Consider the following 144,179-nt stretch of genomic DNA (forward strand, 5'->3'; position numbering starts at 1 on the left):
GTTGCGTGGTCTGTACCCTAGTCTTCAATGACTCTTTTAAACCATCCATCAGTACCGATACTGCTACTTCCCGATGGTTTGTGTCTGTTTTAATGTCCTCTATACCTGTGTATTTTGCCATTTCTAATAATGCTCTGTGAAAATACTCTGCAGCTGTCTCTGACTCCTTCTGTTTAATGGAGAATATCTTATTCCATTTAGCTACTGCTGGGAAATACTCTTTTAGCTGCAAGTTTATTCTTTTCACATTATCTTGGTTGTACACATCTGTAAGAGGTACATCATGACCTAGTCCGCAATCAGCTAAAAATTGAGTTGCGTCGACATTTGAGGGTAAACATGCTCTCAGCAATATCTGCCAGTCTTTATTGTTGGGCTCTACAGTGTTACCTAAGTCTCTGATGTATTTTTGACTGGCAACTAAGTCTTTTCTAGGGTCAGGAAATTCAGACACTATGGTCCTTAATTCCATTCGGGAAAATGGAGTGTACATGGCAATGTTCCTAATGGGAGTGGCTCCTGATGCGTCTGTTTTCCCATTTGGCACTGCTATTACTCTAACAGGTGTAATTCTAACAACCTCATTCTGTGTAGATTCTACAGGCTGTGGTGAAATAGTTTCAGCATAATGCATGGTGCCGTACTTACCAGTTGATACGACCTCACCTATCCCTCCGCTAGGGGCCTTTACTAATCTCGTGGGTGGAGCTGTGCCTACTGTGGTCTCTGCTATGGTGGCTGCTAGAGAGAGCGCTGAAATCGTTGCCGATTCGTCCTCTTGATCACACTCCTGAGGAAAGTTCAAAACAGGGTACAACTTGCACGGGTTAATACTTGCATGGGTTAATGGGTTAACATTATCATTAACATTTACACAGTTACTAAGTGATTTTGTGTTACACCTTAGTGCGTCTTTCTCCGCAATCAACTTCTCTCCTGATATGTATGGTGGCGGCGGGGCCGTGGCAATCAGTTTTCTGTTAGAGCCAGATCCCGCCGCCTGAGCCAAACCTCTCTGTATCTCACCTTCCTGTTGCCACAACTGTAAATAATCATAATGCTGGATTCGTCTCTTTGTTGCTTTTATGAGACATATCCTCCTCCTTAAATTTTGTAACACTTCTGAGCTGAAGCTCCCTATTCTTGGGAATTTCTCCCCGTCATGTACAGTCATTCTCTCCCATTCATCACATAAAGTTTCTGTGTGACTTCCATATTTCTCACACATTATATACCTGGCCGACCCAATTGGTCGGACCACTGAATCAACCCGAACCGAGGTTGATCGTCCCCTACCTGAACAAGTGGCCCCCATAGTTCGAAAGTGTTGCTTTATTTAGCCAACCCTTTACGCAAAACCAAATGCCAACAATAGGCTGACGGTGGCGGTTTACCGAGTACCCCACTCACTCGCCCACGCCGACCAATACGACCTGATCACACCGATATGGTGCTGGCGTACTCGACCTAGGGCCCCTGCGACCTGAACCTCTATTTACTGGAACCTGCGAGGGTTATCCGAAGAACACTTACTCTTTCCAGTAACTATTGGTTGCTGGATAGTTCCTGAGTGAGCAGCGAACTTCCCTTAAAATAAAAAAATTACACAAATCACATTAGAGTGTACAGATAGCGTTTGTGACCCCTTTACTCTAATGGTATTAGGTCAGATTACTAACTACTGCACACACTTACGTGCGGTCCAGTCGTTCAGTACACAAACAACTAAGCTTATGTACGGAAAGACCAATGGAATCGAAACTTACGACTGCGAATTCCTTCAGCCAGAGCTTATATGGCCTATATGGGTGTTGCACCAACCCTTCTCGGTGTTGTGCCTGTGAACTGTATAGCGGACTTCCTTGTCGGCTGTACCTGGACCTCCTGGTCTGTTATGACCTCCTGGTCTTGTTACAGTATGACCTCCTGGTCTGCTATACTCTAATGCTCAAAATTGTATTTAACCAGAGATGCCTCCCTAGCCACCGTGCACGTCACTTACACGCATGTACCTCACGAGTACTCGACTTTTCTTGTGGTTCAACCTTTAAAAATTGTAAAAACACTCACTCATCACATGTACACTTTTGTTTCTATTTCTATTTCTGCGCAGAAATTTTTCTTCAGATCAGGTGTGTTACCAATTAGGAGCAGGATCTGTTAACTAAATTTCGGACACCCAAAAATAGACTTGCGTTATTTCTCGCCTCGCGTTATTTATCGCTTTGCGTTATTTATCGCTTTGCGTTAAAAATCAACTTATCGTGACTTGAGCTACGTGGGCGTAACCGGACGCTCCGTTGCGTAACGTACGCTGCGTGCGTCGGCCTTTGGATTGCGTACGCAAGTCTTTGTTAGAGACACGTATACGCAAAGCAAAGATCCACCGTAACACAATTTATACTTTTATCAATGTAGATGATCCTTGATCATCTACCACACAAACACACTGACTTCGCCTTATCTCCCAGGCAAAACTGTGTGTTTGTCTATCTTTTAACTATATTACTCTTAAACTATGAAATAACGGCAAATCTCTTTTAGCACTTCTATCAACTATAAAAACTGGCAGACAGGAGAGTGATATACGAAAATGAAAAAAGAAAAAGAAATGCAGATATATATATGTGTGCGTGCGTGTGTACGCAAGACAGAAAAATAAACAGTTTTAAAAGACACTAGCGTTTTGTTCTTACCTCCGGTTCCCGGATTCCTTCAGCACTCTTTACCTAAGCGAAGCAGACGCTTATCCTGTCAGCACTACGAGGGATACAACCTCCCGCCTTTTGCTGAGGGATAATGTCTGCTGATCTACCTAGTGCAGATATGTGAAGGACGGGCGAGCCGCCAATTGATAAAGCTGAATATTTATCGTATATAAAACACCTTAAGAGGTCTAAGAACACTGTACGCTATCTACGTAAGAAGTACCGTAAGGGTACGCAAGTTGTGTAGCGATCGCTCAACCGTAGTCGAGACGCTCAAGCGTCACGTTCGCTTACGGCCCAGTGATCACAGGCAGGCACGCTATTGGCTGCCGACTAACGTGATGATTCGCTATAGCGTAGCGTACGCTCGGGACCACGAGGAGATCACCAGCGGTGCAGACGCTTACAACGTTTAAACCTTTATATCTATACCTTTAACGATGAGATACACAGTATACCTTAGTGTAGAGACAGAGTGTAAGTGCAACCTGGTGTAACCTGATTAACTACAAAGCTGCTTGAGCGTCACCGACGCTCAGAGAATACTTAACCCTTATAAAAAATACACAGATACCTGGGCTTAGGGTCCGAAACCTATTATATGTATTATAACTATTATACTTGCAAAAGGAATCACAGTACAAATGATACACTACAATATAACATAAACCAACTAACCAGATAAACTACACAGGAAATACAATACAATACAATTTAAGGAAAATACGAGAGAAAGAGTAGAGAGAGAGAGATAGAGAGAGAGAGAGAGATGGCTCACAGTAAGACAATATGATTACGGAGAAAACTTACGCACAAGGGGAACGATCGCATGCGCCTCGATATCCAGCTCCCGATTATCAGCAATGAGAACCGTTGAAGAGAGAGAACTGGATACGGTCGGCCTGCCTATTTATGCCCCACACACAATACAATTCAATGGTCCCTACAATCTCATTGTTCATTGGACACAGGAATTCGGCTTCGCATTATAACAAAAGGTCATAGGTTGATTCATACAGGTGGGCTGTGACTATTTCCAACTGCTCAGGTGGGAGGGAAACTGGGTTTCCCGCCGCATGGGTAATAAAGTGCAAATAAAGTAAATGTTCATAAACTTCTTATGTCCATAACTATTCGCACGAGCGATTGATCTGCTTCAAACCAACACCGGAATATTTCTAATTAAATATTCTTCCGATGGATACTAAACACCACTGTATTACTCCTGTCTGACCCTTCGTATCACACAAAGAGGGATTCCTCTGTTCATAAACATTCTATATTAACCAAACTTTCAGAATCTATCAAAGGGACCATGATCTACAAAATACATTATTAGTGAAAATATGTAATGATTGAGTCGCACGCTACAACCACATAAACTCTACCGTAAATACGCATACCATGCGCCTGCGGGTGCCCGCGACTGTGAGTATGCGCACGTACGGGAGAGTGTACGCATGCGCAGCACGGACCTGTGTGAGGTGCAAATATGGTAGTGTGCATAGAGATATTTTTCTGACTTTGACACTACATAAGAACAGGCACTCATTATACACCATTGCCAAAGGAGGGTTAATCTAATGCTAACCGCTTAAAATTCAAAATAAGCTAAAATACAAAAAAAAAAGTTGCAAAGAGGTTAATTGATGCTGTAGTTCAGAAATTTGGCACATAAAGTACACTGCACTTTAATTATTTGCAGCAATTGCAGTATTTTATTATGGCTTGTAGAGGATATGAGGATATAAAGCGAAAGATCCTTGCTATGGCCGATTTTGACTATGCGGGTACAGGTCGTTGGGTCGACTCAACTTAGGTCGACAGTCATTAGGTCGACCACTGAAGGTCAGCATGGGCATTATGTGAATATGTAGTAGGTCGACAGGTGAAAAGGTCGACATGAGTTTTTGGACTTTATTTTGGTGTTGTTTTCTTCGTAAAGTGACGAGGAACCCCAATTAGGGCACCGTGTCCCCTCGCATGGCTCGTCATGCTTCGGGCAAGGTGCCTCGCTTTGCTCGGCCCAGGTTACCATTCCTATCGTAGTCCATGTGGAAACTCATGTCGACCTTTTGACCTAGTACATGTCGACATCATGCATGTCGACCTTCAGTGGTCGACCTAATGACTGTCGACATAAGCTGTGTCGACCTAACGACCGTATCCTGAGCCCAGATAGCACAGATTTTGACTATCTGTACTTTTGATTTTGTCTAAGTACAATTTTGACTAAGTGCCAATTTTGACTATGATTTGTACTACATAGTACACAAGATAGTCAAGACTGACTTGCCTGCACAGTCTATCTAGCCTTGCAATACCGACCCCGCGGGAGTGCGCATTGGGATCTAATCGGTATCGCAAACTGCCTAACACCCTGCGATTTCCACTAACTTTCATTGTGATTTTGACTATATAGTCAAAATCGAAAGGAGGAATCTCACCGTGTGTGGAAATCTCACCGTGTGGGAATTAGATCAAATCTGGGAGTCATCTACAGGAGCCAAGATTCGGTGTTACGCTAATCATGCACAAACTGTTTGATAAAGGCATTTCTAAGTAACTACCCTATTTATGAAGCAGATATTGCAGTTTACTGTACTTCCGTATTAAAGGGCCCATACATCAGGGGAGAATTGGAGAAATTCCCTGTTATCCTGACGCCTGGGTCAGAGGACTGGGACAAGCTAACATGTTGAAAATCCCTGATTCACCAATTCGACCAAAAAATGACTCTGATCGGAGAGTTGGGGATTATTGGAGTCATCGATGTCTGGTGTTCACTGTTTTTGATTGCCGATTGTAACAGCATTGGGCAATCTCCTGCATGATAAATCAGCAGACAGCAATTTACATATAATCAGTAGCGGATCTTGCCACGGGCAAGCAGTACTTTTGCCCGGGGCGCCGCCTTCCAGAGGGCGCCGGCGCCATCCGGAGGGCGCCGCACCATGGCAAGATCTGCCACTGTGCTACCCGCTGGTCCCCCGCTTTGAAGGGAACCAGACGCTAAGCGTCTAGTTTCCCTTCATGGAGAGGACTGTGCTGTGCGGTGCACGATGACGTCATCGCGCACCGCACAGCATAGTGGCACAGACACTAGGGGTCATAATTGACCTCTAGTGTCTATGCTGTGCTATGGGAGAGACGTAATGACGTCTCTCCCATAAATCCGAGGACAGACACAACCATCCGAGGACAGGAGAAGAGCGGCGCCGGCGGAGGAGAAGGTCTGGAATCAGGAGCGGGGATTGTAAGTATAATTTTTTTTTTTCAGCTGCGCTACAGGGGGCACAAATGGGGGCGTAACTGACCACGCCCCATATGAAGCCACGCCCCTATTTTTGCCCGGGGCGCCACAAGGGCAAGATCCGGCCCTGCATATAATGTATACATTTTCGGAGCACTTGTCCTCTAGCATAGGAACAATGATAAATGGCTCCAATAGCTGAGGTTTTATCATTGCAAATCATGATGAGTTGAACAGGTAAGTTGCGCTGCCAATTAAATTATTTTTTATTAAATAAGGCCCTTTAATACTCTAGTTATTCATGGATACCTGTATTTATGAGGGGGCACTTATGTGGGCTGACCATATTATATTAATGGGAAAAGTGTACACATTGAGCGTCTCACTAGTATAACTCAGGCGTTTGTAATACTGGTCATGAAGTGCCTCAGCTCCTAGTGAATTCATTGGTAGCATTCTCATTAACAGTGGTGCAGCCCACAATTTGTAAAAAAAATTGAAATTGTATAACTAACCAGCAGCAGGTAGGAAGGTAGATATGAATAGACAGATATACATCTATAAATAAATAAATAAATAAACAATAGTTTTATAAAAGTATTCATGGCACCCATGATATATAGGGACAAATCTTTTGGCTGCGACCCACAGGATCCATCTAACCAATAAGCTGTGAAAATATGATACATAAACCTAAGATTACCCAGGGTAGAAAGCTTCATGGCTGTCAAGGCTAAGAAGAGGCAAATCTTTTTATCAAGTGCACTTTTAATACTGTCCACAAAGGGGTTATATGTACTTTCCTAATTTAGCTCATGGGGTTTGGGAATTACAATGAAGATCTAGATAAAGAAAATGAGGGACAGTGAAATTTAATAACAAATCTGCTCAAAAATCTATGTTGTTGGAAAACAGGTAATGGTGACAAACAGGTAAGCGTGCTCTCATCTTCTGTCTCACCTTCCGAAGCTTCCTCCAACCTGCCATTCCCTAACCAATCTGTCCCTTCTGCAATCTTTCTTAAATGCAGTGGGAAAACTTGCACATTCCTACATGTTCCACACCCACCAGAAAAAATGTCAGAGTACAATAACAATCCAGATTACAATAATAAGGCTAGAAAGAGGGCAACCCTGCCATTAGCAATATACACAGGCACAAAACAAAAAGCCCCACTGAACCTACTTTTAGCAGAGGGGTTTTAATAGAGTGCATGAATGCTACTGAAGAAGATAGGACCTGGGACCAGCTGTGTCAGCAAACCATGCATAAATTGCCAGTCTATCCTAAAAAAGGCCTTTTCGGCATCAGTGGATCAAAGTATTATTGGTGAAATACCATTAGAGGCCAAATGCATTAGGTGAATGATCTTGGTAGTATTATCTTGAGTATCTCAACCTGGTACAAATCCCACCTGGTCAAAGTAGAATCAGAGGTTTCACCCTGTTAGCTATAAACCTAGCAAATAGTTTGATGTTGGCATTGAGTAATGAAATGGGGCAGTAACCGAGACACTAGGCTGGAACCTTCCTTTGTTCTATATTAAGGTAATTTAGAGCCTTCACGGATTGACTCGAATACCGCTCCTCATATATTTTATTGAAGGCCTGAGGTATCTTAGGTAGGAGTTTATCTGTAAATGTTTTAGAAAACAAAACAGTCTGGGCCAGTGCTTTTCTCAGGAAGAGTAGACTTCAAAGCCTCATCCAACTCTGTAATGGACAAAGGGCGACTGAGGTAAATCCTATCCTCTGCCTAGAGTGTGGGGAAGTCTGAGTCCTTCAAATATTGGGCTTCTATGTCTTTGAAAGAAGCAATCATTAGGAGTCTAAGAGGAGTAGAGCAAGGCTGGTCATGGCAGGATCATGTTCCCAATCAAGGAGAAGAATAGATGGCAGAAGTTTTCATCCACTTCAGAGTCCAAGAGGAAGAACTGGATCCCTTCTGACCCCCCTGATGAGGAAGAGGCAAAGATCTGCTTCCAGGAAGGAAGAAGAGATGTACGACGTTCTCTTCCAGCTGAGAGGAGAAGACCGGACATAAGAGGATGAAGAAAGAAGAACATCAAGCAGATGCAGAGAAAAGAGGAACCAGCAGTGCTGCATCATCCTGCCCCAGCGACACCATCCAGAGACTGTCGTTTTTCCATCAGCTATGCTGGGTCACCTTTGGAAAGGTCTTGCTGGCAGATTTGTCTAGCCGTCAGATGGTGGCCGTGAAAGTCATAAAGAAGAGATAGCTGCTAGTCAGGGGCAAATAAGAACTAGCATTTGTGGAAAGGAGAGTGTTAGAACTGACACATGGAAGGGCCTTCCTTATCCATGGCCACTTTGCTCTGCAGACCAAGGAGCATCTTCTAATTGGAATGCAGTATGCAAGTGGAGATTTCATCAGCTCCTGAAGAGGGAACACCGCCTTACCATCCCTAGTGCCAGGTTCTACTAAGCAAAGCTTATATGTGGGGTAGAGTTCCTCCATTTCAAGGGCATAATCCATAGTAACCTCAAGCCAGAGAACATCTTGGAGGCTGGAATGGGCCATATTAAGAACACTGACTTCAGTCTCGCACTCGAGAACATCCTTGGAGATTAGAGGGCAACTGGCTTCAATGGAACACATGGTTACACTGCTTCTGGGGTGTGTGCTGGCAAGGAGTACAGTGCCAACCGGTTTTCATTTGGTGTCATAATGACCCAAATGATCACCAGAAGTCTTGATTACCATCCTAAAAGACTTGCACTTGACATCATTGAAGTGCTCCTCCAGAAAGATCCCACCAGACGACTCGGAGTCAATGGTTACATACGACACTATCCGTTCTTCCAGCTGGTCGATTGGCTCTCAGTCGAAGCCCTTAAGACTGTACCCCCACACAGCCACAACCCACCATCCTTACCACACTTTGATTTCATTCTAAGCCACACAGACAGAATGGAGGCAGCAGAGGCCTGTAAGCGACCAATAACAGCTGAGAAGCAAGGACGATTTAGAGGGTTCCCATTTATCAGCTCCACCTGGAGAACACTCCCAAAGGTACCTGGCCTATAAGAACATCAGCTGAGGCCACAGCACTGCTGGTTACCAAAATGGAAGACTCTGCATCAAATGGAAGAGAATAAAGGGAGGGGGAGGAGGAGGAGGAGGAGGAGGAGGAGGAAGACTTTGAGGGTTTTTTCTATGCTCAAATTACTTTGAATGTTTTTGTTTTGTTAGGTTGGGATCAGTTTAGTGGGCTGGGGTTGGGATGGTTTAAGAATTTTTATATATGTTTGTTAATTTTTATAATTGGAAAAACATTGTTGGAGATAACAGCAAATTATATTTACCGATTTCGTTTCTTCAAGATACTTCTTGGCAGCCATTACTCTGGGATTGCATCCCATCCCCCTAGTTCTAGACAGGAAGTTTTCTCACACTTCAGGGACCGCACACTTAGGATATATATAGCTACTCCTGCCCTTCCTCCTCAGTCTTTTGAGTGTCTCCTCACATTCGGTTCCTGTGAAAAAACAGAATAAAAGGGAGGGTATATTATAGGCTGCCATGAAGTATCTTGAAGAAGCGAAATTATCGGTAAATATAGTTTGCTATTTTCTTCTACACTACTTCATGGCAGCCATTACTCTGGGATATACCAAAGCATAATAATATAGGGATGGTAACAAATAGTCCAACAGACAGAAATTTATGGTTAATGACCCAATTTTATGCATTCATCGCAATGCCCCTTCAAGGACATCACTGTCAAAGTGGGCGCCAGCCAAATCCAGAGCATAGTGGCTAGAGAAGGTGTGAACAGACGACCAGGTGGCTACTGTACACGTCTTTCGTTGATACCCGAGCGTCCTTAACCCAGGAAGTTGCAACAACAATGGTTGAGTGTGCTTTCAGATTTTATGGCACTTTATGACCCCTTTCCTCATACACAAAAATCATTAGCTCCTTGATACACCTGGCAATAGCTTGCTTCATGGGTGCACCACCTTTCTTTATGCCTAGATGTAAAACAAATACTTTGTTTTCCAGAAGTTTTTCACTCCTGTCCAAATAGACAAAAAATGCTTGTAATAAGTTCAGCATATGCAACCTTTCTTCCTTCTGTCGAAGTCGAAAAATATTGCAATACACACATCACGTACTAACTACACACAGATAGCCTCCGTGCGCGTACTTATTCTGCTGTGCGTGCACATATTCGCAATTTGCGTATGGTCGCTCCCGCGGTCCTGCGCATTAGCGCGTAGTATGAGTATTTACCACCTATTCAAACCAACCTATGACCTCCCCTGTACTGTAAATGACCATCCCTGTGTCCAATGGACAAAGAGATTACAGTATCGTGTTAGGTTTTGGAAGATTGTATAAAAGAGCCAGCTGCATGCCTGGTCACACACAAACTCTTAAGGTCATCTACCCTGATGACTGAGGACCAGACTGGGAAGCGCAGGCGAAACTAAACAAGTATGTACCATTGACTGTAGCCATTATACTATTGTATTGTTTATATTGTTACCCCCTGCAAGTAAAGAACCGTTGGTGGGTTAGACCCAACCTAGTTTTGAATTACAATTGGTGTTGTGTTCCATTTCCTTGCTAAGGTTTAAAGTGTATTTACAGCCACTCGGGCTGCTGCATTGTGCTAACAGCGTATATGCCTGTGTACGCAAACTGTGTAGTCCCTACGCCCTACGCAGCGGCTCAATAGTAAAGTGTATCAAGTGTGTTTAAGGTATATGCTTTTTAGTCCTGTAAGTAAACCAGCGTTTACAAGTGGAGGCATCGTCCGGTTTTCACATGCTCACAGCCTAACAGGTCATAGCAGACTTAATCTATCAGCAAAGGGCGGAAAGTTATCCTACGTAACCTTTTCCTGGTCGATGGATGTGCTGAAAACCCTATCTGTGTGCTGTTAGATTGCGTCTGCTCTGTCTGGTGTGCAGACATGCTGATAGAACCCGTAAAACAGGAAAAAAAGCTATTTAAAAAAATCTGTGAATTTATTTTTGCCGCCGAAAGCGTACACAAAGGTCACTGATACTTTGCATACCCTCTCACATTGTTGCACCAAGATTCAGATTGCTAGAGTCATTTAGATCTGTGTGAAATCGGATACATTTGTTGCTATATAGTTAAAATTGAAATAGTGTTTAAAGAAGTAAATCTAAAGCACAACACGCAGGTCTGGCCTTGTCGTTAAAGGTTACACAGAACAAGCGGTTGTGCTTGTGAGCGATTATAGTTAGTATTGCTCACATTTACAGAGTTGTGTGATTTGTTTTATTGCGGACGCACGGTTTTGTACACGTGTCTTGGACAAAGTACAGGACTGCGCACACAGCGTTACCGACACGCACGGTCGCGTGTTTACGCAAAGTGCGTAAGAGTGCGGACGATAAGTACAAATTACACGATAGTTTTTGTTCAGTTAAAAGGTGGGACAGTAGCCATGCTACAATAGCACATAACTATCCGGTTTCTAAAGCAGATTAGTATAAAACTTTTGTTTAAACTGTATTGCCTCTGGGGGTAAAGCTGCCAATAAGTACACGTGAAAATTTTTCTGTACAGAAAAACAAAGCATATTTGAGTGAGTGAAAGTAAGAGTGAATGTATTGAACCCCGGGAATTCGGGATCCCGTCGTGTGGTACACCAAGTGAGTGGAGGCTTGGCGGCGTGAGGTGGCTGACTCACGTTAGTATAGATTGGAATACGTAAGTCGTGAGGAGACTTACACAGGAGCTTGGTAGGGAATTGTGAACTTTGTGACCCATATAGTTTTTTGATACGCTCCGGCTGAGGTTTCGCAGCTTGTGATTCGATTCCAGTGGTCGTAGGGTGGATAGGTAACGAGTACCTATACGCTGTGCGATTGGACCGCGCGTTTGTGGGTGCGATATATAGCGCAACTTGATACCCCTTTAACGAGCTTTTGCGTAAAATCGCGGTATCATTAGCACCGTGTAGAGCATACGCAAGCGTGATTTGTGTCAAAAAGTGCATAGGGAGTTTTCGCTGGTCTCTCACAGGAAAATCTCAATGACAGATATTTACTGGAAAGGATAAGTTACTCCTAAAAACTTCCAGTAAATATAGGTCAATTAGGGGCCCTAAGTTGGGTACATCGCCTTCGCTATCGACAGTGTATGGTAGTACCGGCCAACGGGGGCGAGAGTGGGTGGAAGCGCTCTGAAAACTTTCACCGTCGCCTTATATTGAGTATTTTGGCATTTGTGGGAATAGCCGAGAAGGCAAGTCCCACAAATTATGGGAGCCAGTTGCTCAACTAAGGGACGTATGGTAGCCAGGGTTCAGGCAGAAGAGTTGGGAACGAGAAGGTCAGAATTGCGGCCGAGAAGGTCAGAATTGTGGCCGAGAGGGTCAGCAAGGTTTATTATGTGTGGAAAACTAGGGATTGGTTTCTTTACTTGGAAAATTTGTAATATGGTGATGTTATATTTTGTCCCCTATGTTCTCCCAGATGATGCCTATTTCATATGTGGGAGGAAGGCGTACAAGTGGCTTGCCCCGAGCTCAGAGGGATTGTGTTATATTGGGAGAGTACTACCGGAGGTCATGACCATAACCCATGATAAAATGAAAGATGTTCACCGCAGTGCTCAGGCTCCTTATACTTATACTCACTATGAACACATCATCAAGAGACACCTCATACATAGGGCAGAGCACGCAGCCTTTGATTTGATCCACGAATCCACCGGGATTCAGTTCCTTCTCGCATTAGACATCACCCGTACTGCCAGAGGAACTATAAATTATAAGTATATCCATGCGCTAGCGAACTTGATAGATAATATCACTGAGATGTATGATGACACCTTCAGGTATACGGGAAGGGAGTTACAAGCCTACAAGAAGGAACTGATCCAGCACAGGATGGTCCTTAATTATGTCACAGCCGTGACAGGTGGGTACTGTGTTACTCTGGCAACTCAATATGGTGTGAAGTGCTGTACATATATTAAAAACAGCACTGACGACCCAACGGAGATAATCGATCAGAAGATGGACGAGATCTTGCAGTTGAAGTGGGAGTTCAGGAGGAAGCACAACCTTACCTTAGCGACTGTGAGTAATGAACTGACCGGCTGGGTCTCATGGTTGAACCCACGCAAATGGTTCTCAGGTTTAGGAGAGTGGGCTCAAAATGTCATTATGAGTGTGGGAAATTTCTCCTTTGTATCCTGGGAGTCATCATAATTATTGGTTTGATATTTAGGTGTGTTCAAATTCTAACGCGGCGCAAGCACGGCACAAATTTGATGAGTCTAAGGAGCGAGGGCGCTGTTACAGCAGCAGATTTAATTTATAATCCATCCATAGAGACAGCGTTATGATAAGGATTGCAAATTAATTTCATGGCCTGTTTCTTTCACCCGTTTTTCTTTGTCTCCCCCTCTGCCCAGATACATCCAACCGGAAAAGACATCAGCCCTACCCAAAATGTTTATGTGAATGTATTTTTATATATGTGTCTTATCTTCATCTCTTCAACCTCCAGTTAATGGCACACATAGTCGACAGGTGATATCCACATATACTAGCACTCACATATGTTCCCCCTCCATGTATCATCAACTAAATGTGCACCCCATTTGTTGAAACAAGAAGCCGAAAAGAGCTCGGTAGTGTTTGTTGGCCCATTTACAGACCCTTAATACGGGATGAGAAGGATTTAATGTATACTTCGCAATACCTCAAAGCTTATTTAGAACATATACGGCACGATGATACATGCCCCTCAGACATGGATTCATACATACATGCTTTTTACTATCCCACTAGGTCATACATTTCCCACCTACAACTCTCCCCTGACCATCCAAGCTTCTGTATATATTGTATAGATATTTTTCTGTTTATTGATTAGGTAGTGGCAGTTATTGGTGACTGCCAAAGGGTGGACTGTCGAAGTCGAAAAATATTGCAATACACACATCACGTACAAACTACACACAGATGGCCTCCGTGTGCGTATTTATTCTGCTGTACGTGCACATATTTGCAATTTGCGTTTGGTCGCTCCCGCATTCCTGCGCATTAGCGCGTGGTATGATTATTTATGGTAGTGTTTGTAGTCGTGTTGAAAAGCCATAAAAACACATTACATATTTAAGCCAAATAGTGCACAATGTACACATAGTCTCCCTGCATCACACCAGCAAGTTACAACAGTTTAAATGGTATCAGAACAAAGGGATTCACCTTTACAGGATAGGAGGGGTCAGAACAAGGTTATAAGGTGGTTTTTGGTATCCAGCTGTAGGGTATTTTAAGGGCAATATTCCGGTGTTGGTTTGTAGAAGATCGCACGCTCCTGCGAATAGTTATGCGCAGGAGCAGAATATAAATATAAACTGTATTTACTGTACATTTGTTATGCGGCGGGAATCAGACATCGCCCACCTATTCAAACCAACCTATGACCTCTCCTGTACTGTAAATGACCATCCCTGTGTCCAATGGACAAAGAGATTACAGTATCGTGTTAGGTTTTGGAAGATTGTATAAAAGAGCCAGCTGCATGCCTGGTCACACACAGACTCTTAAGGTCATCTACCCTGATGACTGAGGACCAGACTGGGAAGCGCAGGCGAAACTAAACAAGTATGTACCATTGACTGTAGCCATTATACTATTGTATTGTTTATATTGTTACCCCCTGCAAGTAAAGAACCGTTGGTGGGTTAGACCCCAACCTAGTTTTGAGCTACAATTGGTGTCGTGTTCCATTTCCTTGCTAAGGTTTAAAGTGTATTTACAGCCACTCGGGCTGCTGTATTGTGCTAACAGCGTATAGGCCTGTGTACGCAAACTGTGTAGTCCCTACGCCCTTTCGGCGTACATACGCAGAGTGCGTACACTGTGCGACCTTGTGTACGTAAGGTTTGTAAATAATACAAAGGTGAAAGGTTAATTACTGCGGCCGCAGCGGCTCAATAGTAAAGTGTATCAAGTGTGTTTAAGGTATATGCTTTTAAGTCCTGTAAGAAAACCAGCGTTTACAATTCTCACTTTTAGGTTGTGGGAAAGATGAGGACAAAAAAAATCTCCTGGTTTAATAAAACGCTGACACTATCTTTGGTAAAGAAGCTGTATTTGTTCTCACAGCATCTTTATCTGATAAGATATTAAGATATGGGCAGAAAGGCCCATAACACTTGTAATTCACTGACCCTTCTGGCTGAAATTCAGTATCAGATTCAGATCCCATAGCACTAGGACTGATTTGACTTGAGGCCATATTCTTTTCATAGCTTGACAGAAACCTTTGACAAAATTGTCTTCAGACAGTTTCCTATCCAGCAACATGCTCAAGGTTGCCATCTGTACCTTAATGGTTGATATAGTCAGATCCTTCTCAACCCATCATATAGAAACTGTAATATTTGGGGTGTTTCAACTCTCATGAGAAAAATTCAGATTCGGCCCATTAGATAAAGGTATTCCAGATCCTATAATAAATTAGAGGATAACTTCTTTCTTACTTGCATAAGAAACTGAATAACTTGTTCAGACAAATATTTTCTTCTTAATAGTTCACATTCAATTTCCATATCATCAAATGAAAATTTTTCAAGTTTAGATGGAATATTGGCCCCTGGTGTAACCTGGTGTGAGTGGTAACATCCATAAACTCTCTGCTGCCACACTCACCATAGTTGGGAACCACACTCTCCTTGACCGGTAGGGAAGAATTATCACTTCTACTTGCTCTTTTCTATTTGTTTGTTTTTATGACACAAGCAATCACAGGAATAAAGGAGGGAACATATACAGGTTGAGTATCCCATATCCAAATATCCAGAAATACGGAATATTCCGAAAACGATATTTATGGTAAAAACTTACCGTTGTTAAATCTCTTTCCGCGAGGCACACTGGGCTCCACAAGGAATAACATCGGGGTGTAGAGTAGGAACTTGATCCGAGGCACCAACAGGCTCAAAGCTTTGACTTCCCAAGATGCACAGCGCCGCCTCCTCTATAACCCCACCTCCGTGCACAGGAGTTCAGTTTCGTTAACCAGCCCAATGCAGTAGCAGGTACTAGAAACGACAATCATAAACAGCCACATAGACCACGCACTCACCACCACTGGGGAGGGTGTCAGCGGATAATGCCATATCAACCCAAAGAAGCAAAGTGCGTCAGGGTGGGCACCTTGTGGAGCCCAGTGTACCTCGCAGAAAGAGATTTAACAACGGTAAGTTCTTACCATAAATCTCGTTTTCTGCTGCGGGATACACTGGGCTCCACAAGGAATAACATCGGGGATGTCCTAAAGCAGTTCCTTATGGGAGGGGGACGCACTGTAGCGGGCACAAGAACCCGGCATCCAAAGGAAGCATCCTGGGAGGCGGAAGTATCGAAGGCATAGAACCTTATGAACGTGTTCACTGAGGACCACGTAGCCAACTTGCACAATTGTTCAAGGGTCGCACCACCGCGGGACGACCAAGAAGGTCCTACAGACCGAGTAGAATGGGCTTTGATGGTAGCAGGAGCCGGAAGACCAGCCTGTACATTAGCATGTGCAATTACCATTCTAATCCATCTGGCTTGTTAGCAGGCCAGCCACGTTTGTGAAAACCAAACAGTACAAAAAGAGAATCAGAATTCCGAATGGAGGAAGTTCTCTTCACATAGATACGGAAAGCCCGTACCACATCCAAAGACCGCTCTTTAGATGACGCCTCAGAAGAATTAAAGGCCGGAACCACAATTTCCTGATTAAGGTGGAAGGAAGACACCACCTTGGGCAAATAACCCCGGACGCATTCTAAGAACCGCCCGGTCACGGTGAAAAATCAGATAGGGGGACTTACAGGATAAGGCACCCAAGTCCGAGACCCTTCTAGCTGAAGCAATAGCCAGCAAAAATAACACCTTAAGGGAGAGCCACTTAAGGTCCGCAGACACAAGAGGTTCAAACGGAGACTCTTGCAAGGCCTCTAGAACCACCAACAAATCCCAAGGGGCCACAGGTGGAGCATAAGGAGGTTGAATCCGCAACACGCCCTGAGTGAAGGTATTAACATCAGGAAGGGCAGCAATCTTTCTCTGAAACCAAACAGACAAGACAGAAATATGAACCTTGAAGGAGGCCAGACGAAGGCCTAAGTCCAGGCCTTGTTGTAGGAAGGCCAATAGTTTGGCCGTACTAAACTTGAAAACGTCATGATTGTGAGATGCACACCAAGTAAAGTAAGCATTCCAGACCCTATGGTAGATCCGAGCAGAAGCCGGCTTGCGGGCCTTCAACATAGTTTGAACGACGGCCTCAGAAAAACCCTTGGCCCTCAGGACGGAATCCTCAAGAGCCATGCCGTCAAAGCCAGACGGGCCAAGTCCTGGTAAACACAAGGGCCCTGAACGAGGAGGTCTGGTCGTTGTGGAAGTAGAAGGGGACGATCCAACGAGAGGCCCTGTAGATCGGAGAACCAGTGCCGCCTGGGCCACGCTGGAGCGATCAGAAGTAGGTTTCCTCCTTCTTGCTTGAACTTCCGTATTACTCTGGGCAGGAGTGACACCGGAGGGAACACATACGGCAGCCGAAAGTTCCATGGAATTGCCAGGGCGTACATGAACCCTGCTTGAGGATCCCTTGTCCTTGCTCCGAAGACCGGAACCTTGTGATTGTTTCGAGACACCATAAGGTCCACATCTGGAAGGTACTACTTGTCCACGAGAAGTTGAAACACCTCTGGATGGAGGCTCCATTCTCCGGCGTGTACGTCCTGACGACTGAGAAAGTTTGCTTGCCAGTTTAGGACCCCCGGAATGAACACTGCGGATATGGCCGGCAGATGGCGTTCTGCCCACTTAAGAATCCTTGATACTTTTCTCATTGCCATGCGGCTTCGAGTGCCGCCTTGATGATTGATGTACGCCACTGTGGTGGTGTTGTCCAATTGTACTTGAACAAGTCTGTTCTGTATGAGATGCTGGGCCATTGTCAACACATTGAACACTGTGACGACACTTGCGGACGAGATAGGAAGCATCGATTCCTGTACTGAAGTTTCAGGACCTTCTCCTGAGAAAAGAACAACCGCTGGTTATGGGTGTCCAATAACGCTCCCAGGTGTACCGTGTTCCGAGTAGGAACCAGGGATGATTTCTTCCAGTCGACAAGCCACCCATGGCTGTCATGATCTGGGCAGTCAGACCTAGATGACACAGGAGAATTTCTGGGGAATTTGCCAGGATCAACAAATCGTCCAGGTACAGCAAGATCCTGACCCCTTGACGGCGGAGTGTAGCTGTCATGACCGCCATAACTTTGGTGAAAACTCGGGGAGCCGTTGTTAAACCACAGTGTAAAGCCCGAAATTGGTAGTGAAGGTTGCCCACCGCAAACTTCAGGTACTGCTGATGAGACACTGCAACAGGAATATGTAGGTAGGCATCCTGTATGTCCAGGGAGACCATATAGTCCCCAGGCTCTAAGGCCAGAACAATAGAGCGAAGAGTTTCCATAAGAAACTTGGAGATCCTCGTGCTTGTTCATGGACTTGAGATTGAGAATGGGCCGTGAGGACCCGTTCGGTTTCGGGACTAGAAACAGCGGTGAATAGAACCCTTTGCCTCGCTGAGCCAGAGGCACCCGTACCACCACTCCTGTGGCCAGGAGGGATTGTACCACCGAATGGAGAGTAGATGCCTTCATCGGGTCCAAAGGGACATCTGTCAGGCAAAATCGATGAGGAGGACGGTTCTTGAAGGGTACGGCGTAACCTCGAGTGATGACTTCCCTTACCCAGGTATCCGAAGTGGCCTTCAACCATTCCTGGGCGAAACCTAGAAGTCGGCCCCCCACCCTGGTATCCCCCAGAGGGAGGCCAGCTCCGTCATGCGGCAGGCTTGTCAGTTTTGGAAGCAGGCTGACGGGCAGCCCAGGCCCTCTTAGGTCTGGGCTTGGCAGGTTTGGAAGCACGAGTCTCCTTTGGGTACGCCTGACCTTTTGCTTTACCTGGAGGACGAAAGGGCCATGGGAAATTACTTTTAGCCTTCTGTGCGGAAGGAGCCGTACTAGGTAGGCAAGCTGTTTTAGCAGTAGCCAGATCAGCCACAATCTTATTCAGGTCTTCACCTAAAAGAATGTCTCCTTTAAAAGGAAGCACCTCCAGGGTCTTCTTGGAATCCATATCCACCGACCAGAATCTCAACCACAGGATACGTCGAGCCAAGATGGACGTAGTGGCAGCCTTGGCTGCCAGCACCCCAGCATCAGAAGCCGCCTCCTTAAGGTACAGAGAAGCCGTGGCAATATATGAGAGACATTGTCTAGCATGATCAGAAATGTCGGAAGGCAGCTCCGCCTCCAGTTCCTGAGCCCATGCTTCAACAGCTTCAGCAGCCCAAGTAGCTGCAATGCTTGGCATGTGCACAGCCCCCATTATGGCATAAACCGCTTTTAGACAACCCTCCACACGTCTATCCGTCGGTTCCTTCAGAGAGGTGACGGTAGTTACCGGCAGAGCTGAGGAAACTACCATGCGAGCCACATGAGAATCTACCGACGGAGGAGTTTCCCAATTTTTACATAGCTCTGCAGAGAGAGGATAGCGAGCCAACAGTCTCTTATGCGGTGTGAATTTCGTACCTGGATTTCCCAGGATTCCTGACGTATGTCCGCCAGGTGTTGAGAATGAGGTAAAACTTGTTTAACCACTTTCTTACTTTTAAACCTGTCTGGATTTTTAGAGACAGCCTGAGGCTCAGGATCATCAGAGACCTGAAGAATGAGCCTGACAGCCTCAATCAAATCAGGGACATCCACCAGTGACTTGCCCTCCCCATCAGAAACATCAGAGTCAGTGTCTGTGGGATCAGTATACGCACCATCCTCCTCAGAGGATGTGTCTGGGACAGCGGTGGATTGTGAGGCTATAGCGGCCCGTTTAGAAGACGACTTAGTCTTAGGTGGGTGAGAGTGAGACTTAGGTTTAGTCAGTGAACGGTTCAAGTGCTGTAACTGTGTGGAGATTTGATCCGCCCACGGCAGATTGACAGCAGGTACCATAAATTGCTGCAGCGGCATAGGAGGTCCCACAGGGGGCGTAAGTTTAGTTACTAGCGTATTCAACAATGTGGAGAAGGTAGCCCAAGGTGGGTCATTAGTTGCCCCCGGTGTTACAGACCCACTGGGGGGGGGGTAAGGAACCCCCTGAACCTGAACTCTCTGCTGCCATGTTATCCTCAAAAGTGACTGCAGCATCACTACCACGCAATGTGGGAGAAGCCCCAGTTGCCTTGTGTAGCTGACATAATGAGAAGTACAATATCAGGCAACCTAGTACAATCGTAGCAGCGATATATCTTGGCAAGAATTCCCAGTGCAGTGTGACTTCCTATCAGCACAAACCGGGAATCCAAGAGATATATGGTGACTATAAATCACAAAGAAAAATATACGTTATGGTAAGAACTTACCGTTGATAACGGAATTTCTCCTATATCCACCGGTATCCAAAGGATAACATTGGGATATGCCGGAGCGACAGTGGAAATGGCACCAAATAGTCACGAGCTTTCTGGCCTCCCAGGATGCATCAGGGCTCCTCCATATAATCCCGCCCACCGACTCAGTCAAATCAGTTGTTTTCACAGCAATCTAGGCAGGAGCATCATGTAGAAACCTATTCAGGCGATAAGAACACACATGCACACCCTTCCATACAAGAGGGAAGAGGTTTAGTGATTGTAAAGATCCTCAAATCAGGTGCGTCAGGGTGGGATCCCTGTGGATACCTGTGGACATAGGAGAAATTCCATTAAGTTCTTACCATAACGTATATTTCTCCGGCTGGGTCCACAGGTTATCCATAGGATAACATTGGGATTCCCAAAGCCATTTTTAGTGGTGGGGACGCTCCTGATTAGACAGGAGACAGGAGAACCTTTCGCCCGAATTCCGCGTCATGAGAGGCAAAAAGTATCCAAGGCATAAGGTCTAATGAATGTTTTAATGGAAGACCATATGGCTGCCTTACATATCTGTTCTGCTGAAGCACCATGTTGTGCTGCCCATGAAGGATCTACCTTACGGGTAGAGTGCGCAGAGACATTAGCTGGAGCAGGGAGATCAGCACGAGAATATGCTTCTGAAATTACCATTCGGAGCCATCTTGTCAGCGTCTGGTTACTAGCAGGCCATCCTCTTTTGTGTAGAGAATGAAGAGAGAATCTGTCTTTCTGATGGCACTAGTACGATCTATGTAGATTCTTAATGCACGGACCACTTCCAGCGACGCTTCTCCCGCAGAAAATCCCGATACCTGAAAAGCCGGGACTACAATCTCTTCGTTAAGGTGAAACTTTGAGACAACCTTCGGAAGATACCCAGATCTAGTTCTGAGAACTGCCTTATCTGGATAAAAGATCAGAAAAGGAGACTTACACGACAGTGCTCCTAAATCTGACACTCTTCTAGCTGACGCCATCGTCAGTAGAAAGAGAACTTCAGCCGTCAACCATTTAAGATCTGCTCTATTAAGTGGTTCAAACGGAGCCCCCTGAAGGATTTTAAGAACCAGATTCAAATCCCAGGGAACTGCAGGAGGAACAAACGGAGGTTGAATGTGCAACACTCCATGAAAGAAAGTACGCACATCCTGTAGGTTAGCAATCTTTTTCTGAAACCATACAGTTAATGCTGATACTTGAACTCTCAAGGAAGCTACTTTTAACCCCTTATCCAATCCTGCTTGAAGGAAATCCAAAATCTTGGATACTCTAAAAGATCTTGGATCCATACTCCTTTCACTACACCAATGAATATAGGCTTGCCACATTCGATGATAAATACGAGCTGAAGAAGGTTTTCTTCATCCAAGCATAGTTTGAATTACTTGTTGTGAAAATCCTCTTGACTTAAGGATAGAGGTTTCAACAGCCACGCCGTCAAAGACAGACGATCCAGATGGTTGTGATAACAAGGACCCTGCATTAGTGGATCTGGACGTTGAGGGATCTGTAGTGGAGCTTCCACGGACATCCTTAGTAGATCTGTGTACCAATGCCTTCTGGGCCAAGCTGGAGCTACTACAATTATATCCCCCTTTGCTTGCTTTATTTTCCTCACCACCCAGGGTAACAGGGAGATTGGAGGAAACAGATATGCCAGATGAAATTCCCATTTCTCTGACAGTGCGTCTACAAGGATCGCCCCGGGATCCTTTGTCCTTGACCCATATATCGGAACTTTGTTGTTCAGATGGGACGCCATGAGATCTAACTCTGGCAGACCCCATCTGTTTACTGGAGTCTGAAACACCTCCGGGTGTAACGCCCATTCGGTTTCCTGAATGGTGTGTTGACTGAGAAAGTCTGCTTCCCAGTTCAGCACTCCTGGAACAAACACTGCGGACAATGCCGGAAGATGGAGTTCTGCCCGTCTTAGTACGTGAGTTACTTCCTCCATTAACCCTTTTGCTGTGAGTTCCTCCCTGATGATTGAGGTACGCTACTGCTGTTGCATTGTCTGAGCGGATCTGGACTAGTCTTCCTTGCAGAATGTCTTGTGCCTGAACCAGAGCCATATATATGGCCCTTATTTCCAACAGATTTATTGGCAGGCAACTTTCCCTTATGGTCCATTTTCCCTGGAACCAGAAACTTTCGAACACCGCTCCCCAGCCCTGAAGACTGGCATCTGTTGTCAGGACTTGCCAATCTGTTATCTAAAAGGGTCTCCCCTTGTCTAGATGGTCCGTCTGAAGCCACCAGGTTAGTGACATTTTTACGTTTACTGGAAGCTTTATCATCTGTCTTTTTATTGTCTGATGTCTTCCATTCCATCTGGTCAGAATGAGGTGTTTTAGAGGTTTGGAGTGGAATTGTGCATATTCCACCATGTCGAATGTTGACACCATCAGACCCATCAGTCGCATTGCTGCATGGACTGATATTGTCTGACTGTGTAACAACTCCTGAGTCATTCTTGCACCTTGGATATCTTTTTCCAAGGTAAAACTATTCTTGGTAGACTTGAATCCAATATGGCCCCCAAATGAACCATCCGTTGTGACGGATTCAGAGACAATTTTTCCCAGTTTATGAGCCATCCGTGTCCTTGTAGACAGACTATCGTCTGTTGGAGATGGCTCAAGAGTAATTCCTGGGATTGTGCCAGGATTAAAAGATCGCCGAGGTATGGAAAAATTCTTATCCCCTGTTTGCGGAGATAAGCTGCCATAACCACCATAATTTTGGTAAATACCCTGGGGGCTGTCGCTAGCCCAAAGGGCAAAGCCTGGAACTGAAAATGTTGGATGGCAAACCTGAGATAACACTGATGGGATCGTGCTATGGGCACATGTAGGTAAGCATCCTGTATATCCAAAGATATCATGTAATCTGCTGGTTCCATAGCCAAAACTATGGAACGTAATATTTCCATGTGGAACCTTGGAACCCAAATGTAGTTGTTTAACATTTTGAGATTGAGAATTGGTCAGAATGACCTATTTGGCTTCTGAATCAAAAAATAGATTGGAGTAAAAACCTTGTCCCCGTTGTGTGTGGGGAACTGGGATAATTACTCCAGGCTGAAGCAATTTCTGAACTGCTTTTTGCAGGGCGTTGGCCTTCGACTCTATACGAGACGGGCTGGTGCAAAAAAAAAAAAAAAAACTTTTGAGGAGGCTGCCTCTTGAAAGGGAAAACATAATTGAGAGATACCACCTTCTGCACCCAAGCATCTGTCGTCTACTGATGCCATATGTGTGCAAAGTGAAGGAGTCAGCCCCAACCCTGGAGTCCTCCAGGCGGAGGCCCGCATCCTCAGACTGATGGCTTCTGTTCTGGTTTGGAAGCTGGCCGTCTATTGGCCCATTGCTTCCTACCCCTAGTTGATTTATTGAACTGGGGTTGCTTAAATTCCTCTTTCCCTTTTGCTCTGCCTTGCCATCGAAATGGCCAAAATTTCGAACCCCTAGGCTTAGGGTTATAACTAGCCGGAAACCTAACCTTCTTGGATTCAGCTTCCGATTCTAGAATATCTGTCAATTTTTTTCCAAACAATATCACCAGCGAAAGGAAGAGCTTCCAAAACTTTCTTGGATTCTGCATCCGTTTTCCAAGTACGTAGCCAAATTGCTCTGCGAGCGGCTACCGTCAAGGCTGATGCTTTAGAAGCAATCGTACCTATATCAATTGCTGCTTCTTCCAAATATTGCGCAGCTTGTTTTATACGGCCTAGGTGAGACTCCTGCTCCCTGGTAGAAGCAGAGAGGCCACTCTCTAGTTCCTCCGCCCATTCTACCATTGCTTTCGCCATCCAGGCTGAAGCCATAGCTGGCCTTACAACAGCCCCTGAGAGAAAGAAAAAAAAGAAAAATATTTTTCAAGAAACCATCTACTCTTCTATCTGTGACATCATTCAGTGAGGTAGACGGCAATGGTAAAATAGATTTACGCACAAGTCGCACGACATGTGCATCTACTTTAGGAGGAACTTCTCCTTTTGAACAGTCCGCAGCTGGAAAAGGATAGCAAGAATCCCATTTTTTCGGGATCTTATACTTTTTATTGGGTGTAGCCCAAGGTCCTTCCATAATTTCTGTCAGATCTTCTGACTATGGAAATTCAGTCCTAACTGTTTTTGGACGTTTAAACATAGGTGCTTTAGATTTTGACACTGCTTTGGCTGATTCCTTCAGAGACAGACTAGCCTTCATGGCATCAATAAGCTCAGCTATATCCTCTGAGCTGAAACCCTCCGACTGATCATCATATGGGGTATTTGAATACACTGTATCCTCATCTGTTGTATCATTTTGTGTAGTCTGTAATATGGATGTATCTACCCTGGTTTTAATAGCCTGGCTACTTGTAGAAGCTGCTAAAACCAAAGCATAAGGAGGGAGCTGCATGTATGGGTTAATAGTGTAACCTATTCCCGGGTGTGGAACTGCAGGTGCTAATCTGTCAGGTATTGTAGACAAGGTCTGTGCGACCACACCCCTTCTTGCAGGGCGTTGCCCCTCATAAGTAAGATACTGGGCTATTCCATGCAAAATCCTTTTACCAGATAAGCATGTTAAGGGTGTAGAAGTCCCTGATAAAGTATCCTCGTCTTTTGCCGCTCACAGACATGGTAAATAATCCATTTTTTTTTTACAAATACTACACTCTCTGAGACTGAAAATCACCTATATAGATATAGAAGTGATATCAATCTGACCACAACCCGTGCACCTGAATTGAGGTTCAGAAACAATACTGACAAACATATAAAAGTCAGCATTCACACTAGCAGTCAGTCACATGTTAAAAATTGTTATATGAGAATATAATCAACCACAAAAATACTTTTCTAGGATGTAGGAGTACAATTACTGTATTTCTGTTTTTAAACAGCTATTACAACAAGTTTTTCAGACATAATATGCATAAAACAACAGTACTGTACAGGCCTCATATGCATTGTGTACCAAAATTAACTATTCATACTAACAAGTAGATAGAATCTTAGTACTGTATAACCCTTACTCAGTAGAGTGGGATACAGGGAGACTCACCCCACTTCCAAGATCGATCAATACGCTCAAAAGACGCTGAGTGGAATCAGACGCTACTAGTATACACTGCCGCTCCGGTAACTGATAACGGACACAGACGCTCAGTGAACGATGAGTGTATGTAGACGCTCCTGTCTGCGACCTGGTCTCGGCGGCAACTCTAGTGTACACAACTGCAGCGGCCTAAGCTGCGACCGAGTACCCTCGTGGTAGCATCTGAGACGGAAGTGAGGTCATCAGTTCATGGGCGGGAGACGCACGGAAACTGGCCATATACTGGGGGGAGGGGCGACCAGGAGAGCGTCTGACTCCCCCTGCTGACATAAACTCCAGGGATAGCGGCCTCAACCTAGTCCAGGCGCCTATGATCCCTAAAGCATAGCGCTGGAGCACTTAAGAGTGGCGGCGCATCAACCACTGTTTGTAGTCTCCTCCAATACAGTGCGGCTGTGTCCGGAATCCCCTAGTAAGTGGAACCGATGCCTTACCTTCTCCCCATGCTGGTAACGTCTGCTGGACCTGCTAGAACATCCGTCACAGACGCCCGCCGAGACAGCACTAATACCCGAAGGTAAGCGTTGTTGCAACCCGGTGGAGAGTTGTTAGAGCGACTCTTTCTAGCATGCGTTTAAGACGCTGTTAAGAAAGATCACTCAAAACGTAGTAAGACTATAAAAATAAAATAATAAAAGCTTAGGGCTGCTTTAATAGCAGCCCTGTGACCATGGGCCCTCATTCCGAGTTGTTCGCTCGCAAGGCGAATGTAGCAGAGTTACACACGCTAAGCCGCCGCCTACTGGGAGTGAATCTTAGCTTCTTAAAATTGCGACCGACGTACGCGCAATATTGCGATTACAAACGAGTTAGCAGTTTCAGAGTAGCTCCAGACTTACTCTGCCTGTGCGATCATTTCAGTGCTTGTCGTTCCTGGTTGACGTCACAAACACACCCAGCGTTCGCCCAGGCACTCCCACCGTTTCTCCGGCCACTCCTGCGTTTTTTCCGGAAACGGTAGCGTTTTCAGCCACACGCCCCTGAAACGCCGTGTTTCCGCCCAGTAACACCCATTTCCTGTCAATCACATTACGATCGCCGGAGCGAAGAAAAAGCCGTGAGTAAAAATACTTTCATCATAGTAAAGTTACTTGGCGCAGTCGCAGTGCGAACATTGCGCATGCGTACTAAGCGGATTTTCACTGCGATGCGATGAAAAATACCGAGCGAACAACTCGGAATGAGGGCCATGGTCCGGCTCCTGCCGCACCAAACAAAAAACTGATTTGAATGAGTCAGTGAGCGGGATTATATGGAGAAGCCCCGATGCATCCTGGGAGGCCAGAAAGCTTGTGACTATTTGGTGCCATTTCCGCTGTCGCTCCGGCATTACCCAATGTTATCCTGTGGATAACCTGTGGACCCAGCCGGAGAAATACACAGCAAGTATATCTTGTGAAAAGCCTATATCAGTTTATAAACCTGACGCACTTAGCCCCCTCAGGTTACAATATATAGGAGTAGCAAGCTGAGTGAAATACCCGAGATGGCAGCCACGCAGCAGCTACATGCACACACACATATATAGTCACAAGCGTACCATGCAGAAATTATACACCATAAAACTGCACTGGACTAGCAATACAAACTAATACTCAGCATAGCTATATATGTACACAGATATAACAAAACACAGTAGATACTGGATGTATATCACAGGGTGTTTGTACTACACAACCCAGAATGTATGCACTTTTTCTTAACTAACACTGTCCCTTGACAGGTAGAATACTTAAGTGTCCTGTAAAATGTACAGCGCTGACAAGCAGGCGGCTTTACAGAGGAGGATTTGCGCCAGCAGTCCCAGGAACAGCGCAGCTCCGTGTGATGGCTGCCTACAGGGAGTGAGGGAGAGATATGCAGCTCCAGGGCGGGAACATTTAGCCAAATAGCGCCCTGGGGCTGGGGGAGGGGCTACAGGTTAGGCCTTATCCTCCTGCTGGCTTCCCCACTGGGCGCTGCGGGCTGTAATGAAAACGGGGTTTTATGAGAGAGAAAATAAGATTTTACTCACCGGTAAATCTATTTCTCGTAGTCCGTAGTGGATGCTGGGGACTCCGTAAGGACCATGGGGAATAGACGGGCTCCGCAGGAGACTGGGCACTCGAAAGAAAGATTTAGTACTACCTGGTGTGCACTGGCTCCTCCCTCTATGCCCCTCCTCCAGACCTCAGTTAAGGAAACTGTGCCCAGAAGAGCTGACATTACAAGGAAAGGATTTTTGGAATCCAGGGTAAGACTCATACCAGCCACACCAATCACACCGTATAACTCGAGATAAACTTACCCAGTTAACAGTATGAACAACAAACAAGCATCACTCAACTGATGCCACATAACAAAACCCTTTAGTAAGCAATAACTATATACACGTATTGCAGAAAGTCCGCACTTGGGACGCGCGCCCAGCATCCACTACGGACTACGAGAAATAGATTTACCGGTAAGTAAAATCTTATTTTCTCTAACGTCCTAGTGGATGCTGGGGACTCCGTAAGGACCATGGGGATTATACCAAAGCTCCCAAACGGGCGGGAGAGTGCGGATGACTCTGCAGCACCGAATGGGCAAACTCAAGGTCCTCCTCAGCCAGGGTATCAAACTTGTAGAACTTTGCAAATGTGTTTGAACCCGACCAAGTAGCAGCTCGGCAAAGCTGTAATGCCGAGACCCCTCGGGCAGCCGCCCAAGAAGAGCCCACCTTCCTTGTGGAATGGGCTTTCACTGATTTTGGATGCGGCAATCCAGCCGCAGAATGAGCCTGCTGAATCGTGCCACGGATCCAGCGAGCAATAGTTTGCTTTGAAGCAGGAGCACCCAGCTTGTTGGATGCATACAGGACAAACAGCGAGTCAGTCTTCCTGACTCCAGCCGTTCTGGTCACATAAATCTTCAAAGCCCGGACTACGTCAAGCAACTTGGAATCCTCCAAGCAACCAGTAGCCGCAGGCACCACAATAGGTTGGTTCAAATGAAAGGATGACACCACCTTTGGCAGAAATTGCGGACGAGTCCTCAATTCTGCCCTGTCCATATGGAAAACTAGATAGGGGCTTTTATGTGACAAAGCCGCCAATTCTGACACACGCCTAGCCGAAGCTAAGGCCAACAGCATGACCACCGTCCACGTGAGATATTTTAACTCCACGGTTTTAAGTGGCTCAAACCAGTGTGATTTCAGGAAACTCAACACCACGTTAAGATCCCAAGGTGCCACTGGTGGCACAAAAGGGGGCTGAATATGCAGCACTCCCTTTACAAACGTCTGAACTTCAGGAAGAGAAGCCAGTTCCTTTTGAAAGAAAATGGATAGGGCTGAAATCTGGACCTTAATGGACCCCAATTTTAAGCCCAAAGTCACTCCCGACTGTAGGAAGTGAAGGAAACGGCCCAGCTGGAATTCCTCTGTAGGGGCATTCCTGGCCTCACACCAAGCAACATATTTTCGCCATATACGGTGATAATGTTTAGCCGTCACGTCCTTCCTAGCCTTTATTAGCGTAGGAATAACCTCATCCGGAATACCTTTTTCTGCTAGGATCTGGCGTTCAACCGCCATGCCGTCAAACGCAGCCGCGGAGAGGCAAAGGCCATGGGTCCTCTGTGAGCATTTCTTGCAGTTCCGGATACCAAGTTCTTCTTGGCCAATCCGGAACAATGAGTATTGTTCTCACTCCTCTTTTTCTTACGATTCTCAGCACCTTGGGTATGAGAGGAAGAGAAGGAAACACATAAACCGACTGGAACACCCACGGTGTCACTAGGGCGTCCACAGCTATCGCCTGAGGGTCTCTTGACCTGGCGCAATACATTTGTAGTTTTTTGTTGAGGACGGGATGCCATCATGTCCACCTGTGGCAGTTCCCAACGACTTCTAATCTGTGTGAAGACTTCTTGATGAAGTCCCCACTCTCCCGGGTGGAGGTCGTGCCTGCTGAGGAAGTCTGCTTCCCAGTTGTCCACTCCCGGAATGAACACTGCTGACAGTGCTTTTACGTAATTCTCCGCCCAGCGAAGAATTCTGGTGGCTTCCGCCATCGCCACCCTGCTCCTTGTGCCGCCTTGGCGGTCTACATGAGCCACTGCGGTGATGTTGTCTGACTGAATCAGCACCGGTTGGTTGCGAAGCAGAGGCTCTGCTTGACTTAGGGTGTTGTATATGGCCCTTAGTTCCAGGATATTGATGTGTAGACAAGTCTCCTGACTTGACCACAGACCCTGGAAATTTCTTCCCTGTGTGACTGCCCCCCACCCTCGGAGGCTTGCATCCGCGGTCACCAGGACCTAGTCCTGAATGCCGAACCTGTGACCCTCGAGAAGGTGAGCACTCTGCAGCCACCACAGAAGAGACACCCTGGCCCTGGGGGATAGGGTGATCAGCCGCTGCATCTGAAGATGCGATCCGGACCACTTGTCCAACAGATCCCACTGAAAGGTCCTCGCATGGAACCTGCCGAAGGGAATGGCTTCGTATGATGCCACAATCTTTCCCAGGACTCGCGTGCATTGATGCACCGACACCTGTTTTGGTTTTAAGAGGTCTCTGACCAGAGTCACGAGCTCCTGAGCCTTCTCCGCCGGGAGAAAAACCTTCTTCTGGTCTGTGTCCAGAATCACCAGGGCAGACGCGTCGTAGGAATCAGCTGCGACTTTGGAATATTCAGAACCCAGCCGTGCTGTTGCAACACTTCCCGAGAGTGTGCTACGCTGATCAGCAACTGCTCTCTGGACCTCGCCTTTATGAGGAGATCGTCCAAGTATGGGATAATTGTGACTCCTTGCTTTCGCAGAAGCACCATCATTTCTGCCATTACCTTGGTAAATATTCTCGGTGCCGTGGACAGACCAAACGGCAACGTCTGGAATTGGTAATGACAGTCCTGTACCACAAATCTGAGGTACTCCTGATGAGGTGGATAAATGGGGACATGCAGGTAAGCATCCTTTATGTCCAGAGACACCATAAAATCCCCCTCTTCCAGGCTTGCAATGACCGCTCTCAGCGATTCCATCTTGAACTTGAACCTTTTCAGGTAAATGTTCAGGGATTTTAAATTCAATATGGGTCTGACCGAACCGTCCGGTTTCGGTACCACAAACATTGTGGAATAGTAACCCCTTCCCTGTTGAAGGAGGGGAACCCTTACCACCACCTGCTGGAGATATAATTTGTGAATTGCCGCTAACACTATTTCCCTCTCTATGGGGGAAGCTGGCAGGGCCGATTTGAGGTAACGGTGCGGGGGCATCACTTCGAATTCCAGCTGGTATCCCTGAGACACAATCTGTATAGCCCAGGGATCCACCCGTGAGCGAACCCACTGGTGGCTGAAATTTCGGAGACGCGCCCCCACCGATCCTGGCTCCACCTGTGGAGCCCCAGCGTCATGCGGTGGATTTAGTGGAAGCCGGGGAGGACTTCTGTTCCTGGGAACTAGCTGTATTGTGCAGCTTCTTTCCTCTACCCCTGCCTCTGGCAAGAAAGGACGCACCTCGGACTTTCTTGCCTCTTTGTGAACGAAAGGACTGCATTTGGTAATATGGTGCTTTCTTAGGCTGTGAGGGGATATATGGCAAAAAATTTGACTTCCCAGCCGTAGCTGTGGAAACTAGGTCCGAGAGACCGTCCCCAAACAATTCCTCACCCTTATAAGGTAAAACCTCTATGTGCCTTTTTGAGTCGGCATCACCTGTCCATTGCCGAGTCCACAGGACCCTTCTGGCAGAAATCGACATTGCATTTATTCTAGACCCAGTAGGCTAATGTCTCTCTGGGCATCTCTCATTTATAGGACAGCGTCTTTTATATGCCCCAGGGTCAGTAATATAGTATCCTTGTCCAAGGTATCAAGTTCCTCAGATAAAGTATCTGTCCATGCTGCTACAGCACTACACATCCAGGCCGACGCAATTGCCGGCCTTAGTATGGTACCTGAATGTGTATAAACGGACTTCAGGATACCTTCCTGCTTTCTATCCGCAGGATCTTTTAGGGTAGCCGTATCCTGTGACGGCAGACTACCTACTTAGATAAGCGTGTCAAAGCTTTGTCTACCCTAGGGGAGGATTCCCAGCATAACCTGTCCGCTGGCGGGAAAGGATACGCCATAAGCAACCGTTTGGAAATCTGCATTTTCCTATCTGGAGATTCCCAAGCTTTTTCACATAACTCATTTAACTCATTTGAAGGGGGAAAGGTCACCTCATGCCTTTTTTCCCCAAACATATAAACCCTCTTGTCAGGGACTGGGTTTTCCTCTGAGATGTGCAATACATCCTTCATTGCTATAATCATGTAGCGGATGGCTTTAGCCATTTTAGGTTGCAACTTTGCATCATCGCCATCGACACTGGAGTCAGAATCCGTGTCGATATCTGTGTCAACAATTTGGGATAGTGGGCGCTTCTGAGACCCTGACGGCCTCTGCGCTGTAGGATCAGGCATGGGTTGAGACCCTGACTGTCCCAAGGCTTCAGCTTTATCCAACCTTTTATGCAAGGAAGTTACATTATCATTTTAAACCTTCCACATATCCATCCAATCGGGTGTCGGCGCCGTCAGCGGCGATCCCACATTCATTTGTACCTGCTCTGCTTCCACATAGCCTTCCTCGTCAAACATGTCGACACAAGCGTACCGACACACCACACACACAGGGGATGCTCTATTTGAGGACAGAACCCCCACAAGGCCTTTTGGAGAGACAGAGAGAGAGTATGCCATCACACACCCCAGCGCTATATGACCCAGGAATTACACAGTAACTTAGTGTTTACCCAGTAGCTGCTGTATATACTGATTTTGCGCTAAATTTATGTGCCCCCCCCTCTCTTTTTACCCTCTTTCTACCGTGAATCTGCAGGGGAGAGCCTGGGGAGCTTCCTCTCAGCGGAGCTGTGGAGAGAAAATGGCGCTGGTGACTGCTGAGGAAGAAGCCCCGCCCCCTCAGCGGCGGGCATCTGTCCCGCGATTTTGTGTAAAATAATGGCGGGGGCTCATGCACATATACAGTGCCCAACTGTATATATGCTGCATTTTGCCAAGAGGTTCTCAATTGCTGCCCCGGGCGCCCCCCCCCCCCCTGCGCCCTGCACCCTACAGTGACCGGAGTGTGTGGGTTTAATGTGGGAGCAATGGCGCACAGCTGCAGTGCTGTGCGCTACCTCATATGAAGACTGGAGTCTTCTGCCGCCGCTTTTGACGTCTTCTTGCTTCTCACGCCGGCTTCTGGCTCTGCGAGGGGGACGGCGGCGCGGCTCCGGGATCGGACGACCAAGGGTGTGTTCCTGTGTTCGATCCCTCTGGAGCTAATGGTGTCCAGTAGCCTAAGAAGCATGACCTATCCGCAGTTAGTAGGGCTGCTTCTCTCCTCTCAGTCCCACGTAGCAGAGAGTCTGTTGCCAGCAGATCTCTCTGAAAATAAAAAATCCTAACAAAATACATTCTATTTAGCAAGCTTAGGAGAGCTCACTAAGGTGCACCCAGCTCGTCCGGGCACAGATTCAAACTGGAGGAGGGACACAGAGGGAGGAGCCAGTGCACACCAGTATTCCTAATTCTTTCTTAAAGTGCCCTGTCTCCTGCGGAGCCCGTCTATTCCCCATGGTCCTTACGGAGTCCCCAGCATCCACTAGGACGTTAGAGAAATAGGATTTTAATTCCCTACCGGTAAATCCTTTTCTCGCAGTCCGTAGAGGATACTGGGGTACACATTAGTACCATGGGGTATAGACGGGCCACTAGGAGCCTTGGGCACTTTAAGAAATCAATAGTGTGCACTGGTTCCTCCCTCTATGCCCCTCCTACCAGACTCAGCCTAGAAACTGTGCCCGAGGAGACGGACATACCGTGAGAGAAGGATAGGTAAGGATAGTGGTGAGATTCCGAACCAGCACATACAACAAGAGGAAAGCCATGCTAACCAAACATGAAACAGGAACAGCAACAGCTGAACCAACAGTACTTAACCAAGTAACACTGCAGAAACGAAGCACCGGGCGGGCACCCAGTATCCTCTACGGACTATGAGAAAAGGATTTACCGGTAGGTAATTAAAATCCTATTTTCTCTTAGGTCCTAGAGGATACTGGGATCCACATTAGTACCACGGGAATGTACCAAAGCTCCCGAACCGGGTGTGAGAGTGCTGAGGGTCCTGCAGAACTGATTGACCAAACTGTAGGTCGTCAGAGGCCAAAGTATGGAACTTGCAGAACTTAGCAAACGTGTTCGAAAAAGACCAAATAGCTGCTCGGCAGAGCTGTAAGGCCGAGACACCCCGGGGAGCCGCCCAGGAAGAGCCCACCGACCTAGTAGAGTGAGCATGTACAGATATAGGAACTGGCAAAACTGACGTAGAGTAAGCAAGTCTGGAGCCACCACAGAAGAGAAAATAGGATTTGAATTACCTACCGGTAAATCCTTTTCTCGTAGTCCGTAGAGGATGCTGGGGTCCACATTAGTAGCATGGGGTATAGACGGGTCCACTAGGAGCCGAGTGTGGTCTGGCTCCTCCCTCTATGCCCCTCCTACCAGACTCAGTCTAGAAACTGTGCCCGAGGAGACGGACGAGAGAAGGATTATACACAGATAGTGGCGAGATTCATACCAGCTCACACATACAAGGCAAACCAAGCTAACTAGCTTGAAACTCAGCAACCGTTAAAACATTACTTACCAAGGTGGTCATTCCGAGTTGATCGCTCGCTAGCAGTTTTTAGCAGTCGTGCAAACGCTAAGCTGCCTCCCTCTGGGAGTGTATTTTAGCTTAGCAGAAGTGCGAACGAAAGGATCGCAGAGCGACTACAAAAAAAAATTGTGCAGTTTCAGAGTAGCTCCAGACCTACTCCTAGCTTGCGATGACTTCAGACTGTTCAGTTCCGGATTTGACGTCACAAACACGCCCTGCGTTCTCCCAACCACGCCTGCGTTTTTCTTGGCAAGCCTGCATTTTTTCGAACACTCCCTGAAAACGGTCAGTTGACACCAAGAAACGCCCACTTCATGTCAATCACTCTGCGGCCAGCAGTGCGACTGAAAAGCTTCGCTAGACCTTGTGTAAAACTACATCGGCCATTGTGAAAATACGTCGCGCGTGCACATTGTGCCGCATACGCATGTGCAGAAGTGCCGTTTTTTTGCTTCATCGCTGCGCAGCGAACATTTTCAGCTAGCGATCAACTCGGAATGACCAACCAAGTAACAATGCAGTACTCAACTAGAAACAAAGTTGTACTGAACCAGATAACCACTGCAGGATAACGAAGCGCTGGGCGGGCGCCCAGCATCCTCTACGGACTACGAGAAAAGGATTTACCTGCAGGCAATTAAAATCCTATTTTCTCTTACGTCCTAGAGGATGCTGGGGTCCACATTAGTACCATGAGGATGTACCAAAGCTGCAAGAACGGGAGGGAGAGCGCGGAAGCTCCTGCAGAACTGATTGACCAAACTTTAGGTCTTCAGAGGCCAAAGTATCGAACTTTTAGAACTTTGCAAACGTGTTCTACCCAGATCAAGTAGCAGCTCGGCAGAGTTGCAAAGCTGAAACCCCCCTGGGCAGCCGCCCAGGAACAGCCCACCTTACGAGTAGAGTGGCCGTAACAGACGTGGGACACGGCAAGCCTGCCGTAGAATACGCATGTTGGATAGTGAACCTGATCCAGTGAGAGATCGTCTGCTTAGAAGCAGGACCCCCAATTTTCTTGGGATCATACAGGACAAACAGAGAGTCCGATTTTCAGTGACGAGCAGTCCTCCTCACATAGATCTTTAGATTTTTTTACATCATCTAAGGACTTTGATGAGATTGAGGAGTCAGTCACAACTGGCACCACAATAGGTTGGTTGATGTGAAATGCCGACACAACCTTCGGAAGGAACTGCTGACGTGTCCGAAGCTCAGCTCTATCTTCATGGAAGATCAAGTATGGACTTTTACAAGACAAAGCCCTCAACTCCAACACCCATTTAGCGGAAGCTAAGGCCAACAAAGTGACAGCCTTCCACATGAGAAACTTGACCTCAACCTCCTGTAGAGGCTCAAACCAGTCCGCCTGGAGGAACTGCAACACCACGTTAAGATCCCAGGGTGCCGTAGGCGGTACAAAGGGAGGTTGGATGTGCAGAACTCCCTTCAAAAAAGTCTGAACCTCAGGGAGGGCAGCCAATTGTTTCTGGAAAAAAATGGATAGGGCCGAAGACTGGACCTTTACGGATCCTAACCTCAGGCCCATATCCACACCTGCTTGCAGGAAGAGGAGACACCGACCCAGTTGAAACTCCACCGTAGGAAACTTCTTGGTCTCACTTCAAGATACATATTTTTTTCAAATACAATGGTAATGTCTACACGTTACTCCTTTCCTAGCCTGTATCAGGGCAGGAATAACCTTGTTCGGAATGCCCTTCCGAGCTAGTATCTGGCGTTCAACTCCCATGCCGTCAAACGTGGCTATGGTAAGTCATAGGCGAACGGCCCCTGCTGCAGCAGGTCCTCCCATAGAGGAAAAGGCCTTGGCTCTTCTAGAAGTAGATCCAGAAGATCCATGTACCAAGACCTTCTTGGCCAGTCTGGAGCAATAAGGGTCACTTGAACCCTTGTTCTCCTTATGAGCTTTAGCACTCTTGGAATGAGTGGGAGTGGTAGCAACACGTACACCGGCTGGAATACCCACGGACTCGCAAGGGCATATACCGTCACGGCTTGTGGGTCCCTCGACCTGGAACAATATTGCCAAAGCTTCTTGTTGAGAAGAGAGACCATCAAGTCTATTTGGGGTACACCCCAAATATCTGTTACCTCCTTGAACACCTCCGGATAGAGACCCCACTCCCCTGGATGGAGATAGTGTCTGCTGAGGAAGTCCGCTTCCCAGTTGTCTACTCCCAGAATGAAGATTGCTGACAGCGCCAACGCGTGTTTTTCTGCCCAGAGGATGATTCTTGTTTCCTCTGACATTGCAGCTCTGCTCTTCGTTCCGCCCTGTCGGTTTATGTAAGCCACTGTCGTTACATTGTCCGACTGCACTGGAATGGCCCAATTTCTTAGAAAATGGGCTGCTTGGAGAAGACCGTTGTAGACGGCTCTTAGTTCCAGAATGTTTATCGGCAGGCCGGCTTCCAGACTTGACCACCTTCCTTGGAAGGTTTCCCCTTGAGTGACTGCGCCCCAGCCCCAGAGGCATGCATCCGTGGTTAGAAGGATCCAGTCCCCGAACCTGCGCCCCTCCAGAAGATGAGGTAATTGTAGCCACCAGAGGAGTGAAAACCTGGCCTTTGGCGACAGACGTATTCTCTGGTGCATGTGTAGATGAGATCCCGACACTTGTCCAGGAGATCCAGCTGGAAGGGCCGAGTATGAAACTTCCCGTACTGTAGAGCCTCGTAACAGGCCACCATCTTCACCAGAAGGTGAATGCACTGATGAACCATTGTTCGTATCACCAACGCTTTTCCTCTGGAAGAAACACCCTCTGCACTTCTGTGTCGAGGATCATTCCCAGAAAGGACAACCTCCTGGTTGGTTCCAAATGTGATCTTGGAAGATTCAGGATCCAACCGTGTTCCCTAAATAGATGGGTCATGAGAACAATGGACTGTAACAGCTTCTCCTTGGACGATGCCTTTATCAGCAGATCATCCAGATATGGAATTATGTTCACCCCCTGTCTGTGGAGGAGAACCATCATTTCCACCATCACCTTGGTAAATACCCTTCGGAGCTGTGAAGAGACCGAATAGCAGGGCCTGGAATCGAAAATGACAGTCCAACAGTGCGAAACGGAGATAAGCTTGATGCGGCGGCCAAATCAGAATGTAGAGTTACGCATCCCTGATATCCAGGGATACCAGGAATTCCCCCTCCTCCAGACCTGATATCACCGCCCTTAGAGACTCCATTTTGGACTTGAACTCTCACAGGAAGGTTTGAAGTTCAAAATGGGTCTGACCGAACCATCCGGTTTCAGTACCATGAAAAGGTTCGAATAGTAACCTTTGTTTTGCATATGGGGTGGAACGGGTACAAATGACCTGTGCCTCCACCAACTTCTGGACTGCTTCCTGTAGGATAGCCCTGTCTGCCAGCAAAGCTGGCAAGCCTGATTTGAAGAAATGGTGAGGAGAGAGATCTTGAAATTCCAGCCTGCACCCCTGGGACACAATATCTTGCACCCAGGGATCCAGTCCGAACGACACCCAGACGTGACTGAAATGCCTGAGTCTCTCCCCCCCCCCCCCCCCCCCGGCCCCACCGCCAGGCTGCGTGGTCCACACTCATGCTGTGGATTTTGGCGCACCTGAAGTAGGCTTCTGCTCCTTGGATTTTGGCCGACCTCCTCTAAAGAAGGTGTTGGACGGCTTGGCCTTTCTTGCTTTGGCAGTCCGAAAGGACTGTGATGCATCTAAAGAAAAGGGTATCTTCGTAGTATGCGCAGCGGAAGGAAGATATGGTGACTTACCCGCAGTTGCCGTGGAAATCCACGCATCTAGCGCTTCCACAAATAGAGCTTGACCTGTGTAGGGTAGGTTCTCCACGCCTCTCCTGAATTCCGTGTCGCAGCCAGAGTCCTCTACGAGCTGAGACAGACATGGAGAATATTCCTGCAGCCATCGAACCCAGGTCTTTCATGGATTCCACCGTAAATCCCGCAGAATCCTGTATGTTACATAAGAACAATTCAACGTCCCTTTTATCCATTGTAACCAATTTCTCAAGTAACGTGCCAGACCACTTTACCATAGCTTTAGAAATCCATGCACAGGACATGGTAGGTCATAGTATCGCCCCCGAAGCCCTGTATATGGATTTGGGCGTAGTGTTAATCTTGCGATCAGCCGGTTCTTTCAAACGCGGCAGATCCCGGGACAGGTAAAACCACCTTCTTTGACAGTCTGGACACAGATGCGTCAACTATGGGTGGGTTTTCCCAATGCTTTCTATCCTCCTCAGGGAAGAGGAATGTAACCAGAACTCTTTTGAGGATCTGGAATCCTTTCTCCGGATTTTCCCAGGATTTTTCAAATAGCGTTTAATACGTTAGATGCAGGGAAGGTTAGCGAGGCTTTCTTATTGTCAGTGAAGTAAGCCTCCTCAACCTGCTCAGGCGACATGTCAGTAACATTTAACACATCTCTAATGGTCTCAATCATGAGCTGCACCCCCTCAAGGGGTGCCCCCCCCCCCTCCACCCGTGATCCCGGAGTAGTCGAGTTGAAAGGGCAATGTCGTCCAATAACCACTCCCAGGATGTTGCTTTTATCAGCAGATCATCCAGGTACAGAATAATGTTCACTCCCCGTTTGCGGAGGAGAAACATCATCTCCGCAATTACATTGGTGAACACCCTCGGAGCCGTGGAGAGGCCAAAGGGCAGAGCCTGGAACTGGTAGTGACAGTCCTGTAAAGCAATCCTGAGATAAGCCTGATGAGGCGGCCAGATCGGGATATGAAGGTATGCATCCTTCATATCCAGAGATACCAAGAATTCCCCTTCCTACAGACTCGAGATCACAGCTCTCAGAGACTCCATATTGAATTAGAACACCCGAAAGTACGGGTTCAACGACTTGATGTTTAAAATGGGTCTCACCGGACCGTCCGGTTTCGGTACCACAAACAGGTTGGAATAATTACCCTTGGACCGTAGCTGAGGTGGAACTGGAACAATGACCTGAGTCTGTACCAGTTTGTGAATTGCATCCTGTAAATTTTTTACTTGCCTCCTGAGAAGCTGGTAAGCCTGACTTGAAGAATCTGTGAGGTGGGAGTTCCTGAAACTCCAATCTGTACCCTTGGGCGATGACCTCTTTGACCCAGGGATCCTGGCATGACGTGGCCCATATATGTGACTTAAATCTCTTAATCGGGCTCCCACCTGCCTGTCTCCCAGGCAGAGAGGTCCACCGTCATGCTGAAGGCTTTGAGGAAGCAGAACTGGAGCTCTGTTCCTGTGAACCTCCAGTTGCTTGTTTTCTGGGTTTACCTCTATTGCCTTTGAAGGCTGTAGAAGAACCCTTGGCTTTATTTTTGGAATTTTGCTGTCCGAAAGGACTGCAGAGTCAGAGCAAAGTAGGTCTTCCTAGGGCTGCGGAAGGATGATATGTAGACTTACCCACCATAGCCTTGGATATCCACGTATCCAGTTTGTCACCAAACAGGGCCTCGTCTGTGAAAGGTAGGCTTTCCATACCCTTTCTGGAATCCGCATCCGCCGTCCACTGACGTAGCCATAGGCCCCTGCGTGCTGACACTGCCATGGTCAAGGAGCATGCATTGAGCAATCCAATTTCTTTTATGGCTTCCACGCAGCGATGCAAGTGTGCTGGTACGGGTGAGTACGGCGTACCCTTAAGAATTTAGCCGTGGTTACGCCGTACCCACACCGACGGGCCGCCGCTTCGTCCCTCCCTCCCTCTGCTGCTCCGGCTGATGTGAGGGAAGGAGAGCGCAGCCTGCGCCTCTCCTGCCCCTTAGTGTCTTCATTCAATTCAGCGCCGCCCACGAGCCAATCAGAGCTCGCAGATCGGCAAGGCTGCCGGACCACGAGCTTTGATTGGCTTACGGATCGGCGCTGAATTGAACTAAGACAACCGCACCCACCAGAGACTGAGGGGAAGGAGAAGCGCAGGCTGCGCTCTCCTCCCCTCACACAGACACACACAGGACAGCAGCAGCAGAGGTGGGCAGCAGGGGAGGGGGGGGGGTCTTCATGTATACCTGGCACTGGGGGCATATCTGGCACTGGGGTGGCATGTATACCTGGCACTGGGGGCATATCTGACACTGGGGGGACATGTGTACCTGGCACTGGGGGGACATGTATACCTGGCACTGGGAGCATATTCTGGCACTCTGGGCATATCTGGCACTGGGGGGACATGTGTATTTGGCACTGGGGGCATATCTGGCACTGGGGGACATGTGTATCTGGCACTGGGGGGACATGTGTATCTGGCACTGGGGGCATATCTGGCACTGGGGAGGCATGTGTATCTGGCACTGGGGCATATCTGGCACTGGGGGGGACATGTGTATCTGGCACTGGGGGGGGACATGTGTATCTGGCACTGGGGGCAAATCTGGCACTGCGGGGACGTGTGTATCTGGCACTGGGGGCACATGTGTATCTGGCAATGTGGCCATATCTGGCACTGCTGGGGACATGTGTATCTGGCACTGGGGGCATATCTGACACTGAGGGCATATCTGGCACTGGGTGACATGTGTATCTGGCACTGGGGGCATTTCTGTATCTAGCACTGGGGGCATATCTGGCACTGTGGGGGCATTTCTGTATCTGGCACTGGAGGGCAATGTATATCTGACACAGTGGGGGCATTTGTGTATCTGGCACTGTGGGGCAATGTGTATCTGGCACTGTGAGGCAATGTATATCTGGCACTCTGGGGGCATTTGTGTATGAGGCACTGTGGGGCAATGTGTATCTGGCACTGTGAGGCAATGTATATCTGGCACTGTGGGGGCATTTGTGTATCTGGCACAGTGAGGCAATATGTATCTGGCACTGTGGGGCAATGCATATCTGGCACTGTGGGGCAATGTACATCTGGCACTGTGGGGCAACGTGTATCTGGCACTATTGGGGTCATATGTGTATCTGCCCCTCCCCCCATATGTGTATCACGCCCCCATTTTCATTGGCCACGCCCACGTGGCATTTGGCCACACCCATTTTTTGGCACGAGCACCTTCGGCGTGCGCACACAGTACCTGTAAGACATTTTTTCTACTTGCACCACTGCTTCCACCATAAAATTCCTGTATATATTGCAGGAGTAAACTCATCTAACTTCTTGGTAAGGAATCTAACCCCTCAATTAGGTTACCTGACCATTTTGCAATGGCCCTAGTGATCCAAGCACAAGCAATAGTGGGTCTCTGGGCCACCCCAGCAGCTGTGTACAGAGATTTGAGAGTGGTCTCAATCTTGCGGTCTGCCGCATCTGTTAAGGAGGCTGACCCTGGGACCGGTAAATCTATTTTACGTTATAATCTAGATACCGATGCGTCAACAATCGGTGGGTTTTCTCATTTTTTTCTATCGTTCTGAGGAAAAGGGAAAGATGTGAGTAATCTGTTAGGGATCTGAAACTTCTTGTCAGGATTAGACCAAGTTTATTCAAATAAGGAATTTCATTCCTTAGATGCAGGGAAAGTAGCAGAGGATTTATTTTTTACATTAAAATAAGATTCCTCATTGTCCTCTTTGTCAGGAATGTGCAGGACATCTCTAATAGCCTCTATCAGGTCCTGTATTCCCTGTGACAAAGCTACACCCCCCCACCCCCACCCTCCTGAGTCCACCTCACCCTCCTCAACGTCTGATACATCATTATCAGTCTGTATGATTTGGGCCAGTGTACACTTTTGTGGACAAATAGCAGGGGTCTGAGACGCTGGAATGGCCACTGAATCTCTATTCATCAGATCATCCACAGATTGTCTTAAGTGTTGCGTCTCCTTCTCATTTTGGGATAATTTATGTGAAATATTTGAGCTCATCCCATTTAATGAATCCAACCACACTGGTTCGGACCTCTGAGTACACTGTAGGGATCCCCCTGAGTGAGAAAAACAAACACTCTGCTGTGCATGAAACACACTCTTTTGACATAGTGAAATGTAAAAGAACACACACATATACAGGATGAATAGGTTAAAAGCACAGTTAACCTACACTGAGCCCCCTAGGGAGACACAAAGTATGATGGAGCCAGCCACACAGTGCCCCTATAGCTAATTATAAGATTAGCTGAGTGGCAAACTAAGCCCTCTTAATAAAGGCTCAGTATTCTAATACTGCTCCTCTCCTTTGCTATGACCCCCTGGTACCGCTGAGGTAAGATAGAGTCCTTGTGGAGGGGCTGCGCTTCCCTGCCAGTCTGTCTGTGTAGAGCTGCAGAGGGAAAATGGCACTGGTGAGCTGCTGGGTCCGCACATACTGAAGCCCCGCCCCCATAATGGCACGCAGTCTTCCCGTTTTTTTTATACTGGTTGAGGTATGCATGGTACTTAACAGTGGGTTAGAACCCCTGTAAGCTAGTTTGCCAGTGTGGGTAATGTAAGTAGTGGCTCAGCGCGCCCCTCACAGTGGAACACACGCACACAGCATGTCATCCTGAGCCCTGGAGCGCAGCCTGCCTATCAGCGCTGCGCTCTATACCCTTATGCCGCCATTTCAGCCGGTGACCTGCTAACCGGGACACTGGCCACCTACTCACCACTCTTCTTACTTCTGGCTCTGTTAGGAGTGGTGGCGTGCTGCGGGATCGTACACTCGCAATGGTGGGGCTTGCGAATAGGACCCTCAGGAGCTCAGTGTCCAGTCAGCGGGAAACGGGATTATTACCACTAGAGTGGTGGTCCGAGCCCAAAGCGTGGCAAACCCACGAGAGGACACATTGCGCGCGATGTCGGGATTTTCACTGTCTGGATTTCAGCGGCAGTATTTCGACCGCCGGGATCTCGACTGTCAGGAAATCCTACTGAATCCATGCAATGCTGCCTCCCTCTGAGGTCAGTGAAGAGTCAGAAAACAGGCTTCTTTACTACTCTGTGCTGTTTATGAAAGAGTTAATTCCAGAGAAATCAGAGATTTCTGTAGACTTAACTTATGTACTGGCGCTTTCCACCATCCCCTGAGGCAGTGGCGGAACTACCGCCAGTGCAAGCTGTGCCTTGCACTGGGGCAAGCCACTGTCAAGGGGCCCAAAGCCAGCTCGGCATGTAATGAGTCAAACATGCCACTGACGCACACCGAGGAGAGGAGCGGCCACTGAAGGGGGGGAGCCGCAGCAGTGCTGTGTAATTGGTGGAGGCGCCGCTGCAGCTGTCCCTCTCCTTCACCATAGGCTGTCCTCCACCGCTGTGAATGCTGGGATGCGCTTCCCTCATCACGGCGGCGGCGGGCAGCCTATGTGGAAGAGAGGGACAGCTGCAGCGGCACCTCCACCAATTACATAGCGCTGCTGCGGCTCCCTCCTCCTTCTTCTCCCCTGCCCGGGATCTGCGGCTGCATGACTGCATGATTTTAGTACCTACCGGTAAATCCTTTTCTCCTAGTCCGTAGAGGATGCTGGGGACTCCAAAAGGACCATGGGGTATAGACGGGATCCGCAGGAGCTTGGGCACACTGAAAAGACTTAAACTGGGTGTGAACTGGCTCCTCCCTCTATGCCCCTCCTCTAGACCTCAGTTATAGGAACTGTACCCAGGAGAGACTGACATTTCGAGGAAAGGATTTTTGTGTAAACTAAGGGCTACAAACATACCAACCCACACCACAAACATAACGTTCAACCGCAGTAGCAGTAAACCAGATAAGAGTGTGAATTAACAACAGCAACAAGCTGAAAACCAGAAATACACAATCCGTGTATAAACTAAGTTAACCAACAAGAATACACTGCAAGTAACAGTCCGCACTGGGATGGGCGCCCAGCATCCTCTACGGACTAGGAGAAAAGGATTTACCGGTAGGTACTAAAATCCTATTTTCTCTTACGTCCTAGAGGATGCTGGGGACTCCAAAAGGACCATGGGGTTTATACCAAAGCTCCAAATCGGACGGGAGATTGCGGACGACTCTGCAGCACCGACTGAGCAATCGCAAGGTCCTCATCAGCCAGGGTATCAAACTTATAGAACTTAGCAAAAGTGTTTGAACCCGACCAGGTGGCCGCTCGGCAAAGCTGTAAAGCCAAGACGCCTCGGGCAGCCGCCCAAGACGAGCCCACCTTTCTGGTAGAATGGGCTTTTACTGACTTCGGCACAGGTAGTCCGGCCGAAGAATGAGCCTGCTGAATCGTACTACAAATCCAGCGTGCAATAGTCTGTTTTGAAGCAGGATGACCAATCTTGTTAGAAGCATACAGGACAAACAGCGCCTCAGTCTTCCTGGCAACAGCCGCTCTGGCGACGTAGATCTTCAAAGCTCTCACCACATCCAGAGACTTTGGAACTGCACAGCATCCGTGGCCACCGACACCACAATAGGTTGGTTAATGTGAAACGAAGAAACCACCTTCGTCAGAAATTGTTGATGAGTCCTCAATTCCGCCCTATCCGAATGAAAAATCAAGTACGGGCTCTTATGAGATAAGGCCGCCAACTCTGACACTCGCCTGGCAGATGCCAGCGCCAACAGCATGACTACCTTCCAAGTGAGAAACTTCAACTCAACCTTACGCAAAGGTTCAAACCAGGAAGACATGAGAAACTGTAAGACCACGTCAAGATCCCATGGAGCCACAGGAGGCACAAACGGAGGATTGATATGCATTACTCCTTTCACAGACGTCTGAACCTCAGGGAGGACAGCTAATTCCTTTTGAAAGAAAATAGACAAAGCCGAAATCTGCACTTTGATGGAGCCTAATTTCAGGCCTGCATCTACACCTGCCTGCAAAAAGTGGAGAAAACGACCCAAATGAAAATCTTCCGCAGGAGCCATTTTAATCTCACACCAGGAAACATACTTTCTCCAAATACGGTGATAATGTTTCGCCGTAACCTCCTTCCTAGCCTTAATGAGAGTAGGAATGACCTCCCCGGGAATACCCTTACGAGCTAAGATCTGGCGCTCAACTTCCATGCCGTCGAACGCAACCGCGGTAAGTCTGGAAACACGCATGGACCCTGCAACAACAGGTCCTCTCTTAGAGGAAGCGGCCAAGGATCTTCCACCAGTAATTCCTGAAGATCCGGGTACCAGGCCCTTCTTGGCCAATCTGGAACGACGAGAATCGCCTGAACCCTTGCTCGACGAATGATCTCCAGTACCTTTGGAATGAGAGGAAGTGGAGGGAACACATACACCGACTTGAACACCCACGGAGACACCAGGGCGTCCACCGCACTGGCTTGGGGGTCCCTTGATCTGGAACAATACCTCGGGAGCTTCTTGTTGAGACGAGACGCCATCATGTCGATCAACGTAATTCCCCAACGCTTCGTCACTTCTGCAAATACCTCTTGGTGAAGAGCCCACTCTCCCGGATGGAGATCGTGTCTGCTGAGGAAATCTGCTTCCCAGTTGTCCACTCTCGGTAGGAAGACCGCTGACAGGGCGCTCACGTGTTGTTCCGCCCAGCGAAGGATTCTTGTGGCCTCCGCCATTGCCGCTCTGCTCCTTGTTCCGCCTTGACGGTTTATATGTGCCACTGCTTTGATGTTGTCTGACTGTACCAGGACAAGTCGACCCTGAAGAAGGCTTCTTGCTTGTAGCAGGCCGTTGTAAATGGCTCTTTACTCGAGAACATTTATGTGGAGACACGCTTCCTGGAGCGACCATCTCCCCTGGAAGTTTCTTCCTTGGGTGACTGTACCCCAGCCCCGGAGACTTGCATCTGTTGTCAGAAGTACCCAGTCCAGGATACCGAACCGGCGACCTTCGAGAAGGTGAGAACTTTGTAGCCACCACAGGAGAGAAATTCTGGCTCTGGGAGATAGACTTATCTTCCAGTGCATGTGCAGGTGAGACCCGGACCATTTGCTCAGTAAGTCACACTGAAACACCCGGGCATGAAACCTGCCAAACGGGATGGCTTCGTACGCCGCAACCATTTTCCCCAGAACCCGAGTACAGTGATGGATTGACACACTCGTCGGACTCAGAAGTTCCCTGACCATCGACTGTAGTTCCAGAGCTTTTTCTTCTGGAAGAAATACTCTCCGTAACTCCGTGTCCAGAATCATGCCCAGAAAGGACAGTCGAGTGGTCGGAATCAACTGAGATTTCGGCAAATTGAGCACCCAACCGTGCTGTCGCAGCACCGACAGCACCAAATTTACACTCCTCAGCATCCGTTCCTTGGACCTCGCCTTTATCAGGAGATCGTCCAAGTACGGGATAATTGTAACCCCTCGCTTGCGAAGGAGAACCATCATTTCTGCCATGACCTTGGTGAAAATCCTCGGGGCCGTGGAAAGCCCAAACGGCAACGTCTGAAATTGGTAATGAGAATCCTGTATCGCAAACCTGAGGAAGGCCTGATGCGAAGGATATATCGGAACGTGTAAGTAGGCATCCTTTATGTCGACTGACGCCATAAAATCCCCCCCTTCTAGGCTGGAAATCGCCGCTCAAAGAGATTCCATCTTGAACTTGAAAACTTTCAAGTATGGATTGAGGGATTTTAGATTCAGAATCGGTCTGACCAAACCGTCCGGTTTCGGCACAACAAATAGGCTCGAGTAGAACCCCTCCCCCCGTTGTGATGGAGGAACGGGAACAATGACCCTCTGTTGACACAATTTTTGTATCGCTGCCAGCACCACCTCCCTGTTCGGAGGAGACACTGGTAAGGCCGAAATGAAAAACCGGTGAGGGGGCACCTCCCGAAACTCCAGCTTGTATCCCTGAGACACAATCTCTAGGACCCAAGGATCCAGGTCTGATTGAATCCAGACCTGACTGAAGACTCGCAGACGGCCCCCACCGGTCCGGACTCCCCCGGGGAAGCCCCAGCGTCATGCGGTGGACTTGGTAGAGGCAGGGGAGGACTTTTGGTCCTGGGCGCCGGACACGGCAGGCGACTTCCTTCCCCTTCCTCTACCCATAGAAGCGAGGAAGGACGAACCTTTCCCACGCCTGTATTTATTGGGACGAAAGGACTGCATCTGCTGATGTGGTGCCTTTTTGTGTTGTGTGGAAACATAGGAAAGAAAAGAGGACTTACCCGCCGTAGCGGTAGAGACTAGGTCCGCCAAGCCTACCCAAACAAGACATTACCTTTGAAGGGTAAAGCTTCCATAGCTCTCTTGGAGTCGGCATCAGCATTCCATTGATGGATCCACAACGCCCTCCTGGCCGATATCGACATGGCATTGGCTCTTGATCCCAAGAGACAAACATCCCTCGCCGCATCCTTCAGGTAATCTGCAGCGTTGTTGATATAACCAGGAGTCAAAAGAACATTGGGGGTCATTCCGAGTTGTTCGCTCGTTATTTTTTTCTCGCAACAGAGCGATTAGTCGCTAATGCGCATGCGCAATGTCCGCAGTGCGACTGCGCCAAGTAAATTTGCTATGCAGGTAGGTATTTTACTCACCGCATTACGAGGTTTTTTCTTCGTTCTGGTGATCGTAATGTGATTGACAGGAAGTGGGTGTTTCTGGGCGGAAACTGGCCGTTTTATGGGAGTGTGTGAAAAAACGCTACCGTTTCTGGGAAAAACGCGGGAGTGGCTGGAGAAACGGAGGAGTGTCTGGGCGAACGCTGGGTGTGTTTGTGACGTCAAACCAGGAACGACAAGCACTGAACTGATCGCACTGGCAGAGTAAGTCTCGAGCTACTCAGAAACTGCACAGAGAAGTCTTTTCGCAATATTGCAAATCTTTTGGTCGCAATTTTGATAAGCTAAGATTCACTCCCAGTAGGCAGCGGCTTAGCGTGTGCAAAGCTGCTAAAAGCAGCTTGCGAGCGAACAACTCGGAATGACCCCCATTATCTTTATCAAGGGTATCCATATCATTAGCTAAATTCTCAGCCCATTTAGCAATAGCACTACTCACCCATAACGACGTCACCGCAGGTCTGAGCAATGCACCCGAATTAGCGAAAATGGACTTCAGAGACGTCTCCAGCTTGCGATCAGCCGGATCCTTGAGAGCTGCCGTGTCAGGAGACGGAAGCGCCACTTTCTTAGCTAAAACGAGATAGAGCTTTGTCAACATTTGGAGACGACTCCCATTTTTCCCTGTCATCAGGGGGGAAAGGATACGCCATGTAAATCCTCTTGGGAATCTGCCACCTCTTGTCCGGCGACTCCCAAGCCTTTTCACAAAGAGTATTCATTTCATGAGAGGGAGGAAACTTCACCTCAGGTTTTTTTCCCTTAAACAAGCAAATTCTTGTTTAATGTACCGCAGGTTCATCAGAAATGCGTAAAACATCTTTTATAGCCACAATCATGTATTGAATACTCTTCACTAAACGTGGATGCAAAGCAGCCTCAGTGAAATCGACCTCGGAATCGACAAGGTCTGCACCTGAGACAAAGCCTCCTCTATGGACTTTTTCCACACCTGCGTCTGTGACTCAGACTTATCCAATCTCTTTGATAAAGAAGCTACATTCGTATTGATTTTACTTAGCCGACAGGCCCAAATCTAGACCCGCATCCGCTTCCCCAACAACCTCCTCCGGTGAATAACATTCAGCCTCAGACATGCCCACATGTATTATCGACACACGGACACACACAAAATGTCTCAGCTAGGGGACAGGCCCACAATGAAGCCCAGATAGAGGACACAGAGGGAGTATGCCAGCTCACACCCCAGCGCCCCAATATCCCGTCAAGGGATATATATGACCAGCGCTGCTTAAATTATAATAAAAATGCACCACAACTGTGCCCCCCCCCCTTCGAATAGCTCCCCGCTACTTGAGAGCTGCCTGTGGAGGAGAAAATGGCGCTGTGAGCCGCGCGGCTAAGCTCCGCCCCTTCCCGACGCGCTTTAGCCCGCCAGATTTAAAATTTTTAAAAATGCCGGCGGGGGTCTGCGAAACGGTGGCGAGGCAACGAAAAGACTTCTGCCGGCTCCCGGACCCCAGTAACATGCTGCCCAGGGCGCCCCCCCCCAGCGCCCTGCACCCTGTGAGTGCCGTTAGTGATAGTGTGTGGGAGCATGGAGCGCAGCTTTACCGCTGCACTGTACCTGGTTACTGAAGTCTTCTGCCGTCCTGAAGTCTTCTGTTCTTCTCATACTCACCCGACTTCTTTCTTCTGGCTTCAGTGAGGGGAGTGACAGCGTGGCTCCGGGAACAAGCAGCTAGGCGCACCAAGTGATCGAACCCTCTGGAGCTAATGGTGTCCAGTAGCCGAGAAGCAGAGCCCTTAAACTAAGAAGAAGTAGGTCCTGCTTCTCTCCCCTCACTCCCACGCTGCAGGGAGCCTGTAGCCAGCAGGTCTCCCTGAAAATAAAAAACCTAACAAAAGTCTTTTCAAGAGAAACTCAGGAGAGCTCCCCTAGTAAGTGTCCAGTCAGTCCTGGGCACAAAGTCTAACTGAGGTCTAGAGGAGGGGCATAGAGGGAGGAGCCAGTTCACACCCAGTTTAAGTCTTTTCAGTGTGCCCAAGCTCCTGCGGATCCCGTCTATACCCCATGGTCCTTTTGGAGTCCCCAGCATCCTCTAGGACGTAAGAGAAAAAGGGGACGCTGTCTGCCGTAATGTGTAAAAAGGGGACGCTGTCTGCCGTAATGTGTAAAAAGGAGACGCTGTCTACCGTTATGTCTAAAAAAGGGGACGCTGTCTGCTGTATTGTGTAAAAAAGGGGAACTGTCTGCTGTAATGTGTAAAAAAGGGGACTCTGCCTGCCGTAATGTGTAAAAATGGGACATTGTCTGCCGTAATGTGTAAAAAGGAGAATCTGTCCGCCGTAATGTGTAAAGGGGCTCTACCTTGTGTAGTGGTGCTACTGTGCGGCGTAATTTGAATAATGGAGACCACTGTGCACCCCTTCAACATGAAGTCACGCCCCTATATTTTTTGCGCGCACCTACGGAGCGCACCGCCCCTGTTTTACATAGAGGGGGGGCGCCAATGCCGTTTCTTGCAAACAGTACTAAAATGTCTAGTTACGGCACTGTTGCTAGGTATCCATTTCCCTGGCCCTGAGCAGGTCCCCCTCACCAGATCCTCTCCAGGGGTGAGGGGGTGGGCTTGGATGGGATGAGGAGGGGGGGGGGAGCAAAGCATTTTGTCGCACCTGGGCTCACCGCTCGCTAGTTCCGCCACTGCCCTTAGGATATGTAGTTACATTGTCAACATTCAGAAAGTTAACATGTTCAGACTGTTGATATACAACATGTGACATTGTCAGAATATCGACACCCGATTTTAGGTTTAAGTTGCATTGAAAATCCTATTGTAGACATTCTGTCCTCGGAATGCAGCATCTGGCAATGTATAATGTGACCCTGAGATGACATGACCTATACCCAGCAAAAGGGACTAGGGGAGAGCTGAGTTAAACTAGTATGGGCATGTGTATACTAGGACTAGTATAATACACATGGGGGGGCACACTGGGGACACAGGGCAGCTACATTAGAGGACTTTCTCACAGGTGGAAACCACACTGCATGCACTCAAACATCACAATGTCAGAACATACATTTAAAGGGGCGGTCTACATGAGAAACAATATGAGATTCTGTATTGTACAAGTTTTTAAAATGATTTAGTGTAGCGGAAGGAACTATTATTATTTATTTATTAACAGTTTCTTATATAGCGCAGCATATTCCGTTGCGCTTTACAATTAAAACAACAGTAAATAAGAATTTACTCACCGGTAATTCTATTTCTCGTAGTCCGTAGTGGATGCTGGGAACTCCGTAAGGACCATGGGGAATAGACGGGCTCCGCAGGAGACTGGGCACTCTAAAAGAAAGATTAGGTACTATCTGGTGTGCACTGGCTCCTCCCTCTATGCCCCTCCTCCAGACCTCAGTTAAGGAAACTGTGCCCGGAAGAGCTGACACAACAAGGAAAGGATTTGGAATCCAGGGTAAGACTCATACCAGCCACACCAATCACACCGTACAACTCGTGATAACCATACCCAGTTAACAGTATGAAGAACAACTGAGCCTCAGTAACAGATGGCTCATAACAATAACCCTTTAGTTAAGCAATAACTATATACATGTATTGCAGAGAGTCCGCACTTGGGACCGGTGCCCAGCATCCACTACGGACTACGAGAAATAGAATTACCGGTGAGTAAATTCTTATTTTCTCTGACGTCCTAGTGGATGCTGGGAACTCCGTAAGGACCATGGGGATTATACCAAAGCTCCCAAACGGGCGGGAGAGTGCGGATGACTCTGCAGCACCGAATGAGCAAAGGCAAGGTCCTCCTCAGCCAGGGTATCAAACTTGTAGAACTTAGCAAATGTGTTTGAACCCGACCAAGTAGCAGCTCGGCAAAGCTGTAAAGCCGAGACCCCTCGGGCAGCCGCCCAAGAAGAGCCCACCTTCCTTGTGGAATGGGCTTTTACTGATTTAAAATGCGGCAATCCTGCCGCAGAATGAGCTTGCTGAATCATGTTACAGATCCAGCGCGCAATAGTTTGCTTTGAAGCAGGAGCACCCAGCTTGTTGGGTGCATGCAGGATAAACAGCGAGTCAGTTTTCCTGACTCCAGCCGTCCTGGCTACATAGATTTTCAAAGCCCTGACTACATCTAGTAACTTGGAGTCCTGCAAGTCCCGAGTAGCCGCAGGCACCACAACAGGTTGGTTCAAATGAAACGCTGATACCACCTTAGGGAGAAATTGGGGACGGGTCCTCAATTCTGCCCTGTCCATATGGAAGATCAGATAATAAGAATTTACTTACCGATAATTCTATTTCTCGTAGTCCGTAGTGGATGCTGGGGACTCCGTCAGGACCATGGGGATTAGCGGCTCCGCAGGAGACAGGGCACAAAAGTAAAAGCTTTAGGATCAGGTGGTGTGCACTGGCTCCTCCCCCTATGACCCTCCTCCAAGCCTCAGTTAGGATACTGTGCCCGGACGAGCGTACACAATAAGGAAGGATTTTGAATCCCGGGTAAGACTCATACCAGCCACACCAATCACACTGTACAACCTGTGATCTGAACCCAGTTAACAGCATGATAACAGCGGAGCCTCTGAAAAGATGGCTCACAACAATAATAACCCGATTTTTGTAACAATAACTATGTACAAGTATTGCAGACAATCCGCACTTGGGATGGGCGCCCAGCATCCACTACGGACTACGAGAAATAGAATTATCGGTAAGTAAATTCTTATTTTCTCTGACGTCCTAAGTGGATGCTGGGGACTCCGTCAGGACCATGGGGATTATACCAAAGCTCCCAAACGGGCGGGAGAGTGCGGATGACTCTGCAGCACCAAATGAGAGAACTCCAGGTCCTCCTCAGTCAGGGTGTGCCCCTGACCAAGTAGCTGCTCGGCAAAGTTGTAAAGCCGAGACCCCTCGGGCAGCCGCCCAAGATGAGCCCACCTTCCTTGTGGAATGGGCATTTACATATTTTGGCTGTGGCAGGCCTGCCACAGCATGTGCAAGCTGAATTGTACTACACATCCAACTAGCAATCGTCTGCTTAGAAGCAAGAGCACCCAGTTTATTGGGTGCATACAGGATAACAGCAAGTCAGTTTTCCTGACTCCAGCCGTCCTGGAAACTATATTTTCAGGGCCCTGACAACATCTAGCAACTTGGAGTCCTCCAAGTCCCTAGTAGCCGCAGGTACCACAATAAGCTGGTTCAGGTGAAACACTGACACCACCTTAGGGAGAAACTGGGGACGAGTCCGCAGCTCTGCTCTGTCCGAATGGACAATCAGATATGGGCTTTTGTGAGACAAAGCCGCCAATTCTGACACTCGCCTGGCCGAGGCCAGGGCCAACAGCATGGTCACTTTCCATGTGAGATATTACAAATCCACAGATTTGAGCGGTTTAAACCAATGTGATTTGAGGAATCCCAGAACTACGTTGAGATCCCACAGTGCCACTGGAGGCACAAAAGGGGGTTGTATATGCAGTACTCCCTTGACAAACTTCTGGACTTCAGGAACTGAAGCCAATTCTTTCTGGAAGAAAATCGACAGGGCCGAAATTTGAACCTTAATGGACCCCAATTTGAGGCCCATAGACACTCCTGTTTGCAGGAAATGCAGGAATCGACCGAGTTGAAATTTCTTCGTGGGGCCTTCCTGGCCTCACACCACGCAACATATTTTCGCCACATGTGGTGATAATGTTGTGCGGTCACCTCCTTCCTGGCTTTGACCAGGGTAGGAATGACCTCTTCCGGAATGCCTTTTTCCCTTAGGATCCGGCGTTCAACCGCCATGCCGTCAAACGCAGCCGCGGTAAGTCTTGGAACAGACATGGTACTTGCTGAAGCAAGTCCCTTCTTAGCGGCAGAGGCCATGAGTCCTCTGTGAGCATCTCTTGAAGTTCCAGGTACCAAGTCCTTCTTGGCCAATCCGGAGCCACGAGTATAGTTCTTACTCCTCTACGTCTTATAATTCTCAGTACCTTGGGTATGAGAAGCAGAGGAGGGAACACATACACTGACTGGTACACCCACGGTGTTACCAGAGCGTCCACAGCTATTGCCTGAGGGTCTCTTGACCTGGCGCAATACCTGTCCAGTTTTTTGTTCAGCCGGGACGCCATCATGTCCACCTTTGTGTCACGAACCGGTCTCTCACCTTTGCGGGTTCTGGGGTTCATCCGTTGCCAGTGCGGTTGCTCGCGGTGCTGTGCGCCCGTGTGGGGACACGGCGTGATCAATGGCACAGGTAATGCAGAGTCTGGGAACTGTGAGTGCGGGGACCAAATGGCCTAAGGCACTGCGGTGTGTCTGCTGTATAGGAGGTGGCCATGTTGGAGACCAAATAGCTAATACTGAGCACTTGTGAAAACACCTGTGGGCAGGTGTAAGCCAATCCCGTGCTTGTGCTGCCTTTAAGTAGGCTGGGATTATGTCACTCTGGGCCAGTGCTTTGTTGTATCAAAGCTGTGCTCTAGCTCTGAACTCTCTCCGTGCATTCCTGTGTGATTCCCGTGGTCCAGATATCGCCTCCGTTCCCAGAGGTCCGTTTTGCAGCCTTCACTGCCAAAGATCTACCGGCTCTCCATTGTGCTATCAGTCAATTGCACACCTATTGGAAATACTTGGATTCCCAGTGTCCTGCATGAGGTTACCTTGTCTGTCTGCCTATCATGCAAAGTCTGGAGGATTCCAATTCCCTCAGCTGTTCGTTTGTTCAACTCTGCATTTAACCCATTCATCACCTTGCCATCTACTACAGTTTCACAGTGATCTCCGGAACCCGCAAGTAACCCAATTCAGTACTTTTTCTATGTTGTCATTACAAGGATAATTCTTCACAGTCTCTCAGTTAACTCTTAAAACTCCATTGCAAATTCTTACAGTTAATTCTCCATGTCTGCATTAACCAGTTAAACACAATCTGCAGTTCAGCATCAAAGCCTGTTTATATTTGGACAATTCAACATTTATTCTTCAGCTTGTTTTTGCATATGTTTCCATGAACATTTCTTTTATTTATTTCTGAGTTTTCTCTTGCATATTATTTCTGTCATTCCTGCAATACTTCAGTATAATGATGATTAACAACTAGTCATTTAACTCCTTACCGAATTGTTACTTTAATAAATATATGAAACGGAACTTCCTTCGTCCTCCCTGTTTTCTTCATACCCCAGCACCTACACCTGAGGTTGGTTCCAGGTTAACGGATTCACAAAAACACCCGGACCTGACAGTAAGCACTGGCCACATGGATCCGTCAAGTGACCAATTCGCAGGAGGCGGTGCTACGTCAAATATCCTTTCCCGTCTGGAAAACCAGGAGTCTATACAGACACAAATAGTGCAGTTTATGCAAACTATGGCAGACCGTTTAGAGACTCTTCATACAGCAATTAAAACGTCTCAAGTCCAGATTCCAACTCCGGTTGTCCCAGTTACCACTACAGCTTCTCCTGTGATGCTGCCTACGTCCCGCTTGCAGTTACCCTCTCCGAGTAAGTTTGACGGAACTCCAAAACTTTGCAGGGGATTCCTGAATCAATGCGAGATCCAGTTCGAACTGATGTCCGCCAGTTTCCCATCAGCTCGTTCTAAGGTCGCATATATTATTGCCCTCCTCTCCGGTCAGGCTCTGGAGTGGGCATCACCATTATGGGAGAGAGGTGATTCTATCCTCTCTAATTACAAAGAGTTTGTATCTTCTTTCCGGAGAATCTTTGACGAACCCGGCAGGACCACCTCAGCATCTTTGGAGATTCTCCGTCTACGTCAAGGTTTACGTCCTGTCAATCAATATATTGTTCAGTTTCGCACGTTGTCTTCAGAGTTAAACTGGAATGAGGAGGCCCTGATCGCCGCGTTTTGGAATGGACTTTCTGAGAGAATCAAGGACGTTTTAACTATCCGGGATGTGCCAACTAAACTGGATGAATTGATTTCTCTCTGTAACAAACTTGACCTACGCTACAGGGAGCGATGTTTAGAGAAATCCAGGGCAGAGCGATCCAGTCCACGTTATCATCCTAGGCCTCGACAAGATTCTTCATCACAGTCTCCGGTAACGACAGACGAACCTATGCAGATTGGGCGCTCTCGCCTCACAGAAGAGGAACGACTTCGTCGTCGACAGGGTAACCTCTGCATGTACTGTGGGTCCTCTGAACACTTAGTTAAATTCTGCAAACTCCGACCGGGAAACTCTCGCTCCTAGCTTATTCAAGAGAGGTTAAGCTAGGAGTTACTCTAGAATCACGTTCTGGGGAAGAGCCGACTTTGTCTATTCAATTAGAAGTTCCAAGTTCTACAGTGAAAGTTTCAGCTCTCCTAGATTCTGGGGCAGCCGAGAACTTCATCTCCTCAGCCTTTGTCATGCGGTCTAAAGTTCAAACCATGCCTCTGGAAGCAGCAGTTGCCGTTACAGCAGTGGATGGAAGTCGAATTCCAGATGGTATAATTACTCATCGAACCGTATGTCTCAAGATGAAAGTTGGTGTGCTCCATTCCGAATACCTCTCCTTCTACGTGATTCCCAAAGCCTCTCAAGATGTGATACTTGGTTTACCTTGGCTGCAGAAACATAACCCTCAACTTAATTGGCAAACCATGGAAGTCCTTTCATGGGGTAAATCTTGTACCAAGGACTGTTTAGCCTCAATTGTACCTCTCCGGTCAATCAGCCTTCCCGACCTACCTCCGGTGTATCAATCCTTTGCGGATGTTTTCAGTAAACAAGCAGCAGACTCTCTACCTCCTCATCGCGAATGGGACTGCCCAATTGTCCTGGTTCCGGGTAAAACACCTCCTAGGGGACGAATTTATCCGCTATCCATCCCAGAGACGCAAGCTATGTCTGATTATATACAAGAAAATCTAACCAAAGGATTTATCAGACCATCTTCTTCACCTGCAGGAGCCGGATTCTTTTTCGTTAAGAAGAAGGACGGTGGGTTACGACCATGCATAGATTACCGTGGACTCAATGAGATCACTGTGAAAAACAAGTATCCATTACCCTTAATTCCAGAATTATTTGACCGGGTAAAAGGAGCTACTGTGTTTACAAAACTGGATCTCCGAGGGGCCTACAATTTAATCCGCATCCGAGAAGGGGACGAGTGGAAAACTGCTTTTAATACCCGGGATGGGCATTACGAATACCTTGTAATGCCTTTCGGTCTTTGTAATGCACCTGCAGTTTTTCAAAGCTATGTGAATGAACTTTTTCGTGATCTTCTCTACAAGTGTCTAGTAGTGTACCTGGATGATATCCTAATATTCTCTAGGGATATAAAGTCTCACCGTCACCAAGTTAAAGAGGTACTGACACGTCTGAGGAAAAATCAACTTTATTGTAAGTTAGAGAAGTGCACTTTTGAAGTATCTTCCATACCGTTCCTTGGTTACATCATTTCTGGATCAGAGCTATGTATGGATCCCGGTAAGGTACAAGCTATCCGAGATTGGTCCACTCCTACAACTCTCAAGGGGATTCAGCGATTTCTCGGCTTTGCTAATTTCTATAGGAGATTCATTAAGAATTATTCTACGTTAGCTGCTCCCATCACAGCCCTAACTCGTAAGGGAGCAAATCCTACGAACTGGTCTTCAGAAGCAATCAAAGCCTTCTCTGATTTAAAGCAAGCCTTTGTGTCAGCCCCCATTCTTCGACAGCCTGATCTGAATCGTCCCTTTCTACTAGAGGTGGATGCATCTACAGAAGCAGTAGGAGCTGTGTTGTCACAAGTCTTTGAAGATAAAAAGGTCCATCCCTGCGGATATTTCTCCCGTAAGTTCCTCCCGGCAGAACGTAATTATGCAATCGGTGAGCAAGAGTTACTTGCCATCAAGTTGGCATTTGAGGAGTGGAGATACCTTCTAGAAGGAGCTCAACATCGCATTACAGTTTATACTGATCATAAGAATCTTCTGTATCTGCAGTCAGCTCAGTGTTTGAATCCACGACAAGCTCGATGGGCGCTTTTCTTCTCACGATTTGATTTCAAACTCACCTATCGTCCAGGGTCTCAGAACAAAAAGGCAGATGCCCTTTCCCGGTCCTTTGCTTCTTCTCAATTAAATGATGCTACCACGAATCAAGCCATTGTGAATCCTAGGTCCTTTTTAATGACTCGAACCTCTCCAGTTCCTCCGCCTGGCAAGACCTTTGTCGCCACAAGTCTTCGAAAACGGCTGCTTACCTGGGCTCACTCCTCTTCCTTCATGGGTCATCCTGGGGTTCTAAAGACTCTCAAGTTTATTCAACAGTCTTATTGGTGGCCACGTCTCAAAGCCGATGTCCAAGAGTTTATAGCAGCATGTCCTAAATGTGCCCAACATAAGAGTCCAAGAAGTTCTCCACCAGGTTTGTTACATCCACTATCCATACCCAAACAACCATGGACTCATATCTCAATGGATTTCGTGACCGATCTACCTCCATCAAAAGGGCGAAATACCATTTGGGTGATAGTGGATCGATTTTCGAAAATGGCACATTTCATTCCATTAACTGGGTTACCATCAGCCCCTTTACTAGCCAGATTGTTCATCTCTGAAATCTTCAAGTTGCATGGCCTTCCTCGAGAAATTGTTTCTGATCGGGGAACACAGTTTGTGGCCAAGTTTTGGAGGTCGCTTTGTTCATCTTTAAATGTCAAGTTGAACTTTTCTTCTGCATATCATCCTCAGACAGATGGACAAACTGAGAGAGTCAACCAAGACCTTGAAACATTTCTCCGGCTATATATATCGTCCTCACAGGATGACTGGGTTGACTACCTTCCATTGGCAGAATTTGCTCATAATAATCTCTTCCATTCATCTTCAGAATCTACGCCCTTTTATATTAACTTCGGCTTTCATCCTCGTGTGCCAGAGTTTCATCCATTGCCAGCCCTAGAGGTCCCAGCGGCAGATCAAGAGCTTCAACGTCTATCTAGCATCTGGAGTTGTGTACGTAAGTCCTTGGTCAAAACTTCCGCTCGTTATAAATCTTTTGCAGATAGAAAACGTAAAGCTGTACCGAATTACAAAGTGGGAGACCAAGTTTGGATTTCTACGCGCAATCTCAAGTTCAAAGTTCCTTCTAAGAAATTTGCTCCCAGGTTTATTGGTCCATTTCCCATTGTAAAGGTACTCAACCCTGTGTCATACAAAGTCAAGCTGCCACCGTCTTTGAGAATTCCTAACGCCTTTCATACATCTTTACTGAAGCCTTTGATTCTCAATAAGTTCCGTACTACCCAGTCCAAATCTCCTAAAGTTCACTCTTTGCAGAATGAGGAATTTGAAGTTAAAGAGATTGTGGACTCACGTTCCCGATATGGACGTTTACAGTTTCTGGTCGACTGGAAGGGTTACGGCCCGGAGGAGAGATCCTGGGTTTTCTCTGAAGATGTTCATGCTCCAAGACTGGTACAGAAATACTTCTCCAAAAATCCTGACAAGGTTCAAAGGTGTTCGGAGACCACCCGTAGAAGAGGGGGTACTGTCACGAACCGGTCTCTCACCTTTGCGGGTTCTGGGGTTCATCCGTTGCCAGTGCGGTTGCTCGCGGTGCTGTGCGCCCGTGTGGGGACACGGCGTGATCAATGGCACAGGTAATGCAGAGTCTGGGAACTGTGAGTGCGGGGACCAAATGGCCTAAGGCACTGCGGTGTGTCTGCTGTATAGGAGGTGGCCATGTTGGAGACCAAATAGCTAATACTGAGCACTTGTGAAAACACCTGTGGGCAGGTGTAAGCCAATCCCGTGCTTGTGCTGCCTTTAAGTAGGCTGGGATTATGTCACTCTGGGCCAGTGCTTTGTTGTATCAAAGCTGTGCTCTAGCTCTGAACTCTCTCCGTGCATTCCTGTGTGATTCCCGTGGTCCAGATATCGCCTCCGTTCCCAGAGGTCCGTTTTGCAGCCTTCACTGCCAAAGATCTACCGGCTCTCCATTGTGCTATCAGTCAATTGCACACCTATTGGAAATACTTGGATTCCCAGTGTCCTGCATGAGGTTACCTTGTCTGTCTGCCTATCATGCAAAGTCTGGAGGATTCCAATTCCCTCAGCTGTTCGTTTGTTCAACTCTGCATTTAACCCATTCATCACCTTGCCATCTACTACAGTTTCACAGTGATCTCCGGAACCCGCAAGTAACCCAATTCAGTACTTTTTCTATGTTGTCATTACAAGGATAATTCTTCACAGTCTCTCAGTTAACTCTTAAAACTCCATTGCAAATTCTTACAGTTAATTCTCCATGTCTGCATTAACCAGTTAAACACAATCTGCAGTTCAGCATCAAAGCCTGTTTATATTTGGACAATTCAACATTTATTCTTCAGCTTGTTTTTGCATATGTTTCCATGAACATTTCTTTTATTTATTTCTGAGTTTTCTCTTGCATATTATTTCTGTCATTCCTGCAATACTTCAGTATAATGATGATTAACAACTAGTCATTTAACTCCTTACCGAATTGTTACTTTAATAAATATATGAAACGGAACTTCCTTCGTCCTCCCTGTTTTCTTCATACCCCAGCACCTACACCTGAGGTTGGTTCCAGGTTAACGGATTCACAAAAACACCCGGACCTGACACTTTGGTCTTTCCCAATGGTTCACAATCATGTGGAAGATTTCCCGATGAAATCCCCACTCTCCCGGGCGTCGGAATGAACACTGCTGACAGTGCTATCACCTGATTTTCCGCCCAGCGAAGAATCCTTGCAGTTTCTGCTATTGCCCTTCTGCTTCTTGTGCCGCCCTGTCTGTTTACGTGGGCGACTGCCGTGATGTTGTCCCACTGGATCAATACCGGCTGACCTTGAAGCAGAGGTCTTGCTAAGCTTAGAGCATTGTAACTTGCCCTTAGCTCCAGTATATTTATGTGGAGAGAATTCTCCAGACTTGATCACACTCCCTGGAAATTTTTTCCCTGTGTGACTGCTCCCCAGCCTCTCAGGCTGGCATCCCTGGTCACCAGGACCCTTCCTGAATGCCGAATCTGCGGCCCATTAGTAGATGAGTACTTTGCAGCCACCGCAGAAGAAACACCCTTGTCCTTGGAGACAGGGTTATCCGCTGATGCATCTGAAGATGCGATCCGGACCATTTTTCCAGCAGATCCCACTGAAAAGTTCTTGCGTGAAAACTGCCGAATGGAATCGCTTCGTAAGAAGCCACCATTTTTCCCAGGACCCTTGTGCAATGATGCACTGACACTTTTCCTGGTTTTAGGAGGTTCCTGACTAGCTCGGATAACTCCCTGGCTTTCTTCTCCGGGAGAAAAACCCTTTTCTGGACTGTGTCCAGAATCATCCCTAGGAACAGCCGATGTGTCGTCGGAAACAACTGCGGTTTTGGAATATTTAGAATCCACCCGTGCTGTCGTAGAACTACTTGAGATAGTGCTACTCCGACCTCCAACTGTTCTCTGGACCTTGCTCTTATCAGGAGGTCGTCCATTTTCTTTGAAGAAGAATCATCATTTCGGCCATTACCTTGGTAAAGACCCGGGGTGCCGTGGACAATCCAAACGGCAGCGTCTGAAACTGATAGTGACAGTTCTGTACCACGAACCTGAGGTACCCTTGGTGAGAAGGGCAAATTGGGACATGGAGGTAAGTATCCCTGATGTCCCGGGACACCCTATAGTCCCCTTCTTCCTGGTTCGCTATCACTGCTCTGAGTGACTCCATCTTGATTTGAACCTTTGTAAGTGTTCAAATATTTCAGATTTAGAATAGGTCTCACCGAGCCTTCTGGCTTCAGTACCACAACATAGTGTGGAATAATACCCCTTTCCTTGTTGTAGGAGGGGTACTTTGATTATCACCTGCTGGGAATACAGCTTGTGAATTGTTTCCAATACTGCCTCCCTGTCGGAGGGAGACGTTGGTAAAGCAGACTTCAGGAACCTGCGAGGGGGAAACGTCTCGACTTTCCAATCTGTACCCCTGGGATCCTACTTGTAGGATCCAGGGGTCCTGTACGGCCCCAGCGTCATGCTGAGAAACTTGGCAGAAGCGGTGGAGGCTTCTGTTCCTGGGAATGGGCTGCCTGCTGCAGTCTTCTTCCCTTTCCTCTATCCCTGGGCAGATATGACTCTTATGGGGACGAAAGGACGGAGGCTGAAAAGACGGTGTCTTTTTCTGCAGAGATGTGACTTAGGGTAAAAACGGTGGATTTTCCAGCAGTTGCCGTGGCCACCAGGTCCGATGGACCGACCCCAAATAACTCCTCCCCTTTATACGGCAATACTTCTTTGTGCCGTTTGGAATCTGCATCACCTGACCACTGTCGTGTCCATAAACATCTTCTGGCAGATATGGACATCGCACTTACTCTTGATGCCAGAGTGCAAATATCCCTCTGTGCATCTCGTATATATAGAAATGCATCCTTTAAATGCTCTATAGTCAATAAAATACTGTCCCTGTCAAGGGTATCAATATTTTTAGTCAGGGAATCCGACCAAGCCACCCCAGCTCTGCACATCCAGGCTGAGGCGATCGCTGGTCGCAGTATAACACCAGTATGTGTGTATATACTTCTTAGGATATTTTCCAGCCTCCTATCTGGAGACGGTACCGCCACTTGTTTTGATAAGCGTGTGAGCGCCTTATCCACCCTAAGGGGTGTTTCCCAACGCGCCCTAACTTCTGGCGGGAAAGGATATACCGCCAATAATTTTCTATCAGGGGAAACCCACGCATCATCACACACTTCATTTAATTTATCTGATTCAGGAAAAACTACAGGTAGTTTTTTCACACCCCACATAATACCCTTTTTTGTGGTACTTGTAGTATCAGAAATATGTAACACCTCCTTCATTGCCCTTAACAAGTAACGTGTGGCCCTAAAGGAAAATACGTTTGTTTCTTCACCGTCGACACTGAAATCAGTGTCCGTGTCTGTGTCGACCGACTGAGGTAAATGGGCGTTTTAAAGCCCCTGACGGTGTTTGAGACGCCTGGACAGGTACTATTTTGTTTGCCGGCCGTCTCTGTTGACATTATCACGTAATTCCTTGAATAAGCCATCCATTCCGGTGTCGACTCCCTAGAGAGTGACATCACCATTACAGGCAATTGCTCCGCCTCCTCACCAACCTTGTCCTCATACATGTCGACACACACGTACCGACACACAGCACACACACAGGGAATGCACTGATAGAGGACAGGACCCCACTAGCCCTTTGGGGAGACAGAGGGAGAGTTTGCCAGCACACACCAAAAACGCTATAATTATACAGGGACAACCTTTATATAAGTGTTTTTCCCTTATAGCATTTTAATATATATAGTCAAATCGCCAAATAAGTGCCCCCCCTCTCTGTTTTAACCCTGTTTCTGTAGTGCAGTGCAGGGGAGAGCCTGGGAGCCTTCCCACCAGCATTTCTGTGAGGGAAAATGGCGCTGTGTGCTGAGGAGAATAGGCCCCGCCCCCTTTTCGGCTGGCTTCTTCTCCCGTTTTTCTGAGACCTGGCAGGGGTTAAATACATCCATATAGCCCCCAGGGGCTATATGTGATGTATTTTTAGCCAGAATAAGGTACTATCATTGCTGCCCAGGGCGCCCCCCCCCAGCGCCCTGCACCCTCCGTGACCGCTGCTATGAAGTGTGCTGACAACAATGGCGCACAGCTGCAGTGCTGTGCGCTACCTTATGAAGACTGAAAAGTCTTCTGCCGCCGGTTTCTGGACCTCTTCACTTTTCGGCATCTGCAAGGGGGTCGGCGGCGCGGCTCCGGGACGAACCCCAGGGTGAGACCTGTGTTCCGACTCCCTCTGGAGCTAATGGTGTCCAGTAGCCTAAGAAGCCAATCCATCCTGCACGCAGGTGAGTTCACTTCTCTCCCCTAAGTCCCTCGATGCAGTGAGCCTGTTGCCAGCAGGACTCACTGAAAATAAAAAACCTAACAAAACTTTTACTCTAAGCAGCTCTTTAGGAGAGCCACCTAGATTGCACCCTTCTCGGCCGGGCACAAAAATCTAACTGAGGCTTGGAGGAGGGTCATAGGGGGAGGAGCCAGTGCACACCACCTGATCCTAAAGCTTTTACTTTTGTGCCCTGTCTCCTGCGGAGCCGCTAATCCCCATGGTCCTGACGGAGTCCCCAGCATCCACTTAGGACGTCAGAGAAAAGGGCTTTTACAAGAAAAAGACGCCAATTCTGACACACGCCTAGCCGAAGCTAAGGCCAATAGCATGACCACTTTCCACGTGAGATATTTTAGCTCCACGGTCTTAAGTGGCTCAAACCAGTGGGATTTCAGGAACCCCAACACAACGTTAAGATCCCAAGGTGCCACTGGAGGCACAAAAGGGGGCTGAATATGCAGCACTCCCTTTACAAACGTCTGAACTTCAGGCAGTGAAGCCAGTTCTTTTTGAAAGAAAATAGATAGGGCCGAAATCTGGACCTTTATGGATCCTAATTTTAGGCCCATAGTCACTCCTGACTGTAGGAAGTGCAGGAATCGACCCAGCTGGAATTCCTCTGTAGGGGCCTTCCTGGCCTCACACCAAGCAACATATTTTCGCCATATACGGTGATAATGTTGTGCTGTCACGTCTTTCCTAGCCTTTATCAGCGTAGGAATCACTTCATCTGGAATGCCCTTTTCCGTTAGGATCCGGCGTTCAACCGCCATGCCGTCAAACGCAGCCGCGGTAAGTCTTGGAACAGACAGTGCCCCTGCTGTAACAGGTCCTGTCTGAGAGGCAGAGGCCATGGGTCCTCTGAGATCATTTCTTGTAGTTCTGGGTACCAAGTTCTTCTTGGCCAATCCGGAACGATGAGTATAGTTCTTACTCCTCTCTTTCTTACTATCCTCAGTACCTTGGGTATGAGAGGAAGAGGAGGGAACACATAAACCGACTGGTACACCCACGGTGTCACTAGTGCGTCCACAGCTATCGCCTGAGGGTCCCTTGACCTGGCGCAATATTTTTTTAGCTTTTTGTTGAGGCGGGACGCCATCATGTCCACCTGTGGCCGTTCCCAACGGTTTACAATCTACGTGAAGACTTCTGGATGAAGTCCCCACTCTCCCGGGTGGAGGTCGTGCCTGCTGAGGAAGTCTGCTTCCCAGTTGTCCACTCCCGGAATGAACACTGCTGACAGTGCTAGCACTTGATTTTCCGCCCATCGGAGAATCCTTGTGGCTTCTGCCATCGCCATCCTGCTTCTTGTGCCGCCCTGTCGGTTTACATGGGCGACCGCCGTGATGTTGTCTGATTGAATCAGCACTGGTTGGTTCTGAAGCAGGGGCTCTGCTTGACTCAGGGCGTTGTAAATGGCCCTTAGTTCCAGTATATTTATGTGTAGTGAAGTCTCCTGACTTGACCACAGTCCCTGGAAGTTCCTTCCCTGAGTGACTGCCCCCCATCCTCGGAGTCCTGTATGCCGAATCTGCGGCCCTCGAGAAGATGAGCACTCTGCAGCCACCACAGCAGAGACACCCTGGCTCTTGGGGACAGGGTGATCAACCGATGCATCTGAAGATGCGATCCGGACCATTTGTCTAACAGATCCCACTGAAAGATCCTTGCATGGAACCTGCCGAAGGGAATTGCTTTCCCAGGACTCGCGTGCAGTGATGCACCGACACCTGTTTTGGTTTCAGGAGGTCCCTGACCAGAGATGACAATTCCTGGGCCTTCTCCACCGGGAGAAACACCTTCTTCTGTTCTGTGTCCAGAATCATGCCCAGGAAGAGCAGACGCGTCGCAGGAATCAGCTGCGACTTTGGGATATTCAGAATCCAGCCGTGCTGTAGCAACACTTCCCGAGAAAGTGCTACGCTGACTAACAACTGCTCTCTGGACCTCGCCTTTATAAGGAGATCGTCCAAGTACGGGATAATTATAACTCCCTTCTTCCGAAGGAGTATCATCATTTCGGCCATTACCTTGGTAAATACTCTCGGTGCCGTGGACAGACCAAACGGCAACGTCTGGAATTGGTAATGACAATCCTGTACCACAAACCTGAGGTACTCCTGGTGAGGTGGGTAAACGGGGACATGCAAGTAAGCATCCTTGATGTCCAGCGACACCATAAAATCCCCCTCTTCCAGGCTTGCAATAACCGCCCTGAGCGATTCCATTTTGAACTTGAACTTCCTTATATAAGTGTTCAAGGATTTTAAATTTAGAATGGGTCTCACCGAACCGTCTGGTTTCGGTACCACAAACATTGTGGAATAGTAACCCCGTCCCTGTTGAAGGAGGGGAACCTTGATTATCACCTGCTGGAGGTACAGCTTGTGAATTGCCGCCAGTACTACCTCCTTTTCCCTGGGAGCAGCTGGCAAGGCTGATTTGAGGTAACGGCGAGGGGGAGTCGCCTCGAACTCCAGCTTGTATCCCTGAGATACAATTTGAACAGCCCAAAGATCCACTTGTGAGCGAACCCACTGGTTGCTGAAGTTTCGGAGACGCGCCCCCACCGCACCCGGCTCCGCCTGTGGAGCCCCAGCATCATGCGGTGGACTTAGAGGAAGCGGGGGAGGATTTTTGTTCCTGGGAACTGGCTGCCTGGTGCAGCTTCTTTCCTCTACCCCTGCCTCTGGGCAGAAAGGATGCGCCTCTGATCCGCTTGCCTTTCTGAGGCCGAAAGGACTGCACATGATAATACGGTGCTTTCTTAGGCTGTGAGGGAACCTGAGGTAAAAAAAAGTTGACTTCCCGGCTGTTGCCGTGGATACGAGGTCCGAGAGACCGTCCCCAAACAATTCCTCACCCTTATAAGGCAAAACCTCCATGTGTCTTTTAGAATCAGCATCACCTGTCCACTGCCGAGTCCATAATACTCTCCTGGCAGAAATGGACATTGCATTAATTCTAGATGCCAGCAGGCAAATGTCCCTCTGTGCATCCCGCATATATAAGACGACGTCTTTTATATGTTCTATGGTTAGCAAAATAGTATCCCTGTCGAGGGAATCAATGTTGTCTGACAGGGTATCAGACCATGCGGCTGCAGCACTACATATCCATGCTGAAGCAATAGCAGGTCTCAGTATAGTACCTGAGTGTGTATACACAGACTTCAGGATAGCTTCCTGCTTTCTATCCGCAGGCTCCTTTAAGGCGGCCGTATCCTGAGATGGCAGTGCCACCTTTTTTGATAAGCGTGTGAGCGCTTTGTCCACCCTAGGGGATGTTTCCCAACGTAACCTATCCGTTGGCGGGAAAGGGTACGCCATCAGTAACCTCTTAGAAATCACAAGTTTCTTATCGGGGGAACTCCACGCTTCCTCACACAATTCATTTAATTCATCGGATGGGGGAAAAGTCACTGGCTGCTTTTTCTCCCCAAACATAATACCCTTCTTGGTAGTAACCGGGTTAATATCAGAAATGTGCAATACATTTTTCATTGCAGTAATCATGCATCGGATGGCTTTAGTAGACTGTGCATTTGTCTCATCCTCATCTACACTGGAGTCAGACTCCGTGTCGACATCTGTGTCTACCATCTGAGCTAGCGGGCGTTTATAAGCCCCTGATGGCCTCTGAGACGCCTGGGCAGGCGCGGGTTGAGATCCCGGCTGTCCCAAGGCTGCTGCGTCATCGAACCTTTTATGTAAGGAGTTGACACTGTCTGTTAAGACCTTCCACATATCCATCCAATCCGGTGTCGGCCTTGTCGGGGGCGACACCACACTTATCTGCCCTTGCTCCGCCTCCACGTAACCCTCCTCATCAAACATGTCGACACAGCCGTACCGACACACCGCACACACACAGGGAATGCTCTGACTCAGGACAGGACCCCACAAAGTCCTTTGGGGAGACAGAGAGAGAGTATGCCAGCACACACCACAGCGCTATATAACACAGGGATTTTCACTATAATGAGTGATTTTTCCCAATAGCTGCTTAATATATATTATTTGCGCCTAAATTAATGTGCCCCCCCTCTCTTTTTTACCCTTCTTGTATCAGGAATACTGCAGGGGAGAGCCTGGGGAGCTGCTTCCAGCGGAACTGTGAAGGAAAAATGGCGCTGGTGTGCTGAGGAAGAAGGCCCCGCCCCCTCAGTGGCGGGCTTCTCCCTGCAGTTTCTGACTGAAAAATGGCGGGGGTTTTACACATATACAGTCACAGACTGTACTATGTGTATTTTTATGCCAAAAGGTATTATAATTGCTGCCCAGGGCGCCCCCCCCCCCCCCCCCAGCGCCCTGCACCCTACAGTGACCGGAGTGTGTGGTGTGCAGTGGGAGCAATGGCGCACAGCTGCAGTGCTGTGCGCTACCTTAATGAAGATCGGAGTCTTCTGCCGCCGATTTCATCTCCTTCTCTTCTGTCTTCTGGCTCTGCAAGGGGGACGGCGGCGCGGCTCCGGGAACGGACGATCGAGGTCAGGCCCTGTGTTCGAACCCTCTGGAGCTAATGGTGTCCAGTAGCCTAAGAAGCACAAGCTAGCTGCAAGCAGGTAGGTTTGCTTCTCTCCCCTCAGTCCCACGTAGCAGTGAGTCTGTTGCCAGCAGATCTCTTCTTTTCTAGCAAGCTCAGGAGAGCCCACTAGGTGCATCCAGCTCTGGCCGGGCACAGATTCTAACTGAGGTCTGGAGGAGGGGCATAGAGGGAGGAGCCAGTGCACACCAGATAGTACCTAATCTTTCTTTTAGAGTGCCCAGTCTCCTGCGGAGCCCGTCTATTCCCCATGGTCCTTACGGAGTTCCCAGCATCCACTAGGACGTCAGAGAAATAGAACAAACTGGGCAAAAACAGACAAACATAGAGGTAGGAGATCCGTGCTCGCAAGCTTACAATCTATGCACTTGCATGCTCGGTAACCCAAGCAGATTACAGAAAGCTAGAAATCACACTGCATGTACTGAAGTACTTTACCTGGTGAGGCTGTTGTTGCATTCAGGTGCAAGGAAAATACTTAGAATGGCCATAAATTCTTATGGGATATATTTAGGAGGGGTTGGGTTCGTGTGAGCGGCGGTTGGGAGACCGCTGGACACCATAACGATGGCAGGATCCCGGCTCTTAGATGTCCGATGAGGGGAACGAGGGGGACAAGCACAACTAATTCTATGGGTGGACACCCACGAGTGTGAATAGTCCTTGTTAGTCGGCATGCCGACCGCTGGGCTGTTCACTGTTCGGGGTCCTAGTGTCAGTATAATGACAGCCGGTCTCCTGACCATTGGTCACATAACCGCATTCCTTTAGGAGAGCAAGCCATATGAGAAACTATGAGGTTCTATACAGTACAGCTGTTAAGATAGATTGTTAGCTCTTCAGAGCAGGGCCCTCTTTCCTCTTTTTGTCAAAACCCTCTTCTTGACACATCTGACTCGCAGCTCTCTCCTACCCAGCGACCATCTTTACCCGCTTTTTCTCTTGCTTGTAATGGCTCATCTCTATCTATGGCTGCCAGCCCCAAGTAGTACGCTAATCACTCACTCGCTACATACTGTACATCTTAGCTGTATTATGTTTTAAGAATTGTGGTGCTCTTTGTTACCTGTACTCTATTTTTGTTATTTATTTACTGTAATGCTAAGTTTTGTCTCCCTGTACTGTCCTTTGTACGGCGCCTTAGAAATAAAATGTAATAATAATAAGATTTACTTACCGGTAAATCTATTTCTCGTAGTCCGTAGTGGATGCTGGGGACTCCGTAAGGACCATGGGGAATAGACGGGCTCCGCAGGAGACATGGGCACTTTAAGAAAGAATTTAGATTCTGGTGTGCTCTGGCTCCTCCCTCTATGTCCCTCCTCCAGACCTCAGTTAGAGAAACTGTGCCCGGAAGAGCTGACAGTACAAGGAAAGGATTTTGGAATCCAGGGCAAGACTCATACCAGCCACACCAATCACACCGTATAACTTGTGATAAACTCACCCAGTCAACAGTATGAACAACAACAGAGCATCAGATCAACCCTGATGCCACTATAACATAACCCTTATTTAAGCAATAACTATATACAAGTATTGCAGAAGAAGTCCGCACTTGGGACGGGCGCCCAGCATCCACTACGGACTACGAGAAATAAATTTACCGGTAAGTAAAATCGTATTTTCTCTAACGTACTAGTGGATGCTGGGGACTCCGTAAGGACCATGGGGATTATACCAAAGCTCCCAAACGGGCGGGAGAGTGCGGATGACTCTGCAGCACCGAATGAGCAAACACAAGGTCCTCCTCAGCCAGGGTATCAAACTTGTAGAACTTTGCAAAAGTGTTTGAACCTGACCAAGTAGCCGCTCGGCACAGCTGTAATGCCGAGACCCCTCGGGCAGCCGCCCAAGAAGAGCCCACCTTCCTAGTGGAATGGACCTTAACTGATTTTGGCAGCGGCAATCCAGCCGCAGAATGAGCCTGCTGAATCGTATTACAGATCCAGCGAGCAATAGTTTGCTTTGAAGCAGGAGCACCAAGCTTGTTGGAAGCATACAGGATAAACAAAGATTCTGTTTTCCTGACCCTAGCCGTTCTGGCTACATAAACCTTCAAAGCCCTGACCACATCAAGTAACTCGGAATTCTCCAAGTCAGTAGTAGCCACAGGCACCACAATAGGTTGGTTTATATGAAAGGATGAAACCACTTTTGGCAGAAATTGTGGACTGGTCCGCAATTCTGCTCTATCCTCATGGAAAACCAGACAGGGGCTTTTATGTGACAAAGCCGCTAATTCTGACACACGCCTAGCCGAAGCCAATGCTAGTAGCATGACCACCTTCCACGTGAGATATTTCAATTCCACCGTTTTGAGTGGTTCAAACCAGTGGGATTTCAGGAAACTCAACACCACGTTAAGATCCCAAGGTGCCACCGGGGGCACAAAAGGGGGCTGAATACGCAGCACTCCCTTCACAAACGTCTGAACTTCAGGTAGAGAAGCCAGCTCTTATTGAAAGAAAATGGATAGGGACGAAATCTGGACCTTAATGGAACCCAATTTTAGGCCCAAAGTCACTCCTGACTGTAGGAAGTGAAGGAAACGGCCCAGCTGGAATTCCTCCGTAGGGGCATTCCTGGCCTCACACCAAGCAACATATTTGCGCCATATACGGTGATAATGTTGAGCTGTCACGTCCTTCCTAGCCTTTATCAGCGTAGGAATGACCTCATCTGGAATGCCTTTTTCCGCTAGGTTCCGGCGTTCAACCGCCATGCCGTCAAACGCAGCCGCGGTAAGTCTTGGAACAGACAGGGCCCTTGTTGCAACAAGTCCTGTCTTAGAGGAAGAGGCCACGGGTCCTCTGTGAGCATTTCTTGCAGATCTGGATACCAAGTCCTTCTTGGCCAATCCGTAACAATGAGTATTGTTCTCACTCCTCTTTTTCTTATGATTCTCAATACCTTAGGTATGAGAGGAAGAGGAGGCAATACATAGACCGATTGGAACACCCACGGTGTCACCAGGGCATGTACAGCTATCGCCTGAGGGTCTCTTGACCTGGCGTAATACCTCTGTATTTTCTTGCTGAGGCGGGATGCCATCATGTCCACCTGTGGCAGTTCCCACCGACTTGCAAGCTGTGCGAAGACTTCTTGATGAAGTCCCCACTCCCCCGGGTGGAGGTCGTGCCTGCTGAGGAAGTCTGCTTCCCAGTTGTCTACCCCCGGGATGAACACTGCTGACAGTGCGCTTACATGATTCTCCGCCCAGCGAAGAATTCTGGTGGCTTCCGCCATCGCCACCCTGCTCCTTGTACCGCCTTGTCGGTTTACATGAGCCACAGCGGTGATGTTGTCTGACTGAATCAGAACAGGTTGACCGCGAAGCAGGGCCTCTGCTTGACGTAGGGCGTTGTAAATGGCCCTTAGTTCCAGGATGTTGATGTGAAGGCAAGTCTCCTGACTTGACCACAGACCTTGGAAATTTCTTCCTTGTGTGACTGCTCCCCACCCTCGGAGGCTTGCATCCGTGGTCACCAGAACCCACTCCTGAATGCCGAATCTGCGGCCCTCGAGAAGGTGAGCACTCTGCAGCCACCACAGGAGAGACACCCTGGCCCTGGGGGATAGGGTGATTAACCGATGCATCTGAAGATGTGATCCGGACAATTTGTCCAGTAAGTCCCATTGAAAGGTCCTCGCATGGAACCTGCCGAAGGGAATGGCCTCGTACGATGCCACCATCTTTCCCAGGACTCGAGTGCAGTGATGCACTGACACCTGTTTTGGTTTTAATAGGTCCTTGACCAGTGTCATGAGTTCCTGAACCTTCTCTATCGGGAGATAAACCCTTTTCTGGCCTGTGTCCAGAATCATGCCCAGGAAGGGCAGACGAGTCGTAGGAACCAGCTGCGACTTTGGAATATTCAGAATACAGCCGTGTTGCAGTAACACTTCCAGAGAACGTGCTACGCTGATCAGCAACTGCTCTCTTGACCTCGCTTTTATGAGGAGATCGTCCAAGTATGGGATAATTGTGACCCCTTGCTTCCGCAGGAGTACCATCATTTCCGCCATTACCTTGGTAAATATTCTCGGAGCCGTGGAGAGACCATACGGCAACGTCTGAAATTGGTAATGACAATCCTGTACCACAAATCTGAGGTACGCCTGATGAGGTGGATAAATGGGGACATGAAGGTATGCATCCTTTATGTCCAGAGACACCATAAAATCCCCCCCCTTCCAGGCTTGCAATGACCGCTCTAAGCGATTCCATCTTGAACCGGAACCTTTTTAGGTACACGTTCAGGGATTTGAAATTCAATATGGGTCTGACCGAACCGTCCGGTTTCGGTACCACAAACATGGTCGAATAATAACCCTTTCCTTGTTGAAGGAGGGGAACCTTGACCACCACCTGTTGAAGATACAATTTGTGAATTGCAGTTAACACTATTTCCCTCTTTAAGGGGGAAGCTGGCAGGGCCGACTTGAGGTATCGGTGAGTGGGCATCTCTTCGAATTCCAGCTTGTATTCCTGAGACACAACATCTATTGCCCAGGGATCCAACTGTGAGTGAACCCACTTGTGGCTGAAATTTCGGAGACGCGCCCCCACCGGGCCTAGCTCCGCCTGTGGAGCCCTAGCATCATGCGGTGGATTTAGTGGAAGCCGGGGAGGACTTCTGTTCCTGGGAACTAACTGTGTTGTGCAGCTTCTTTCCTCTGCCCCTGCCTCTGGCAAGAAAGGACGCACCTCGGACTTTCTTGTTTTTCTGTGATCGAAAGGACTGCATTTGGTAATACGGTGCTTTCTTAGGTTGTGAGGAAACATATGGCAAAAAATTTGACTTCCCAGCCGTAGCTGTGGAGACCAGGTCCGAGAGACCCTCCCCAAACAATTCCTCACCCTTGTAAGGTAAAACCTCCATGTGCCTTTTTGAGTCGGCATCACCTGTCCCTTGCCGAGTCCACAGCACCCTTCTGGCAGAAATCGACATAGCATTTATTCTAGAACCTAGTAGGCTAATGTCTCTCTGAGCATCTCTCATATAAAGGACAGCGTCTTTAATATGCCCCAGGGTCATTAATATAGTATCCTTGTCTAAGGTATCAAGTTCCTCAGATAAGGTATCCGTCCATGCTGCTACAGCACTACACACCCAAGCCGACGCGATTGCCGGCCTCAGTAAGGTACCTGAATGTGTATAAATGGACTTCAGGGTAACCTCCTGTTTGCGATCCGCAGCATCTTTGAGGGTAGCCGTATCCTGTGACGGCAGGGCTACCTTCTTGGATAAGCGTGTCAAAGCTTTGTCCACCCTCGGGGAGGATTCCCAGCGTAACCTGTCCGTTGGCGGGAAAGGATACGCCATAAGAATCTTCTTGGAAATCTGCAGTTTTTTATCTGGAGATTCCCAAGCCTTTTCACATAACTCATTGAGCTCGTGTGAGGGGGGAAAAGTTACCTCCGGCTTCTTTTCCCCATACATATGAACCCTCTTGTCAGGGACTGGGGTTTCCTCTGTGATGTGCAACACATCCTTAATAGCTATAATCATATAACGGATGGATTTAGCCAATTTTGGCTGTAACTTTGCATCATCGTAATCGACACTGGAGTCAGAATCCATGTCGGTATCCGTGTCAATAATTTGGGATAGTGGGCGCTTCTGAGACCCTGTCGGTCTCTGCGACATAGGATCAGGCATGGGTTGGGACCCTGACTGTCCTGAGGTTTCAGCTTTGTCTAACCTTTTATGCAAGGAATTAACATTATCATTTAAAACCTTCCACATATCCATCCAATCAGGTGTCGGTGCCGTCGGCAGAGACACCACATTCATTTGCTCCCGCTCTGCTTCCACATAGCCTTCCTCATCAGACATGTCGACACAAGCGTACCGACACACCACACACACAGGGAATGCCCTTTTTGAAGACAGTTCCCCCACAAGGCCATTTGGTGAGACAGAGAGAGAGTATGCCAGCACACACCCCAGCGCTATATAACCCAGGAATAACACAGTAACTTAATGTTAACCCAGTAGCTGCTGTATTTGTGTTTTTAGCGCCTAATTATGTGCCCCCCCTCTCTTTTTACCCTTTTTCTACCGTGATCTGCAGGGGAGAGCCTGGGGAGCTTCTTCTCAGCGGAGCTGTGGAGAAAAAATGGCGCTGGTGAATGCTGAGGGAGAAGCCCCGCCCCCTCGACGGCGGGCTTCTGTCCCGCTAAAATACATATCTTTTTGGCGGGGGCTCATACATATATACAGTGCCCAACTGTATATATGTTTACTTTTGCCAACAGAGGTCCATATGCTGCCCAGGGCGCCCCCCTCCCTGCGCCCTGCACCCTTACAGTGACCGGAGTATGTGAGGAGTGTATGGAGCAATGGCGCACAGCTGCAGTGCTGTGCGTTACCTCATGTGAAGAACGGAGTCTTCTGCCGCCGATTTCGAAGTCTTCTTTGCTTCTCATACTCACCCAGCTTCTGTCTTCCAGCTCTGCGAGGGGGACGGCGGCGCAGCTCTGGGATCGGACGACGAGGGTGAGATCCTGTGTACGATCCCTCTGGAGCTAATGGTGTCCAGTAGCCTAAGAAGCAGGACCTATCTTCAGAGAGTAGGGCTGCTTCTCTCCCCTCTGTCCCACGATGCAGGGAGTCTGTTGCCAGCAGAGCTCCCTGAAAATAAAAAACCTAACAAAATACTTTCTCACAGCAAGCTCAGGAGAGCTCACTGAACAGCACCCAGCTCGTCCGAGCACAGTCTCAAACTGAGGTCTGGAGGAGGGACATAGAGGGAGGAGCCAGAGCACACCAGAATCTAAATTCTTTCTTAAAGTGCCCATGTCTCCTGCGGAGCCCGTCTATTCCCCATGGTCCTTACGGAGTCCCCAGCATCCACTAGGACGTTAGAGAAAATAATAATAATAATAATAATAATATAAGTTAGAAAGACAGCAGGATATTGCCCTTTACATTATATGATGATGAGAGCTACTGATTCATAATTACTAATGTGAGGACTGTCTGATCTGAATAGGGCAGCTACAGATTGTGAACTCTTTGGATCAGTCCTACACATAGTAATGAGATTGCTAAATGATGCTGATAATGGTGTGTACAGTGATACAACGATACAAGCAAGATATTTAATTAGAGATGGTTTTAATATATGTTCATACACAACAAATCAGCCACTATTAGATAATTGGGTACATGAGGTTCTTTCACTTCCTGATAAGAGACGTAACGAGAGCAGTAGTTTAATTAATAAATTAAATCAGGGCAAACCATCATCCTCTGAGATAGCTGGAACCGCTTTAAGTGTCCCTGCAAAGTGACCAAGCTTGTACTGTGTGTTACATAAAATAGATATCTATGTGTGGTAATGAAGACATTTGCTCTCAAAATATATTAAGGTTCATTTTTTAAATAAACAAACACACAGAACATACACTGTATTGTAATGTTGCAATGTCCGTTTGTACAAAACCATTGGTTTTAACATAACAGCATGGATTTTAGGTGCTAAGTATCGGGAATGAAAAATGGTCAATCCCGGGATTCCCGGGATAGGCTTTTCCCTATGTGGCCGCCCCGCCAAGATAACTCACCATACAGATAGATCCACGGTTATCTTGGCTTCTTTGCTGCGCCTAGGCACACCATGGTTTATTTACATAAACCCTTCATCTATTGTTCTCAGCTGCAATACAATACAGAGAACAATACAGCAGGGGATGAAGACATTACAGCAGGGAATTAAGCCCGACTGCCCAGTCTTAGTTAATCCTATTAAAGGCCAAGATAAACATGGACCCATCTGTACATCGAGGGCGGGCGGGCAGGTGGGTGGGAAACATCCTCTTCTCTCTCTCGGCGACGGCTGACTGCGCAACATGACCTGTGATTGCACGTCACGCTGCACGGGGGAGTCAGGAGGAGGGAGCCGAGCAGCATCTGAGTGTCCTGAGGATGCTCAACGCTGCCTGACTTAAAAAAAACAACTATGGGCCACCTGATCCCTCAATCCCCGGGATTGGACCTTCCAATCCTGGGATTGAAGCTTCCAATCCCGGGATTGAATCCCGGCTGTTTTTGGGCCTAAATCCCGGGATTGGCCTCCCTAGTGCTAAAGCCACACCTGCAGGGGTACAAAAGTTTGCATGCATGGTGGGAGTACTTTCCTTGTTTAAATGAAATCAAAAACCACTATCTGAGGAGAATTTAGTATTTTGCTTACTTTGCAGGAGAGTGCATAGCCACTCTAAAGGCCCATACACACTTGCCGATAAAATGAGTGACGTTGCTCATTTTCCGCCTCCCTGAGTGATGTTGCTCAGTTTATCGGCAAGTGTGTATGCCGCCAGCGACGACCGAAGCGCGGCCCCGCGGGTTGGCAACAATCGTTGCTGTCGGCAGTGCATGCATGCAGGATCTGAACTGTTGTCCAGGACCTGCATGCACGGCTGGCGGAGGCGTGATGTCACTGAGCGATATGAGCAGTCATATCGCTCAGTATGTACAGTCGGCCGCCGACTGGCCGGCCCAGGAGGGGAAACATTAGACGACGTCGCTCACAGAGCGACATCGTCTAATGTGTACGGACCTTAACTTCACAAGATTTTCCACCAGCTCTGAGGTAACGGAGAACAAGAAATGCATTATATCTTGGCCCAGATTTATCAAGCCTTGGAACGTGATAAATAGCACGGTGATATAGTACCAGCCAACCGGCAGATATAACATAACATGTGCAGAGAGAGTTAGATTTGGGTGGGTTATTTTGTTTCTGTGCAGGGTAAATACTGGCTGCTTCATTTTTACACTGCAATTTAGATCTCAGTTTGATCACACCCCACCCAAATCTAACTCTCTCTGCACATGTTATATCCGCCCCTCCTGCAGTGCACATAGGCCCTCATTCCGAGTCGTTCGCTCTGTATTTTTCATCGCATCGCAGTGAAATTCCGCTTAGTGCGCATGCGCAATATTCGCACTGCGACTGCGCCAAGTATCTTTGCTATGAAGATAGTATTTTTACTCACGGCTTTTTCATCGCTCCGGCGATCGTAATGTGATTGACAGGAAATGGGTGTTACTGGGCGGAAACACGGCGTTTTATGGGCGTGTGGCTGAAAACGCTACCGTTTCCGGAAAAAACGCAGGAGTGGCCGGAGAAACGGGGAAGTGGTTGGGCGAACGCTGGGTGTGTTTGTGACGTCAAACCAGGAACGACAAGCACTGAACTGATCGCACAGGCAGAGTAAGTGTGGAGCTACTCTAAAACTGCTAAGTAGTTTGTGATCGCAATATTGCGAATACATCGGTCGCAATTTTAAGATGCTAAGATACACTCCCAGTAGGCGGCGGCTTAGCGTGTGTAACTCTGCTAAATTCGCCTTGCGACCGATCAACTCGGAATGAGGGCCATAGTTTTGCTCATTAGAGAACAATTTTGCTGCTGCAATCAGGTCTGAGGCCCTCATTCCGAGTTGTTCGCTCGCAAGCTGCTTTTAGCAGCATTGCACACGCTAAGCCGCCGCCTACTGGGAGTGAATCTTAGCATAGTAAAATTGCGAACGAAAGATTAGCAGAATTGCGAATAGACACTTCTTAGCAGTTTCTGAGTAGCTCCACACTTACTCGGCAACTGCGATCAGTTCAGTCAGTTTCGTTCCTGGTTTGACGTCACAAACACTCCCAGCGTTCGCCCAGACACTCCCCCGTTTCTTCAGACACTCCCGCGTTTTTCCCAGAAACGGCAACGTTTTTTCACACACACCCATAAAATGGCCAGTTTCCGCCCAGAAACACCCACTTCCTGTCAATCACATTACGATCACCAGAACGAAGAAAAAACCTCGTAATGCCGTGAGTAAAATTCCTAACTGCATAGCAAATTTACTTGGCGCAGTCGCAGTGCGAACATTGCGCATGCGCAATTAGCGTAAAATCGCTGCGATGCGAAGAAAATTACCGAGCGAACAACTCGGAATGATCACCTGAATTAGGCCCCTAGTTCACACATTTGCGATTGAAGCCAAGGTCCAGGCCCATTGTGATTTTGAGACAGTGGGAGTTTCTTACTCTTGGTCAGCTACTAACCCGCTGATTAAATGTTTGGGTGGAGTGACTATAGAGCTACCTCCTAGACAACAGTTTGTGCGTCCAATCTATCCCTGGCTTCCTTATTGTTATAGGGGATTTGACTCTAATTTAAATTTGCTTTCATCGCCAAATATTGATATTGGATTTTATGTGACAAGCTCTATCTATGTCCTTTAGATTGGATTTGTGGTGTGAAGTATGTATCGATCCACTGAATATATTTTCAGTATTCATGTCATGCTGTGTTTTACCTCTTTGTCTTCTCCCTCCACCCATCCTTCCTTCTTATTTTTGTTATTATTTTACTTTTTGGATTAGTACTATAGTTTTATTTTATTATATGCTGTTTGAGATTACTTTACTGTTTACTGCTGTATTGTCTCATACTATTTCAATAAAAATCTAATTTTGAAAAAATGAATTTATATATTAAACTATAAAGCCTGTTATGTAGTAAAGTTTAATTAATCTTTTACAGAGTAAACCAATAATTTGCATGTAGTTTACTACCTTTTATTTTATGTCAAGCTTAAGTAGGCTGTGGCTCTCCGGCTGTAGTGGAACTGCAAATACTAGCATGCCCTGCTAGCAGATAGAGCACCTTGCCCAGCAGTCTGAATTAAGGGGTTAAACAGAGATGGACGCAGATCGTTGCATCTGCAGCAAGATCTGCATCCATCTCCTCAAATGCTGGGGTCACCCAGCACAGGGTAAGGCCGCCCCAACATGTGTGTGGCGCCGCCTCACAATGCGCACACAATTTAATTGCGGATGAATCGATTTAAGGTCGACCAGTGGTCTGCTCTGGCAGTCGGTCCGCCATTTCTTTTATCAGAGCGGCCAAAATGCTTGCAACATGCCCCCCGAACGCCCGCCACTGTCAATCACCTTGCAGCCTCATCCCTCCAAGATGCGGCCACAAAGAGAAGGGTCGCGCACGCGCACTGCGGCTAGTCACGTACAAGTAGCAGATGGACACAGCCGCTGCATACAGATGCGCGGCTGCGTCCATCTCTGAATCGCCCCCTAAGTGTACTCTGCTCATGCGCCCCTAATAATTAGTGATAAGTATAAAAAAAAAAATAACTAAATATAGTAGTCTGCCAACAACATTGCAACAGCAATGCACACTAAAATGATCGTCAAGTTACTAAATCTACCCACCTAAATGTAAGTTCTGAGCACACAAATGACTATATTTCAAAATAAATAAGTAACACCGGAATCTCCAACAGGCCCCTACACACGGCATAATTTTTTAAAAGATGTTGGTGTTTCTGACCAATTGGAACGACACGTCGTTTAAAAAGCGCCGTGTGTATGGACAACAATTATGCCAATACGCGCACCTACGGGTCATTGGTCATCTCCTTAGATATTCTGAACATACATAAAGATCTGAGGAGGTGGATAACGATGCGCATGGCCCTGCTGCCCCTTTCTCCCCTCGCTCGTCGCTGACGGCATCGGCAAGTATGTATGCATCTTCAAAGTTATCCACTGTACTGTGCTAGTAAAATCATCTTATAACAAAGAAAACTGGCCTATTTAGTCTGCTCATTTAAATTGTTAGTGTTCTGTGCTAAGAACAGACCAGTCATTATCGCAAGCCTACTTAACCCCTTTCCCAACTACCTGCTATATACATGTCAGCTACACAATGGCAATGGCGTTTTGCGTGTGCTACTGCTCGATATAGGCTGTCAATGGCTACTTCCACTTCTAGTAACAGCCCCTGGGCACGCATTCGTTTACATACAATACTGAAAGCAGGAGCTGGATATTATCAAAAGAAAGTGCTTTTTATGCTGATTTTCAGACAAAATAGAAATTATATATATATATATATATATATATATATATATATATAATTATTAATTGATAAATCAGAGTTACTCCCTATCTGAGAGATAAGAAGATTTATGGTAGACTTAAGGCCCATATAGATGGGACGATGCGGGAGAGATGTGTGCTGAGCGAACCGCTCAGCACACATCTCTCCTGCCGCTCAGCACAGCGCGATCTGTGCTGAGCATGCGTGGGGAGACGGGGGGGCCGCTCATTTCACCCAGCGGGTGAAATGAGCGACCCGCTAGATTGGCCTGCACTGCAGGCCAATCTAGCAGCAGCGATAGCGATGCGCGGGGCTGCGCATCGCTATCGCTGTAGGGGGTACACGCGGAGCGATAATGCTCAAATTCTAAGCAATCTAGTCAGATTGCTTAGAATATCGCTCCGTGAGTACCCCCCTTTACCATTGTTAAATCTCTTTCTGCGAGGTACATTGGTTCCACAGGGAAAACATCGGGGTGTAGAGATGGATCTTGATCCACAGGCACCAACAGGCTAAAGCTTTAGACTGTCCCAGAATGCATTGGGGTCTCCTCTATAATCCCGCCTTCAGGCACTAGAGCTCAGTTTCGTTAAGCAGTCCAATGCAGGAGCAGGTAAAAGAGAAGGCAGATGTTAGTCCCATAGAACCACGTTCTCACGACAGGAGAAGGGACCAGCGGCCAAAGCAATACAAACCCTTAGACGCTAGGTGCGTCAAGGCGGGCGCCCTGTGGAACCAATGTACCTTGCAGAAAGATACTTAACAATGGTAAGTCTACCATAAATCTTTTCTGCAGCGGGGTACATTGGTTTCCACAGGGAAAACATCGGGGATGTCCTAAAGCAGTTCCTCATGTGAGGGGACACGCTGTAGCGGGTATGAGAACCCGGCGTCCAAAGGAAGCATCCTGGGAGGCGGAAGTATCAAAGGCATAGAACCTAATGAACGTGTTCACTGAGGACTACGTAACCACCTTGCACAATTGTTCTGCGGACGCGCCTTGGCGGGCCGCCCAAGAAGGTCCAACAGACCGAGTAGAATGGGCTTTAATAGCAGTAGGAGCTGGAAGACCAGCCTGTGCATATGCTTGTGCAATCACCATTCCAATCCATCTGGCCAATGTTTGCTTGTTTGCAGGCCAGGCACGTTTGTGAAAACCAAAAAGTACAAAAAGGGTATTTGACTTCCTAATAGAGGCAGTCCTCTCCACGTAAATATGGATTGCCCGCTCTTTGGAAGACAAACCAGAAGAGATAAAAGCCGGAACCACAATCTCTTGGTTAAGATGGAAAGATGACACCACCTTAGGTAGATAACTTGGGCGAGTTCTAAGAACTGCCCGGTCACGGTGAAAAATCAGAAAGGGTGGACTAAAGGACAAAGTGCCTAAGTCATAGACCCTCCTGCTAGAGGCAATAGCCAATAGGAACATGACCTTGACCGTGAGCCATGTAAGGTCCACTGACTCAAGAGGTTCAAATGGAGACTCTTGCAGGGCATTCAGGACAACAGACAGATCCCATGGAGCCACAGAAGAGACATAGGGAGGCTGAACCCGTAAAACACCGAGTTAAAGTATGAACGTCAGGAAAATACGCAATTTTTCTCTGTCAGCCATGCGCCGAGCAGTTCTGACCTGATCGCTGCGCTGCGAAGAACTGCAGCGAGTGTTCAGGTCAGAATGACCCCCCAAATGTATTGAAATGTACTGTTGTGTATGTCATTCCAGTGGCTGGACATTTTGTGCAGTTAGTGTTTGGTGCTCTGCAGGGCAAGAGTTGTGGTTGCATGAAAGGCCGTTTCCATGCTTATGAAGGATACTCGCTGTGGAAAGTAGGATCTGTGATGTGATCTTGTGACAAACTCACCATCTGTGTGCTACATGATTGATTTTTTATCATCATTCTGGGAGTCTGTCCGAGTTGATCGCTCGCTAGCAGTTTTTAGCAGCCGTGCAAACGCATTGCTGCCACCCCCTGGGTAGTGTACTTTCGCTTTGCAGAAGTGCGAATGCTTGTGCAGCAGAGCGCCTGCAAAATATTTTTGTGCCAAACAAGACCAGCCCTGCAGTTAATCTTCGTGTGCGTTGATTCTAGCGACGGTGGGACGGCTTTTGACGTCACACGCCTGCCCAGCGTTCCTCCAGACACGCCTGCGTTTTCCCCGACACACCTGCGTTTTTCTAAGCACTCCCTAAAAACGGTCGGTTGACACCCAGAAACGCCCACTTCATGTCAATCTTACTGCGTTTGGCCGTGCGACTGAAAGCTTTGTCAGAACCTGTGCAAAACCACAAAGGACTTTGTACCCATACGTCGCGTGTGCGCACTGCGGTGCATACGCATGCGCAGAAATGCCGATTTTTAGCATGATCGATACGCTGCGAACAACGAACAATTAATTAATTAATTGCGAACAATTAATATAAACCCAATCTTAAAACTGCATTTAACTCATTTTTTATGTTATGTCTGTGCTTATAACAATATCTACCATGTATCTATTCAGGTCTAGAAATCAGCTATGTTAATCTAATTCTTAATATCTTTTCTTATTGTGTATGTACTAATAAATGTACAATACCACTTCTCTTGTTCTGCCTGCTGGATGTCACTGTCAGTACCTGCTCTTTATCCCCATGTGTGAATCACTGTACAGTTCCACATGTCTTGTTCTCAGTATCTGCTGTGAGTGGGATCAGTATGAGATCCCAGCGGTCAGGAGACCGACGCCGGGATCCCGACAGCCAGGATCCCGGTTGTGAGAGCAGTGTGTCCCCTTGTCACCACAGGGTTCTATTCCCCGTCGGGTGGTGGTGTGGACCACCACCCAAGTGGGGAAACCAGTCAGATGGTGTCGGGATTCCGGCGATCCCATCCGGCGGTCAATTGACTGTCTTCTCTCTGAGTATATGTATATGTATGGAAAAACGTACAGCTGTACAGTGTGTCCTATTCTGTATACCGGAATTATTTCAGTGGTGCTTCTGCTATTTGCCAGTGAACAACCTCTCAACTTTCCCCTTTACGTAGCAAACCTTCTTGTACATAGCATTTGTCTTGTTTTAAAAAAGGCCAAGCTCTACACAGTCTGAGGTTCTTCAGAATGTGAGGAACCACCCAGCTATACAACAGCTGAGAACCACAGCTTGACTAGCTCTCCTGTTATGTGGAATATGTATATGTATGGGATGTTTTATACTGGTGAGATACCCAGCCTTGTTGTCAAAAGTCTAGCTCAAGCAATGTTGAAGCAGATATGATTTTTTTTTTTAATTGGGCAGTTTTATTGGGCATGTTTCATTAGCATAAGATGTTGTGATGATCCTAAGAGTGTAGCAAGTTTACAATGGTGCAATATTTTGCACAGTGGCCCTCATTCCGAGTTGTTCGCTCGCAAGCTGCTTTTAGCAGCATTGCACACGCTAAGCCGCCGCCTACTGGGAGTGAATCTTAGCTTAGCAAAATTGCGAATGAAAGATTCTCTAAATTGCGATTAGAAATTTCTTTGCAGTTTCTGAGTAGCTCGAGACTTACTCTGCCACTGCGATCAGTTCAGTCAGTTTCGTTCCTGGCTTGACGTCACAAACACACCCAGCGTTCGCCCAGACACTCCCCCGTTTCTCCAGCCACTCCCGCGTTTTTCCCAGAAACGGCAGCGTTTTTCCGCACACACCCATAAAACGGCCAGTTTCCGCCCAGAAACACCCACTTCCTGTCAATCACATTACGATCACCAGAACGAAGAAAAAACCTTGTAATGCCGTGAGTAAAATACCTAACTTCTTAGCAAATTTACTTGGCGCAGTCGCAGTGCGAACATTGCGCATGCGCAATTAGCGGAAAATCGCTGCGATGCGAAGAAAATTACCGAGCGAACAACTCGGAATGAGGGCCAGTGTGATTTCCAGTGTGTCACTAGTTTATAATGGTGCAGTGTCTTATGTTACGCTCTTGCAGATTTGGTTCCCGTTTCCATTCTTTGATACATATGACTGTAACTTGCATTCCACAGCCTTGGAAAAATCGCCAGCAGGCTTGGGCGTTCAGAGCTCAAGAGACAGTTGCAGAAGCGAAATTTCTGCATATACTGGGTGCAATATGCTACGGGTGAGTGATGTGTATTAAAGTGAATGGCAGTGCCTAATTTTCCTATTTGTGTCTCCTTGGTATAGTACAGGCATGTCCAAACTGCGGCCCGCCAGCTGTTGTGAAACTACATATCCCAGCATGCCCTAACACAGTTTTGCTGTCAGTGAATGCTAAAGCTGTGTCAGGGCATGCTGGGATGGAGGATCGCAGTTTGGACATGCCTGGTATAGAATAAAATAGGATTTTAATTACCTACCGGTAAATCCTTTTCTCGTAGTCCGTAGAGGATGCTGGGGTCCACATTAGTACCATGGGGTATAGACGGGTCCACTAGGAGCCACCGTCACTTTAAGAGTTTGAGAGTGTTGGCTGGCTCCTCCCTCTATGCCCCTCCTACCAGACTCAGTCTAGAAACTGTGCACGAGGAGACGGACAACTTCAAGAGAAGGATTTTACACAGATAGTGGCGAGATTCAAACCAGCTCACACACACAAGGCAAACCAAGCTAACTAGCTTGAAACATTAGCAACGGCTGAACAATATTACTTAACCAAGTAACAAAACAGTACTAAACCAAGAACTAAGCAGTACTGAACAAAGCAACCACTGCAGGAACACGAAGCGCTGGGCGGGCGCCCAGCATCCTCTACGGACTACGAGAAAAGGATTTACCGGTAGGCAATTAAAATCCTATTTTCTCTTACGTCCTAGAGGATGCTGGGGACCACATTAGTACCATGGGGATGTACCAAAGCTCCCAGAACGGGAGGGAGTAAGCGGAGGCTCCTGCAGAACTGATAGACCCAACTTCAGGTCCTCAGCGGCCAAAGTACCGAACTTGTAGAACTTTGCAAACGTTTTCGACCCCGACCAAGTAGCCGCTCGGCAAAGCTGTAAAGCCGAGGCACCCCCGGGAAGCCGCCCAGAAAGAACCCACCTTACGAGTAGAGTGGGCCTTAACAGACGTAGGACACGGCAATCCTGCCATAGAATACGCATGCTGGATAGTGAACCTGATCCAGCGAGAGATCGTCTGCTCAGAAGCAGGACACCCAAGTTTCTTGGCATCATACAGGACAAACAGAGAGTCCGATTTTGTGTGATGAGCAGTCCTCTTCACATAGATTTTCAGAGCCCTTACAACATCCAAGGACTTTGATGAAATTGAGGAGTCAGTAGCAACTGGCACCACAATAGGTTGGTTAATATGAAATGCCGACAGAACCTTCAGAAGGAACTGCTGACATGTCCGGAGCTCAGCTCTATCTTCATGGAAGATCAAGTAGGGGCTCTTACAAGACAAAGCCCCCAGCTCTGACACACGTCTAGCAGAAGCTAAGGCCAACAAAATGACAGCCTTCCATGTGAGAAACTTGACCTCAACCTCCTGTAGAGACTCCCTCCGGGAGGGAAACCAACTGTTTCTGGAAGAAAATGGATAGGGACGAAATCTGGACCTTTACGGATCCCAACCTCAGGCCCATATCCACACCTGCTTGCAGGAAGAGGAGAAACCGTCCCAGTTGAAACGCCACCGTAGGAAACTTCTTGGACTCGCACAAAGATACATATTTTTTCCAAATACGATGGTAATGTTTAGACATTACTCCTTTCCTAGCCTGTATCAGGGTAGGAATAACCTTGTTCGGAATGCCCCTCCGAGCTAATATCTGGCGTTGAATGCCGTCAAATGTAGCCGCGGTAAGTCTTAATAAGCGAATGGCCCCTGCTGCAGCAGGTCCTCCCGAAGAGGAAGAGGCCTCGGCTCTTCTAGCAGTAGATCCAGAAGATCCGCGTTCCAAGCCCATCTTGGCCAGTCCGGAGCAATGAGGATCGCCTGAACCTTATGAGTTTTAGAACTCTTGGAAAGAGAGGAAGTGGAGGAAACACGTACACTGACTGGAACACCCACGGAGTCACTAGGACGTCCACTGCCACGGCTTGTGGGTCCCTTGACCTGGAACAATATCGCCGAAGAAGAGAGGCCATCATGTCTATTTGAAGTACACCCCAAAGATCTGTTACCTCCGTGAACCCTCTGGATGGAGTCCCTACTCTCCTGGATGGAGATCGAGTCTGCTGAGGAAGTCCGCTTCCCAGTTGTCTACTCGCGGAATGAAGATTGCTGTCAGCGCCAACGCGTGTTTTTCTGCCCAGAGGATGATTCTCGTTACCTCTGACATTGCAGCTCTGCACTTCGTTCCGCCCTGTCGGTTTATGTAAGCCACCGTCGTTACATTGTCCGACTGCACTTGAATGGCTCGACCTCTCAGAAGATGGGTCGCTTGGAGAAAACCGTTGTAGACGGCTCTTAGTTCCAAAATGTTAATTGGTAGGCTTCATTCCAGGCTTGACCACCTTCCTTGGAAGGTTTCCCCAGAAGGCGAATGTACTGATGAACCGAAACCCGGGCTGGCTTCAGGACATCCCGGACCATTGTTTGTATCACCAACGGTTTTTCCCCCGGAAGACACAACCTCTGCACTTCTGTGTTAATCAATCCCAGAAAAGACAACCTCCTGGTCGGCTCCAAATGTGATTTTGGAAAAATCAGGATCCAACCGTGTTCCCTGAGCATATGAGTCGTGAGAACAATGGACTGCAACAACCTCTCCCTGGACGCTGCCTTTATCAGCAGATCGTCCAGATATGGGATTATGTTCACCCCCTGTATGTGTAGAACCATCATCTCTGCCATCACCTTGGTGAACACCCTCGGTGCTGTGGAGAGGCCGAATGGTAGTGCCCCAAATCGGAATGTGGAGGTACGCATCCTTGATACCCAGGGATATCAGAAACTTTCCCTCCTCCAGACATGAAATCACTGCTCTGAGAGACTCCATTTTGAATATCCAAATTGGTCTGACTGAACCATCCGGTTTCGGTACCACGATAAGGTTTGACTAATAACCCTTGTATTGTATATGAGGTCAATGACCTGTGATTTTCCCAATTTTAGGATGGCTTCCTGTAGGATAGCCCTGTTTGTCAGCAAAGCTGGCAAGCCTGATTTGAAGAATCGGTGAGGCGGAAGTTCTTGAAACTCCAGTCTATACTCCTGGGACACAACAACCTGTACCCAGGGATCCAGGCTGGATGACACCCAGAAGTGGCTGAAACGTCTGAGTCTCGCACCCACCAGCCCATCCTCCAGGCTTTGCGGTCCACCGCCATGCTGAGGATTTGAGGAACCAGAAGCAGGTCTCTGGTCCTGGGAGCCTGTGGGTGCAGGCTTTTTGGATTTTGCCCGACCACCTCCAAAGAAAGTGGTAGAAGGCTTGGGCTTGTTTTGTCTTAGCGGTCCGAAAGGACTGCTGCACAGCTGAAGAAACGGTTTCTTCGTAGAAGGAGTAGCAGAGAGAAGGTAAGGTGATTTACCCGCGGTTGCCGTGGAAATACAAGCATCTAACGCTTCCCCATATAGAGCCTGACCTGTGTGGGGTAGGTACTCCACACGTCTCCTGGATTCCGCGTCTGCAGACCATTGGCATAGCCAGAGTGCCCTGCGAGCTGATACCGACATGGAGGATATCCGTGCAGTCAGCATACCCAGGTCTTTCATGGATTCCACCATGAACCCAGCAGAATCCTGTATGTGACGTAAAAACAATTCAATGTCACTTCTATCCATTGCATCCAAATCCTCTAGTAATGTGCCTGACCACTTTACTATGGCTTTAGAAAGCCATGCACAGGCAATAGAGGGCCTCAAGGCCACTCCTGAAGCAGTGTATATGGATTTGAGCGTAGTGTCAATCTTACGATCAGCCGGTTCTTTCAACGCGGTAGAACCAGGGACAGGTAAAATCACCTTTTTAGACAGTCTAGAGACAGATGCGTTAACAATTGGTGGGTTTTCCCATTCTTCCCTATCTTCCCCAGGGAAGGGAAAAGCAACCAGAACTCTTTTTGGGATCTGGAATTTTTTTCTCCGGGTTTTCCCAGGATTTTTCAAATATAGCGTTTAATTCTTTAGACGTGGGAAATGTTAGCGGGGCTTTCTTATTATCAGTGAAGTAATCCTCCTCAACCTGCTCAGGTGTAGTGTCATTAATGTTTAACACATCTCTAATGGCCTCAATCATGAGCTGCACCCCCTTTGCAAGGGATGCCGCACCCCTCAGCATGTCCCCATCCCCCTCTGAAGTATCAGACTCGGTATCCGTGTCATCTTGCATAATTTGGGCAAGTGCACGTTTCCGTGGGAACATGCTAGGGGGTTTTGCAGGAATAGGGACAGAACCTGACCAAACTGCCATAGACTTCTTTAACACCTGAGTTTCAGTCTCAGTATTAGCTTCAACAATAGGGATCTGATACAAAGCATTACAATCCTGTGTACATGGAATGGATCCCTCCTGAGAGGAAATCTCTTCTGCAGCATATGACACAGAGTCCCTAGACCTGGCTATGGTTGTCATTCCGAGTTGATCGCAGCCAGCAACTTTTTGCTGCTGCTGCGATCAACTAGTACATGCCTATGGGGGAGTGTATTTTAGCTTAGCAGGGCTTCGATCGCTTGTGCAGCCCTGCTAAGCTAAAGCATTTTCAAGCAGAACTTGACTAGCCCTGGACATACTTACCCTGTGCGACGATCTCTGCGATGCTGGGGCCGGCTTTGACGTCAGACTTCCGCCCTCCGTTCTCCTGGACATGCCTGCGTTTTCCTTACCACTCCCCGAAAACAGCAGCCAATGGGCCGGATCCGCCCTGGAACGCCTTCTTTCTGTCAATCTTCTTGCGGTTGGCTCTGCGACCGCTTGCTTCATAGGACGCAACGTAACCCGGCGACCCGTCGCCACACAACGACGCGAAGGCGCAGTGCGTCCGCCGAGCATGCGCATTCCAGACCTGTTCGCACCGCAGCGACAAACCGCTGCTTGCGAACGGGTCGGAATGTGAGATAGTAAACACCAACACACACAGGGAAATGTCAGACACAGTTTCCCCCCAAGTATGCCACAGAGAGACACAGAGATTGGAGCCAACTCACACACACAGCGCTTTTTCAGGTAGAACTAATGAAACTACCAGCGCTGTCTGTGTACCTTAATAGACTACACAGACTTTACACAGCCTCCCCCTCCCTTCTACAACCCCCCGGTACCGTACAAGATACCTGGAGTTGACTCTCCCTGTCAGCGCTTCTGCAGGCAGGAATATGACGCTGAATGCTGCTGGGTCTGCTCTGAGAAGCTCCGCCCCCTTACATTACGCTGCTTCCTGCTCTTCTGAAGATTATACTGGCCTGAGGAAAAGTGCTGGCAGTGATCCTGGGACCCTGATAGGCTTGTTGGTCAGTGTAGGCGCTGGCTCAGTGCGCCCCTCACAGCGCCGCACTATGTACCGCAAATTAATTTTTTTTTGCATATATTTGGCACATTATCTTGCACAGAATTCCTGCTTTTTAAAGAATTTATGTTTTATAATAAATTTTTATATTTACCTATTGAGTGTTTACACTGTTCTTTCCTCCACTAGCGCAGCCTCCATTCTTTTTTGTATTCTCTCCTTGGGAGTGACTCCCCTGTAATATTGGCTGCTGCTCAGCAAACCATCTCGTCTCACAGCGCCCGAATACCTTTGGGTATATTTTACCTTATTTTTAGAGCTAGTAAAACCACTGACCTTTTAAATTTTATCCATAAACACGATCAGAAGCGCTGGAGTATCTCATTATAAAAAGGGGACTTTGGGGATGAGCTATCTTTATTTTAAATGCCACAATTACAGCATCAATCACATTGCAATGTTAGCACTGGAATGTGGATAGTGCACTTCATGAATGCAAAGGATAACATTACCTCCAAGGCAGTGATACAGTCACGGGGGTCATTCCGACCCGTTCGCACGACGCGCTTTGTCGCTGCGGTGCGAACGGGTCCGGAATGCGCATGCGCGGCGGCCGCAGTGCGCGACGTTGCCTGGCAACAGGGGTCGCCGGGTTACGTCGCTTCCTACAAAGAAAGCGTTCGCAGAGTCGACCGCAAGAAGATTGACAGAAAGAAGGCGTACCTGGGCGTCTCCGGACCGTTGGAGACCGTTTTCGGGGAGTGGAGAAGAAAACGCCGGCGTGTCCAGCAGAACAGAGTGCAGATGTCTGACGTCAAAGCCGGCCCCAGCATCGCTGAGATCGTCACACAGGGTAAGTATGTCCGGGCCTAGTTTTCTTTAGCTTGAAATTTTTTTAGCTTAGCAGGGCTGCACAAGCGATCGCAGCCCTGCTAAGCTAAAATACACTCCCCCATAGGTGTGGACTAGTTGATCGCAGCAGCAGCAAAAAGTTGCTGGCTGCGATCAACTCGGAATGACCACCCATGTCCTTTTGCGCTGCAGAAAGCTCTTTGTCAGTGGGTGCAGTAAGGAATGTATTGAACCCAACTTTATCCACTATACTCCATAAATTAAAACATAAGACTTTTTGCAATAAGGTGATACAAAGCAACCATCCACATGCATATTGTTGCTCTATCCTGTTGTGTTTTTTTCTTATTTGTCGTGTTGGCACGCTGGACTTTATTCACAGTTGGGCACAATTTGCTTCTAATCACCAACAAAAAATGTATAGTATTTTGCTACCTATGCAGAATTGCCTGCAATCATAAGATGCACCAATGCTGCATCAGTAGCAAAGGTCTCTCCTTCCCCCTGCCAATAACATGAGTAGATGCGTCGGGTATATGACAAATGTGGCTTCACTAACAGCATAAAAGATGCTGAAAAACACAGTACACACTTCATATTACGGTAAATGGAACACACAAATGCAGTAGTGACAAACATTATATAAATATACTAAAAACATTAAAACATTAGTTATTTTAGGTATAACAACAATAAAAAGGACAATGACGTGCTGTAACTCACAGCAACCAAATATCAGCTTTTATCAGCCTAGTGCAGTCACACTAATTAAAGCTGGTTCTGGTTTCTATGGGTTACAGCAAATCACTAATGTTACTTAATATTACTATGGCTTATACTTTTTGAAATAAAGTTTTAGTATACAGTAATGTCACTGCTGCATCTACATATGAGTGTTGGTTGCTACATGTTACTAAATAGGATTATGGGCAGTATGCCAATGACAAATTACAGGGGATCATCACTATTATAGAATGTAAACTCATGTTAAATGAACTTACAATTCATATCTAATAGTCTAACCACCTATAAGAAACCAGTAACTGGCACAGCATGCCCAATACAGACACATCCACTCACATACAATACAACATATAGGATACCACTGGGTAAGCGCTGTCAGTAGGTCAAGGCCAAAGGTATTCTTATAGTCTTTTTCTCTTAGTTCGTCGAACCGGAAAAAGAAACAGAATTGTGGACTATAGTGCAGTACCTTGGGTTAAGGATTTTATTACACATCACACACGATGAAAAACAACATTAAGAACATCCCAAGTTAAAATGACACTTAAAATGTACAGCATCTGCTGTTAGGCATTCTTGAGTGGACTTAATCCGACATAGATAAGGCAGTGGGTAATTACCAGATGTAGGTGAATAACAGGCAAAAAGCAGTTCCACAGGCGTGTATACACCAGACTTTTCCGGCTGCAGCAGGAGAGTTCTTTGATGTAGATAAGCCTTCCTACTCCGGCATAGATGATTCCACGTTCTTCTCCAGTCAGATGAGTCCACTGGGGCACCCACGCGTTCCGACCCTGCCTGGGTCTTTCTCAAGGTCAGCTCCCTTTGTGAATGCCAAATACTTCTCTTCGTCCAGTTTAAAAATCCCTCTCTCCCTTCTGATTGGTCCCGGCACAGCTGGTCTCTATACATTAATTAATCTATTAGTCTCTGACACTTGTGCGCCGGGATCCACCTCCCTATACTCCCCTCTCTGAACATATCCAATCAGGACGCTATAACGTCCTGTCATTCCGTTCACGTGGTCCATGGAGGGGGCATTGTTGTCTTTACTGATCCTCCCTCCTTCTCCCTTGTATTGATGTGCTGAAGATCTCCACCTCCGATCACATGGGAGGCGTGCGCGGATACGTCATCACGTTATCGCGTCATGTTGTTACTCGTTGTCACGGTAACTATCCACTTCCGTGGTTTATACAGCTTCAAGGGTTGTTATGGTAACCACGGGTCCCGGACAATTTGTATCATTTTCAAAGGCTCAAAAACAAATCATATGCAGGGGGTTCGCCACTCTTAGTGGTCTATAGGGATCAACTTCTCTATGAATGAGAAAGGTACATATTAAAATCTTATAAAACACACGATCTAAATAAAAGATCATAACAGAGATTACATGTTACAGGAACCATTTCACTTCAAAATCTAGGTTCAACCCTCCTGGTTGGAGGGTACCCATGTCATATATAAGACGCATTTCAGCCTTTGCTAATTGCGTGGAGATATCACGTCTTCTCCAGTGTCCCTGGACCCACTGTAGGCCTACAAAACGTGTGATGGCGGATACTGAACACCCATGCACCCTTTTAAAATGATTAGAAAGTGCATGAGTATCTAGGCCCCTCCTAATGTTCCTGATGTGCTCCCCTAGTCTAACCTTTAGCGGCCTAGAGGTCCGCCCTATATATACCAGATTGCATTCACACTCTACTGCATATATGACGTTCTTCGAGGCGCATGTCATAAATTCTTTTATTTCAAAAGACTTTTTATTTCAAAAGAGTGTGAATGCAATCTGGTATATATAGGGCGGACCTCTAGGCCGCTAAAGGTTAGACTAGGGGTGTTCAGTATCCGCCATCACACGGATACAAATTGTCCGGGACCCATGGTTACCATAACAACCCTTGAAGCTGTATAAACCACGGAAGTGGATAGTTACCATGACAACGAGTAACAACATGACGCGATAACGTGATGACGTATCCGCGCACGCCTCCCATGTGATCGGAGGTGGAGATCTTCAGCACATCAATACAAGGGAGAAGGAGGGAGGATCAGTAAAGACAACAATGCCCCCTCCATGGACCACGTGAACGGAATGACAGGACGTTATAGCGTCCTGATTGGATATGTTCAGAGAGGGGAGTATAGGGAGGTGGATCCCGGCGCACAAGTGTCAGAGACTAATAGATTAATTAATGTATAGAGACCAGCTGTGCCGGGACCAATCAGAAGGGAGAGAGGGATTTTTAAACTGGACGAAGAGAAGTATTTGGCATTCACAAAGGGAGCTGACCTTGAGAAAGACCCAGGCAGGGTCGGAACGCGTGGGTGCCCCAGTGGACTCATCTGACTGGAGAAGAACGTGGAATCATCTATGCCGGAGTAGGAAGGCTTATCTACATCAAAGAACTCTCCTGCTGCAGCCGGAAAAGTCTGGTGTATACACGCCTGTGGAACTGCTTTTTGCCTGTTATTCACCTACATCTGGTAATTACCCACTGCCTTATCTATGTCGGATTAAGTCCACTCAAGAATGCCTAACAGCAGATGCTGTACATTTTAAGTGTCATTTTAACTTGGGATGTTCTTAATGTTGTTTTTCATCGTGTGTGATGTGTAATAAAATCCTTAACCCAAGGTACTGCACTATAGTCCACAATTCTGTTTCTTTTTCCGGTTCGACGAACTAAGAGAAAAAGACTTTAAGAATAAGAATTTACTTACCGATAATTCTATTTCTCATAGTCCGTAGTGGATGCTGGGGACTCCGAAAGGACCATGGGGGGGATAGCGGCTCCGCAGGAGACTGGGCACAAAAGTAAAGCTTTAGGACTACCTGGTGTGCACTGGCTCCTCCCCCCATGACCCTCCTCCAAGCCTCAGGATACTGTGCCCGGACGAGCGTACACAATAAGGAAGGATTTTGAATCCCGGGTAAGACTCATACCAGCCACACCAATCACACCGTACAACTTGTGATCTGAACCCAGTTAACAGCATGATAACAGAAGGAGCCTCTGAAAAGATGGCTCACAACAACAATAACCCGATTTTTGTAACAAAAACTATGTACAAGTAATGCAGACAATCCGCACTTGGGATGGGCGCCCAGCATCCACTACGGACTATGAGAAATAGAATTATCGGTAAGTAAATTCTTATTTTCTCTAACGTCCTAGTGGATGCTGGGGACTCCGAAAGGACCATGGGGATTATACCAAAGCTCCCAAACGGGCGGGAGAGTGCGGATGACTCTGCAGCACCGAATGAGAGAACTCCAGGTCCTCCTCAGCCAGGGTATCAAATTTGTAGAATTTAGCAAACGTGTTTGCCCCTGACCAAGTAGCTGCTCGGCAAAGTTGTAAAGCCGAGACCCCTCGGGCAGCCGCCCAAGATGAGCCCACTTTCCGTGTGGAATGGGCTTTTACAGATTTTGGCTGTGGCAGGCCTGCCACAGAATGTGCAAGCTGAATTGTACTACAAATCCAACGAGCAATCGTCTGCTTAGAAGCAGGAGCACCCAGCTTGTTGGGTGCATACAGGATAAACAGCGAGTCAGATTTTCTGACTCCAGCCGTCCTGGAAACATATATTTTCAGGGCCCTGACTACGTCCAGCAACTTGGAATCCTCCAAGTCCCTAGTAGCCGCAGGCACCACAATAGGCTGGTTTAAGTGAAATGCTGAAACCACCTTAGGGAGAAAACGAGTCCTCAATTCTGCCCTGTCCGTATGAAAAATTAGGTAAGGGCTTTTATAGGATAAAGCCGCCAATTCTGATACACGCCTGGCTGAAGCCAGGGCTAACAGCATTACCACTTTCCATGTGAGATATTTTAAGTCCACAGTGGTGAGTGGTTCAAACCAATGTGATTTTAGGAATCCCAAAAGTACATTGAGATCCCAAGGTGCCACTGGAGGCACAAAAGGAGGCTGTATATGCAGTACTCCCTTGACAAACGTCTGAACTTCAGGAACAGAAGCTAGTTCTTTTTGGAAGAATATTGACAGGGCCGAAATTTGAACCTTAATGGACCCTAATTTGAGGCCCATAGACAGTCCTGTTTGCAGGAAATGCAGGAATCGACCCAGTTGAAATTCCTCTGTAGGGGCCTTCCTGGCCTCGCACCACGCAACATATTTACGCCAAATACGGTGATAATGTTGTATGGTTACATCCTTCCTGGCTTTGATCAGGGTAGGGATGACTTCATCCGGAATGCCTTTCTCCCTCAGGATCCGGCGTTCAACCGCCATGCCGTCAAACGCAGCCACGGTAAGTCTTGGAACAGACATGGTCCCTGCTGGAGCAGGTCCTTTCTTAGAGGTAGAGGCCACGGGTCTTCCGCGAGCATCTCTTGAATTTCCGGGTACCAAGTCCTTCTTGGCCAATCCGGAGCCACGAGTATAGTCTTTACTCCTCTCCTTCTTATGATTCTCAGTACTTTTGGTATGAGAGGAAGAGGAGGGAACACATACACTGATTGGTACACCCACGGTGTTACCAGAGCGTCCACAGCTATTGCCTGAGGGTCCCTTGACCTGGCGCAATATCTGTCCAGTTTTTTGTTGAGGCGGGACGCCATCATGTCTACCTTTGGTTTTTCCCAACGGTTCACAATCATGTGGAAGACTTCTGGGTGAAGTCCCCACTCCCCCGGGTGAAGATCGTGTCTGCTGAGGAAGTCTGCTTCCCAGTTGTCCACTCCCGGAATGAACACTGCTGACAGTGCTATCACATGATTTTCCGCCCAGCGAAGAATCCTTGCCACTTCCATCATTGCCCTCCTGCTTCTTGTGCCGCCCTGTCTGTTTACGTGGGCGACTGCCGTGATGTTGTCCGACTGGATCAACACCGGCTGACCCTGAAGCAGAGGTCTTGCCTGACTTAGGGCATTGTAAATGGCCCTTAGTTCCAGGATATTTATGTGAAGTGACGTTTCCATGCTTGACCACAAGCCCTGGAAATTTCTTCCCTGTGTGACTGCTCCCCAGCCTCTCAGGCTGGCATCCGTGGTCACCAGGACCCAATCCTGAATGCCGAATCTGTGGCCCTCTAGGAGATGAGCACTCTGTAACCACCACAGGAGAGACACCCTTGTCCTTGGAGACAGGGTTATCCGCTGATGCATTTGAAGATGCGATCCGGACCATTTGTCCAGCAGATCCCACTGAAAAGTTCTTGCGTGGAATCTGCCGAATGGAATCGCTTCGTAAGAAGCCACCATCTTTCCCAGGACCCTTGTGCATTGATGTACTGACACTTGGCCTGGTCTTAGGAGGTTCCTGACTAGGTCGGATAACTCCCTGGCTTTCTCTTCCGGGAGAAACACCCTTTTCTGTACTGTGTCCAGAATCATCCCTAGGAACAGCAGACGTGTCGTCGGAATCAGCTGCGATTTTGGAATATTTAGAATCCATCCGTGCTGTCGTAGTACTACTTGAGATAGTGCTACTCCGACCTCTAACTGTTCTCTGGACCTTGCCCTTATCAGGAGATCGTCCAAGTAAGGGATAATTAAGACGCCTTTTCTTCGAAGAAGAATCATCATTTCGGCCATTACCTTGGTAAAGACCCGGGGTGCCGTGGACAATCCAAACGGCAGCGTCTGAAACTGATAGTGACAGTTCTGTACCACAAACCTGAGGTACCCTTGGTGAGAAGGGCAAATTGGGACATGGAGGTAAGCATCCTTGATGTCCAGCGACACCGTATAGTCCCCTTCTTCCAGGTTCGCTATCACTGCTCTGAGTGACTCCATCTTGAACTTGAACCTTTTTATGTAAGTGTTCAAGGATTTCAGATTTAAAATGGGTCTCACCGAGCCGTCCGGCTTCGGTACCACAAATAGCGTGGAATAATACCCCTTTCCCTGTTGTAGGAGGGGTACCTTGATTATCACCTGCTGGGAATACAGCTTGTGAATGGCTTCCAATACCGCCTCCCTGTCGGGGGGAGACGTTGGTAAAGCAGACTTCAGGAAACGGCGAGGGGGAGACGTCTCGAATTCCAATTTGTACCCCTGAGATACTACCTGCAGGATCCAGGGGTCCACTTGCGAGTGAGCCCACTGCGCGCTGAAATTTTTGAGACGGGCCCCCACCGTGCCTGAGTCCGCTTGTAAGGCCCCAGCGTCATGCTGAGGACTTGGCAGAAGCGGGGGAGGGCTTCTGTTCGTGGGAAGAGGCTGTCTGCTGCAGTCTTTTTCCCCTTCCTCTGCCCCGGGGCAGATATGAGTGGCCTTTTGCCCGCTTGCCCTTATGGGGACGAAAGGACTGAGCCTGAAAAGACGGTATCTTTTTCTGCTGCGAGGTGACTTGGGGTAAAAAGGTGGATTTTCCAGCCGTTGCCGTGGCCACCAGGTCCGATAGACCGACCCCAAATAACTCCTCCCCTTTATACGGCAATACTTCCATATGCCGTTTGGAATCCGCATCCCCTGACCACTGTCGCGTCCATAATCCTCTTCTGGCAGAAATGGACATCGCACTTACTCTTGATGCCAGAGTGCAAATATCCCTCTGTGCATCTCGCATATATAGAAATGCATCCTTTAAATGCTCTATAGTCAATTATATATTGTCCCTGTCCAGGGTATCGATATTTTCAGTCAGGGAATCCGACCAAGCCACCCCAGCACTGCACATCCAGGCTGAGGCGATTGCTGGTCGCAGTATAATACCAGTATGTGTGTATATACTTTTAAGGATATTTTCCAGCTTCCTATCAGCTGGTTCCTTGAGGGCGGCCGTATCAGGGGACGGTAATGCCACTTGTTTTGATAAGCGTGTGAGCGCCTTATCTACCCTAGGGGGTGTTTCCCAACGCGCCCTAACCTCTGGCGGGAAAGGGTATAATGCCAATAACTTTTTAGAAATTAGCAGTTTTTTATCGGGGGAAACCCACGCTTCATCACACACCTCATTTAATTCATCTGATTCGGGAAAAACTACGGGTAGTTTTTTCACACCCCACATAATACCCTTTTTTGTGGTACTTGTAGTATCAGAAATGTTCAAAACCTCCTTCATTGCCGTGATCATGTAACGTGTGGCCCTACTGGAAAATACGTTTGTTTCCTCACCGTCGACACTGGAGTCAGTGTCCGTGTCTGTGTCTGTATCGACCTGAGGTAACGGGCGCTTTAGAGCCCCTGACGGTGTTTGAGACGCCTGTACAGGTATTAACTGATTTGCCGGCTGTCTCATGTCGTCAACAGTCTTTTGTAAAGTGCTGACACTATCACGTAATTCTTTCCATAAGACCATCCAGTCAGGTGTCGACTCCCTAGGGGGTGACATCACTAACACAGGCAATTGCTCCGCCTCCACACCATTTTCCTCCTCATACATGTCGACACAACGTACCGACACACAGCACACACACAGGGAATGCTCTGATAGAGGACAGGACCCCACTAGCCCTTTGGGGAGACAGAGGGAGAGTTTGCCAGCACACACCAGAGCGCTATATATATACAGGGATAACCTTATATAAGTGTTTTTCCCTAATATAGCTGCTGTATATATTTATATGCCAATTTAGTGCCCCCCCTCTCTTGTTTTACCCTGTTTCTGTAGTGCAGGACTGCAGGGGAGAGTCAGGGAGCCTTCCTCCAACGGAGCTGTGAGGAAAAAATGGCGCCAGTGTGCTGAGGAGATAGGCTCCGCCCCTTTTTCGGCGGCCTTTCTCCCGCTTTTTTATGTAAAAATTGGCAGGGGTTAAATGCATCCATATAGCCCAGGAGCTATATGTGATGTATTTTTTGCCAAAAAAGGTGTTTTTATTGCGTCTCAGGGCGCCCCCCCCAGCGCCCTGCACCCTCAGTGACCGGAGTGTGAAGTGTGCTGAGAGCAATGGCGCACAGCTGCAGTGCTGTGCGCTACCTTATTGAAGACAGGACGTCTTCTGCCGACGATTTTCCGGACCTCTTCAGTCTTCTGGCTCTGTAAGGGGGACGGCGGCGCGGCTCTGGGACCCATCCATGGCTGGGCCTGTGATCGTCCCTCTGGAGCTAATGTCCAGTAGCCTAAGAAGCCCAATCCACTCTGCACGCAGGTGAGTTCGCTTCTTCTCCCCTTAGTCCCTCGGTGCAGTGAGCCTGTTGCCAGCAGGTCTCACTGAAAATAAAAAACCTACTTTAAACTTTTACACTAAGCAGCTCAGGAGAGCCCCTTAGCCTGCACCCGTCTCGTTCGGGCACAAAAATCTAACTGAGGCTTGGAGGAGGGTCATGGGGGGAGGAGCCAGTGCACACCAGGTAGTCCTAAAGCTTTTTACTTTTGTGCCCAGTCTCCTGCGGAGCCGCTATCCCCCCCATGGTCCTTTCGGAGTCCCCAGCATCCACTAGGACGTTAGAGAAAATACGTTTGGCCTTGACCTCCTGACAGCGCTTACCCAGTGGTATCCTATATGTTGTATTGTTTGTGTATTGTGAGGGTGGAGAGACCTCAATAGTGATATCCGGACCAGCAGCTGTGACAGCGCACTGACATCTACCAAATTGGTATTTTACATCCACTCACATAAATACTCTCCCATGCAGACTCTTTGGATGTTTCAAAGCAGAGTTGAAAACCATTTCTTAGGTTAAATGTACAATGACCCTTTATAACAGGTTCATTCTACTGTATACAGGATTAGAAGGTCTATTACCGGTCAGCCTAAAGCTACAGGAAACATAAAAACATGTTGGGGTCTTTTCATAGTGTGCTATAGAATATGTAGGAGGTGATAAGTCATTAGAGAGCAGATGAAAATATTTAATCAATCTGTCCGTCGTACTGCAACAGCTTAATTTGCTGTAAATCACTAATAATTCTCATGATGGGCAGTTTTCACACCAGAATGCAGGGGATTAGCCTTTACATAAAATGTATATATATATGTGCGTGCACATTATAAGTTTATTATAATGTATACCCCATCCCCCCAAAACAATTAAAATAATAAGAATTTACTTACCGATAATTCTATTTCTCATAGTCCGTAGTGGATGCTGGGACTCCGTCAGGACCATGGGGAATAGCGGGCTCCGCAGGAGACAGGGCACATCTAAATAAAGCTTTTAGGATCACATGGTGCGTACTGGCTCCTCCCCCTATGACCCTCCTCCAAGCCTCAGTTAGGTACTGTGCCCGGACGAGCGTACACAATAAGGAAGGATCTTGAATCCCGGGTAAGACTCATACCAGCCACACCAATCACACCGTACAACTTGTGATCTGAATCCAGTTAACAGTATGATAACAAAAAACGAAGTAGCCTCTGAAAAGATGGCTCACAACAATAGTAATAACCCGATCTTTGTAACAATAACTATGTACAAGTATTGCAGACAATCCGCACTTGGGATGGGCGCCCAGCATCCACTACGGACTATGAGAAATAGAATTATCGGTAAGTAAATTCTTATTTTCTCTAACGTCCTAGTGGATGCTGGGACTCCGTCAGGACCATGGGGATTATACCAAAGCTCCCAAACGGGCGGGAGAGTGCGGATGACTCTGCAGCACCAAATGAGAGAACTCCAGGTCCTCCTTAGCCAGAGTATCAAATTTGTAAAATTTTACAAACGTGTTCTCCCCTGACCACGTAGCTGCTCGGCAAAGTTGTAATGCCGAGACCCCTCGGGCAGCCGCCCAAGATGAGCCCACTTTCCTTGTGGAGTGGGCCTTTACAGATTTAGGCTGTGGCAGGCCTGCCACAGAATGTGCAAGTTGGATTGTGCTACAGATCCAACGTGCAATCGTCTGTTTAGACGCAGGAGCACCCATCTTATTGGGTGCATACAATATAAACAACGAGTCAGATTTTCTGACTCCAGCTGTCCTTGAAATATATATTTTTAATGCTCTGACAACGTCCAGTAACTTGGAGTCCTCCAAGTCGCTAGTAGCCGCAGGCACCACAATAGGCTGGTTCAAGTGAAAAGCCGAAACCACCTTAGGGAGAAAATGAGGACGTGTCCGCAGTTCTGCCCTGTCCGAATGGAAAATCAGATATGGGCTTTTGTATGATAAAGCCGCCAACTCTGAAACTCTCCTGGCTGAAGCCAGGGCCAATAGCATGGTTACCTTCCATGTAAGGTATTTTAAATCTACCGATTTTAGAGGCTCAAACCAATGAGATTTGAGAAAATTCAAAACTACGTTCAAATCCCACGGTGCCACTGGAGGCACTATTGGGGGTTGTATATGTAGTACACCTTTGACAAAAGTTTGTACTTCAGGCACTGATGCCAATTCCTTCTGGAAGAAGATTGATAAGGCCGAAATTTGAACTTTAATGGACCCCAATTTTAGGCCCATAGACAATCCTGCTTGCAGGAAATGTAAGAATCGACCCAATTGAAATTCTTCCGTTGGAGCCTTCTTGGCCTCACACCACGCAACATATTATCGCCAAATGCGGTGATAATGTTGTACAGTCACTTCCTTTCTAGCCTTAATCAAGGTAGGAATAACTTCCTCTGGAATGCCCTTTTCTTTTAGAATCCGGCGTTCAACCGCCATGCCGTCAAACGCAGACGCGGTAAGTCTTGGAACATACAAGGTCCCTGCTGAAGCAGATCCCTTCTTAGAGGTAGAGGCCATGGATCCTCCGTGAGCATCTCTTGAAGTTCCGGATACCAAGTTCTTCTTGGCCAGTCCGGAGCCACCAGTATTGTTCTTACTCCTCTTTTCCGTATAATTCTCAGTACCTTTGGTATGAGAGGCAGAGGAGGGAACACATACACTGACTGGTACACCCACGGTGTTACCAGAGCGTCCACAGCTATTGCCTGAGGGTCTCTTGACCTGGCGCAATATCTGTCCAATTTTTTGTTGAGGCGAGACGCCATCATGTCCACCTTTGGTCTTTCCCAACGGTTCACAATCATGTGGAAAACTTCTGGATGAAGTCCCCACTCTCCCGGGTGAAGGTCGTGTCTGCTGAGGAAGTCTGCTTCCCAGTTGTCCACTCCCGGGATGAACACTGCTGACAGTGCTATGACATGATTCTCCGCCCAGCGCAGAATCCTTGCAGCTTCTGTCATTGCTCTTCTGCTTCTCGTGCCGCCTTGTCGGTTTACGTGGGCGACTGCCGTGATGTTGTCCGACTGGATCAACACCGGCTGACCCTGAAGCAGCGATTTTGCCAGGCTTAGAGCATTGTAGATCGCTCTTAGCTCCAGTATATTTATGTGAAGGGACGTCTCCAGGTTTGACCACACGCCCTGGAAGTTTCTTCCCTGTGTGACTGCTCCCCAGCCTCGTAGGCTGGCATCCGTAGTCACCAGGACCCAGTCCTGTATGCCGAATCTGCGGCCCTCTAACAGATGGGCACTCTGCAACCACCACAGGAGAGACAACCTTGTTCTTGGTGACAGTGTTATCCGCTGATGCATGTGCAGATGCGATCCGGACCATTTGTCCAGCAGATCCCACTGAAATGTCCGTGCATGGAATCTGCCGAATGGAATCGCTTCGTAAGAAGCCACCATCTTTCCCAGGACTCTTGTGCATTGATGTACTGACACAGTTCCTGGTTTTAGGAGGTTCCTGACAAGTTCGGATAACTCCCTTGCTTTCTCCTCCGGGAGAAACACCTTTTTCTGAACCGTGTCCAGAATCATTCCCAGGAACAGCAGACGAGTTGTCGGGGTCAATTGAGATTTTGGAAGATTCAGAATCCACCCGTGTTGCTGAAGCACTACCTGGGTTAGTGCTACACCGACTTCCAGCTGTTCTCTGGACTTTGCCCTTATCAGGAGATCGTCCAAGTAAGGGATAATTAATACGCCTTTTCTTCGTAGAAGAACCATCATTTCGGTCATTACCTTGGTAAAGACCCGAGGGGCCGTGGACAAACCAAACGGCAGCGTTTGAAACTGATAATGACAGTCTTGTATCACGAACCTGAGATACCCTTGGTGTGAGGGGTAAATTGAGACATGCAGATAAGCATCTTTTATGTCCAGGGACACCATGAAGTCCCCTTCTTCCAGATTCGCTATCACTGCTCTGAGTGACTCCATCTTGAACTTGAATTTCTGTATGTACAGGTTCAAGGATTTCAGGTTTAGAATAGGTCTTACCGAACCGTCCGGCTTCGGTACCACAAATAGTGTGGAATAATACCCCTTTCCCTGTTGTAGGAGGGGTACCTTGACTATCACCTGCTGAGAATACAGCTTGTGAATGGCTTCCAAAACCGACGTCCTTTCTGAGGGAGACGTTGGTAAAGCAGACTTTAGGAACCGGCGAGGGGGAGACCTTTCGAACTCCAACATGTAACCCTGAGATATTATCTGCAGGATCCACGGGTCCACTTGTGAGCGAGCCCACTGATTGCTGAAAATCTTGAGTCGACCCCCCACCGCTCCTGAGTCCGCTTGTAAAGCCCCAGCGTCATGCTGATGGCTTTGTAGAACCCGGGGCGGGCTTCTGGTCCTGGGCAGGGGCTGCTTGCTGCCCTCTCTTACCCTTTCCTCTGCCTCGCGGCAGATAAGACTGTCCTTTTGGTCGCTTGTTTTTATAGGAGTGAAAGGACTGCGGCTGAAAAGACGGTGTCTTTTTCTGTTGGGAGGGGGTCTGAGGTAAAAAAGTGGATTTGCCGGCAGTTGCCGTGGCCACCAGGTCCGAAAGACCGACCCCAAATAATTCCTCTCCTTTATATGGCAATACTTCCATATGCCTTTTGGAATCCGCATCACCTGACCACTGTCGCGTCCATAAACTTCTTCTGGCAGATATGGACATCGCGCTTACTCTTGATGCTAGAGTACAAATATCCCTCTGAGCATCTCGCATATAAAGAAAAGCATCCTTTAATTGCTCTAGAGTCAATAAAATACTGTCCCTATCCAGGGTATCAATATTTTCAGTCAGAGAATCCAACCACACTACCCCAGCACTGCACATCCAGGCTGAGGCTACTGCCGGTCGCAGTATAACACCAGTATGTGTGTATATACTCTTCAGTGTAGTTTCCAGCCTCCTATCTGCTGGATCCTTGAGGGCGGCCGTATCAGGAGACGGCAACGCCACTTGCTTTGATAAACGTGTGAGCGCCTTATCCACCCTAGGGGGTGTTTCCCAGCGCGCCCTAACCTCTGGTGGGAAAGGGTATAATGCCAATAACTTCTTGGAAATTAGCAGTTTTCTATCTGGGTTAACCCACGCTTCGTCACACACGTCATTCAATTCCTCTGATTCTGGAAAAGCTACAGGTAGTTTTTTCACCCCCCACATAATACCCCTTTTTGAGGTACCAGCAGTATCAGAGATCTGCAAAGCCTCCTTCATTGCCGTGATCATATAACGTGTGGCCCTATTGGAAAATACGTTTGTTTCTTCACCGTCGACACTAGATTCATCTGTGTCGGTACCCGTGTCGACTGACTGAGGTAAGGGACGTTTTACAGCCCCTGACGGTGTCTGAGACGCCTGAGCCGGTACTAACTGGTTTTCCGGCCGTCTCATTTCGTCAACTGACTTTTGTAATGTGCTAACATTATCACGTAATTCCATAACTAAAGCCATCCATTCCGGTGTCGACTCCCTAGGGGGTGACATCACCATTACCGGCAATTGCTCTGCCTCCACACCAACATCGTCCTCATACATGTCGACACACACGTACCGACACACAGCAGCCACACAGGGAATGCTCTAATCGAAGACAGGACCCTCTTAGCCCTTTGGGGAGACAGAGGGAGAGTTTGCCAGCACACACCAAAAACGCTATAAATGTATATAAACAACCCTAGAAGGTGTTGTTTTTGATATAAGCGCTTTTAATATATCAATATCGCCAAATTATGCCCCCCTTCTCTTTGTTACCCTGTTTCTGTAGTGCAGTGCAGGGGAGAGTCCTGGGAGCCTTCCTCACCAGCGGAGCTGAGCAGGAAAATGGCGCTGAGTGCTGAGGAGAATAAGCTCCGCCCCTTTTTCGGCGGGCTTTTCTCCCGGGTTTTAAGAAAACTGGCCTGGGTTAAATACATACATATAGCCTTAATGGCTACATGTGATGTATTTATTTTGCCACTAAAGGTATTTAATATTGCTGCCCAGGGCGCCCCCAGCAGCGCCCTGCACCCTCCGTGACTGAATCAGTGAGACGTGTAGCAACAATGGCGCACAGCTGCAGTGCTGTGCGCTACCTTCATGAAGACTGAGGAGTCTTCTGCCGCCTGCTTTCCGGACCTCCGTCTTCAGCGTCTGTAAGGGGGATCGGCGGCGCGGCTCCGGGACGAACCCCAGGAGGACCTGTGTTCCGACTCCCTCTGGAGCTAAGTGTCCAGTAGCCTAAGACTCCAATCCATCCTGCACGCAGGTGAGTTGGAAATCTCTCCCCTAAGTCCCTCGATGCAGTGATCCTGTTGCCAGCAGGATTCACTGAGATTTAAACCTAAAAAAACTTTTTCTAAGCAGCTCTTTAGGAGAGCCACCTAGATTGCACCCTTCTCGGACGGGCACAAAAACCTAACTGAGGCTTGGAGGAGGGTCATAGGGGGAGGAGCCAGTACGCACCATGTGATCCTAAAAGCTTTATTTAGATGTGCCCTGTCTCCTGCGGAGCCCGCTATTCCCCATGGTCCTGACGGAGTCCCAGCATCCACTAGGACGTTAGAGAAAATAATAATAATGATATTACCCCTAACTTTCTAATAAACCCAAACTTTTTTGGCACCTTACTATTTATAGTCCCCCATTGTTTTCTGTAGTATACTGGGTCTTTCTTGATGCAAAGAAGTTCAATACTTGAAAAAAGATTGAAACCATTGAAAACGCCGCAGAGATCTTCCAATGCAAATGGAGTTAAGATTAGCAACCCCACCTACTTTATAGATGACAGCCAACCAAGAGTAGTCTTATGAAAGGCTACTCCTGCTTGACTGCCCAATCAGTCTGTTTTTGGTGCAACAATGCAGGACATTTAATTGCTCAATAAATTTTTCTAATGTACTACAAAGCAAGTGAAACAAATTCTATAAATAACCCAATTTAGTCAATCTGCCACCCCTCATCCATGCAACCACACCCCAATGTTTTTTTTCATTCTCACCATGACACATAAAGGGAACAGAGAAAAGTCAAACATAAAAATGCTAAAACGTCACAAACACAGATTCATATGGATTCAGTATGGGTCAGGATCCCGGCGGTAATAAGACCGACGCTGGAATCCTGACAGGTGAGATCCCGACGGCGAGCGCAGCGTGTCCCCTCGTGGGCTAGCTGCGCTCACAATGCTTCGGGCCCAGTGTCGAGCTTCGCTCTCCACACTAATATGTTCCCCCTCGCGGGGTGGCATGGCATGTGGGGTTTCCGGGCCCCGGACGGGATTCTAACCGCCGGTATACCCTCGGCTGTCGGGATTCAGACGTCGGTATCCTGACCGCCGGGATCCCGACTGCTGGGAAACTAACTGCTTCCCATTCATATACAGCACAACTGTCCTAGTTTAGGTGAGATGGTCCATATCCTATGCGGCTGTCTTGCTGACCCAACAACCAGGATTTCTAACCTGTATTGGGTTGTTGGGAGGTGTGTCCTAATAGAATGCAGTTTTAATAAAATATTTACAAATGTGAGATTAGAAATGCAGAAATCAGTTTTTAATCCTACAAAATTAGACAATTTTTATCATTTGTTTTTTATTTGTGACCTACTAATACAAAAAAATGGTTTACTGTGATCTGACTCAAATTCCAATAAAATACTTATTCAGAAAGAACTAACCTGACCTATTATTCTTCTGTCGGCAGGTATGAGTACAGGCCCAGAAGTCGTGGTTGCAAAGCACTGTGGGATGTGAGTATTTGGGCTCTCACTGATTACTAACCGGGTGGAACAGGAGTACGAGATGCAGGAATCACAGTAGTGTTCTGAAGGTGGGAAAGCAGAGGTCAGAGCTTGTGCAGGATCTCATTACTAATTTGGTTCAAAGCATCACATTCAGTGAGGAAGACAGACAGGAACCAGCATGAGGAATTACAATGTGCAAGTGCTCGGTCTTCTGCCACGCATGTGCCAGCCGAAAGAACTGCAGGCAAACCTGTGTCGCTGAGTTCTCCAGCCCAAGCTCTGCTAACATATACACAAGAAGACCACACCGTTAACGTTTGCTGGACCTCCCATTATAGAGTCCCTCCTTTGCACAAATATACTTCTTTCTTATATATGCTGCAAATAGTCTAACTGTGTAACTGGAGCTGAAATAAACGTTATTGCATGTGATATATTGTAAACAAAAGTAAAAATAGATCAGGACTTAATGATCATTGATTTACTTTGTAGTACCTTAAATTGATTTATATGAATAAAACAAATGATAGGGTTTATGGCGTCTAAAGCTACTTGCAACTCCCACAGCTCTTGATCAGCAATCTACACTGGCTCATTATAGCGCAGTACAATAGCCGCATTAGAAGATCGTATTCATTCATTACATGTTATAAAACACAACGTTGCTAAAAATTGTACTCCCAAAGGAGTCATTGGGGTAGATTCAATTCACCGACAGTTGAATAGCGCCAGGAATTAGCTCCCGGCGCTATTCAATACAGTGCCAAGTGACACTCAATTGTCGGGAATTCTTCTCTCACCCCCCGGGAGATGAGAGAGGAAATCCGACAAAAGTGCTGCCGCGAGGCCAGTGCGAGGCTGATTTTGTCGGGAATCAGCATCGCGGCGGGTAGTTAAATCGGAGAATGCCCGTTCTCCCGACAAATCAACCTGTTAAGTCCGGGAGAACTGGCATTCGCCGACTTTACTTGAGCTGAATTGAATAGCGACGGGAGCTAATTCCCGGCACTATTCAACTGTCGATAAATTTAATTGACCCCATTGTCATTCCATGTTTACCATACCCCTCCTCTGTAAGAGATTCCAACTCACCACCCCTGTATAAGGATGGACATGAAAGGCTTTTAAATCCCATATTAAAACCCCATCGATGGATGGGTGCTCTGTATGCGCAGAACTCAGCCATCAGGCCAGTATCATCTGTGGCGCGGCATCAATGCCGCATCATCTATGGTAAACACTTGCCATCAGTAGTAGACCATCAATGGTTTCAACCAATCGATGGTAATGGCCATCCCTAACCCTGTAGCTTACCATAGCGAGACTAGATCTACAGTCACAGAGACAGCCTAGCAGAGAATGGAGGACAGTTCATTTATTCTGATTCACTGCCAGACAGACATATACAGCCACGATGAGACTGGAAACATTGCAGGGCAATGTTTGTGACTTAGGACCAGAGCTGGATTATCCAAGGGGCGACAAGGGTGGCCGTCCCGAGGTCCCCACAGGCTGCTTTATAAATCGGAGCAGTCTCCCTCAGTAGCCGCCGAGGAACTCCATGTACATAGGAGGTCATTCCGAGTCGTTCGCTCGGAAAATTTCTTCGCATCGCAGCGTTTTTCCGCTTAGTGCGCATGCGCAATGTCCGCACTGCGACTGCGCCAAGTAAATTTGCTATGAAGTTTGGATTTTTACTCACCGCTTTATCTTCGCTCAGGCGATCGTAGTGTGATTGACAGGAAATGGGTGTTACTGGGCGGAAACAGGCCGTTTTATGGGCGTGTGGGAAAAAACGCTACAGTTTCCGGAAAAAACGCAGGAGTGGCTGGAGAAACGGAGGAGTGTCTGGGCGAACGCTGGGTGTGTTTGTGACGTCAAACCAGGAACGACAAGCACTGAACTGATCGCAGATGCCGAGTAAGTCTGAAGCTACTCTGAAACTGCTACGAGATGTGTAATCGCAATATTGCTAATCTTTCGTTCGCAATTTTAAGAAGCTAAGATTCACTCCCAGTAGGCGGCGGCTTAGCGTGTGCAATACTGTTAAAATCGCCTTGCGAGCGAACAACTCGGAATGAGGGCCATAGTGTACACGGAGCTCCTCGGCGGCTGCTGACAGAGACTGCTCCGATTTAAAACGCAGTCTGTGGGGGCCCCCAACGCGTGTCTCAGTAACGCCGGCAGCTCAGTCAGTGTCTCGCCAGATTTCACTTCGCTACCCCGCGAGACACTGACTGAGCCGCCTGCGTGCGCTGCTGTAAAGCTGCTGCTCCGTATGTGGGTGAGTATGTGTGTGTGTCATTGTGTGTGTGTGTGTGTATGTGTGCGAGTGCCCGCCGACCCTCCTGCGCACGGGGGGGGGGGGTTCTTTGGCCGCAATTTTTAGTGGTGAGGTCCCCCACACGTTTGTTGCCCGGGGGCCCCCACTAGCCTTCATCCGGCCCTGCTTAGGACGCTATGACAAACTTATTACAGGAAATAGTTCTGACATGGCATCTAGATGCAGACAGTACAAAAGGTCGGCAGGGTCAAAAGGTCAACCTAAAAAAGGTAGACAACATTCTTTTTGCATTTTTAGGGATTGTGTGGATAGTTTTGTCATCTGGGACCCCCAAGTGTAGAAAGGCATTCGCTCGCCACACTCAGGGCTCGGTGGATTGCTGCGTTCACCACAAAGTTTATAACCAACTCTATGCCGACATGGATAGAGAAGGTATGAAAAAGTCCAAATACATGTAAAATTAAAAAAACCCTGTGTCTACCTTTTTGTCAACCATTCTCATGTCAACCTTTTGACCCAGTCGACATTTTGTACTGTCTACCTTTTGACCCTGTTGACCTAATCTCTGTCTAACATGGGGTGGGGGGCCAAATACGGCCCACGGGCCAGATGAGGCCCAATAACTGATCCAGCCCGGCCCGCTACCTCCCACCAGTGCACAATGACAAGCGGCCCAACCAGCTGAGATGCTTGTCATTGCGGAACAGTAGCTGCCGCAGGCGCCGTAGATATCTCCTCTTTCCCTGGGCATACCGCGCTTCTCCATCCCTTTCACGCACCTGATCCAGCCAGGGTGTCGGAGCTCCGAGAGTCTGTGGTCCCACGCAGTGCTGTATGCAGGGAGGTGTGGTCGCTGCTCCAGCCTCCTGCCCCTGCTGCAGGTGGAGCATCGTGGAGGAACAGCGGCAGCATCCCCCGCACCCTCCCTTCTCCAGGGAGGAGGAAGCAAAGCTTAGCCTCTCGGTCACAGTTCTGGCCTCAGATTCGAAATTACTGGCGGCGCGGCTCCATGAGGCTGCGCAGCACTTGTTGAGTGACCAGCCTGGATCCCCATGGCCTCTACCTGGAGAGAAGTGAGCACCCTGGGAGCCCTGCACCTACCTACCCCCACCCCCCCGTGTGTGACCCACTGTACCCCATACCTCTGTGTGTGTGACCCCCGCTGCCCCCCTCACCCCTGAAATTCTATTTCTCGTAGTCCGTAGTGGATGCTGGGAACTCCGTAAGGACCATGGGAATAGACGGGCTCCGCAGGAGACTGGGCACTCTAAAGAAAAGATTAGGTACTATCTGGTGTGCACTGGCTCCTCCCTCTATGCCCCTCCTCCAGACCTCAGTTAGGGAAACTGTGCCCGGAAGAGCTGACATAACAAGGAAAGGATTTTTGGAATCCAGGGTAAGACTCATACCAGCCACACCAATCACACCGTACAACTTGTGATAACCTTACCCAGTTAACAGTATGAACAACAACTGAGCCTCACTCAACGGATGGCTCATAACAATAACCCTTATTTAAGCAATAACTATATACACGTATTGCAGAAAGTCCGCACTTGGGACGGGCGCCCAGCATCCACTATGGACTACGAGAAATAGAATTACCGGTGAGTAAATTCTTATTTTCTCTGACGTCCTAGTGGATGCTGGGAACTCCGTAAGGACCATGGGGATTATACCAAAGCTCCCAAACGGGCGGGAGAGTGCGGATGACTCTGCAGCACCGAATGAGCAAACACAAGGTCCTCCTCAGCCAGGGTATCAAACTTGTAGAACTTTGCAAATGTGTTTGAACCCGACCAAGTAGCCGCTCGGCAAAGCTGTAAAGCCGAGACCCCTTGGGCAGCCGCCCAAGAAGAGCCCACCTTCCTTGTGGAATGGGCTTTTACTGATTTTGGATGCGGCAATCCAGCCGCAGAATGAGCCAGCTGAATCGTGCTACAGATCCAGCGCGCAATAGTTTGCTTTGAAGCAGGAGCACCCAGCTTGTTGGGTGCATGCAGGAAAAATAGCGAGTCAGTCTTCCTGACTCTAGCCGTTCTGGAAACATATATTTTCAAAGCCCTGACTACGTCCAGTAACTTGGGAGTCCTCCAAGTCCCGAGTAGCCGCAGGCACCACAATAGGTTGGTTCAAATGAAACGATGATACCACCTTTGGGAGAAATTGGGGACGAGTCCTCAATTCTGCCCTGTCCATATGGAAGATCAGATATGGGCTTTTACATGACAAAGCCGCCAATTCCGACACACGCCTAGCCGAAGCTAAGGCCAACAGCATGACCACTTTCCACGTGAGATACTTTAGTTCCACGGTCCTAAGTGGCTCAAACCAGTGGGATTTCAGGAAATCCAACACAACATTAAGATCCCAGGGTGCCACTGGTGGCACAAAAGGGGGCTGAATATGCAGCACTCCCTTAACAAACGTCTGAACCTCAGGCAGTGAAGCCAGTTCTTTTTGAAAGAAAATGGAGAGGGACGAAATCTGGACCTTTATGGACCCCAATTTTAGGCCAAATGTAGGAAGTGCAGGAAACGACCCAGCTGGAATTCCTCTATAGGGGCCTTCCTGGCCTCACACCAAGCAACATATTTTCGCCATATACGGTGATAATGCTTTGCTGTCACGTCTTTCCTAGCCTTTATCAGCGTAGGAATAACTTCATCCGGAATGCCTTTTTCCGCTAGGATCCGGCGTTCAACCGCCATGCCGTCAAACGCAGCCGCGGTAAGTCTTGGAACAGACAGGGCCCTTGTTGCAGCAGGTCCTGTCTGAGAGGCAGAGGCCATGGGTCCTCTGTGCGCATTTCTTGCAGTTCCGGGTACCAAGTCCTTCTTGGCCAATCTGGAACAATGAGTATTGTTCTTATTCCTCTCTTTCTTACTATTCTCAGTACCTTGGGTATGAGAGGAAGAGGAGGAAACACATATACCGACTGGTACACCCACGGTGTCACTAGGGCGTCCACAGTTATCGCCTGAGGGTCCCTTGACCTGGTACAATATCTTTTTAGCTTTTTGTTGAGGCGGGACGCCATCATGTCCACCTTTGGCAGTTCCCATCGGTTTGCAATCAGTTGGAAGACTTCTTGATGAAGTCCCCACTCTCCCGGGTGGAGGTCGTGTCTGCTGAGGAAGTCTGCTTCCCAGTTGTCCACTCCCGGAATGAACACTGCTGACAGTGCTTGCACGTGATTCTCCGCCCATCGAAGAATCTTTGTGGCTTCCGCCATTGCCATCCTGCTTCTTGTGCCGCCCTGGCGGTTTACATGGGCGACCGCCGTGATGTTGTCTGACTGAATCAGCACTGGCCGGTTTCGAAGCAGGGGCTCTGCTTGACTCAGGGCATTGTAAATGGCCCTTAATTCCAGTATATTTATGTGTAGAGAAGTCTCCAGACTTGACCACAGCCCTTGGAAGTTTCTTCCCTGAGTGACTGCCCCCCCATCCTCGGAGGCTTGCATCCGTGGTCACCAGGACCCAGTCCTGTATGCCGAACCTGCGGCCCTCGAGAAGGTGAGCACTCTGCAGCCACCACAGAAGAGACACCCTGGCCCTCGGGGACAGGGTGATCAGCCGATGCATCTGAAGATGCGATCCGGACCACTTGTCCAACAGAACCCACTGAAAGATCCTCGCATGGAACCTGCCGAAGGGAATGGCTTCGTATGAAGCCACCATCTTTCCCAGGACTCGCGTGCAGTGATGCACCGATACCTGTTTTGGTTTCAGGAGGTCCCTGACCAGAGATGCTAATTCCTGGGCCTTCTCCACCGGGAGAAACACCTTCTTCTGTTCTGTGTACAGAATCATGCCCAGGAAAAGCAGACGCGTCGTAGGAATCAGCTGCGACTTTGGAACATTCAGAATCCAGCCGTGCTGTTGCAACACTTCCTGAGAGAGTGCTACGCTGATCAACAACTGCTCCCTGGACCTCGCCTTTATGAGGAGATCGTCCAAGTACGGGATAATTATAACTCCCTTCTGCCGAAGGAGTATCATCATTTCGGCCATTACCTTGGTGAATATTCTCGGTGCCGTGGACAGGCCAAACGGCAACGTCTGGAATTGGTAATGACAGTCCTGTACCACAAATCTGAGGTACTCCTGGTGAGGTGGGTAAATGGGGACATGCAAGTAAGCATCTTTGATGTCCAGCGACACCATAAAATCCCCCTCTTCCAGACTTGCAATAACCGCTCTGAGCGATTCCATTTTGAACTTGAATTTCTTTATATAAGTGCTCAAGGATTTTAAATTCAGAATGGGTCTCACCGAACCGTCCGGTTTCGGTACCACAAACATTGTGGAATAGTAACCCCTCCCCTGTTGAAGGAGGGGGACCCTGACAATCACTTGCTGGAGGTACAGCTTGTGAATTGCCGCCAGCACTACCTCCCTTTCCATGGGGGAAGCTGGCAAGGCTGATTTGAGGTAACGGCGGGGGGGAGTCGCTTCGAATTCCAGCTTGTATTCCTGAGATACAATTTGTATAGCCCAGAGATCCACCTGTGAGCGAACCCACTGGCTGCTGAAGTTTCGGAGACGCGCCCCCACCGCACCTGGCTCCGCCTGTGGAGCCCCAACGTCATGCGGTGGACTTAGTGGAAGCAGGGGAGGACTTTTGTTCCTGGGAACTGGCTGCATGGTGCAGCTTCTTACCTCTACCCCTGCCTCTGGCAAGAAAGGATGCGCCCCTGACTCTCTTGCCTTTCTGGGAACGAAAGGACTGCATTTGATAATACGGTGCTTTCTTAGGCTGTGAGGAAACCTGAGGCAAGAAAGTCGACTTTCCAGCTGTCGCTGTAGACACGAGGTCCGACAGACCGTCCCCAAACAATTCCTCACCCTTACAAGGCAAAACCTCCATGTGTTTTTTAGAATCAGCATCTCCTGTCCATTGCCGAGTCCATAAGACCCTCCTGGCAGAAATGGACATAGCATTAATTCTAGAGCGCAGCAGGCAAATGTCCCTCTGAGCATCCCGCATATATAAGACGACGTCTTTGATATGGCCCAGGGTTAGCAAAACAGTATCTCTGTCGAGGGAATCTATGTCGTCTAACAGAGTATCTGTCCACGCTGCTACAGCACTACACATCCAGGCTGAAGCAATAGCAGGTCTCAGTAGAGTACCAGAGTGTGTATACACTGACTTCAGGATAGCTTCCTGCTTTCTATCCGCAGGCTCCTTTAGGGTGGCCGTATCCTGAGACGGCAGGGCCACCTTTTTAGATAAGCGTGTCAGCGCCTTGTCCACCCTAGGGGATGTTTCCCAACGTAACCTGTCCGTTGGCGGGAAAGGGTACGCCATCAGTAACCTCTTAGAAATCACTAATTTCTTATCAGGGGAACTCCACGCTTCTTCACACAATTCATTTAATTCATCAGATGGGGGAAAAGTCACTGGCTGCTTTTTCTCCCCAAACATATAAACCCTCTTGGTATTAACAGGGTTAATCTCAGAAATGTGTAATACATCTTTCATTGCAACAATCATGTATCGGATGGCCTTGGTCATTTTAGACTGTAAATGTGCCTCATCATCGTCGACACTGGAGTCGGACTCCGTGTCGACATCTGTGTCAACCATCTGAGATAGAGGGCGTTTTTGAGCCCCTGACGGTTTCTGAGTCGCCTGGGCAGGCGCGGGCTGAGACCCCGGCTGTCCCAAGGCTGCAGCGCCATCAAACCTTTTATGTAAGGAGTTTACATTGTCATTTAAGACCTTCCACATATCCATCCAATCAGGTGTCGGCCCCGACAGGGGTGACACCACACTTATCTGCCCTTGCTCCGCCTCCACGTAACCTACCTCATCAAACATGTCGACACAGCCGTACCGACACACCGCACACACACAGGGAATGCTCAGACTGAGGACAGGACCCCACAAAGTCCTTTGGGGAGAGAGAGAGAGAGTATGCCAGCACACACCACAGCGCTATATAACACAGGGATTTTCACTGACAATAAGTGATTTACCCAATAGCTGCTTTATAAGTCTTATTTGCGCCTAAATTTATGTGCCCCCCCTCTCTTTTTAACCCGTCTTGTACCTGGATACTGCAGGGGAGAGCCTGGGGAGCTGCTTCTAGCGGAGCTGTGAAGAAAAAATGGCGCTGGTGTGCTGAGGAAGAAGGCCCCGCCCCCTCAGTGGCGGGCTTCTGTCCCGCTTTCTGTGTAAAAAAATGGCGGTTTTTTTTACATATATACAGTGCCAGACTGTATATATGTATTTTTATGCCAAAAGGTACCACAATTGCAGCCCAGGGCGCCCCCCCCAGCGCCCTGCACCCTACAGTGACCGGAGTGTGTAAGTGTGCTGGGAGCAATGGCGCACAGCTGCGGTGCTGTGCGCTACCTTAATAAAGACAGGAGTCTTCAGCCGCCAATTTCGTCGTCTTCAAGCTTCTGTTCTTCTGGCTCTGCGAGGGGGACGGCGGCGCGGCTCCGGGAACGGACGATCGAGGACAGGTGCCTGTGTTCGAACCCTCTGGAGCTAATGGTGTCCAGTAGCCTAAGAAGCACAAGCTAGCTGCAAGCAGGTAGGTTTGCTTCTCTCCCCTTAGTCCCACGTAGCAGTGAGTCTGTTGCCAGCAGAAGCTCACTGAAAATAAAAAACCTAACAAATACTTTCTTTACTAGCAAGCTCAGGAGAGCCCACTAGGAGCACCCAGCTCTGGCCGGGCACAGATTCTAACTGAGGTCTGGAAGAGGGGCATAGAGGGAGGAGCCAGTGCACACCAGATAGTACCTAATCTTTTCTTTAGAGTGCCCAGTCTCCTGCGGAGCCCGTCTATTCCCATGGTCCTTACGGAGTTCCCAGCATCCACTAGGACGTCAGAGAAATATACAGCAATATGCTGACTGAAAATGTAACACAACCTGTGTGTAAACACGACCAATAATAGCATACCGCATGCCATGGCATGAACAACGTCAGCAACAGCCTGACAGAAAAGAAACACCACAAGAGTGTAACCATAACCAATAACTGCACACACAGTACGCACTGGGACGGGCGCCCAGCATCCTCTACGGACTAAGAGAAAAGGATTTACTGGTAGGTATTAAAATCCTATTTTCTCATACGTCCTAGAGGATGCTGGGGACTCCGTAAGGACCATGGGGTTTATACCAAAGCTCCAGACCGGGCGGGAGAGTGCGGACGACTCTGCAGCACCGATTGAGCAAACATGAGGTCCCCCTCAGCCAGGGTATCAAACTTGCAGAGCTTAGCAAAAGTGTTTGAACCCGACCAAGTAGCCGCTCGGCAAAGTTGAACCGCCGAGACTCCTCGGGCATCTGCCCAAGAAGAGCCCATCTTCCTAGTAGAATGGGTCTCCACCAACTTCGGTAACGGCAAACCAGCCATAGAACGAGCACGCCGAATCATATCACAGATCCAGCGTGTAACAGACTGCATAGACGCAGGCGCCCCAATCATGCTGGGAGCATATCGGACAAACAGAGCCTCTGTTTCCCCAATCTGAGCCAAATTGGCGACATAAATATTCAAAGCCCTTACTACATTGTGATAATGTCGATATTATCTTAAACCATAAAGCTATACCTTTAAACACACTTTTACCATGGAGCCGCTACGGCCGCTAAACTTAATATGCACTCTACGTACCTTTTACGCTATTTGCGTAATGAGTCCCGTACCGTGTACGGACTCTGCGTACAAACGCCGCGCTGGGGGTACAAAGTACACGCAGCGCGTACACACTCAATTAATACACTTTAAAACCTTATACAGTTAGGCAATGTAATACACTTTAAACCCTAGCAGGGAAAAGAGGACACAACACCGATTTGTAGTTAATCACTGGGTTCCGACACCACAGAGTACCGTATATACTCGAGTATAAGCCAACTTTTTCAGCACGTTTTTTTGTGCTGAAAAAGCCCCCTCGGCTTATACCCGAGTCAGTGGAAGGAGGGACACGGAGGGCACAGCGCGCGGCTCTCCTGTGTCCCTCCTGCGTCTCCGGCGGCGTGTGTGTTTGTGTTAAATGAACTGCCCGTTCGTGAGCTCTGATTGGCTCACGAACCGGCACTTAATTTAATACACACACGCCGCCGGAGACGGAGGAGGGACACAGGAGAGCCGCGCTCTGTGCCCTCCGTGTCCCTCCTTCACAAGACAACGCGGGAGCGATGGAGGGTAAGTACCCTTCCTGGCACTGTGGGGCATATCTGGCAGCATGAGGGCACATCTGGCACAGTGGGGCATATCTGGCAGCATGAGGGCACATCTGGCACTGTGGGGCATATCTGGCAGCATGAGGGCACATCTGGCACTGGGGCATATCTGGCAGCATGAGGGCATATCTGGCACTGTGGGGCATATCTGGCAGCATGAGGGCACATCTGGCACAGTGGGGCATATCTGGCAGCATGAGGGCACATCTGGCACTGTGGGGCATATCTGGCAGCATGAGGGCACATCTGGCACTGGGGCATATCTGGCAGCATGAGGGCATATCTGGCACTGTGGGGCATATCTGGCAGCATGAGGGCATATCTGGCAGCATGAGGGCACATCTGGCAGCATGATGGCATATCTGGCACTGTGGGGCATATCTGGCAGCATGAGGGCATATCTGGCACTGTGGGGCATATCTGGCAGCATGAGGGCATATCTGGGACTGTGGGGCATATCTGGCAGTATGATGGCATATCTGGCACTGAGGGCTGTGTACGCTAGAGCTGCATTTCCCACCCTAGGCATATACTCGAGTCAATGAGTTTTCCCAGGTTTTTGTGGTAAAATTAGGTGCCTCGGCTTATATTCGGGTCGACTTATACTCGAGTATATACGGTAATATTTCTGAAAGGGGGTTTAACAATACAAATTATGCACTACAATACAACAGAGTAAATGGCTACAGTCAATGTACATACGTGAGAATATTCGCATGCGCTTCCCGGTCCGGTCCTCCGCTATCAGGTAGATAACGTTGAGAGTCTTGTAAGTCCGGCCAGGCAGCAACAGGCTTTTTATACAATACTTCCAAAAGCAATACAATGGATACTGTAATCCCTTTGTCCATTGGACACAGGGATGCATCTCTACAGTACAGGAGATGTCATAGGTTGATTTGAAAAGGTGGGTGATGTCTTTCTCAACTGCTCTTGTGGGTGGTCTCCTCTGGATTCCCGCCGCATACATAATATACAGTAAATACAGTTTATATCTATATTCTGCTTCTGCACATAAATATACGCAGGAACATGCGATCTTCCTCAAACCAACACCGGAATGTTACCCTTAAAATACCCTACAGCTGGATACCAGACACCACCTTATAACCTTAGTCTGTCCCCTCCTATCATGCAAAGGTGAATCCCTTTGTTCTGGAATCATTTAAACTGTTGATACTGTTACGATCCTGATGCTCAGGACAGGGGAGATCTTATGCAGTGAGTCCAGAGCACCAGGACGTGATGCTGGGATAGAGGGTATCTACGTTGTCTTACCTGTGTTGTCAATTCACGCCTGAACGACTATGGTTTCTTGGGCCCATGGCAGCCGCGTTTGAAGGGCGGATTAGGTCTGCCCAACTCCGATGCCCACAGGTCTTAAAGAGAGACAAAGCGTGAACTGAGACAGGGTAATAACAAGGGGACCTCTAACTGAAACAACCAAGCTAGGGGCTACTAACTACCTTAAAACTAAACGTATGTGCGGCACGCCGCCAAAGGAAAAGAACTACAAAAGATACCACTGTCCACTCCCCCACACGGCACCGCCGAGTTCCGGGGAGGACAGTGAAAGCGGAAACCTCTGCAAAAGCACCAACTCAAAGAAACGCAAATACTAAGCGGCCTAGGCTGCAACACGCGGCAGAAGTCGCTACTCACGAAACTGGGCGAGAACCCCAGATGACAGTAACAGGTTCACAAGGACCAGAAGGATTCCCAGGACCGGCTTCAGAACTCCAAAATACAAGAGGGCAGGGAGCAGGATCGACCAGATGCAGCTGACCAGGAACAAACTTCTACAAGGCAGGAACAGCATACAGGAAGCTATCACCGGCGTTTGTGTGAGACACTGAGGAGGCATATAACAGGGAACCCTCCAATGGCAGTACAGAGCCTAATTAATAAATGTCGTGCAGCTGCCTTGCTGCACGACCAGGGGAGAACAGGTGAGTAATCTTATGGCAACGGGGAACGCGGTCCACCTGTGGCGTCCCCATTGCCATGGACCCAGCGGCCCTGCACGCACGGCGTCCTAGCGTTGCCAGGGACCTGGCAGCTATCGCGCGCATGGCGTCCTGGCGTTGCTAGGCGCCGTGCGGAAGCAGGGAGAGAGAGAGGCGCGGCGGCCGTTACCGCTGCTCTGTCAGGGCACGGCCGAACACCGCCACGCCTAACAGATACTTGCTGATGTGGTGCAGGGGGACTATGTGTACAATGTGCACTATTTGGATTAAATATGTAATGTTTTGATAGCCCTCCATGCGTTCACAAACTCCGCTGTAAATACCCATACCACGCGCAGGACCGCGGGAGCGACCATACGCAAATTGCGGATATGTGCACGCACACGGAACAAGTGCACGCGCAGTGGGCATGTGTGTGTATTTTATACGTGCTGTGTGTTCTGTAATATTTTTCGACTTTGACAGTCCACCCTTTGGCAGTCAACAATAACTGCCACTATCTAATCACTAAACAGAAAAATATCAATACAATATCTACAGACGATTGGATGGTAGGAGGAGAGTAGTAGGCGGGAAATGTATGACCTAGTGGGATAGTAAAAAGCATGTATGTATGAATCCATGTCTGAGGGGCATGTATCATCGTGCCGTATATGTTCTAGATAAGCTTCGAGGTATTGCGAAGTATACATTAAATCCTCCTTATCCCGTATTAAGGGTCTGTAAGTGGGCCAACAAACACTACCGAGCTCTTTTCTGCTTCTTGTTCCAACAAATGGGGTGCACATTTAGTTGATGATACATGGAGGGGGAACATATGTGAGTGCTAGTATATGTGGATATCACCTGTCGACTATGTGTGTCACTAACTGAAGGTTGTAGAGATGAAGATAAGACACATATCTAAAATACATTCACATAAGATTTTCATAATCATTCTTGGGTATGGTCGATGTCTTTTCCGGATCGGTGTATCTGGGCAGAGGGGGAGACAAAGGAAAAACGGGTGAAAGAAACAGGCCATGGAATTCATTTGCAATCCTTATCATAACACTGTCTCTATGGATGGGTCGTAAATTAAATCTGCTGCTGTAACAATGCCCCCACTCCTTATACTCATCAAATTTGTGCCGTGCTTGCGCCGCGTTAGAATTCGAACACACCTAAATTTCTCTGACGTCCTAGTGGATGCTGGGAACTCCGTAAGGACCATGGGGAATAGACGGGCTCCACAGGAGACTGGGCACTCTAAAAGAAAGATTAGGTACTATCTGGTGTGCACTGGCTCCTCCCTCTATGCCCCTCCTCCAGACCTCAGTTAGATTTCTGTGCCCGGCTGAGCTGGATGCACACTAGGGGCTCTCCTGAGCTCCTAGAAAAAAAGTAATAGTTTAGGTTTTTTATTTTACAGTGAGACCTGCTGGCAACAGGCTCACTGCATCGAGGGACTAAGGGGAGAAGAAGCGAACCTACCTGCTTGCAGCTAGCTTGGGCTTCTTAGGCTACTGGACACCATTAGCTCCAGAGGGATCGACCGCATGGAACTGGCCTTGGTGTTCGTTCCCGGAGCCGCGCCGCCGTCCCCCTTACAGAGCCAGAAGCAAGAAGAGGTCCGGAAAATCGGCGGCAGAAGACTTCAGTCTTCACCAAGGTAGCGCACAGCACTGCAGCTGTGCGCCATTGCTCCTCATGCACACTTCACACTCCGGTCACTGAGGGTGCAGGGCGCTGGGGGGGGGGCGCCCTGAGCAGCAATAAAAACACCTTGGCTGGCAAATATATCACAATATATAGCCCCAGAGGCTATATATGTGATAAATACCCCTGCCAGAATCCATAAAAAAGCGGGAGAAAAGTCCGCGAAAAAGGGGCGGCGCTATCTCCCTCAGCACACTGGCGCCATTTTCTCTTCACAGTGCAGCTGGAAGACAGCTCCCCAGGCTCTCCCCTGTAGTTTGCAGGCTCAAAGGGTTAAAAAGAGAGGGGGGGCACAAAATTTAGGCGCAATATTGTATATACAAGCAGCTATTGGGAAAAATTCACTCAATATAGTGTTAATCCCTAAATTATATAGCGCTCTGGTGTGTGCTGGCATACTCTCTCTCTGTCTCCCCAAAGGGCTGTGTGGGGTCCTGTCCTCAGTCAGAGCATTCCCTGTGTGTGTGCGGTGTGTCGGTACGGCTGTGTCGACACGTTTGATGAGGAGGCTTATGTGATGGCAGAGCAGATGCCGATAAATGTGATGTCGCCCCCTGTGGGGCCGACACCAGAGTGGATGGATAGGTGGAAGGTATAAACCGACAGTGTCAACTCCTTACATAAAAGGCTGGATGACGTAACAGCTATGGGACAGCCGGCTTCTCAGCCCGCGCCTGCCCAGGAGTCTCAAAGGCCATCAGGGGCTCAAAAACGCCCGCTCCCTCAGATGGCAGACACAGATGTCGACACGGAGTCTGACTCCAGTGTCCACTAGGAACATCCGTTACATGATCCCGGCAATAAAAAATGTGTTACACATTTCTGACATTAACCCAAGTACCACTAAAAAAGGGTTTTATGTTTGGGGAGAAAAAGCAGGCAGTGTTTTGTTCCCCCATCAAATGAGTGAATGAAGTGTGAAAAAGCGTGGGTTACCCCGATAAGAAACTGGTAATTTCTAAAAAGTTACTGATGGCGTACCCTTTCCCGCCAGAGGATAAGTTACGCTGGGAGATATCCCCTAGGGTGGATAAGGCGCTCACACGTTTGTCAAAAAAGGTGGCACTGCCGTCTTAGGATACGGCCACTTTGAAGGTACCTGCTGATAAAAAGCAGGAGGCTATCCTGAAGTCTGTATTTACACACTCAGGTACTAGACTGAGACCTGCAGATAGTGCTGCTGCAGCGTGGTCTGTAACCCTGTAAAACAGGGATACTATTCTGCGAACATAAGACGTCGTCTTATATATGAGGGATGCACAGAGGGATATTTTGCCGGCTGGCATCCAAAATTAATACAATGTCCATTCTGTCAGGAGGGTATTAGAGACCCGACACTGGACAGGTGATGCTGACTTTAAAAGGCACATAGAGCCTTATAAGGGTGAGGAATTGTTTGGGGATGGTCTCTGGGACCTCGTATCCACAGCAACAGCTGGGAAGAAATTTTTTTACCTCAGGTTTCCTCACAGCCTAAGAAAGCACTGTATTATCAGGTACAGTCCTTTCGGCTTCAGAAAAGCAAGCGGGTCAAAGGTGCTTCCTTTCTGCACAGAGACGAGGGAAGAGGTAAAAAGCTGCACCAGTCAGCTAGTTCCCAGAATCAAAATTCTTCCCCCGCTTCCTCTGAGTCCACCGCATGACGCGGGGGCTCCACAGGCGTAGCCAGGTACGGTGGGGGGCCGCCTCAAAAATTTCAGCGATCAGTGGGCTCGCTCACAGGTGGATCCCTGGATCCTTCAAGTAGTATCTCAGGGGTACAAGCTGGAATTCGAGGCGTCTCCCCCCCGCCGTTTCCTCAAATCTGCCTTGCCGACAACTCCCTCAGGCAGGGAGGCTGTGCTAGAGGCAATTCACAAGCTGTATTCCCAGCAGGTGATAGTCAAGGTGCCCCTACTTCAACAAGGACGGGGTTACTATTCCACACTGTTTGTGGTACCGAAACCGGACGGTTCGGTGAGACCCATTTTAAATTTGAAATCCTTGAACACATACATAAAAAAATTCAAGTTCAAGATGGAATCGCTCAGGGCGGTTATTGCAAGCCTGGAGGAGGGGGATTACATGGTATCCCTGGACATCAAGGATGCTTACCTACATGTCCCCATTTACCATCCTCACCAGGAGTACCTCAGATTTGTGGTACAGGATTGCCATTACCAATCCCAAACACTGCCGTTTGGACTGTCCACGGCACCGAGGGTCTTTACCAAGGTAATAGCAGAAATGATGATACTCCTTCGAAAAAAGGGAGTTTTAATTATCCCGTATTTGGACGATCTCCTTATAAAGGCAAGGTCCAAGGAGCAGTTGTTGGTCGGAGTAGCACTATCTCGGGAAGTGCTACAACAGCACGGATGGATTCTATACATTCCAAAGTCACAGCTGGTTCCTACCACACGCCTACTGTTCCTGGGGATGGTTCTGGACACAGAACAGAAAAAAAGTGTTTCTCCCGCAGGAGAAAGCCAAGGAGCTGTCATCTCTAGTCAGAGACCTCCTGAAACCAAAACAGGTATCGGTGCATCACTGCACACGAGTCCTGGGAAAAATGGTAGCTTCTTACGAAGCAAAATTCCATTCGGCAGGTTCCATGCAAGAACCTTTCAGTGGGACCTCTTGGACAAGTGGTCGGGATCGCATCTTCAGATGCATCGGCTGATAACCCTGTCTCCAAGGACCAGGGTATCTCTACTGTGGTGGCTGCAGAGTGCTCATCTTCAAGAGGGCCGCAGATTCGGCATACAGGACTGGGTCCTGGTAACCACGGATGCCAGCCTTCGAGGCTGGGGGGCAGTCACACAGGGAAGAAATTTCCAAGGACTTTGGTCAAGTCAGGAGTCGTCCCTACACATAAATATTCTGGAACTGAGGGCCATTTACAATGCCCTAAGTCTGGCAAGGCCTCTGCTTCAAAACCAGCCGGTACTGATCCAATCAGACAACATCACGGCAGTCGCCCATGTAAACCGACAGGGCGGCACAAGAAGCAGGATGGCGATGGCAGAAGCCACAAGGATTCTCCGATGGGCGGAAAATCACGTCTTAGCACTGTCAGCAGTGTTCATTCCGGGAGTGGACAGCTGGGAAGCAGACTTCCTCAGCAGACACGACCTACACCCGGGAGAGTGGGGACTTCATCCAGAAGTCTTCCAACTGTTGGTAAACCGTTGGGAAAGGCCACAGGTGGACATGATGGCGTCCCGCCTAAACAAAAAACTAGATATTGCGCCAGGTCAAGGGACCCTCAGGCAATAGCTGTAGACGCTCTAGTGACACCATGGGTGTACCAGTCGGTTTATGTATTCCCTCCTCTGCCTCTCATACCAAAGGTACTGAGAATAATAAGAAAACGAGGAGTAAGAACGATACTCGTGGTTCCGGATGGGCCAAGAAGAGCTTGGTACCCAGAACTTCAAGAAATGATATCAGAGGACCCATGGCCTCTACTGCTCAGACAGGATCTGCTACAGCAGGGGCCCTGTCTGTTCCAAGACTTACCGCGGCTGCGTTTGACGGCATGGCGGTTGAATTCCGGATCCTAAAGGAAAAGGGCATTCCGGAGGAAGTCATTCCTACGCTGATAAAAGCCAGGAAAGAAGTAACCGCAAACCATTATCACCGTATTTGGCGAAAATATGTTGCGTGGTGTGAGGCCAGGAAGGCCCCAACAGAGGAATTTCAGCTGGGTCGTTTTCTGCACTTCCTACAGTCAGGAGTGACTATGGGCCTAAACTTGGGTTCCATTAAGGTCCAGATTTCGGCTCTGTCGATTTTCTTCCAGAAAGTACTGGCTTCACTGCCTGGAGTTCAGACATTTGTAAAGGGAGTGCTACATATTCAGCCCCCTTTTGTGCCTCCTGTGGCACCTTGGGATCTCAACGTGGTGTTGAGTTTCTTAAAATCACATTGGTTTGAGCCACTTAAAACTGTGGATTTGAAATATCTCACGTGGAAAGTGGTCATGTTATTGGCCTTGGCTTCGGCCAGGCGTGTGTCAGAATTGGCGGCTTTGTCATGTAAAAGCCCTTATCTGATTTTCCATATGGATAGGGCAGAATTGAGGACTCGTCCCCAGTTTCTCCCTAAGGTGGTATCAGCTTTCCACTTGAACCAACCTATTGTAGTGCTTGCGGCTACTAGGGACTTGGAAGATTCCAAGTTACTGGACGTAGTCAGGGCCTTAAAAATTTATATTTCCAGGACGGCTGGAGTCAGGAAAACTGACTCGCTTTTTATCCTGTAGGCACCCAACAAAATAGGTGCTCCTGCTTCTAAGCAGACTATTGCTCGCTGAATTTGTAGCACAATTCAGCTGGAGCATTCTGCGGCTGGATTGCCGCATCCTAAATCAGTAAAAGCCCATTCCACGAGGAAAGTGGGCTCATCTTGGGCGGCTGCCCGAGGGGTCTCGGCTTTACAACTTTGCCGAGCAGCTACTTGGTCGGGGTCAAACACATTTGCTAAATTCTACAAGTTTGATACCCTGGCTGAGGAGGACCTAGAGTTCGCTCATTCGGTGCTGCAGAGTCATCCGCACTCTCCCGCCCGTTTGGGAGCTTTGGTATAATCCCCATGGTCCTTACGGAGTTCCCAGCATCCACTAGGACGTCAGAGAAAATAAGATTTTACTCACCGGTAAATCTATTTCTCGTAGTCCGTAGTGGATGCTGGGCGCCCATCCCAAGTGCGGATTGTCTGCAATACTTGTATGTAGTTATTGCCTAACTAAGGGTTATTGTTGAGCCATCTGTTGAGAGGCTCAGTTATATTTCATACTGTTAACTGGGTATAGTATCACGAGTTATACGGTGTGATTGGTGTGGCTGGTATGAGTCTTACCCGGGATTCAAAATCCTTCCTTATTGTGTCAGCTCTTCCGGGCACAGTAAACTAACTGAGGTCTGGAGGAGGGGCATAGAGGGAGGAGCCAGTGCACACCAGATAGTACCTAATCTTTCTTTTAGAGTGCCCAGTCTCCTGCGGAGCCCGTCTATTGCCCATGGTACTTACGGAGTTCCCAGCATCCACTACGGACTACGAGAAATAGATTTACCGGTGAGTAAAATCTTATTATCAAGCCAATAATTATGATGACTCCCAGGATACAAAGGAAAAACTTTCCTACACTCATAATAACATTTTGAGCCCACTCTCCTAATCCTGAGAACCAATTTCGTGGGTTCAACCATGAGACCCAGCCGGTCAGCTCATTACTCACAGCGGTCAGGGTAAGATTGTGTCTCCTCCGGAACTCCCACTTCAACTGCAATATATCATCCATCTTTTGATCGATAATCTCTGTGGGGTCGTCAGTGCTGTTTGTAATATACGTGCAGCACTTCACACCATATTGAGTTGCCAAAGTGACACAGTACCCACCCGTCACGGCTGTGATATAATTGAGGACAATCCTGTGCTGGATCAGTTCTGTCTTGTAAGCTTGTAACTCCCTACCCGTATACCTGAAGGTGTCGTCATACATCTCAGTGATATTATCTATCAAGTTCGCTAGCGCATGGATATACCTATAATTTATAATTCCTCTGGCAGTACGGGTGATGTCTAATGCGAGAGGAATTGAATCCCGGTGGATTCGTGGATCAAATCAGAGGCTACGTGCTCTGTCCTATCTATGAGGTGTCTCTTGACGATGTGTTCATAGTGAGTATGAGTATAAGGAGCCTGAGCACTGCGGTGAACATCTTTCATCTTATCATGGTTTATGGTCATGACCTCTGGCAACACTCTTCCAACATAACACAATCCCTCTGAGTTCGGGGCTAGCCACTTATACGCCTTCCTCCCACATATGAAATAGGCATCATCGGGGAGAACATATGGGACAGAATATGACATTACCATATTACAAACATTCCAAGTGAAAAACCCAATCCCTAGTTCTCCCATCTGCTCAGTACAAGTATCAGGCTGGATGATATGAGCACAGTACCCTGGTGATACTTCTCCAACCCACATGGTCTTGCTTCCTCGAGTATACCTATACCGAAAATACCTTCCACTGTTGGCTATTTGGCGTACAAGTTCAGAGTCTATGGGTATCCTATCAGCTCTGTGCGAAAAGGCCATGGTCTGGTTATTCCATGTCACCTCCCAATTTCCTGGTTTTCGGTAATTGGAAATATTGAAACATAATAAGGATCTATCTACATGATACTGGTGGAGCTTCAAACTAGGGGGGCTAGAAATATTGAATTTCTTGTCCACCGGTCTCCCACCCCGTAATTCGAGTACCTCATCTATTGCTAAAGGGTATGGTACTAATCCTGACTTGCTCTGACCTTGAGGTACTTGTGAGCACACCCAGCATTCTGTCTGGTTTAAGACCTTACCCACTAGTGAGTGGTAATCACTCAATGGATGACGGTCCATGTTGATATTAAGGCTGGACTGACATCTCTGGATGCACCCATCCTCGACTATGTTCTCACAATTCCTACAAATGCAATTTTCCTCAGCCAATAACCCTTCACAGTGCCTCCGAGCTCCCTAACTACCAGATCGTTTTCTGATACTCGCCTTTGCTCGAGTGATGTGTTGCTCTTAGAATTCTACAAATCCATCCTCGCCATCAGAACCCATTCCAGATCCTTTCTCGACCTCTCTGGGACCCTCACCGAAACAGACTGTTCTGGTCAACAACAGGATTAACAGGAAAACCCAGAACGCAGTCTCTTGGGGTAAGTCCATCTTGTTAAGGGAAGAGAAAGGAAACAAGAAGGGGGAGAAAGGGAAGGAGAGAAGGAGGGTAGTGGGAGATGGAGAAAATAATAAAAAAGAAAAACTGGTGCGAAAACCGCCTCTGGTCTTGTTGATCTCCGCGCTCAGGTGCCGTTTCAACAGTACTGCCTCTCAACCTTCCCGGAACAGACACTCCAGTGATATGATGTTCTCTACACTCTGCTCTTTGTCACGGGTTCTCTCTGGGTCAGCGACCTTCTTACAGTGGGACGAGTGGACCCAAGTCTCTCTTTCGGCAACCTTTAATGCTGTCGTGCTGGTTAGTAAGACTTGGTACGGTCCTTCCCACCTGTCAATGAGGCAACCTGAGCGTAGAAAATTTCGAATCATTACATAATCCCCAGGTTCAATGTCATGACAATTACTGTTCGGTAGGTCAGGAATCACCAGCTTTAGATTTCTATTTTGATTCCTCAGCTGATGGCTCATCTTAACCAAATATTTTACAGTCACTTCGTTATTGCATTTCAAATCATCCTGGGGGTCTATCATTACATGGGGTTGTCGGCCAAAAAGAATCTCAAAGGGTGATAGGTTAAGGGGGGACCTGGGAGTGGTTCTGATGCTGTACAATACTAGTGGCAAAGCTTCTGGCCACAACAATCCAGTTTCAGCCATCACTTTGCTCAGCTTGTTCTTAATAGTGCTGTTTACTCTCTCCACCTTCGCACTTGCTTGTGGGCGGTACGGAGTATGCAGCTTGCTATTAATTCCCATCAGTTTGCACATAACCTGAAAGACTTTACCTGTAAAATGGATACCCCTATCGCTTTCAATTATTCTAGGGATACCATATCTACACACAAATTCCTGCACAATTTTCTTTGCAGTGAACGTAGCAGTATTTGTGGCAGCAGGGAACGCTTCTACCCAATTGGAAAACACATCAATACAGACTAACACATATTTTAAATTCCTACAGGGTGGTAGCTGTATGAAATCAATTTGTATTACCTGAAATGGCCGTCTGTCGGAGGGATATGGGATGGTTCTGTTGGTATTGACTTTCCAATATTCTTCCTCAAGCAAGTAAGACATGTCATTGCTCTCTTACCCGCATGAGAAGAGAATCCTGGTGCACACCAGTAGGCTCTCACCAGCTTACACATAGCCTCTTTACCCAGATGAGTCAGACCATGTGCCGCCTCAGCTAAGCTTGGAAGATATGCTCTGGGGGCCACTGGCTTACCCTGTCCACCTGTCCAGAGTCCTGAGGACTCCTGGCCAAACCCCTTTGACCTCCAGACCGCCTTTTCCTGTGGAGAACACAAATTTTGCATTTAAATTAATTTTTGTGTGTTGATTGTGTTGAATGTCATTAGTGATGTGATATCTGTTTGTATGGGGGTGCTAGCTGCTGATTTAGCAGCTTCGTCTGCCTGGCTGTTACCAAGTGAGATTGGATCTTGGTTGTAAGTGTGTGCTTTGCACTTGATAACAGCCACTCTGTCTGGTTCTTGTATCGCTGTTAGAAGCCTTTTTATGAGGGATGCATGCGCTACAGGTGTGCCAGCTGCCGTCATGAGTTTTCTGAGGCGCTATAGGGCCCCGAAATCATGCACTACTCCAAAGGCATACCTAGAATCTGTATATATATTGGCTGACTTACCCTTGGCCAATTCACACGCTCTGGTTAGGGCGACCAGCTCAGCAACTTGTGCTGAGTGCGGTGGGCCCAGGGGTTCAGCTTCTATGATACCTGTCATCTACAACTGCGTATCCAGTACACAGGTCTCCCGAGTCCGTCTGTCTGTGGCAACTACCGTCAGTGTAAAAAGTAAAATCTACGCCTTCCAGTGGGTTGTCACTAATGTCAGGTCTTGCAGTGAAAGTCTGATTCAGATATTCCATACAATCATGCGTGTCAGTGTCTGCACTAAATCCTCCTTCACCATCATTCTCATCCTCCACCCTTTGTGCCTGTCCAGGCATACTTGGCAGATAGGTTGCAGGATTTAGTGCGCTGCATCTCTTTATGGTGATGTTTACAGGGGCCATTAGTGCTAATTCCCACATTGTAAACCGTGCTGATGTGACATGTCTGGTTTGGGCGGAGTTCAGTAAGGCTGACACTGCATGAGGTGTATGGATTGTCAGGTTGTGTCCTAACACTACGTCTTCGCTTTTACTTACTAGCAAAGCTATCGCTGCAACACTTCGCAAGCATGTGGGGAGAGACCGCGCTACGGTATCCTACTGTGCACTGTAGTAAGCTACCGGCCTGCTGGCATCACCATGTCTCCGGGTTAGGACACCTGCCGCACACCCAGCACTTTTCGTACCGTACAATTCAAAGGGTTTCCCATAATCTGGCATGCCTAATGCAGGTGCTTGTGATAGGCACTGTTTGAATCTCTCAAATGCCAGTTCGGACTCATCTGTGTGCGAGATCCGATCTGGTTTGTTTGAAGAGACCATTTCTTGCAAAGGTAAAGCCAGTATGGAGAACTCTGGGATCCAGTTTTGGCAGTACCCACACATTCCAAGAAAAGTGCGGATCTGTTGCTGGGTTTGTGGCAGAGTCATGTCGCGAATCGCCTGTATTCTATCAGCGGTGAGGTGTCTAAGTCCTTGCGTCAAGCAATGTCCCAAATATTTTACCCTGGTCTGGCACAGCTGCAACTTATCCTTTGAAACCTTGTGTCCCGTATTAGAAAGGTGAAACAGAAGCTGTTTCGTATCTTTCAAGGACGATTCGAGTGAATCAGAACACAGCAGTAAGTCATCTACATACTGTATTAATACTGATCCGCTCTCAGGTTGAAAGGATTGTAAACAGTCATGCAAAGCCTGGGAGAAAATTCTTGGGCTGTCAATGAAACCTTGGGGTAGGCGAGTCCAGGTGTACTGTACTCCCCTGTATGTGAATGCAAACAGGTATTGGCTGTCAGGGTGCAGAGGGACCGAAAAGAAAGCAGAACAGAGGTCAATGACAGTGAAAAATTTTGCAGTAGGGGGAATTTGCATGAGGATGACAGCTGGATTTGGCACTACGGGGAATTGGCTCTCAACTATCTTGTTTATCCCCCTTAGACCCTGTACTAGCCTGTAACCCCTCCCCCCACTATTTTTCACAGGGAAGATGGGATTATTGGCAGTGCTGGACGTCCTGACTAGGATGCCCTGTTGTAGCAAGCGCTCTATGACTGGGTACACTCCTAATTCCACCTCTGGCTTCAGAGGATACTGAGGGATTTTTGGAGCTATCCTACCATCTTTTATTTGCACTACTACGAGAGCTACATTCGCCATCAATCCAGTGTCTTGTCCATCTTTGGTCCAGAGGGATCCCGGTATTCGTAAGATTATTTCCTCTACCTTTGATGGACACCTGTCTATACCAGCAGAGTGTGACATTAGCCTTTGTGGGGTGTCTAACATATCCTGCACTTCCTGAACGTGATTCTCGGGTATATCCAAGAAGACACCCTCAGGAGTACAATATATGACACACCCCATTTTACACAATAGATCTCTCCCAAGTAGATTAGTCGGAGCTGATGCAGCTAGCAAAAAGGAATGCTTGGTCTGCAAGGGCCCTATCGTAATCTCCGCAGGCCTACTCAAAGGGTAGTGTTGCACTACTCCTGTTACTCCCATTGCCGATATTGTTTTACCCGTGGTTTTCATACCTACTGTTGAATTTAACACTGACCTGGCCGCCCCTGTATCTACAAGAAAAGGTAATGATCTACAAGCTACATCAACTGTGACCTCAGGTTCACTACCAAGGCTAGCAATCAACTTCACTGGCTGCAGACTACAGGTGTGGCCCAATCCCTATTGTATATTGTGACCCTCCCGAGCGCACTGGCAGCTACAATATGTGAGGGGGTAACTGAGAATTTTCGGAGGTCTGCCAGTCCCTCCTAGGTGGGTACCTCCTTGTTTCCCCTGCATGTGGCTCATAACTTCTCCTATGCGATCCCTGATCCCAATTATGTGTTTTATAGTGTGGTTCATATCCTGGTCTAGGGGGTCGGTATACCTTATGTGTGTTTTTATACCTACAATTCCGTGCAAAATGTCCTTCCTTCTGACAGTTATAGCATACTACTACACGTGACTTACCATCAGGGGTCTGGGGTTTTGGCTGATGCGGTTTTGTTGTAAGAGCATTAATACTTACTGTCATCAGCTTGTCCCCCTGAGACTCCCTGTGCTTAATGACGTTCCGGTCGTGCTCGATAGCGGACTCTCTTAATGCAGCCACCGAGATACCTCTCCAGTTAGGAAGGTTTGTACCCTTGTTCTTAATGTCTCTTTTAACCCGTCCATTAATACTGACACAGCTACCTCCCTGTGATGTACATTGTCCTTAATGTCCTCGATCCCAGTGTATCTAGCCATTTCCTGCAGTGCTGTTATGCACACCAGTGCCTGCAGGAAAGTACTGGTGTCAGAACTGTTATGCACTCCAGTGTCTGCAGGAATGTACTGGTGTTTGAACTGTTATGCAAAACAAATGGACTCACAGACAAACTGGGGAATATGACATAACGTACACAGAAGGTGATAGGGTAACAAAATACACACAAAGTGAACAGAGAAGCCCAGAGGCTAAGGAACTGGGTATCTCCCTTGTATTAGAACTGCTCAGATGGAAATAGCAAGATGTTGTGTTTTAATACGTAGAGAACCCGAAATGCTGTTGCTAAGGGCAACAGCAAAACCCTAAAGGGTTACCAACGGGTGTGGCAGTAAACTCCTTGGTCAGAGATGGAATGATAGACACAAGGAGAGACTCCACAATCCTGATTCTCACTTGCAGTGCACAGGTTTTAGCTTACTGCCACTAAACTGACCCCTGACACCTAGCACAGTGAGACAGGATTAGACAGGCAAGTCTTAGAATACAGCCGCAAACTTGCTAAGTTCACAGAGTAGTAACAGAACCCCAGCAAGCTAAACGACTGACTCCAGTCTTACTGCTAGGTCTGGATTGGCAGAGTGTAATACCAAATCCCCAGGCCTATTTGCAGTAAGCAACAAACAAATACAAAGCTACACAGTACTGGCTAACTTTCATGAACTGACTAACCAACAAAGATTCAGCAGCATCTGCTTACCCTGAAAAGAGGCCTTATAAAGCAGGTGCTGTCCACGCCCCACTCAGACCTCACAGACTGTGAGCACAAAAACCAGCACCGGATCCCCTGCCGTGCACAGAGCCTATAATAATAATAATAATAATAATAATACTTTATTGTCATCAATAGTTCAATGAACAATCAACGAAACTAAAAAGCAAGCATATACAGAAACCATAAGAACAGAACGAAGAGAGCACTCCTAAACCCAAGACATTCCCAATTGTCAATTTATCTCGGTCCTATCTGGTTTAACATGTTTATTGCTTTTGGGAAAAAACTACCCCTTAACCGGTTTGTCCGACAAAGAATAGAACGGTAACGCCTATTAGATGGCAACACAGAAAACATCCCCCCATTTGGATGAAATAGATCTCCCAGAATACTTTTCACCTTAGTGAGGAGCCTTTTTTCATATATATCCTGAATACAGGGCAGGCTGACTCCAATTACTCTACTTGCAGTTTTAACCACTCTCTGAAGGGACTTACGTTCTATAGCAGTACAGTTTCCAAACCATACTATAATTCCGTATGTGAGGACACTCTCTAAAATTGCTGAATAAAAGTTTACTAAAATCTCCTTACGTATCCCTGCCATGCGCATTTTCCTCAATAAAAACAGGCGTTGTTGAGATTTTTTAACAACACATCGTGTATGGATACCCCAAGACAGGTCATTGGAGATGTTAATACCCAGGAATTTAAAGGACTCAACTGTCTCCACAACCTGGTTATTTACGACTAGGGGACAAGAAGGCTGCATGTGAATTTTCCTAAAATCTACAATCATTTCTTTTGTTTTTTTTACATTTAAAATTAAGTGATTAATTTGACTCCAAGCTTCTAACCTAGCGACCTCAGATCTATATTCTGACTCATCGTCCTTACTTATTAAACCTACGACTGCGATATCATCGGCAAATTTAATAATGTGAACTGACTCCGAATTTGAATGGCAATCATAGGTAAACAGAGAGTAACCACTGCACAGCAAAAGACCCGAACCGGAGTATCAGCTGCGCTCAGGTTACTCCACTAGCACTTGTCTCCCGGTTGCCATGACGACGTGGCAGCACAGGGCAGGAGACCCTAACAAGTGCTCGATGGAAATATTCAGATGCCATTTCACCTTCTTTTTGCCTTATGGAAAAGATTTTATTCCATTTGACAACAGTAGGGAAATATACTCCTAATTGCAGATTGATTGGTCGTACATTCTCCTGAGTGTACTCATCAGTGAGAGGTACTTCTGCGTCTAATTTACAATCAGTGATGAATTTTGCGGGGTCAATATCGGAAGGTAAACATACTCGTAGCACTGTTCGCCAATCTTTGTTTGTGGGTTCGGTGGCGTTACCTAACTCTTTAATGAACCTCTGGCATGCGACTAGATCCTTTCTGGGATCGGGAAATTCTGACATAATTGCCCTAAGTTCAGTCCGGGACCAGGGACAATGCATAGCAATGTTCCTGATGGGATTGATTCCCTGAGCGTCAGTCTTCCCATTGGGGACTGCGATCACCCTGACAGGATTTAATTCAATTACGTCATTCTGAGTTGACTCCACAATCTGAGGTGCTATTGTCTCTGCATAATGCATGGTACCGTACTTACCTGTGGACACGACCTCACTTATCCCTCTGCTAGGGGGCCTTACTACTGCTCTTGTTGGTTGGGCCGTGCCCACCTGAGTATTCTGTATGGTGGCTGCTAAAGAGAGTGCCAATATCGTGCTGGGCTCATCTTCTTGCTCACAGTGCTGAGGAACAACTTGCAAGGGTTAGCGTTAGTACATTTATCAACTATACTCTTATCGGATACCAATATGCCATTGTCTGTAGCCACTTTCTCCCCTACAATATACGGTGGTGGTGGTGGTGCGGTTGCCATCATTTTCCTGCTAGGTTTGGAATCTGCTGCATGAGCTAATTCTCTTTGCATATCGCCCTCTTGCTGCCATAAGTTTAAACAATTTGTGTGTCTGACCCTTTGCTTTCGGGATTTTATCAGACATATCCTAATCCTTAAATTCTGCAATACCTCTGGTTCAAAACTGCCTACCTTAGGGAATGGTTCCCTATCTCCCGCAGTCATACGTTCCCATTCATTGCACAAAACTTCTGTGTGTGGTCCATACTTCTCACACATTGTGAACCTTGCTGACCCCCTGGGCCGCGGTATGTCAACCTGAACCCTGGTTGAACGTCCCTTACTTGAGCAACTGGCCCCCATATTTTGCAGGTATTGTCCTTTCGGCTAATCCCACAAAAAAACAAAATACTCAATATAAGGCAACGGTGAAAGTTCTCCGAGCGCTCTTCACCCGCTCACCGCCCACGTTGGCCAGTACTACCATACACTGACAATAGCGAAGGCAATGTACCCAACTTAGGGCCCTATGTAACCTCTATTTACTGGAAGTTTCTGGGAATAACTTACCCTTTCCAGTAAATATAAGCTGTTGGAGATTTCCTGAGAGAGACCAGCGAAAACTCCCTAAACCCTTATTATACACAAATCACGCTTGCGTATGCTATATACAGCGCTAATGATACCGCGATATTACACAAAGCTCGTAAAAAGGGTATCACGTTGCGCTAAATATTGCACCCATGAACGCGCGGTCCAATCGCACAGCGTATAGGTACTTGTTACTTATCCGCCGTACGACCACTGGAATCGATTTTCAGGCTGCGAAACCTCAGCCGGAGCGTATAAAGAAAAACTAAATGGGTAAACCTTCGCTAACCCCCTGGGCCGCGGTACTCTAACACAATTGGCTACCTTGCTCCTTTGTACTTAAATCTTTATTAACGTGAGTCAGCTGCCTCACGCCACCAAGTCTCCACTCACTTGATGTACCACTCAACGGGATCCCGAATTCCCTGGGTCCACTACATTCTCTGTTACGTTTGCTCACTCACGTTCGCTCATTCAAATACACTTTGGTTTTTTTTTTCTGTACAGAAAATTATCTTTCATTCAGATAAACAGCTTTACTACCAGAGGCAATACAGTAAAAAAGGTTTTATTTAAACTAAATCTTGGAAACCGAGCAATTTGTGCTAATGTAGCGTGGCTACTGTCCCGCCCCTAAACTAAACAATGCTATTGTGTAATTTGTACTTAGCGGTCGTACCCTTACGCACGTTGCGTAAACACGCGACCGTGTGTATGTCTTTACGTTGCGTACGCAGTCCCGTCCTTTGTCCGAGACACGTGTACAAAAACCGTACGTCCGCAATAGCACAAATCCCACACTTCTATAAATGTAAGCAATATTACCTATAATCGCTCACTTAACACAACAGTTTCTTTCTGTATAAACCTTTTTAACTAGGCCAGACTGTGTTTGTGTTTTACGTTTACTTCCTTAATATTTATTCTATGTTTTAACTAAATAGCAACAAATTTCTCCGCACAGGTCTAAATGAATCTAGTAATCAGTACTTATGGCAACAATGTGAGCAGGTATACAGAGTACAGGTGTACGCTTGTGTTGTGTGCGCATTTGGCGCCAAACAGAAATTCACAGACTTTTTAAATAGCTTTACGTATTTACTCTACGGGTCCCACCAGCATTCCTACAAACCATGCAGAGCAGACGCCATCTAATCAGCAATAAAAATAGGGTTTCCCAGTGTATCCTGCGGCCAGAAAAAGGTTTACATAGGATACCTGTCCGCCCTTTGCTGATAAAGTCTGCTTTAACCTGCTAGACTGCGGGTATGTGGAAAACCCGGACGATGCCCCCAATTAATAATGTCGATATTATCTTAAACCATAAAGCTATACCTTTAAACACACTTTGACCATGGAGCCGCTACGGCCGCTAAACTTAATATGCACTCTACGTACCTTTTACGCTATTTGCGTAAGAGTCCCGTACCGTGTACGGACTGATAAAGCCTAATATTTATCTTATTTAAAACACTCTAAAAGGTTAAAGAACACAGTACGCAATTGGCGCACGAGGTACCGTAAGGGTACGCTCTTAGCGTAGCGGACGCTGTATCGGGAGCGAGCCGCTCGAGCGACACAAACGCTCGCGAGAATACGCTGTTGGTATCGGGCACACTATAGGTGAGCGACTACCGTAATGCTACGCTATCAGCGTAGCGTACGCTCGATACCACGAGGAGATCACGAGCGGCGCAGACGCTCACAAGATAATAATCAGTAGACCTTGAATGTAACACACAGAAAGGATATTCTTATACTGTAGACCTTGTACTGAAATACTGTAGCGATATAACGCTGCTTAACCTTGTTTACACTAAAGCTGTTTGAGCGATAGAGACGCTCCTATTACCCTCTGCAATATAATAAACACTCAAATACCGGTCTAAGGGTCTAACGCCTTTTAAGGAAATGAATGAACGTTCAATCGCAAAAGAATAATACAGTACAAGTTATACACTACCAAAATAACATAGAATATCTAACCAAGTAACTACACATAAAATACAATAAAGATACAATTACTTTTAAAGGGGGAAGGAGAGAGAGAGAGAGAGAGAGAAAGAGAGAGAGAGAAGGAGAGAGAATGGCTTATAACAATAAAGACAATATGATTGCAGAGAAACTTACGCACAAAGGGAAACAATCGCATGCGCCTTCTGGATATCCAGCTCCCGATTATCAGTGATGAGAACCGTTGAAGAGAAATAGAGAGCTGGCCCAGATCGGCTTGTCCTTTTATACACTATACACAATACAGTACAATGGTCCCTATATTCTTATTGTTCATTGGACACAGGAATTCGTCTTCGCATTATAACAAAAGGTCATAGGTTGATTCATACAGGTGGGCTGTGACTATTCCTAACTGCTCAGGTGGGTGGGAAACTAGGTTTCCCGCCGCATGGATAATAAAGTGCAAATACAGTAAATGTTCATAAACTTCTTATGTCCATAACTATTCGCACGAGCGAGTTATCCGCTTCAAACCAACACCGGAATATTGCTAATTAAATACTCTTCCGATGGATACTAAACACCACTGTATAACCCCTGTCTGACCCTTCGTATCAAACAAAGAGGGATCTCTTTGTCTATGAACATGCTACATTAACTAAACTTTCAGATTCTATCAAAGGGACCATAATCTACAAAATACATTATATGGTTAAAATATGTAACGATTGAGTCGCCCGCTAGACGCACATAAACTCTACCGTAAATGCGCATACCGTGCGCCTGCGGGTGCACGCAACAGCGAGTATGCGCACGCACGGGAGAGCTCATGCACTCGCAGCAGGCACTCGCATGAGGTGCATATATGGCAGTGTGTAGCGTGATATTTTTCTGACTTTGACAGGACTCTGCGTACAAACGCCGCGCTGGGGGTACAAAGTACACGCAGCGCGTACACACTCAATTAATACACTTTAAAACCTTATACAGTTAGGCAATGTAATACACTTTAAACCCTAGCAGGGAAAAGAGGACACAACACCGATTTGTAGTTAATCACTGGGTTCCGACACCACAGAGTAATATTTCTGAAAGGGGGTTTAACAATACAAATTATGCACTACAATACAACAGAGTAAATGGCTACAGTCAATGTACATACGTGAGAATATTCGCATGTGCCTCCCGGTCCGGTTCTCCGCTATCAGGTAGATAACGTTGAGAGTCTTGTCAGTCCGGCCAGGCAGCAACAGGCTTTTTATACAATACTTCCAAAAGCAATACAATGGATACTGTAATCCCTTTGTCCATTGGACACAGGGATGCATCTCTACAGTACAGGAGAGGTCATAGGTTGATTTGAAAAGGTGGGCGATGTCTTTCTCAACTGCTCTTGTGGGTGGTCTCCTCTGGATTCCCGCTGCATACATAATATACCGTAAATACAGTTTATATCTATATTCTGCTTCTGCACATAACTATACGCAGGAACATGCGATCTTCCTCAAACCAACACCGGAATGTTACCCTTAAAATACCCTACATCTGGATACCAGACACCACCTTATAACCTTAGTCTGTCCCCTCCTATCATGCAAAGGTGAATCTCTTTGTTCTGGAATCATTTAAACTGTTGATACTTGCTGATGTGGTGCAGGGGGACTATGTGTACAATGTGCACTATTTGGATTAAATATGTAATGTTTTGATAGCCCTCCATGCGTTCACAAACTCCGCCGTAAATACCCATACCACACGCAGGACCGCGGGAGCGACCATACGCAAATTGCGGATATGTGCACGCACGGCAGAACAAGTGCACGCGCAGTGGGCATGTGTGTGTATTTTATACGTGCTGTGTGTTCTGTAATATTTTTTGACTTTGACAATCGAGAGACTTTAAATCAGCCAATGCTTAAGTAACCACAGGCATCAAAATAGGCTGGTTTCTGCGAAACATAGAAACCACTTTTGGCAGAATTATTATCCGAGTTCTCAATTCCACTCTATCCACATGGAAGATCCAACAGGGGCTCTTGTGAGACAAAGCCGCTACTTCCGACACCCGCCTTGCGGACGCCAAAGCCAATAGCATGACCATTCTTCAAGAGAGAAATTTTAACACAACCTTTCATAAAGGTTCCAATCAGTGTGACACAAGAAAACGCAACACCACGTCAAGGTCCCACGGTGCCAATGGGGGCACAAATGGAGGTTGGATGTGCAGTACTCCTTTCACGACAGTCTGAACTTCCGGAAAGGTGGCCAATTCTTTTTTTTTTTTTATGAAAGAAAATTTATAAGGCCAAAACTGCACCGAAATGGAGCCTAACTTTAGGCCTGCATCCACATCTGCTTGCAAAGAATGGAGAAGAACGACCCAGCTGAAAGTCTTCCGTAGGAGCCTTCTTGGATTCACACCAAGACACATATTTACGCCAACTACAGCGGTAAGGCTTTGCCGTTACTTCATTTCTAGCCTGAAGAAGTGTGGAAATGACTTCACTGGGAATACCCTTTCGGGCTAGGATATGGCATTCAACCGCCATGTAACATTTCCTCACGTAGAGGAAGAGGCCAGGGATCTTCTATGAGTAAATCATGCAAAACTGGATACCAAGCCCTCCTTGGCTAGACGGGAACAATGAGGATCGCCTGAACCTTTGGTCTTCTTACGTTTATCACCTACAGAAAGAGTGAAAGCGAAGGGGACACATAGACCGACCGAAAACACCCAAGGTGTCACGAGGGCGTCCACTGCTATAGCTTGAGTGTCCCTTGACCTGGAACAATATTCCTGAGGCCTCTCGGTGAGGCAAGACGCCAACATGTCCAATTGAGGCACTCCTCAAAGACTTGTCACATCTGTGAAAACTTCTCGATGACGACAGTATTTCTGCCGGATGGAGATCGCGTCTGCAGAGGAAATCTATTTCTCCGTCATTTACCTCCGGAACGAAGACTGCTAATATAGCGTTTACCAGTCTTTCCACCCAGCGGTAAACTTTTGCATCTTCTGCCATTGCCGCTTTGCTCCTTGTTCCGCCCTAGCGGCTTACTTACGCCACTGCTGTCAAGTCGTCCGACAGAACTAACACGGGCAGACCACGAAGAATATGTTCGTCGAAAATAGCTCTTAAATCAAGAAAGCTTATTGCAGACAAGCTTCCCAGCTTGACCTTTTCCTCTGGAAATACGTCCCTTACAAGGACTGCTCCCCAGCCTCGGAGATCTGCATGCATGGACACCAGGATCTAATCCTGGATCCCGAACCTTCGTCCCTCTAGAAGGTGAGAACCGAGCAGACACCACAGGAGCGATGTCCTGGCCATTAGGATTATATTCCGGTGCATGTGCAGATGAGACCCGGACCACATTTCCAACTGGTCCCTTGAAAACCACTCTGGCATTTGACCTGCTCACTGAAAAGGCCTCTTAGGCCGCACCCATCTGCTTCATTAACGGAACACATTGATGGATTGTCACTGCAAATCTGATCCGACTCTGGATCCTCAGATCTCTTTCCACAGGAAAAACACAGAACCACAACCGTTCAGTATCTACTCTAATACCCACCTCCGACATCTGAGTCATTGGGAACAACAGCCATTCCCTGTGTTGAAGAACAGTCAGAGAGAAACAACGATTTGCACCACTTGTTTCTTGACCTCGCCTTAAACAGGAGAGCGTCTCAGTACAGAATAACAATGGCTCTTACTGAATATTGGCTAGCTGTGCACTGTGACAGACGTGTGGCTTCACAGCTCCTGCACCTGAATGCAAATTGCATCCTTTTTAAGCCACCCCACACGAATTTGCAGTCCAGCTCCCTGCCTCTCATACCCCACAGCGGCTACCCGGTGCTTGCTGCGGAGCCGGCGGGCGCTCTAGGTGCCCGTGCGGGTTGTGGCCTACGCCGGGTTGGAAGCCGGGGCCTCGAGTGTCCCAGAGACCGCACCGGAAGTTACCGCGGGGGACCCGGACACGCTAGATCCCGATGCTCGCGCCTATACGGTACCTGGTCTGAGGTGCCCGAAGCGCTACACAGCCTGCTGCCACAGTACGGATCGAGAGGGGCCCGGAGAGGAGAGCGCTCGTCCCTGCGAGCGGCGCCTGCATCCCCCGCCGGGAAGTGAGAGCCGCGGCACCCGTGCGCCCTGTCAGCGTTCACATCACCCCCGGCCACCGCTAGCCGAGATATCCTGAAGTGGGGGCTTTCCAGACGGCCTGGACCTAACGGTTAGGAGGGGTAAGCTGTATCTGCGCACCTCAGCCCTGCTGCGGCGGCCATCTTCTATGCTGTACTTCTTGCTAGCCCCATTAGGGAGCTGGAGATGCACTAGCCTGCTGCTGCCGTGGAGGCACTATAGGAACTGGTCCCTGACTCTATTGTAGGTGCTCTGGGACTCCTGGATATATTTATATATTTGGTCTGCTGCAGAAGATACTGTGACCAGGGGCTCAGTCTCTCCCCCTTGAACCTGACCGTTGGCTGGGATATTTGATTCGCCCTCCATCCATCCATCCATTCATCCCTCCCGGTAGTCCCACCACCCTCGCCCTGGGATATATACCCTCCCGGTTTCGAGAGCGGCATTACGCCACTTAGAGACATCCCACATTCCGACCGCACAAGGGATGATCTCCGTGACACCACCCCTCTCCATACCGCCATCGTCCCCACACAGGGACGCATAGATTATTAAGGCCCAGGCGTGGTGCTTTGATGTAAGAGGTCGTGCCACACTCCGCCCTTACCTCTGTTTCTGCCTACACTGTCAGATCGACCCAAGTGATGGACTGATGGTACCTCAGTGTGGCCCCTGCGCCTCGATTTTTTAATTCTTTCTGTGGATCCGTATGTAGTGTTTCCAAGCTATTTGTCACCGGCTTTTAATATGTCTAACAAGAACCGCAAAGCTTCGGCTGCGACTACTCCTTCTATATTTACACCCAAAGCCAAAGCGCCGTCGCGGAATACGTATCGTGCGGGGTCCTCTCCCCCCGATTCCCCGTCAGAGCTGGACATAGACCCGTCTATACATTCTGTTCTCACTACCCTAGTGGACGGGATAAAACTGACATTTCAACAAGAGCTCAAGCGGGCGGTCGACGACTTTAAATCAGAACTGACTTCTCTTGGTACGAGAACGGACGCTCTGGAGTCCAAAACGGATGAAATATGCCAATACCAAGGCTCGGTAGATAGAGAGCTCTCCCTCCTCAGATCCGAAATTGCCGACCTTAAGGAGAAACAAGAAGATATGGAGAACAGGTCGCGCAGGAATAATCTGAGGGTCCGGGGTGTTCCTGAGACTGTCTCGGCTCCGTCTATATCTGCATTTCTCAAGGACCTCTTTAGGCATATCCTTCCCGGTCTTCAGGATAACGAACTCCTCCTTGATAGGGCGCACCGTGCGCTTAGAGCCAGGCCTCCTCCTGGCCAACAACCCAGGGATATTATCACCCGACTACACTACTACTAGACGAAAGAGAAGCTAGTGGGAACTTTGTGGTCAGCGGTTGACCGAAAGTAACCTCACCGCTAATCCACAAAGTTCCCACCATTGGTTACAATGGAGCGCATAGGCGCTACATTGTAACACTGCCGTGTGCTGCCTGTCATACAGTACAGGAGCACACAGCCAATCAGGAGGGTGCCACAATGTGGCGCTCCCTGATTGGCTGATGGAACCCTCTTAGACAAAAGTCAGGGGGGGTTCCTGGCATTCAGGGAAAGGGGGCCCATGTGAAAACATGGGTCCCCTTTCAGTGCGAGGTCGGGTGTCCGTTTTGTTATTTTGCCAAGTACCTGGATTACAAATGGATTACAAGAGGAGCCTTCTACACTGGATTTTGTGAGTATAATTTTTTCAACAGGTACACCATGGATTCTACATGGAGAAGAGGACCGACCCTCGTATGAACATAGGTAAGTATGTGTATATGGAGGTGTGGATGTATGTATTAAAGTTTTACTTTTAAGGTGTGTGTCTTCTGTTTTTATTGGGGTATTTTTTTAGTAGTAGTACTACAGGTACCAGCGGGCCCGGTTTTCCACCGCATGCTGGTACTTGTAGTACTGCTACTAAAAACAATATTCATTTTTTGTCAAAAAGGCTATCAGCCTCCCATCCGCAGCCCTTGGATGGGGGGGACAGCCTCGGGCTTCACCCCTGGCCCTTGGGTGGCTGGAGGGGGGGGGACCCCTTGATTGAAGGGGTCCCCACTCCTCCAGGGTACCCCGGCAAGGGGTGACTAGTTGGTTATGTAATGCCAGGGCCGCAGGGACCTAGATAAAAGTGTCCCCCGGCTGTGGCATTATGTATCTGGCTAGTGGAGCCCGGTGCTGGTTTCAAAAATACGGGGGACCCCTACGCATTTTGTCCCCCGTATTTTTGGAACCAGGACCAGGCGCAGAGCCCGGTGCTGGTTGTTTAAATATGGGGGAACCCCTGACATTTTTTCCCCCATATTTTTTCAACCAGGACCGGCTCAAAGAGCCCGAGGCTGGTTTTGCTTAGGAGGGGGGACCCCACGCAATTTTTATTTTAACACTGATTTCTATTTTAATAAAGGTGCACAATGAAGCCCAGCACGGATCTCTCAGATCCGGCCGAGATTTATTGTATTAAAGTCGGCAGTGTTTTACAAGTCACTCACGTAAAACACTGCAAAAAAAAAACGAATGACATAGACATCGGTAAATACGAAAATGCAGAATACGAAAGCTTAGTAAATTAGTCGTAATAAATTCAAAAAGTTGCAACTTTACACTTTCGATGTCATTCGTGATTGAACTTTAACCTCAGTCGGGAAATTACGAATTTTAGTAAATATACCCCGATGTGTTGCTTACGATCTCTGACCCTGTACATTCATTGCCCCATCTCTTTCGTGAAATAGAGGAGTTTGGTGCACACTCCGGCTATAAAATTAATACTGATAAGACTGAGGTCTTGGACTTTTACATCCTG

General features: G+C 47.9%; 1 pseudogene; it reads left to right on the plus strand.

The window, feature by feature from the left end:
• Nucleotides 1-8,649: 8,649 nt before the first annotated feature.
• Nucleotides 8,650-107,188, plus strand: LOC135057243 (uncharacterized; annotated as a pseudogene).
• The last annotated feature ends 36,991 nt before the right edge of the window (nucleotides 107,189-144,179 follow it).

Source organism: Pseudophryne corroboree, chromosome 3, assembly GCF_028390025.1.
Source record: "Pseudophryne corroboree isolate aPseCor3 chromosome 3, aPseCor3.hap2, whole genome shotgun sequence".
Classification (NCBI taxonomy): Eukaryota; Metazoa; Chordata; class Amphibia; order Anura; family Myobatrachidae; genus Pseudophryne; species Pseudophryne corroboree.